Source organism: Bos taurus, chromosome 7, assembly GCF_002263795.3.
Source record: "Bos taurus isolate L1 Dominette 01449 registration number 42190680 breed Hereford chromosome 7, ARS-UCD2.0, whole genome shotgun sequence".
Classification (NCBI taxonomy): domain Eukaryota; kingdom Metazoa; phylum Chordata; class Mammalia; order Artiodactyla; family Bovidae; genus Bos; species Bos taurus.
The window spans coordinates 39,886,885-40,031,063 of NC_037334.1; the positions used below are offsets into that span (position 1 = coordinate 39,886,885).

At 41.2% G+C, this 144,179-nt stretch overlaps 4 protein-coding genes and 2 long non-coding RNA genes across 13 annotated transcripts; 1 reads left to right on the plus strand and 5 right to left on the minus strand.

Moving 5' to 3' along the window:
* Positions 1-9,900: 9,900 nt before the first annotated feature.
* OR7A128 (olfactory receptor family 7 subfamily A member 128) lies at positions 9,901-10,952 on the minus strand (the record flags this gene model as incomplete). The annotated part of the gene is made up of 1 exon (XM_002689039.2): positions 9,901-10,952. A coding segment is annotated over one exon (993 nt), but the record flags the coding sequence as incomplete, so codon positions are not given.
* A 20,857-nt stretch (positions 10,953-31,809) lies between these two features.
* OR7A129 (olfactory receptor family 7 subfamily A member 129) lies at positions 31,810-33,134 on the minus strand. The gene has a single exon (XM_002689040.5). It carries the CDS (start codon positions 32,982-32,984, stop codon positions 31,974-31,976), a length of 1,011 nt encoding a protein of 336 aa, XP_002689086.1. The 5' UTR covers positions 32,985-33,134; the 3' UTR covers positions 31,810-31,973.
* A 16,308-nt stretch (positions 33,135-49,442) lies between these two features.
* On the minus strand, positions 49,443-68,623 carry LOC132345732 (uncharacterized). Its single transcript, XR_009495239.1, has 2 exons — positions 68,346-68,623; positions 49,443-50,608 (listed from the first exon to the last, which is right to left on the minus strand). It is a non-coding gene; the product is annotated as an uncharacterized lncRNA (long non-coding RNA).
* On the minus strand, positions 63,534-64,472 carry OR2Y1 (olfactory receptor family 2 subfamily Y member 1). The gene has a single exon (NM_001390759.1). It carries the CDS (start codon positions 64,470-64,472, stop codon positions 63,534-63,536), a length of 939 nt encoding a protein of 312 aa, NP_001377688.1.
* A 24,459-nt stretch (positions 68,624-93,082) lies between the features above and the next one.
* MGAT1 (alpha-1,3-mannosyl-glycoprotein 2-beta-N-acetylglucosaminyltransferase) lies at positions 93,083-110,398 on the minus strand. 6 transcript variants are annotated; one of them, XM_059888278.1, is made up of 3 exons: positions 110,268-110,398; positions 96,106-96,787; positions 93,083-95,608 (listed from the first exon to the last, which is right to left on the minus strand). In XM_059888278.1, exon 3 carries the CDS (start codon positions 95,482-95,484, stop codon positions 94,141-94,143), a length of 1,344 nt encoding a protein of 447 aa, XP_059744261.1. In that variant the 5' UTR covers positions 95,485-95,608; positions 96,106-96,787; positions 110,268-110,398; the 3' UTR covers positions 93,083-94,140.
* Positions 110,399-110,461: 63 nt separating this feature from the next.
* On the plus strand, positions 110,462-130,492 carry LOC104969159 (uncharacterized). Of its 3 annotated transcripts, XR_003035590.2 has the most exons (5): positions 110,462-112,429; positions 113,900-113,993; positions 122,253-122,355; positions 123,654-123,781; positions 126,569-130,492. It is a non-coding gene; the product is annotated as an uncharacterized lncRNA (long non-coding RNA). The 3 variants fall into 3 exon arrangements; XR_003035588.2 differs by lacking the exon at positions 122,253-122,355; XR_003035589.2 differs by lacking the exons at positions 122,253-122,355; positions 123,654-123,781.
* The last annotated feature ends 13,687 nt before the right edge of the window (positions 130,493-144,179 follow it).

Sequence of the window (144,179 nt, forward strand, 5' to 3'; positions counted from 1 at the left end):
TGCCTTTCTTTTGGATTGGAATGAAAACTGCCTTTTTCCAGTCCTGTGGCCACTGATGAGTTTTCCATATTTGCTGACATATTGAGTGCAGCACTTTCACAGCATCATCTTTCAGAATTTGAAATATCTCAACTGGAATTCCATCACCTCCACTGGCTTTGTTTGTAGTGATGCTTCTTAAGGCCCACTTGACTTCACATTCCATTATGTCTGGCTCTAGGTGAGTGATCACAGGATCACGATTATCTGGGTCATGAAGATCATTTTTGTAAAGTTCTTCTGTGTATTCTTGCCACCTCTTCTTAATATCTTCTGCTTCTGTTAGGTCCCTACCATTTCTGTCCTTTATTTAGCCCATCTTTGTATGAAATGTTCCCTTGCTATCTCTAATTTTCTTGAAGAGATCTCTAGTCTTTCCCATTCTATCGTTTTCCTCTATTTCTTTGCATTAATCACTGCGGAAGGCTTTCTTATTTCTCCTTGCTATTCTTTGGAACTCTGCATTCAAATGGATATATCTTTCCTTTTCTCCTTTGCTTTTTGGTTCCCGTCTTTTCACAGCTATTTGTAAGGCTTCCTTAGACAGCCATCTTGCTTTTTTGCATTTCTTTTTCTTGAAGATGGTCTTGATTCCTGTCTCCTGTACAATGTCATGAACCTACATCCATAGTTCATCAGGCACTCTATCAGATCTAGTCCCTTAAATCCATTTCTCACATCCACTGTATAGTCATAAGGGATTTAGTGGTTTTCTCCACTTTCTTCAATTTCAGTCTGAATTTGGCAATAAGGAGTTCATGATCCCAGCCACAGTCAGCTCCCGGTCTTATTTTTGCTGACTGCATACAGCTTCTCCATCTTTGGCTGCAAAGAATATAATCAATCTGATTTCAGTGTCGACCATCTGGTGATGTCCATGTGTAGAGAATTAATCAATGACCATCTTTAGATTCCAGGAATAAATCTCATTTGGTTATTTTTCACAATCCATTTAATGTGCTGCTGCATTCAGCTAGCTAGTATGTGCTGAAGATATTTCTATTATTACTCATGAGTATATCCATCTATTGTTTTATTTTTTTATATTGTTTTCTTCTGGCTTTGGTAGAAGAGTAATACTGGCCTCATGTAATGAGTTAGAGAGAGTCCCTTCTCTTCAATTTTTGAGAAGCATTTGAGAATGATGATTATTAACTAATTTTTTTGTTTAGTAGAATGCAACAGTGGCACAAGGCTGTTCTTTATTGGAATTTTTGGATTACTGATTCAATCGTCTTACTAATTATAGGTCTATTCAGATTTTCTATTTCTTCTTGATTCAGTCTTGGATGGAATATTTTAAGAATTTGTTCCTTTTGTCTGGATTATCTAATCTGCTGATGTGCAATTGTATGTAGTGTTCTCTTTGAATTCTTTGTTTCTATTATTTCAGCAGTAATGCTCACAATATTCATTTCTTATTTTGAGTAGTTGAATCTTCTGTCTTTTTTCTTGGCAATGTATTTAAAGTTTTGTCATTCTTGTGGATCTTTGCAAAGAACCATTTGTTGATTTTTTATATTGTTTTTCTCTCCTCTATTTTATTTATCTCCTAGTCAAGGCTATGGTTTTTCCAGTGGTCATGTATGGATGTGAGAGTTGGACTGTGAAGAAAGCTGAGTGCTGAAGAACTGATGCTTTTGAGCTGTGGTATTGGAGAGGACTCTTGACAGTCCCTTGGACCGCAAGGAGATCCAACCAGCCCATCCTAATAGAGATCAGTCCTGGGTGTTCATTGGAAGGACTGATGTTGAAGCTGAAACTCCAATACTTTGGCCACCTGATGCAAAGAGTTGACTCATTGGAGAAGACCCTGATGCTGGGAGGGATTGGGGGCAGGAGGAGAAGGGGACAACAGAGGATGAGATGGCTGGATGGCATACTGACTCGCTGGACATGAGTTTGGGTAAACTCCGGGAGTTGGTGATGGACAGGGAGGCCTGGCGTGCTGCAATTCATGGGGTCACAAAGAGTCGACACGACTGAGCGACTGAACTGAACTGAACTGAATCACTACGATAAATCAAGTTAGCAATTATTACCATACATGGTTACATTTTTTTCACATGATGAGAATTTGCAAGATTCCCTCTCCTGGTTACATTAAAGTATAAGGTACAATTATATTAATTATAGTCCCATGTTGTACATTATATCCCCATGAATTATTCATTTTATAACTGAAATTTGTACTTTTTTGACAATATTCATCCGTGTTTGCTCAATTTCTACATCCTGGCTCAGGCAACAATCTGTTCTGTAACTCCATATGCTTGGGGTTTTTGTTTTTGTTTTCCATTTGACCAAATAGTGAGATCATATAGTATGTATCTTTTTCTCTCTGACATATTTCACTTAGCTTAATGCCCTAAAATTCACCCATTTTGTTGTAAGTGGTAAGATATTCATTCTTTCTCATGGCTGAATGATATTCAGTTTCTTTATCTTTTAGTTCCACATAAATTTTAGAATTATTTGTTCTAGTTCTGTGAATGTCATGAGCATTTTGATAAGGATTGAAAGACTTTATATTATTAAAGTGTCAAAAAACCTAAAGAATATCTAGATATAATGCAATCCCTATCAAAGTATCCAGTATGTTTTTCACAGAACTAGGGAAAATAATCTTAAAATTCATATAGAATCACAAAAGAATGAATTGATGAAGCAGTCCTGAGAAAAAAGAATAAAGCTGGGGTTATCACCCTTCCTGACTAGACTACAACAAAGCTACAGAAATCTAAAAGCATGATACTGACCCAACAAATCTGATACATATCAGTGGAACAGAATAAAGAGTCCAGAAATAAACCAACACATCTATACTCAATTAAAGACAAAGGAGATAATAAAATACAATTTTTTCAACAAACAGTGCTGGGAAAATGGGACAGTGACATGTAAAAATATAAGATTAAAATATTCCCTCAAACCATATACAAAAACAAACTCATAATAGCTTAAAGTTCTAAAGGTAAGACCTCTCTCTCTCACACACACACACACACAATACTAGAAGAGAACATAAGCTAAATATTCTTTGACATCAGTTCAGTTCAGTTCAGTTGCTCAGTCATGTCCGACTCTTTGCAACCCCATGGACTGCAGCACTCCAGGCCTCCCTGTCCATCACCAGCTCCCAGAGTTTACCCAAACTCATGTCCATTGAGTCGGTGATGCCATCTCATACTTGGTCATTCCCTTCTCCTCCCACCTTCAATCTTTCCCAGCATCAGGGTCTTCTCCAAGGAGTCAGTTCTTCCCATCAAGTGGCCAAAGTATCAGACTTCAACTTCAACATCAGTCCTTTCAATGAACTCTCAGGACTGATCTCCTTTAGGATGGACTGGTTGGATCTCCTTGCAGTCCAAGGGACTCTCAAGAGTCTTCTCCAGCACTACAGTTCAAAATCATCAGTTCTTTGGTGCTCAGCTTTCATTATAGTCCAACTCTCATATCCATACATGATTACTGGAAAAACCATAGCCTTGATTAGACGGACCTTTGCAAAGTAATGTCTCTACTTTCCTTTGAAGATCTTCCTTCTAATGCTTAAAAAAATGAAAAAACAAAAATTAATAACTAGGGCCTAAATAAACTTAAAAGCACTTTTATGGAAAAGGAAACCATTGACAAACTGAAAAGATAATCAAGTGAATGGGTGAGAATCTTTGCAAATACTGTGACCAATAAGGAGTTAATATTCAAAATATATAAACAGCTCATACATCTTAATATTTAAAAAAACCTGATTGAAAAATGGGCAGAACACCTGAGTATTTTCCCAGAGAAGAGATACAGATGACTATCAGGCACATGAAGAAATGCACAACATCACTAATTATTAGAGAAATGCAAATTAAAATAATAACAAATCAATCAAAATTTCTGAAGAAATAAAAATAAAGATTATTTAAAGAGTACTATAAAATGGAAAATTTCCTAGAGCTGAATAAATACACATGTTTGCAAAAATCAGATCCTCAGTGAGACTTGCAATTCTTCAGTCCTACTGTGGAAGTTGAAATATGTATGTCTTGAATCCTTTATTTCAAATTATCTATTTAAATCAAATATTTCACTCTATTAAGATATCTAGTTTCATTAACATTTATTGATTTCTCTGTGTAGATTTCCTATTGCAGAAATTAATTCACATCCACAGATGAAAAATAGCTGTATATTGCTAATTACATAGGGAGATAAGAATAGGTTTTAAAGAATAATTTATCCTTAAATAGCATTCAGTTCAGTTCAGTTGCTCAGTCGTGTCTGAGTCTTTGCGACCCCCATGAACTGCAGAATGCCAGGCCTCCCTGTCCATCACCAACTCCTGGAGTCCACCCAAACCTATGTCTATTGAGTCAGTGATGCCATCTAACCATTTCAGTCTCTGTTGTCCCCTTCTCCTCCTGCCCTCAATCTTTCCCAGCATCAGGGTCTTTTCAAATGAGTCAGCTCTTTGCATCAGGTGGCCAAAGTGTTGGAGTTTCAGCTTCAACATCAGTCCTTCCAATGAACACCCAGGACTGATCTCCTTTAGGATGGACTGGTTGGATCTCCTTGCAGTCCAAGGGACTCTCAAGAGTCTTCCCCAACACCACAGTTCAAAAGCATCAATTCTTCAGTGCTCAGCTTTCTTCACAGTCCAACTCTCACATCCATACATGACCACTGGAAAAACTGTAGCCTTGACTAGATGGACCTTTGTTGACCAAGTAATGTCTCTGCTTTTTAATATGCTGTCTAGGTTGGTCATAACTTTCCTTCCAAGGAGTAAATGTCTTTTAATTTCATGGCTGCAATCACCATCTGTAGTGATTTTGGAGCCCCCCAAAATAAAGTCAGCCCCTGTTTCCCCATCTATTTGCCATGAAGTGATGGAACTGGATGCTATGATCTTCGGTTTCTGAATGTTGAGCTTTAAGCCAACTTTTTCACTCTCCACTTTCACTTTCATCAAGAGGCTCTTCAGTTCTTCTTCACTTTCTGCCATAAGTGTGGTGTCATCTGCATATCTCAGGTTATTGATATTTCTCCCTGCAATCTTGATTCCAGCTTGTGCTTCCTCCAGCCCAGCATTTCTCATGATGTACTCTGCATATAAGTTAAATAAGTAGGGTGACAATATACAGCCTTGACGTACTCCTTTTCCTTTTTGGAACCAGTCTGTTGTTCCATGTCCAGTTCTAACTGTTGCTTCCTGACCTGCATACAGGTTTCTCAAGAGGCAGGTCAGGTGGTCTGGTATTCCCATCTCTTTCAGAATTTTCCACAGTTTATTGTGATCCACACAGTCAAAGGCTTTGGCATAGTCAATAAAGCAGAAATAGATGTTTTTCTGGAACTCTCTTGCTTTTTCGATGATCCAGCAATGTGAGGGGTCAAATGTATGTCCCTGAGTACAACACAGACTAGATCAGTGGATTCTCAAGTATCTTCTTCCATGTGTGATTCCTGGGAGGAGATGTCCCTGAAAGATCCCAGCTCCCTGTCCTGGTGGCAGGACAATGCTGGACTTTCTGTCCCTGTGGTCCTCTGATGTCACACTGAGCTAAGTAAATGCATACCTGGGACTTAGTCACAGCTGCTCTTAATTAATACACCGATTCTATTACATCAGTGGAATTTCCCTATTTATAGATAAGGAACAAGAGGCCTAAAAGAGTCATTTCCTGTCTGGAAGGAAATTTTCAAAAAATATGTGTAGCATCTTCCCACTAGCGATCTATTTTACACATGGTAGTGTATACATGTCAGTGCTACATTCACAATTTGCCTCACCATCTCCTACCCCAACTGCATCCACAAGTCCATTCTCTATGTCTGCATCTTCATTCTTTCCCTGCAGATAGGTTCATCAATTTCATTTCTTAAGATCCCATGTTTATGTGTTAATACACAATATTTGTTTTTGTCTTTGTGAGTTACTTAATTCTATATAACAAGATCTAAGCTCATCCACCTCACTACAATTGACTCAAATTTGTTCCTTTTTTGGCTGAGTAGTATTCCATTGTATACATGTGCCTATTTTGTTATCCATTCCTCTGTTGATGAACATTTCAATGTGTATGTGTCCAGTTGCTTATTCATGTCTGATTCTTTGTGACCCCAAAGACTGTAGCCATCAGACTCCTCTGACTATGGAATCTTTCAGGCAAGAATACTGGAGTGTGGTTGCCATTTCCTACTCCAGGGGATCTTCCCAACCAAGGAATTGAACCCACGTCTCTTATGTCTCCTGTATTGGCAGGTTAATTCTTTACCACTGTGCCACCTGGGAAGCACGTTGATGGACATTTAGGTTACTTATAAGTTCTGGCTATTGCAAACAATGCTGCAATGAACATTGGGATGCAAATGTCTTTTTGAAACATAGTTTTCTTCAGATAAATGAATGGGATTTATGAATGGGAATCCCATGAATGGGATTGCTGGGTCATACAATAGTTCTATTTTTAGCTTTTCAGGGGACCTTCACACAGTTCACATTGGCTATACAAATTTTCCCACCAATGGTATATCAAGGTTCCATTTTCTCCACACCCTCTCTATCATTTACTGTTTGTAGATTTTTTTTGATGATAGCCATTCCATCCAGTGTGAGGTGATATCTCATTGTAGCTTTGATTTGTATTTCTCTAATAATTAGTGATGTTGAGCATTTTTTCACATGCTTTTTGGCCATCTGTTTGTCTTCATTGCAGAAGACATGTCAGACATTGCATTGTCTATTTACGTCTTCTGACAATTTTTTGATTGGATTCTTTTTTAATTGAGCTGCATATGCTCTTTGTATATTTTGGAGATTAATCCCTTGTAAACTGCTTTGTGCATAAATATTTTCTCCCATTCTGAGCCTTGCTGTTTTGTTTTCTTTATGATTTCCTTTGATGTGCAGAAGTTTTAAAGTTTAATTAGATCCTATTTATTTTTGTTTTTATTTTCATTACTCTAGAAGATGAATCTAAAAAGATCTTATTGTGATTTATGTCAGAGAGTGTTCTGCCTATGGTTCCCTCTAAGATTTTTTATAGTATCTGGCCTTACATTTAAATATTTAATCTATCTATAGTTTGTTTTTGTGTATGGTGTTAGTTGGTGGTGGTTTAGTCGCTAAGTCATGTTTGACTCCTGTGATCCCATGGACTGTAGCCCACTAGGTTCCTCTATCTATGGGATTCTCCAGGCAAGAATACTGGAGCCGGTTGCCATTTCCTTCTCCAGGGGATCTTCTAGGCCCAGGGATTGAACACAGGTCTCCTGCATTGCAGGCAGATTTACCACTGAGCCATCTAGAAAGCCATATTTCCAGTATCTACCTTCAAAATAAGAATGCTTGGGGTGTCAAGGTAATGTTTCTAATTATACATGTGGATGTCCAATTTTCCCAGCACCACTTTTTGAAGGGACCACCTTTTCTCCATTGTATATTCTTGCTTCCTTTTTCATAGATTACTAGAAGCGCCTGGTTCAGGCTTTAAATCCCATTTCATTGATCTGTATTTCTGTTTTGTGATACCACCATACTCTTTTGATTACTGTAGCTTTGTAGTCTACTCTGAAATCAGAGAATCCAATTCCTCCAGCTACTTTTTTTCTTTTTTTTTCTCTTTTCTTTTGAAATAAAAAGAGTGTATAGGAATCCAAGATATTGCATCGCCACACTGATTGATAAACTCTAGTCATTTTCTAGTAGCATAGTATTATGGCATCTGTTTTACTTCTTCCTTTCCATATCTCTTTTTTTCCTTATTGAGCCTGGCTGAAGGCTTGTCAATTTTGGTTATCCTTTATGAAAATCAAGCTCTCGATTTTATTGATCTTTAGCATAGTATTATGGCATCTGTTTTACTTCTTCCTTTCCATATCTCTTTTTTTCCTTATTGAGCCTGGCTGAAGGCTTGTCAATTTTGGTTATCCTTTATGAAAATCAAGCTCTCGATTTTATTGATCTTTAGCATAGTATTATGGCATCTGTTTTACTTCTTCCTTTCCATATCTCTTTTTTTCCTTATTGAGCCTGGCTGAAGGCTTGTCAATTTTGGTTATCCTTTATGAAAATCAAGCTCTCGATTTTATTGATCTTTTCGATTTTTGGTCTGTATTTCATTTAGTTTCTACCACTATTTCCTTCTACTGACTCTGAGCTTTCTTTGTTCTACTTTTCCTAATTCTTTTGGATGGTAACTTAGGTGATTTATATGAGAATATCCTTATTCCTTGAGGTACACTTGTGTTGGTATTAAAATCACTCTTATAGGTTTTTGCTGTATCCCCCGTATTTTGGAAATTTGTGCTCTCATTTTCTTTTTTGGGGGGGGAATATTTCCTGATTTCCTCTTTGATTTCTTCGTTTTCTCATTAGGTTTTTAATTATATGCTTTTTAGTTGCCATAGGTTTGTATTTTTCTCATTTTGTTTCCTATAGTTGCTTTCTGGTTTCATACCACTGTGCTCCAAACATGCATGATGCAGCTTCTATACTTGTAAGTTTGAGAAGACTTGTTACCTGGGCTATCATGTGATCTACCCTGGAGTATACTCCACAAGAACTATAAAAAGTGTGGTTTTTAAAAAATTTAATGTTCTTTATGTATTTATTAAGTACAGCTCTTCTAATGTCATTTAAGACCACTGTTTCCTTAGTGATTTTTTTGGTCTAGATGATTAGTCCATTGATGAAGATGAGTTGTTAACATTTCCTGTTGTTCTTGTATTATTGCTAATGTTTCCCTTCATATAAGTGAATATTTACTTTATCCTTTAGTTTCTCTTATCTTAGGTATACAAAGCAAAAGTCACTCACTCTTTGCAACCCCATGGACTTTACAGTCCATGGAATTCTCCAAGCCAGAATACTGGAGTGGGTAACCTTTCCCTTCTCCAGGGATCTTCCCAGCCCAAGGATCAAACCCAGGTCTCATGCATTGCAGGCAGATTCTTCACCAGCTGAGCCACAAGGGAAGCTCTAGGTATATATATGTTAGCAAATATTTTTAGTATGTACTCTTCTTGTGTTGATTCCTTTCACATTATGTAATACACTTTGTCTTATGCAATAAAGACAAATTTTCTTTAAAGTCTATTTTTTCTGGTATGAATATTGCAACCCCCCTTTCTTATAAAGTTCACATGCATAAAATACCTTTCCATTCCCTTACATTCATTATTTGTGAAAATTTAGTCTGAAGTTAGTCTCTTATATGCAGTATATAGATATGTGTGCTAAGTTGCTCAGTCATATCTGACTCTTTGTGACCCCATGGACTATATGTAGCCTGCCAGGCTCCTCTGACAGTGGAATTTTTCAGGCAAGAATACTGGAGTGGGTTGCCACTTCCCCTTCTAGGTGATCTTCTCAACCTAGGGATTGACCTTGCATCTTCCACATTTCCTGTATTGGCAGGCAGTTTCTTTACTACTGCACCACCTGGGAACCCCACTCAGCTACCTTATGTCTCTTTATTGAATCATTTATTCCACTGGCACTTAAAGTAATTATTGATATGTATGTAGTTACTGAAATTTCATTACTCATTTTCCAGTTTTTATGGTTCTTCTAAAATCATTCAGGATAATAAATGTCATTTGAGAAAAATTATCTTTAATTAACCCATGTTGTACCACAAAATTAATCAAAATTTCCAAGTTTTTCTTCTCCAAGGCTGGGAAAAACTTTGTGAAAGTAGGAAAACGCACAAATAAAAATGGAAAACTGGGGAAATGGACAAAAGAAAATGAACAAAAAAATCAGCAGATAGAGGGGGAAACTTAAAATAGCGAGTATACAAATTGTCTAAAGTGTTCAAATCAAAGAAATGGAAATTTTAAGAAACTAATACAAACAGCAAGTTCAACACCCAGAATCTGATCAAACAATAGGGATTCCTTGTTTTAAGGTTTTGAGTCGTTCTTCAAGGATGATTCTTCAGATCCAGAACAATTTTCCTTTTTATGACTGCCATCTGAAAGAATCTTTTCAGAGCACTCTTTATGTCTTTATTTCTTAGACTGTAGATGAAGGGGTTCAGCATGGGTGTGACCACAGTGTACATCACTGAGGCTGTTGCACTTGAATGTGAGCTGTGGGTACCAGTAGAACTAAGGTACACTCCTAGGCTTGAACAATAATATAAGAAGACAACTGAGAGGTGCGATACACAGGTGGAAAATGCTTTATATTTCCCCTGAGGTGATGAGATTCTATGTATAGAGAATAGTATCTTAGAGTAAGAATAAAGAATACCAGCCAGGGGGCCACCACCCAACAGCACTGATGTAAAATACATAAAAACATCATTAAGAAAAGTGTCACAACAGGCAAGTAGTACAACCTGTTTGATTTCACAAAAAAAGTGGGGGATTTCTAAGTCTGTACAGAAGGACAGCTGTAAGACCAGTAAGCTTTCTAACAAGGAAAACAGGGCACTAATGATCCAGCACAGCAGCACCAGCAGTCCACAGAGTCGGGGGTTCATGATGGCCGTGTAGTGCAGGGGGTGGCAGATGGCCAGGAAGCGGTCATAGGCCATCACAGTCAAAAGAAAATCATCCAGTGCTGCAAACTGCATGTAAAAATACATCTGGGCAATGCACCCTCCATAGGATATAACTTTGCTCTGGATCTGTATATTTATTAGCATCTTTAGGATTGTCGTGGTAGTGAAACAGATGTCAACAAAGGACAAGTTGGAGATGAAGAAGTACATGGGAGTGTGAAGACGGGAGTCTGAAATGACAGCCAGGATGATGAGCAGATTTCCAAACAAAGTGATCAGATACATGGAGAGGAATATTCCAAATATGAATGGTTGCAGTTCTGGTTCCACTGATAAACCCTGAAGAAGAAATCCTGAATTTTGTGTATCATTTCCTGGTACCATGTGCTGGTGTTGATGACTAAGAATAAAAAATACATATATAATTTTGCACAAATAAGTATTATTATTTAAAATGCTACATTGTATATTTTAAACCATATATATATAAAGTAAATATATATAAAACATTTAATAGATGTTTTACAACATCTCTGACTAGGAATTCTGTTAGAGAGAGAGGAAATATACAGACTTGTTGGAAAGTCTGTACAGACTGAGTAGGAAATATACAGACTGAGTAGGAAAAGTTATCTAAAGTCCTCAGGTAGTCCTATATAGATGGTTATATGGAGAAAATTTTCAGACTTTCTCCCAAGGAATCATGCATTAAACAGTTGTAATGAGAAATATTTTATGCATTTGAGGAACATATGGTGAGTACTGGCCATTTTCTAGGCATAAGATTGTGAGAAACAAAAGCCAAATGATACAATGACAGTGAAAAAATGTCATGTGACATAGTGACATATGTGAAGATAGAAAAACCGGTATAAAAACAGTGGATGAGGGTGTTATTTATTACTGAGAATTCAGGAAGACCTAAAAATGATGAAGACAAAGTTATAAAGCTAATGCTAGTTATTAATATATATGCATCTAAAACAGAAGAACTGACATGTATAAGGCGGTTTTTGAGATCTAAATGGAGAAAGCTGACAGCAACACAAGAAGAGTAGTGGATTTTAACACCCTGCTTACATAGCGAATAGATCATTGAAACATAAAGTCAACAGGAAATAGTAGCCTTATATGAAACATTGGGTCGGAAGGACACATTCTTCTTAAGTGCAAATGGACCTTTCTCAAGAGTAGACCATGTACTGGGAAACAATACAAGTCTTAATAAATTTAGAAGATTAACATTATATCAAGCATTTTCTGATCACAATGGTATGAAACTATAAGACAACTATAAGAAAAAGTTGGACAAATCATAAATATATGCATGTCAAACAATGTGCTACTTAACGATTGGAATATTACAAATCAAAGGAGTCATAAAATTTATGTATACAAATAAAAATGAATATATGACATACTTACACCATTGTGATAAAACAAACTTAGTAATAAGAGAGAATTGTATAGTAATCCTTATCTACCACAAGAAACAAGAAAGATCTAAACAAACAATCTAACTTTATATCTAAAAGAACATAGAAAAGGAGCAAAGAGCCAAAAGTTAGTAAAAGAAAGAACATAAGAAAAATCAAAGCAGAAATAAATTCTTCCAAAAAATTAAAAGAGAGAAGACCATCCTTATGAATTTTGTGAGGCCAACCTTATCCTGATACCAAAACCAGACCATGACAACAAGGAAAACAAGCAAATTATAGCCCACTATTTCTGATAAATGTAGAACAAAAAGTCTCAACAAAATACTAGCAACTGAATAAAAAAATACCTTAAAAGGACTACACACCATTATTAAGTGGGATTTGTTCCTGGGATGCAAGGATGGTCTAACATCTGAAAAGTAGTCAACATGAAAATCCATAATAAACTAATGAAGAATAAATACCATATATAACAATATGGATGTTATAATGCAAACACAGAAGATCTTGCAGAACACCAGCTGAGAATGGGCATGAGTACCTGACCACCAGAAAAGAATACATAGTACCACCCAAAATTTGGTAGGACAAAGTAAATGGGAGAAAAAGAGGAGAGTGAGCAGAACTGCATCTGCACCTGGGGGCTGGGGGAACTGAACCAGGGGGTCAGATCCCCACATTGCGGCAATGGTTTGGGAAGGAGGAGAAACACTTGAGGCTGTTGGAGAGTGAAACAGCTGATCTGTGACAGTCTGCATGGAATGAGAATCACACAGACCATCCTTGTTGCAGCCATATTTACCTCAGACAGGGACGCAAGTCCCTTAGAAAGCACAGCTGTTGGAGCTGGAGTGTAGAGATCTGAGAGCAACCCCAGGGAGAGGTCTGCTATTGACTGCAGGATAGATGGCCCAGCGGGATGTAAGGAAGGAGATCACAGTGGGAAGTGCCTATGGAGGAAAATCCAGCAGCCATGAAGGCAAAGTGATACTGCTGAGTCATGTGTAGGGGGTGGAGCCATCACTGTAGCCTCTTTCTCCCCATAGGGCCAGGACCAGCAGCTGAACAATAGAGAAAGACCCCAGAGAGGCTGGCCCGTTAAGAGCCTGATGCACTGAGCAAAAGACAAGGCCCCAGGAGGAGGGGATTTTAAGTGCCTCATGCACCAAACAGCAGAGAAGGACCCCAGCCAGAGAAGGACGCTTTAAGTCCCTGAATGGGCCGAGCAACAGAGAAGGATCAGCCAAAGAGGCCCTCTGATTTCCAGCTGCCAGAGGCTAGAAAAATCCTCTGATAGGGCCATAACTCCTGTGGCTGAGGGAGTTGGTATCCCTGCACACTTAGTGCTGCCAGGGTCCCTGTGATCCAAGCAGCTGCAACACCTCCACTCTTGGGGCAGAGCTGCCAAAGGCTAGGGGGGAAAAAAAAAACAACAACACCCTAATAGTGCCATATCTCCTTGCCAATGTGCCTTGACAAAGCCACCGGTGCCTTTACTCACCTGGCATTGATAGGGTCTCCGTGATACAAACAACCATCCCTCTATGCTTGATCTCTACTGGGACAGAAATTCCAGAGGCTAGAAAAACCCTAAGAGCACTGTAATTCCTGCTGCCCTAGCTGCTGGCTCCTCTGAGTACTTGGTGCTGCCAGGGCTTCGGCAATCCCAGCAGCTGTGCCACCTCCACGCCTGGTCCTCTCAGGGGCAGACCCAGGTCCAGCAGGGCAGCCTCAGAAGCAAACTCTGTGGAAAACTCACATGCAGAGGTGAAGATAAAATGACAAATGAAACCCAGGGGCAGTGTGGCTGAGCAAGATGACCCAAAATCTTCCCACCAGCTGTATAAGCTGCAGATTCAATTGACACAATCAACTAAGCAGACTGTGTCTATGGAATACATAAAAGGACAATGACAGTTTCCACAAAAGAAAATGCACTAGCTCTGGCAGCTGTGAACATTGTAGGCAAGAACACACAGGCGTAAAACCAGATTAGAGTCTGAGCTGCCCCCACACTGGTCCAGAGACCAGCCCAGTATTGGAGGGCAATTGAGGGAGATGAGGTGGACTGTGATTCTCAGCAAGGGAAAGGATGGTGACAACTGCTGCTGCTGCTAAGTCACTTCAGTTGTGTCCGACTCTGTGCAACCCCATAGACGGCAGTCCACCAGGCTCCCCCGTTCCTGGTATTCTCCAGGCAAGAACACTGAGATTCAAGAAAAACATCTATTATTATATTTTGACTTGTTCTGTAGTTGCTACTGGTGTTTTCTTTTTTTTTTTTCATTTTTTTCTGTTGCTGTAGTTGTTTATTTTATTAGTACTATTAAAGCTATTTAAGCTTTTGAGAATTTTTTTAATCACACTTTTTATTTCTTTTGTATACTTCTGCCTCTATCTGGGCCTTTTGCAGTTCTATGGGGTTTTTATTTTTAAATTTTTAAATATTTAAAATTTATGATGATTATTCTATATTTATTCTTTTGTGTGCTTTTATTATTGTTCTTTTCCCACTGTAGTTATTCCTTAATATATATACATTTTCTTTATCTACCTCTATTTAACTTTGCTTTTCTAGTCTTTCTTTTTTTCCTTTTCTTTCTTTTTGACACGATGTTGGTTAGTTTTTGTTTTCATTGCTTTATTCCCCAGTTGGCACCTGCTTTGGTTTTGTTTTCCAGTTTGTCCTTTAGTTAGTTTTGTTTTTAACTGGTTGATATCAATTTTGGTTTCCTTTGTTTGCCAAGTCAATCTGTTGTACTTATTATTTTTTGAACTGTCTGGTTTTGTTTATGTGTGTAAATGTGTGTGTATATTCCATTATTTTTGTTATTATTTGCCTGAGTTAGTATTTGCCATTTGTCCGGGGGTTCTTTTGTTTCTTGTTTTTGTTTTGGTGTGTTTGTTTTAATTCCCTTTAATGCCATAAAAACCCACCTGTTGAATCCCCATTCCATGGCCAGAAATCAGGCCCTGAGTTTTTGGAGTGAGAGGACTGACTCCAAGACCCTAGACTGCCAGAGAACTCCTAATCCCAGGGAGTATTAATTAGTGAGAATTCCCACAAAGGCCTCCACCTGTATACAAGAACCAGCATTACCCAACTGCCACCAGGACTCTCTGCAGGGTGCCTCACCCAAACAACAAACAAAATAAAAACACAAACCCAATCATCAGCAGACAGGACGACCACCCCACACAGCCCTGCCCCTCAGACGGGGAAAACAAAACAAAGCACAACAACAACTCACCTCCTCCCACCAGAACACAAGCACAAGTCACACCCAACACAAAGCCTACACAAACCAAGGGACCAACCTTATCCACCAAGGGCAGAAATCAAAAGGAAGAAGGAGTTCAGCCTTAAAGCCTGGGATAGAAGTGAAGTGAAGTGAAGTGAAGTCGCTCAGTTGTGTCCGACTCTTTGCGACCCGATGGACTGTAGCCCACCAGGCTCCTTGGTCCATGGGATTTTCAAGGCATGAATACTGGAGTGGGTTGTCATTTCTTTCTCCAGGGGATCTTCCTGACCCAGGGATTGAATCCAGGTCTCCCACATTGTAGGCAGACGCTTTACCATCTGAGCTACCAGGGAAGCCCAAAATAAGGAAACCTCAAACACAATTTTTTTTTGAAAAGGAAAAAAAAAAAAAAAAAAGGGCAGAAAAATATAGTGCAAATGAAGGAAAAAGCTAGAAACCCACAAGACCAAATAAACAAAGAGGAAATAGGGAAGCTACCTGAAAAATAATTCAGAGTAATGATAGTAAGGATGATCCAAAACCTTTAAAATAGAATGGAGAAAATGCGAGGATCAATTAACACATTTAACAAAGACCTAGAAGTAATAAACAGACAGAAAACACATTTACTGAAATTGAAAATACTCTGGAAAAGATCAATAGCAGAATATCTGAGGCAGAAGAACAGATAAGTGAGCTGGAAGATATAGAATGGTGGAAATAACTGCCAAAGAGCAGAATGAAGGAAAACGAATGAAGAGAACTGTGGATAGTCTCAGGGACCTCTGGGACAATATTAAATGCACCAACATTTGAATTACAGGAGTTCAGAAGAAGAAGAGAAAAAGAAAGGGTCTGAGAAAATTTTTGAAGTGACTATAGTCAAAAATATCCCAAATATGGAAAGGAAATAGTCAATCAAGTCCAAGAAGCATAGAAAATCCCATACAAGATAAACCCAAGGAGGAAAATTGCCAAGACACATACTAATCAAACTAACAAAGACTAAACACAAAGAAAGAATATTAAAGCAGCAAGGGAAAAGCAACAAGTAATATACAAGGGAAACCCTGTATGATTAATGGCTTATCTTTCAGCAGAAATTCTGCTGGCTGGCCAAAAGAGAATGAAAAAATATACTTAAAGTACAGAAAGGGAAAAATCTACAACCAAGATTACTGTACCTGGCAAGGATCTCATTCATAATTGATGAAGAAATCAAAAACTTTACAGACAAGAAAAAGTTAAGAGAATTTAGTACCACCAAACCAGCTTTACAACAAATGTAAAAGGGACTTATATAGACAGGATTCACAAGAGAAGGAAAGACCTACAAAGATAAACCCCAAACAATTAAGAAAATGACAATAAAAACATTACTTTAAATGTAAATGAATTAAATGTCCCAACCAAAAGACAAAGACTGGCTGAACGGATACAAACACAAGAACATATGACATATACTGTCTACAACAGACCCACTTCAGACCCAGAGACACATACAGACTGAATGTGAGAGGATGAAAGAAGATATTCCATGCAAATGGAAATCAAAAGAAAGCTGGAATAGCAATCTTCATATCAGACAAAACAGACCTTAAAGTAAATAATATTACAAGAGATAAGGAAGGACACTGCATAATGATCAAGCTATCAGTCCAAGAGGAAGACATAGCAATTATAAATATTTATGCACCCAACATAGGAGCACCTCAATATATAAGACTAACACTAACAGACATAAAAGGAGAAATTGAAAGTAACACAATAATAGTAGTGGATTTTAACACCTCACTTACATCAATGAATAGATCATCAAAACAGAAAATAAGGAAACACAAGCCTTAAATGGCACATTAGACCAGATGAATCTAATTGATATCGTCTGGACATATCACCCAAATGCAGAAGAATACACTTTCTTTTCAAGTGCACATGGAACATTCTCCAGGATAGACCACATCTTGGGTCATAAATCAAACCTCAGTAAATTTAAGAAAACTGAAATTGTATCAAACATCTTTTTTGACCACAACACTATAAGACTAGGTATCAATTATAGAGGAAAAAACTGTAAGAAACACAAACACATGGAGGTTAAACAATATGTTTCTAAATAATGAACAGGTAACTAAAAAATCAAAAGGGAAAAAAATCCTAGAAACAAAATAACAATGAAAACACAACTCAAATCCTATGGGATGCAGCTAAGTCAGTTCTAAGAGGGAAGTTTATAGCAATACAATCCTGTTTCAAGAAACAAGAAATGCATATATATGGAATTTAGAAAGATGGTAGCGATAACCCTGTATGCAAGACAGCAAAATAGGCACAGATGTATAGAACAGTCTTTTGGACTCTGTGGGAGAGGGAGAGGGTGGGATGATTTGGGAGAATGGCATTGAAACATGTATAATATCATATAAGAAACTAATCGCCAGTCCAGGTTTGATGCAGGACACAGGATGCTTGGGACTGGAGCACTGGGATGACCCAGAGGGATGGTATGGGGAGGGAGGTGGGAGGGGGGTTCAGGATGGGGAACACGTGTACACCCGTGGTGGATTCATGTTGATGTATGGCAAAACCAATACAATATTGTAAAGTAATTAGCCTCCAATTAAAATAAATAAATTTAAATTAAAAAAAAGAAACAAGAAAAACATTGAATGGATAACCTAACTTTACATCTAAACCAGCTAGAAAAAGAGGAACAAAAAAATCCCAAAGTTAACAGATGTAAAGAAATCATAAAGATTAGAGGAGAAATAAAAGAAAAAGAAATGAAGGAAACAATAGTAACAATGAATAAAACTAAAAGCTGGTTCTTTGAGAAGATAAAGAAACTTGACAAAACTTTAGCCAGACTCATCAAGAAAAAAAGAGAAGAATCAAATCAATAAAATTAGAAATAAAAAAGCTGAGGCTACAACAGACAACACAGAAATACAAAGAAAAGACTATCATAAAAGACTATTATGAACAACTATATGCCAATAAATTGAACAACCTGGAAGAAATGGACAGATTTTTAGAAAAGTTTAATCTTCCAAGACTGAACCAGGAAGAAATAGAAATTGTGAACAAGCCAATTGCAAGCAGTGAAATAAAAACTGTGATGAAAAAAATCTCTCCCCAAAAAACAAAAGCCCAGGGCCAGATGGCTTCACAGAGGAATTCTATCAAACATTTAGAGAAGAGCTAATGCCTGTCCTTGTAAAACTCTTTTAAGAAATTGCAGAGAAAGGAACACTTCCAAACTCATTATATGAGGCCACCACACTGTAATACCAAAACTGACAAAGATAACACAGAAAAAGAAAATTACGGGCCAATATCACTGATGAACATAGATGCAAAAATTCTCGACAAATTTCTAGCAAATAGAATTCAACAAGACATTAAGATCATACACCATGATCAAGTCTGATTTATCCCAAGGATTCAATGATTTTTCAATATATGCAAATCAATGTGATACACCATACGAAAAAATTGAAAGATAAAAAGCCATATGATAATCTCAATAGGTGTAGAAAAAGCTGTCTGTAAAATTCAGCACTCAGTTCAGTTCCGTTCAGTCTCTCAGTCGTGTCCGACTCTTAGCGACCCCATGAAACGCAGCATGTCAGGCCTCCCTGTCCATTACCAACTCCCAGAGTCCACCCAAACCCATGTCCATCGAGTCGGTGATGCCATCCAACCACCTCATCCTCTGTCGTCCCCTTCTCCTCCTGCCCTCAGTCTTTCCCAGCATCAGGGTCTTTTCAAATGAGTCAGCTCTTCGTATCAGGTGGCCAAAGTATTGGGGTTTCAGCTTCAACATCAGTCCTTCCAATGAACATCCAGTACTGATCTCCTTTAGGATGGACTGGTTGTATCTCCTGGCAGTCCAAGGGACTCTCAACAGTCTTCCCCAACACCACAGTTCAAAAGCATCAATTCTTCAGCGCTCAGCTTTCTTTATAGTCCAACTCTCACATCCATACGTGACCACAGGAAAAACCATAGCCTTGACTAGCCAGACCTTTGTTGACAAAGTAATGTCTCTGCTTTTTAATATGCTGTCTAGGTTGGTCATAACTTTTCTTCCAAGGAGTAAGCGTCTTTTAATTTCATGGCTGCAGTCACCATCTGCAGTGATTTTGGAGCCCAAAAAAATAAAGTCTGACACTGTTTCCACTGTTTCCCTATCTATTTGCCATGAAGTGATGGACCAGATGCCATGATCTTCGTTTTCTGAATGTTGAGCTTTAAGCCAACTTTTTCACTCTCCTCTTTCACTTTCATCAAGAGGCTCTTTAGTTCTTCTTCACTTTCTGCCATAAGGGTGGTGTCATCTGTGTATCTGAGGTTATTGATATTTCTCCCAGCAATCTTCATTGCAGCTTGTGCTTCTTTCAGCCCAGTGTTTCTCATGATGTACTCTGCATATCAGTTAAATAAGCAGGGTGATAATATACAGCCTTGATGTACTCCTTTTCCTATTTGGAACCAGTCTGTTGTTTCATGTCCATTTCTAACTGTTGCTTCCTGATCTGTGTACAGGTTTCTCAAGAGGCAGGTCAGGTTGTCTGGTATTTCCATCTCTTTCAGAATTTTCCACAGTTTATTGTGATGCACACAGTCAAAGGCTTTGGCATAGTCAATAAAGTAGAAATAGATGTTTTTCTGGAACTCTCTTGCTTTTTCCATGATCCAGTGGATGTTGGCAATTTGATCTTTGGTTCCTCTGCCTTTTCTAAAACCAGCTTGAACATCTGGAAGTTCACGGTTCACGTATTGCTGAAGCCTGGCTTGGAGAATTTTGAGCATTACTTACTAGCATGTGAGATGAATGCAATTGTGTGGTAGTTTATGATAAAAAAAAAAACTCTTTAAAAATGGGCATAGAAGGAACCTACCTCGACAAAATAAAAAGGCCATATAGGACAAATCCACAGAACATTATTCTCAATGGTGAAAAACTAAAAGCATTTCCTCTAAGATCAGGAACAAGACAAGAGTGCCCACTCTCACCACTATTATTCAACATAGCTTTGGAAATCTTGGCAAGGTAGTCAGAGAAGAAAAAGGAATAAAAGGAATTCAGAATGGAAAAGAAGTAGAACTCTCACTGTTTGCAGATGACATGATACTATACATAGAAAACCCTAAATATACTATCAGAAAATTACTAGAGCTAATCAGTGAATTTAGCAAATTTGGAGAATACAAATCAACACACAGAAATCACTTGCATTCCTGTACACTAACAATGAAAAATGAGAAAGAAATTAAGGAATCAATCTCATTCACCATTGCAATAAAAAGAATAAAATATCTAGGAATAAACCTAAGGAGACAAAAAAGCTTTTTACAGAAAACTATAACACACTGATGAAAGAAATCAAAGAAGACATCAGCAAATGGAGAGATATGCCATATTCCTAGGTTGGAAGAATCTATATTGTGAAATGACTACCAAATGCAATCTACAGATTCAGTGTGGTCCCTATCAAATTACCAATGGCATTTTTCACAGAACTAGAGCAAAAAGTCTCACAATACATATGAAAATACAAAAGACCCAGAATAGCCATAGCAATCTTGAGAAAGAAGAGTGGAGCTTGAAGAATCAACCATCCAGATTTCAGACTATGTTACAAAGTTACAGTCATCAAGACAGTATGGTGCTGCGCAAAAACAAAGATATAGACCAATGGAACAAGATAGAAATTCCAGAGATAAACCTCCACACCTGTGGGTACCTTATATTTGACAAAGGAGGAAGGAACATACAATGGGACAAAGATAATCTCTTTGATAAGTGCTGCTGGGATAACTGGACAGTTGCATGTAAAAGAATGAAATTAGAACACTTCTTAGTACCACACACAAATGTAAACTAAAAAGGGATTAAAGACCTAAATATATAACCAGAAACTATAAAATTCTTAAAAGAAAACATAGGCAGAACACTCAATGACATAAATCAAAGCAAGATCCTCTATGACCCACCTCCTAAAGTAATGGAAATAAAAACAAAAATAAACAAGTGGGACCTAACTAAACTTAAAAGCTTTGCACAGCAAAGAAAATTATAAACAAGGTGAAAAGACAACCCCCAGAGTTAGAGAAAATAATAGCAAATGAAACAATTGACAAAGGATTAATTTTCAAAATATACAAGCAGCTCATACAAATCAATACCAGAAAAACAAACAATCCAATTAAAATTGGGAAAAGGACCTAAACAGACATTTCTCCAAAGAAGACATACAGATGGCTAATAAACATATGAAAAGATGCTCAATATCAGGCTATTTATTAGATAAATGAAAGTCAAAACAACAAGATATCACCTCACACCTGTTTGGAATGGCCATCCTCAAAAAATCTACAAACAATAAATGCTGGAGAGGGTGTGGAGAAAAGGGAGCCCTTTTGTACAGTTGGTGGGAATGTAAATTGATGCAGCCAATATGGACGATTCCTTTAAAAACTTGGAATGTAACTACCCTATGGCCCAGCAATCCCTGAGGCATATACCCTGAGGAAACCAAAATTGAGAAAAAAATGCCTATACCCCCATGTTCATTGCAGCACTATTAACAATAGCTAGGGCATAGAAGCAACCTAGATGTCCACCGACAGATGAATGCATAAAGAAGCTGTGGTACATGTACACAATGGAATGTCACTCAGCCATAAAAAGAAATGTATTTGAGTCAGTTCTAATGAGGTGAATGAACCTAGAGCCTATTATACAGAGTGAAGTAAGTCAGAAAGAGAAAGCAAGTATATACTAATGCATATATATGGAATCGGTAATGGTACTGATGAAATTATTTGTAGGGGGGACAATAGAGACACAGGTATAAAGAACAGTTTTATGGACATGATGGGGAAGGAAAGATAGGGTTGGACATATGAAGAGATTAACACAGAAACATACATTACCATACATAAAATAGATAACCAATGAGAATTTGCTGCATGACACAGGGAACTCAAACTGGGGCTCTGTAATAACCTGGATGGGTGGGATGGGTAGAGAGGAGGGAGGTTCAAAAGGAGGGGACATAGATATACCTAGGGCTGGTTCATGTTGACGCTTGGCAGAAACCAACACAATGCTATGAAGCAATTATCCTTCAATTTAAAATAAATAAATAAGACAGGAAAAAAGAATGTGGCATGTATCTACAATGGAATACTGCATGGCTAAAATAAAAGAAGAAATCTTAACATTTTTGACAAATGTCCATGTGGACTTGGAGGTTATGATGGAAGGAAATAAGTCAGATGCAAAAAGACAAACACCCTATGATTTTAGTCATGTGTGGTATATAAGAAAGAAAAAAACATTAAATAAATAAACAAACCAAATTCACATAAAAAGAAACAGATATAGAGAAATAGACTAGTTACAAGAGGAGAGAGGAGAGGGGATATAAATTTGATAAACAGGGACAGCTATGTGGTTATGGTTGGCAACTAACATTTTGGTGGTAAATATGCTGTATAACTCAAAATAAAATATTGTACATGAATATTTCATAATGTGATAAAACAATATCATTTCAATTTAAAAATTACGTAGAAATAGCAAGCAATACCAACTGATTGAAGATTGAAGGCAGGAGGAGAAGGGGACAACAGAGGATGAGATGGATGGATGGCATCATTGACTCGATGGACATGAGTTTGAGTAAGCTTCAGGAGTTGGTGATGGACAGGGAAGCCTGGTGTGCTGCAGTCCACGGGGTTGCAAAGAGTCAGGCATGACTGAGCGACTGAACTGAACTGAACTGACGAAATGATAATTCTCTCAAGGACATGCCCATTTTATGACTAGTATTTAAGGAAACATAAAAAAAAATTAAATGGAGAGTAAGAGGAGAGATCTATACATCAGGGATAAAATAATCTAGAATACTAAGGTAATTTTGCGAGATTATGATGAGATAGACTCTTTTCTGGTTCTGGCAGCATTGCAAACTCAGTTTGGAACTATTACCAAACCGTATGCCCTTAATGCCCAAAATACCTAATAAAAGAAGGGGAATAAAACCTCACAGCTTATTATCTAGAGAAACAAATAATATTTTAGAATGTTATGACATTTTACTGATTAAACTTTCCATTAAATAAATGCTATTAGAAAATAAACTCTCAATTCACAACAGAAAATATATAAAATATAACATCCAGTGAACATTTTTAAAGACGAAAACGTGAAAGATGTTAAAATGGTATTATGTGCAAAATTTTGGGCATCAGAAAACTGAATTTTGAATTTTGAATCTACCACATACTAGTTGCTTGTCCATAGAGAGCCAACTGAACCATTGTAAGTGCTAATATTCTCTTTTATTTATTCATTTTTAAGGCTATAGAAATCAGTATTCCCAAGTGGTCTCCCATCATCCAAGTACTAACCAGTCCTGACCCCGCTTAGCTTCTGAGATCAGAGGAGATCAGGTGCATTTTGGATGGTATTGCTGTAGACTGCTGCTGCTGCTGCTAAGTTACTTCAGTTGTGTCTGACTCTGTGCGACCCCATAGATGGCAGCCCACCAGGCTCCCTTGTCCCTGGGATTCTCCAGGCAAGAACACTGGAGTGGGTCACCATTTCCTTCTCCAATGCATGAAAGTGAAAAGGGAAAGTGAAGTCTCTCAGTCGAGTCCGACTCTTCACGACCCCATGGACTGCAGCCCACCAGGCTCCTCCATCCATGGGATTTTCCAGGCAAGAGTACTGGAGTGGGGTGCCATTTCCTTCTCCATTGCTGTAGACTAATTTCCTTTAAATAGTAAACAGAGTAGTATCCATTGTCTGGAGGTGCTTGACAGATTTATTCAATGTATGTAAAAATCTCAGAAAAGTTCCTTTCTGGTATTAAACGAAAGGTTATCACTGTTGCTGAGATGTGCCTGATTTTTTTCTTCTACCCTTCAAATGTCACCACTGCTTCCCCTCTACTAAATAGTGAAATAATTGTAAAGCTTGTTAGCATAACACTTTTTCATATTAAGCACAATTTTTTTCCCATATGAATAATAAACATGTGAGACAACCATGAATTCTTTGTCTTGGGAACTGATGTTGCAAACTAATATCCATCTGTCTTAGTCTGAGTTTTTCTAATAAACATACAAATATGACTCAAATTCATCCTATCTTTAACATTTAAAAAATTCCTTCGGTTCACTGCACAGGTCTCCAAACTTAATACTCTAGTTTACCACTCCCCTTAACTGTAAATTTCCTGAGATATGTTTTAATTTTACTGGAACCAGTTTATGCTTCCGTTCCTTTTTCATTCTCATTAACTAAACTTCATTCCCTACCAATTAGTTATAATAGTGATCCTTGTGCTGTGCTGTACTGGGCTTAGCTGCTCAGTCATGTTTGACTCTTTGTGACCCTATGGAGTGCAGCCCACCAGGCTCCTCTGTCCAGGGGGCTTCTCCAGGCAAGAATAGTGGAGTGGGTAGCCATGCCCTCCTCCAGGGGATCTTCCTGACCCAGGGATTGAACCCAGGTCTCCCACACTGCAGGCGGATTCTTTACCATCTGAGCCACCAAGGAAACCCTGTGATCCTTGTATTCACAGAAATGACAACCCACTCCAGTATTCTTGCCTAGAGAATCCCATGGATGGAGGAGCCTGGTGGGCTACAGTCCCCAGGGTTGCAAAGAGTTGGACATGACTGAGTGACTTCCCTTTCACTAGTGATCCTTGTATTTCTGAGTTCAAAAGACATGTTTCTTTTTGGCATATTAAATACATTAACTGTAGATTAATTAGCCTACCTAGCAAAAAACAGTCTCTAATCTCATGGCTAGGGTTGTTTGGTTCTCAGGTGACCTTAGGTTAAAGTTTTTAAGTTCGTTTCTCTCTGCACCTTTCTTCACATATCTACTGAGTTCTCAGATATACCTGGATACTGCCTCTAACAGGAGAATCTCTGTGTGGACGTCTGAAATTCTCTCTGGGTGTTTGATGATGGAGACTGAAGTTCTGTTCCCAAACAGGCCAGTAGGAAGGAGTAAAATATTGGTTTGTGAGCCACAAAAAGGACTCCAAATGCAGCAACCGCCTTTGCAGTACCGGGAGCAGGGATTCACACAATGTGGGGCTGTAGTGGAAGCAGTTATAGCTCCCTAGGCTGCTCATTAGGCACTGTTGGCATTGTTATTCCCACCTCTGAGCACACAAATTCCCTGTGGGAACACTGGTCTGAACACAAAGAAAATGATTCCTGTTGATTCTCTCTTCCCAGGAGAGCAGATTAGAAGTCAGGTGAATCCAGTCTTTATTCTTCCTTCTCCATGCCTTCTCTTGCCTTCCACAGGTCTCACCTCCTTACATCTTATCCAAATCTTGAGTTAATGTTTCTTCCAAATCTGACACTGATTACCCGTATTTACTAGGTCCCATGGACTTCCAAAATACTGACTTGTGACAGGAATATCTCCCAATATCTCTAGAAAATTAGTATTCCTCTCCTCAACAAGAAACCCATGCATACATAAATTAACCAAATGCAAAACAGCCAGTTGGTTTAAACAACACAGCAAAAACTCTTATCTTTTTAATAAATGGAAAAATTGGGAATAAAAACACTATGATCTCACTATATAAAAGGAAAGTACTCCTATATACAATTTACAATGGAGAAAGTATGTATCTGACAAATCCATAAATACGTTCAGTTTCACAGATAACAAAATAATTGGAAAGTAGACATTGTTACCTTGAATCTTTTCATATACCACATAATTTCCTTTCATGTGAACACCTACACTGAGATGTGTATCTTGAGAGGTGTGTCTCAAGAAATGCTGTTGCAAGAGTATATTTTCAAGCATTCTTTGGTCTGGGTTTTCCTTATTAACGTGTAAGTATGCACCAGTCATATATATATCACCTTAAAACTGAAAAATCTTATCACTTCACTGTGTATCTCTCCTTAGCTAATAAGGATATTTCTTTATTCCAGTTAATTGCAAAGGTCCTGAACTTATGTTCTACTTTTACTGGAATCACTTCAACCCTCCCACTATCTCTTCTAATCTAGCTTCCATTTAATTTTCAACACTGACTCTGCAATGCTGAGTAAAATATTGAGTTCTCTTTGGACATCATAAATAAATACATCAATTAATATGTGAAGCAAGCAAGCAAACAACCACAGTAATTCTCAGTAATTCTCAGTTTAATCAGGAATGACTCTCAAGTGACCTCAGGTAAATATTCTTGGATTTCATTCAGCCCTACTCCTACAGTGTCCATGGGTTCTCAGACCCAACTGGTTTTGATGGGTCTCCACACAATCTCCAGGAGAAAACACAAATTCCTCCCTGAATAGTTGATAGTGGAGATTGAAATCTTTCCCCGGAAAGAAGGAAGGAGTTTTGACTCAACTGGTCCTTGAGTCAGGCTTAGAACCCCAAAAGAAACAACAGTGTCTCATCCAGTCCAATCTCAGCAGAGGAGAATTTATCTCCTTATATCTGTCTATTTGACAATTTCTCTCTTACTCCAACTTACAAGTACATGCTTTCCTTGAGTGACAGTGTATGGATGGCAAGGAAATTTTCCTTATTGATTTTCTGTTCCCAAGAGACCAGTTCAGATGTAAAGTCAATTCCGTTTTTGTTACTCCTTCTCTATGAACTCTCCATTCATTTATAGGTCTAACTCCCAGTATCCATCACATCTCCATCATCCATTTTCTTTGGATATATACCCAGAAGCATTATGCAGGATCATATAGCAGTGCTATTTTTTAATGTTTTGTGGAACATCATACTCATTCACATAGTGACTGTACTAATTTTGCTTCCCATCAGTAGTGCACAAGGCTTCACTTTTCTCCACATCATCACCAACAATATTTATCTCCTCTTTTTTATAAGAGCCATTTGAAAAGATGTAAAGTGATATCTCATAGTGATTTTGATTTGTATTTATCTAACAGTCAGCAAAGTTGAGATCTTTTCATGTTCCTATTGTCACATGTATGTCATTTTTTGGAATATGTCTATTCAGATCTTCTTTTTTAATTGGATTGCATTTTTCTATTGAGTTGCAGTATTTCCTGATATATTTTGAATATTAATTCATTATCAGATATAAGGTTTAAAAATCTTTTCTTCTATTGTCAGTTGACTCCTCATTTAGTTGTTTCTTTTGCTGTGCATAATGCAGCTGATTTTGTAGGTTAACTTTGTGTCCAAATTTTAATTTGTTTACTATTTCTAGCAGTTCTTTTTGGTGGAGTATTTAGGTATTTATATATAAGATGATATCATCTTCAATCAGAGACAATTTTATTCCTTCCTTTTGGTTTCAGATAGTTTTTAATTCTTTTTCTTGTCCGGTTGAGCTACCTAGGACTTGTACTATGCTGAAGTGGAGTGGTGGGAGTACTAACCTTGTTTTTTTCTTCATCTTAGAGAGAGAATTTTGAACCTTTTGCTGTTGAGTATGATGTTAAGTATGACTTATCGTATATGGTCTTTGTTATTTTGAGGTATAATCCGTCTATATAAAATTTATTGAGAATTTATATCATGACAGGAAGCTAAATTTGCCAGAAGTTTTTTTTTTTCCTGCATACATTAAGCTTATCATGTTTGTTTTATCTTATCTTTTATTTTGTCTCTGAGTTGTTTCAATGTGGTGTATCTTGTTTTGATAATGTATGTATCTATGTTAATTAGGGATATTAGCTTGTCATTTTTTTCCCCCTGTATTATCTTTATCTGGCTTTGATATAAGGGTAACGCTGGCCTTGTAAAATAAATTTGGGAGTGTTTCCTCCACTTATTTAATAGAATTTGAGAATTGATGTTAATTGTTCTTTAAATTTTTGGTAGAATTCACCAGTGAAGTCGTTGGGTCCTTAATTTTGTTGTTGTTGTTGAGAAGTTTAGGTCACTGATTCATTTTCTTTACTCTTTATTTGTTGGTTCAGATATTTCATTTCTTCACAATTTAGTCTGCATGCAAAGCGCTTCTACAGCAAGCCTGTCAAAGATACAGTGTGCACTCTCTGGTGGTATCCAGAGGTGAAGGTGCTTCTGGAGTCCTTGAGAGGGAAGGCTTGGAGCCTGAAGAAGTGGTTGGCCTGGTTCTTGGTTCCCTGGGGTCTGGTACAGTGCCTGAACCACAAGGAGCAGGGTCTGGATCTTGGAATCACTGAGGTAGTCTTGGCACCTGAGTCTGTGGTGATGAACAGACCACGTGGTTGTGTGGCTGTGCATGGATTCTTGGTACAGATTGTGTCATCCAGGTGCCAGGGACTCATGTGAAGGGTTTGACATCTCAGGAGGAGGAGGCTGGCCTTGTCCTAGTGAAGGCAAGCTCTTTAGTTCAAGGGAGTTTGCCTAAGGCTAGGGAGCTAAAGGAGATCAGTCCTGGGTGTTCTTTGGAAGGAATGATGCTAAAGCTGAAACTCCAGTACTTTGGCCACCTCATGCGAAGAGTTGACTCATTGGAAAAGACTCTGATGCTGGGAGGGATTGGGGGCAGGAGGAGAAGGGGACGACAGAAGATGAGATGGCTGGATGGCATCACCAACTCGATAGATGTGAGTTTGAGTGAAGCCTGGGAGTTGGTGATGGACAGGGAGGCCTGGTGTACTGCAATTCATGGGATCACAAAGAGTTGGACACGACTGAGTGACTGAACTGAAATGAAATGAGGGAGCTATATGCTGTGTTGGCACCATGCCAAGTCTGAAAGTTAGATCTCAGGGGCAAGGCTACTTGGCTGGGCCACAAGCCTGTATCTTCAGGAGCCTGCATGGACTGTGTCTGCAGGAGCCTGTGTGGATGCTGAGACCATATGCTCCAGCTGGGTGTTGGGGTGAGCCAGGGTGCAATGACTTGTCTGAGACCTAGACTTATGGGAGTTAGCTGGGCACTAGTATGTGCCTGGACCTGGAGTTTGAGGTGAGTTCAGGTGCTCACTTCACTCTTCTATTTCCACTTGGAGGTTTCTCTCTCCATACTGAGATGCCTAGACTTGAGGTATGTGTGACAGCAGTAATGTGACATTGTCCTTCCTACCTTAATCAATGCATCTTAAAAAAATTATTTTGCTTCATCAAAGTGCTGTAATGTCTCATTTGGAATCCCTTGTTTCTGTGAAGATATTTTGGTAGATGGATAGTTCTTCTTATTTGATGTTTCTTAGAGGAGGCAGACATGGAAATTTCTATACTGCCATCTTATTAATCCCTCTACTTCCTCTATTGCTTGTGCATTTTTAATATATTCAACTTATTACCTGTTATAGTCTGAATAAAATAGTTAAAAAAAGAAAATCTCTAATGATGCATGACTCAGGGTCAGACCTAGAGTACAGGTAGCTGAGTCACCCTGAATAAATGTGGGTGATATGTCTTCTAACCGGGAAGAAAGAAAAGCATTATAATGACTATAGGAGCAGTGGAATAAATTAAGGCAATTTACATTTGATAGACTCATTTTCTCCTGTAAACTATATTAACCTAGATATAGAAAAGACCCTGATGCTGGGAAAGACTGAAGGCAGGAGAAGGGGATAACAGAGGATGAGATGGTTGGATGGTATCACTGACTGAATGGACATGAGTTTGAGCAAGCTCCAGGAGTTTGTGGGCTTTCCTGATAGCTCAGTTGGTAAAGAATCTGCTTGCAATGCAGGAGACCCTGTTTAGATTCTTGGGTTGGGAAGAGTCCCTGGAGAAGGGATAGGCTACCGACACAAGTATTCTTGGGCTTCCCTGGTGGCTCAGCTGGTAAAGAATCCACCTGCAGTGAGAGAGACCAGGGTTTGATCCTTGGGTTGGGAAGATCCCCTGGAGATGGGAAAGGCTACCCACTCCAATATTCTGGTCTGGAGAATTCCATGGACTGTATAGTCCATGGGGTTGCAAAGAGTCAGACACGACTGAATAACTTTCACTTTCACTTCACTTTTACTTCGGGTAGTTTGTAATGGACAGGGAAGCCTAGTGTTCTGCAGTCCATGGGATCGAAAGAGTCAGACATGACTGAATGACTGAACTCAACTGAGAAATGAATGAACTGTCTACAGTTTAGTTTAAAATACAAAAGCACTACAGCCAGCTACTGGACCATGGACGAGCCTTAGAAACATATAGAGAGACTGACAGCTAATTACAGACTCATGAAAAACCTAGTAAAACTTGAAACAACTCCAAAACATACCATCTCATTTGATAATAAATGCATTATATTTTACCATTTTGTTGTAGGATAACTGGTTATGCAGCCTGCTAGCAAATGTAATAATCAAAGTGAATGATACTGAGGGCAAAGCTAATAATCTACTGCTTCTTATTTTTCACCATGTTTTTTTTTCCACACATGTTCTGAGATTTGAAGAAAGCATTTCTGATTACTGTCTTATCCAAGTAGTTTTTTTCCACACAACTATATTAAAAAGTGACTTCACTGATGTTCCTTTCCTAAATTCAGGAAAGTTTGCAAGGACATATGTGTTTGTGTACAAACATTACCGAACCTGAATCTTAGGTCTAAGCAGGAAGTCATGTTCTTATGAATCAGTTTTGATCTTGCAAATGGAAGAAATTCATTTGTATATGGAAAATATATAGTGGATGATGTTGTCCATTCACTGCTCTTTTTGTTTATGACAACATTTAGAATTGATGAGATGTTTCATTAAGACCAATGGAAAAAGTCATAGTTATAGGCTCACCTTGAGTTTTCAAGTAGGAAGAGTAAGATAATTCAATAATAAAACATAAAGCAGATTAATCAATCCTTCACTTCAGTGAGTAGGTCCCCTTAAACATTGACACTAGTATTCCAGACTGCAATGAGTAGATGCACAGCTTGAAAACAAATGTCATAAATAATAATACAAAGTATATTTTAAAAGTTACTTTATTATATTCAAGGTCATTTCTGACTTGAAGGTGATATTAAGTAAATGTGTGTTTAAGTCAATTTGTGTTGTAATTTGTGTTTCTGTGTAGACTACACTGGCAGATCAGATCAGATCAGATCACTAGCTCAGTCGTGTCCAACTCTTTGCGACCCCATGAATCGCAGCACGCCAGCACTCCCTGTCCATCACCAACTCCGGGAGTTCACTCAGACTCGTGTCCATCGAGTCAGTGATGTCATCCAGCCATCTCATCCTTTGCAATAATCAGCTTTGCCAGTGACTATGGTAGGTAATGTGGATATAGAGGCTGATAAGAAAACAAAATCCTAATTAGGAAAATAAACCCAATGACTTGTTGTAAAACACACTTGTATTTTAAAGTCTATAATATCAGGAATACCAGTTAAAGATCTGATATATGAGGAATGTTGGACACAGAAGTGAAAAGCTATGATCTCAGATTTTTCTCTCCTATAATCTTACAAAGATGGCTTAGCTTCCATGTTTGTCATGTCTTTCCTTTGGCGTGATATCTGATAATTCTTTTTTTAGTAAAACTAAAGACATATTACATGGGGTGATATTAGTCATTTGAGAAGAAACTGTTCTTAGTAAATCCAAGTAGTTGTATGAGTAAATGGGAATTTGGGAATGTCCAATTTTTAATATCAAAAGTTTGGGAATATTTTAGAAAAAAAGAGGGGAAAGCTGTTGGATATCTGAGAGAGAAGATAGCCTAATAAAATGAGTAACTAAATTACATAGAATAGCTGAAAAAATGAAAAGTCTAGAAAATTAATAAAAGCAAATTCTACTTTCACAATCTGATTAAAGAATCACAACTACTGACTGAAGCTTTGATCCCTTAAGCCATGGGCACCTCTCCAGACCCAGAACCATTGGCCTTTTAAGACTTTCCATCACGAAGAATCTCTTCATAGCCCCCTTTATGTCTTTGTTCCTCAGACTATAGATGAAGGGGTTCAGCATGGGTGTGACTACGGTGTACATCACTGAGGCTGTCGCACTTGACTGTGAGCCATGGGTAGCAGCAGAGCTAAGGTACACTCCTAGGCTTGTACAAAAAAATAAGGAGACAATTAAGAGGTGAGATGCACATGTAGTAAATGCTTTATACTTCCCTTGAGATGATGACATTCCATGTATAGAGGAAACTATCTTAGAGTAAGAGTAAAGGATACCAGCCAGGGGACCACCACCCCACAGGACACTTGCAAAATACATCACCATGTTATTAAGAAATGTGTCAGAACAGGCAAGTTGGATTATTTGACTGAGGTCACAAAAAAAGTGGGGGATTTTCACATCTGTGCAAAAGGAAAGCTGCAACAACATTAAACTTTGTAACAAGGAATTCAACATACACACTACCCAGGACACCAGAACCAGCAGTACACAGAGCCGGGGGTTCATAATGACTGTGTAATACAGGGGGTGGCAGATGGCCACAAACCGGTCATAGGCCATTACAGTCAAGAGAAAGATGTCCAGTACTGCAGAGAGTATGAAAAAGTAAATTTGTGTGATGCAACCTTCATAGGTTATAATTTTGCTCTGAGTTTTGATGTTCCACAGCATCTTTGGGATGGTGGTAGAGGTGAAGCAGATGTCTACAAAGGACAGATTGGAGAGGAAGAAGTACATGGGGGTGTGGAGATGGGAGTCTGAGCTGACAAGCAGGATGATGACCAGGTTTCCAAACACAGTGATCAGGTACATGGAGAGGAAAAGCCCAAATATGAGGGGCTGCAGTTCTGGTTCCTCTGAAAATCCCAGAAGGAGAAATTCTGAAATTTGTGTATCATTATGTGGTTCCATGTGGTTGAAGTGACTTCCAGGAAAGAAGGAAACAATATTACTAATATTCACACAAACTTTTATTACATAAATTACTTGTATCTACACAAAAAAGATCTTCATGAACCAGATAACCATAATGGTGTGATCACTCACCTAGAGCCAGACATTCTGGAATGCAAAGTCAAGTGGGCCTTCGGGAGCATCACTACGAACAAAGCTAGTGGAGGTGATGGAATTCCAGTTGAGCTATTTCAAATCCTAAGAGATGATGCTGTGAAAGTGCTGCACTCAATATGCCAGCAAACTTGGAAAACTCAGCAGTGGCCACAGGAATGGAAAAGGTCAGTTTTTCATTCCAATCCCAAAGAAAGGCAATGCTGAAGAATGATCAAACTACCACACAATTGCACTCATCTCACATACTAGCAAAGTAATGCTCAAAATTCTCCAAGCCAGGCCTCAACAGTACGTGAACCATGAACTTTCAGATGTTCAAGCTGGATTTAGAAAGGGCAGAGGAACCAGAGATTAAGTTGCCAACATCCGTTGGATCATAGAAAAAGTAAGAGAATTACAGAAAAACATCTATTTCTGCTTTATTGACTACACCAAAACCTTTGACTGTGGATCACAGCAAACTGGAAAATTCTGAAAGAGATGGGAATACAAGACCACCTGAGCTGCCTCCTGAGAAATCTGTATGCAAGTCAAGAAGCAATAGTTAGAACTGGACATGGAACAACAGACTGGTTCCAAATAGGAAAAGGAGTACATCAAGGCTGTATATTGCCACCCTGCTTATTTAACTTCTATGTGGAGTACATCATGTGAAATGCCAGGCTGGATGAAGCACAAGCTGGAATGAAGATTGCTGGGAGAAATATCAATAACCTCAGATATGCAGATGACACCACCCTCATGGCAGAAAGTGAAGAGGAACTAAAGAGCCTCTTGATGAAAGTGAAAGAAGAGAGTGGAAAAAGTTGGCTTAAAACCCAGTATTCAAAACCAAGATCATAGCATCCGGTCCCATCACTTCAGGGCAAATAGATGGGGAAACAATGGAAATAGTGACAAACTTTAATTTTGGGGGCTCCAAAATCACTACAGATGGTGACTGCAGCCATGAAATTAAAAGACACTTGCTCCTTGAAAGAAAGTTATGACCAACCTAGACAACATATTAAAAAGCAGAGACATTACTTTGCCAACAAAGGACCATCTAGTCAAAGCTATGATTCTTCCAGTAGTCATGTATGGATTTGAGAATTGGACTATAAAGAAAGCTGAGCGCCAAAGAATTGATGCTTTTGAACTGTGGTGTTGGAGAAGACTCTTGAGAGTCCCTTGGACTGCAAGGAGATCCAACCAGTCCATCCTAAAAGAAATCAGTTCTGAATATTAATTGGAAGGACTGATGCTGAAGCTGAAACTCCGATACTTTGGCCATGTGATGAGAAGAACTGATTTATTAGAAAAGACCCTGATGCTGGGAAAGATTGAAGGCTGGAGGAGAAGGGGCTGATAGAGGATAAGATGGTTGGATGGCATCACCAACACAATGGACATGAGTTTGAGTAAGCTCCAGGAGTTGATGATGGCACTCTATGGGGTCATTAAGAGCCAGACACAACTGAGCAACTGAACTGATTGACTGACAGTATTCCATAAACAATTAAAATGTTACAGTTGTTTTGTAGTCAAGAAAATTGTTTTAATATTTTGCGTATGGATCTGCTTTTTTTTATGGCATTTTCTCTGCCTCCTTGGACATTGACTTTTTGTTCCTCTGTTTCACCCCTAAAAGGTCATGTATTTTGTAGTTTTAATGAGAAATTCTTCATGTATTTCAGGGATGTGAATTGAAATCTGACCATGTTTAACTTATTGTCTAGGCAATAGCTCAGTGTGCTGAAAGGCGAAAATCCCTACATTTCAATGATGGAGAAAAATGGACAAAAATTGTTTAAACAAATGATAAAGTTGTGTGTGTGCTCAGTTGTGTCTGACTCTTTGCGACCACACTGACTGCAGCCCATCAGGCTCCTCTTTCCTTGGAATTCTCCAGACAAGAATACTGGAGTGGCTTGCCATTCCCTTCTTCAAGGGATTTTCCCAACTCAGGAATCAAACCCAGGTCTCCTGCACTGCAGGCAGATTCTTTACCACTTGAGCTACCTGGGAAGCCTGAGCCACCTGGTAGTGGTAAGCAAATAAGAAAAGTATATACCATTTCAGATGGGATGGGTGTTATGAAGAAAGGGAAAGCAGTGAACATGAGTGAGTGAATAGTACAGTTAATTTTTATGGGTATTTATGCAAGACCTGAAAACAAGATGATATTTGAAAAGTGACTTCAAGTAAGGGAAGGAGGGAGATGAAAATTTATGTGTGTGTGTGTGTGTGTGCTTGGCAGAGGGAATGCCCAGGACTCAAATAAATAAAATCAGAAATAAGAGATGTTATAACTGATACCAGAGAAATACAAAGGATTATAAAAGACCATTATGAACAATTATATGTGAACAAATTGGACAATCTAGAAAAAAGAAGATAAATTTTTAGAAAAATGTAATTTACCAAAACTAAATCATTATGAAAGGAAAAATCTGAAGAGATCAGTTACTAGTAAGGAGATTGAATCAGTGAGAAATAGATCAATTACTAGTAAGGAGATTGAATCAGTGAAAAATAATCTCCCAACAAAAAATTTTTTCAGGAAAAAATGGCTTTACTGGTGAATTCTATCACATATTAAAAATAATTAATATGAATCTTCACAAAGTATTCAAAAATAGGTGAGGCGAAAACTCTTCCAAACTTACTTTATGAGGCCAGCTTTTCCTAATACCAAAGCCAGACAAGAGCTCCACAAGAAAATTACAGACCAATATCCCTGATCAAGATAGATGCAAAAATCCTCAATAAAATATTATCAAACCTAATTCAAGAACACATAAAAAGGACCATATATCATAATCAAATGGGACTTATTTTAGGGATGCAAGCATATTTCAATAACTGTGACTCAATCAATGTGACAAACTACATTAATAAAGTGAAGATTAAAATCATATGCTCATATCAATTGATACAGAAAGAGCATTTGACAAAATTCAACATCCCTTTATTATAAAAACTCTTAACAAATTGGGTAAAGAAAGAACAAACCTCAACATAATACAGGCCATATATTTTAATACCACAGCTAATGCCATATTTGATGAAGGAAAATAGAAAGCATTTCTTTTATGATGATCAAGAACAAGAAAAGCAAGGGTGTCCACTCTCACCACTTAAAAAATTCCTGGTAAGAACTGTTTATTTTTCTAGTTTCATTGAAAAATAATTGACATACATCACTGAATAAGTTTAAGGTGCACAACATGAAGGTTTAGTTTACATGTATTGTGAACTGGGGTTTTCCTCGTGGTTAAGTGGTAAAAAAATCCACTTGCCAATAACCTCTCATATCTGGAAGTTTGTGTCTTTTGACAACCTTTCATTTTCCCCAGCCTAAACTCTATACTTCTGAAAACAAAAAGTCTATTTTCTTTTTCTATGTTTTTTTCAATTTTTCACATTTCCATGTATGAGTGATATCATACAGTATTTGTCTTCTCTCTTTGACTTCTTTCACTTAGCATAATTCTTTCACTTAGCATAATAACTTTATGGTCCATTCATGCTGCCATAAATCATTAAATTTCATAGTTTTTTATGACTAAGTGGCATTCCATTGTATACATGCATTTCAAACTCTTTATTCATTCATCCATCCATAGACACTCCGATTGTTTTCCATGTCTTGGCTATTGTAAATAATGGTGCTATGAACATAAGGGCGTAGATATATTCTAAGAGATTGTTTTTGTTTCCTTAGATATTTTCCCAGAATTAGAGCTGCTGGATCATATATTATTTCTATTTTTAATATTTTGAGGGTCCTCCATACTGTTTCCCATAGTATTGTGCTTGTTAGAATTCACAGTCTCACTAAAGGTGCACAAGTGTTCCCTTTAATCCAGGAACAAGCTAACATTTTTAAACTATACTTTCTTGAAGATGACCATTCAAAAAAATGTAAGGTGCTATCTCTGAGTTTTAATTTCCCTAATGATTAGTGATGTTGAACATTTTTTGTGTACTTGTTAGAGTTTTATATATCTTCCTTGGAAAAATGTCTAATCAAGTCCTTTGCCCATTTTTGTTTTGTTAAAACACAATCTTTTGTTTTTTGACATAATTTAAAAGGCAAAAAACAAAGGAAGAGTACTTTTGTTTACAGTTTCTTATTAAGAACAGATTAAAAAATCCAACAAAACTTGATATTCCAACAGAGAAAACCAAATTCTAATATTGCATCAGTTTACTTTTGATTACATTAAACCTTATGATTATCAACATTCTGGATTCATGTCAATGTATGGCAAAACCAATACAATATCTTAAAGTAATTAGCCTCCAATTAAAATAAATAAATTTATATTAAAAATAAATTTTAAAATGTAGGCAGTACATTCTTAAAAAATAAAATAAATAAAATAAATAAAACTAAGTATACTTTAATCTTAGCCAACTTGAAAAAGCATACGTTCTCCCCCAAGATTTCCTTTCCAAATTCCTCTACAATTTTGTCCTGGTTTTCCTTTTTCCCATTCTCAAATAACCAATTTTAATTCATGACAAAATTTTGTCCTATTTTTCCATCAAAAATATATCTCCATTCCTCATAACTTTTTAAAATTAAATTTATTTATTCATTTTAAAATGAAACAAAGATGAATATTTTTAATGATAAAAGGTACAATTCACAAAGAAGATAGACATCATAAACCATTAGACACCTAACAACAACAACAAAAAAGATAAATAAAGCAAAAATTAGAAGAAATGCAAGGGAAAAGAAAAAAATATATCATCATAGTGAGACATACTCACATTTCTCTGAGAATATTTTATAAAGTACAGAAAAAATAAGAACAGGAGTATCTTGAATGATGTCATTAATAATTTAAATATAATAGATTTCTATTTCTATTTATCTTATATCCTACACAAATATTTTTAAAATTTTGTGTCTCATACCTTGAGGTGGTGGCCGGGGGGACCAACCCCACGTCCAAGGAGCCATGGCTGCGTGGGCGCAGGAGGGCCTAGAGGAGCTATCCCACGTTGAAGGTCAGGAAGGGTGGCGGTGAGGAGATACCCCTAGTCCAAGGTAAGGAGCAGCAGCTGCGTTTTGCTGTAGCAGCCGTGAAGAGTATACCCCATGCCCAAGGTAAGAGAAACCCAAGTAAGACGGTAGGTGTTGCAAGAGGGCATCAGAGGGCAGACACACTGAAACCATAATCACAGAAAACTAGTCAATCTAATCACACTAGGACCACAGCTTTGTCTAACTCAGTGAAACTAAGCCATGCCCGTGGGGCCACCCAAGATGGGTGGGTCATGGTGGAGAGATCTGACAGAATGTGGTCCACTGGAGAAGGGAATGGCAAACCACTTCAGTACTCTTGCCTTGAGAACCCCATGAACAGTATGAAATGGCAAAATGATAGGATACTGAAAGAGGAACTCCCCAGGTCAGTAGGTGCCCAATATGCAACTGGAGATCAGTGGAGAAATAACTCCAGAAAGAATGAAGGGATGGAGCCAAAGCAAAAACAATACCCAGCTGTGGATGTGACTGGTGATAGAAGCAAGGTCTGATGCTGTAAAGAGCAATATTGCATAGGAACCTGGAATGTCAGGTCCATGAATCAAGGCAAATTGGAAGTGGTCAAACAAGAGATGGCAAGAGTGATTGTCGACATTCTAGGAATCAGCGAACTGAAATGGACTGGAATGGGTGAATTTAACTCAGATGACCATTATATCTACTACTGAGGGCAGGAATCCCTCAGAAGAAATGGAGTAGCCATCATGGTCAACAAAAGAGTCCGAAATGCAGTACTTGGATGCAATCTCAAAAACGACAGAATGATCTCTGTTCGTTTCCAAGACAAACCATTCAGTATCACAGTAATCCAAGTCTATGCTCCAACCAGTAATGCTGAAGAAGCTGAAGTTGAACGGTTCTATGAAGACCTACAAGACCTTTTAGAACTAACACCCAAAAAAGATGTCCTTTTCATTATAAAATTCTAGGTGTCACCAAAAACTGTTAAACATAAATGAATTCAACCAAATGCAGAACAGAAAATCAGTTGCAAACCTCCTGCATTTCTATACATTGACCACAAACTATCAAAATAGAAATTAAGAAATAATCCCTTTTACAGTTGCATCAAAAAAATAAAACACCTAAGAATAAATTTAACTGGGGAGTGATAAGACTTGTACTCTGAAAAGTATAAGACATTGATGAAAGAAATTGAAGAAGACACAAATAAATGGAAAGACATACCCTGCTTATAATTGAAATAATGAATATTATTAAACATTTTGTTACCCAAAATAACCTTCTTATTTAATACAATTCTCATCAATGGATGAATGAATAAAGAAGGTATGCCTTTCAAATTTGGCCATAAAAAGTAATGAAATATTGCTTTTTGTGATAGCATGGATGGACCTTGACTGTTTTATGTTAAGTGAAAAGGTTAGACAGAGAAAGACAGACACTGCATAATATCACTTACATGTGGAATCTAAAATAACAAAAAAATCCCAGACCAAACAAACAAACAGAAAATATAATGATAGAAACAGAAAAAATATTGGTGGTCTCCAGAGAAGACTGAGGAGCAAAGTGGGTAAGGGAGTTAAAAGGTGCAAACTTCCAGCTATATAAAATAGTTCATTGGGATGTAATGAACAGCAAAGTTTATCATAGTGGTGTATCTCAAATTCATATTTACTTTTTGGAACTCTCCGGATGTTTTTGGGCTATTTCTAACCTGTAGTTGGTTGAATCCACAGATGTAGAACCCAAAGATACAGAGAGCCAAATGTACTAACATAGGAGTACAAAATACGTCAGAGGAATGTTTCCACATTCTAACATTGAGACCCATTCGGTTTCAGACTCTGGTTTCTAAGAATTCAATAGAATGGAGTAAAAAACTCAGTGAATATCATACATAGTAAGTGAAAGTGATAGTTACTCAGTTGTGTCCGACTTTTTGTGACCCCATGAACTGCAGCCCACTAGGCTCCTCTGTTCGTGGAATTCTCCAGGCAAGAATACTGGAGTGGGTTGCCATTTCCTTCTCCAGGGGATCTTCCCTTCCCCGGGATTCAACCTGGTTTCCTGCATTGCAGGCAGACTCTTTACCAACTGAGCTATCAGGGAAGACATAGTAAAGCTCATGCAAAATTGTTTCATGGTGCTTTGTTCAGTTGTGTGTGAGTGTACATGTATATGCTTGTGTTTTATTCTTCAATGTTTTTGCGAATGTGCATCCTGGATCATGGGCTTTCCAGGTAGTGCTCACTTGGGAAGCCCAGTGATAAAGAACCTGCCTTCCAACACAGGAGATGTAAGAGACACTGGTTTGATCCCTGGGTTGGGAAGATTCCCTGGAGAAGGGCATGGCAACCCACCCCAGTATTCTTGCCTGGAGAATCCCATGGATAGAGGAGCCTGGCAGGCTATGGTCCATAGGTTGCAAACAGTCGGACACGACCGAAGTGACTTGGCACACACGCATTCTGGATCACAAAATAAACGCATGGATTTGATACATAGTTGAAAACATCTAGAACTCACTGCAGTAAAGGCAAGAATAGCTTAAAAGGGAAGTCCTGCTAATGAGGAGGAAGCAGCATGAATGAAAAGCCCGACAGAGGAGCCTGGCTGCAGAGAGAACAGGTGCTGAAATCACCTCACTCTCAAGAAACAACAGTCTGAACTTTTATTGCTTCAGTTGCCTCACCGTGGGATCTGCCTCATTCTCCTGATCTAACTGTGATTCCTATATCTATCCATGCTTGCTGCTGCTGCTGCTAAGTTGCTTCAGTCGTGTCCGACTCTGTGCGACCCCATAGACGGCAGCCCACCAGGCTCCCCTGTCCCTGGGATTCTCCAGGCAAGAACACTGGAATGGGTTGCCATTTCCTTCTCCAATGCATGCTTATTTGACCACAAATTTTTTAAAGTATTGTGCAACAGCAGATGTGCTGGCCCTTCTTTCATTTTTCCTTGTGACATTATTTTCTGTGTTATTACTGAACTTTGGCTTTGATCTCTTGATATTTCTGATGGGTAAACTCTAGATCTGGTTCTGTTCCTTGTCCAATATGCAGAGGCTTCTCTACATCATGCACCTCCTACACAGACCATGAAAATTTATCTTTTTAAACATAATTTATCTCTGAGGAAAGTATATCACATTCATTCATTTAGATTATTGTAATAGGCCTTTTCCATTATGATTTAAGATCCAAAGGAACAGGGGCTTCATATTTTGTTCCATTTTGTGTTTTCAAAGTATGTGCATTTATACAGAAAAAATATTAAAGAAATAAAAATCCATAAAATAAAAACAGTTGCAAGGAAAATACAACCAGGAAAAGACTAGTGGTTTCACACAATTGTATTAAATGATATTTAATAAAAATATTAAGACTGACTTATGGAATAAGATGTATAAAATAAAATTTTAATCACATCACATGGGTCTCTAATTAAAGATTATAATGGCAAAGACCTGTAAATAAGAAAAATATATATAAAGGTACAATTTTTGCAAAGCAGAAGAAACAGTATATAAAGTTATACTTCCTATTAGTAAAAAGATAAGCAATTCCAATATGCTTATGAAAAAAAAAGCAGTAGTTATCTGAATGCAAAAGAATGTCTTCCATAAGAGGGGAGAGATGATTGCTATCGTGAAAACATCTAATCACAAAAGTCAAAAAGCTACTAATATGGAAAAACCGATGTGAAATAAGAATATAACATGTATAGTGGTTGTTATTACAACAAAGGATATAGAAAAAGTTTCCCTATATGAAATGTAATATGGGAGAATATGACATGATTGACTAATAGAACTGATTAAACAAAACATATATATTTTCACACATTACCCCCAATACATAATGTGTATGCGTGTATGTATATATATATATATATGTATATTTGTATGTATGTATGTATACATGTATGTATATATGTATATATATACATATATATATATATATGTATATATATATATAAGAATTGATGTCAAATAGCAAAGTTAGTGGAAAATATTTTTTTTCTTTGGATGTGGAATAAAAAACAGTATTTAAAAACTCAGACTCTTGTATATAAACTGGGCAAATGACTTTCACATTCCATTTGCAATAGAGAATGTAAATGTGTAGTAACAACCCCTTCTCCAAAATGCAGACTTGCTAGTAATGAAATTACTGCAAAGGACAAGTATTTAATATTCCTCTTCAGATTTATTAAATATGTCTTTTCATATGAATGCACAGCATGAGAGAAGATACTCTGAAATAGATTCTCATAAACTGCTGTTGCAGTAATATCTACCTCTTGTGGTCTGGATCTTTTAAGTGAATACAGAATATGCTTAAATACACCCCAACTTAGAAACTAAAAAATAATAGTCATAATTTGCTGCATAGTCTTCTACATATGTTACACTTTCTTCCTTCTCTGAACAGTAGAATTCATATATGTTTTAATTTTATTGGAACTATTTTATCTTACTTATTTACAAGGTCATTGAATTGGACCTCCATTCCCATCACTTGTCAGCTTGCATTGTAGAGTCAGACACATCCTTATTAACATATTAAATAAATCAGTTACATATTATTAGTTAATCATGAGTACAAAAACAGTAATTGCTCATCTCTGGGCTAGGCTGATTAGGCTCTCATTTGACTTTAGATAAATGTTCTCAAGTTCCCATTTCTCTGAATCTTATGGAGCACTTCCTGTGTTCTCAGACTTACCTAGATGGGGTTTCTGAGAGGCAGGTTGCTTGTGAAAGTTGAGCTAATTCTTGGATTGTTGATGATGAAGACTGAAGCTCTGTCACCAGACAAGACTGCAGAGTATTAAAGCACTGAATCCTGATCCAGACTTAGGAAGCAAATATCATGTCTTCTCCAGCTTAGGGATGCAAACACTAAGGGAATGCAACAAAGGAGACATTAATAACTCTCTATGCCTGCTCATTAAGCACATTTTATCCCAGTTACTACAACTTCTAAGTACCTGTTTTCCCTCTGGGCCTCTGGAAAAGGGTCACTTTTTCCAAATGATTCTCTGATCCCAAGAGGTCAGGTTAGAGGTCAAGTGAATCCAGTTTTTATTACTGCTTCTCTTTGTTTTTCAAATCTAACCATGAAGACCTTATTTCAACCCTTAAGTGATGTTTTCTCCAAAGAATGACACTAAGGAACCTATCAGGACTAAATCTCTTAGATCCTTAAAAGACTAATTTGTGGTTGGTACACAGCCTTTTTAGCTTCAGAAAATTATTCTTCCCTTTTCAACAAGAGGGAGAACTGTGTTCATCTGATATTTAATCTTGGCATCGCATTCAATGGCTTCCTAACACATTTGTTCAAAAAACTAGGGATTTCATACCAAATCACAAGTTAAGAGCCATCATTTAGTCACTAACTATAAGATATTTCTTAATTATAAAAATATATGCAGACCTTTTAATGCTATTTAACCTGAGCTTTGTGTCTTACAGGCATTGCCTGACATAACTTTTAGAAAAGTTTATGCTATGAAGTAGTATTATAACATTATGAACACTGTCCCACATTGCAATAATGTGTTTAAGGGAATTTAATGATCCACCTAAAGGTTCAAACCGAGTAAGCAAAGGGCCTTAATTGGAATTCTGTCTGGATACTTCCATTTTTCAAGCTGTAGGCCATGTGTGTGTGTGCTAAGTTGCGTCAGTTGTGTCCAACTCTTTGCGACCCTATGGACTTTAGCCCCCGGGCTCCTCTATCCCTGGGATTCTCCAAGCAAGAATATTGGAGTGAGTTGCCATGCCCTCCTCCAAGGGATCTTCCTGACCCAGGGATTGAACCCACGTCTTTTGTCTCCTGCATTGGCAGGCGGGCTCTTTACCACTAGCACCACCTGGGAAGCCCAAGCTGCAGGCCAGTGTTCTCAGAGATTATGTTGCCACTGGGGATATGCAGCAGTGTTTGAAGGAATGCTGCTGAACACCAACAATACCTAATACAAAGAACTATCTGGCCCCAACTGTCCACATGAGGAGGTGAGAAAACCAGAATTTGTTCAATTTCAACATGCACAGGTAACACCCATGGTTGTAGTTGTAATGCAGGTTCTGAATCATCAGGACCTGGAGGGCCCAGTTATTCTGAAAATCAAAAGAATCTTCTGGGTGATGCTGATGCTACAGGTCTTAATCTGTGGACTCCTTTTTGAGTAGCAAGGCTGTGGACCTGTGCAAGTCAGGTGTAGGTAGTTTTAGATCTTCTGAGTGAAAATTCAAGTTTGCATATCATTTTTAATTCATTCATTTCTGAGAATTGTATAACTTCATTATTCAACCAGACAAGGACACCACAAAAAAGGAAATGACAGATCAATTGCACCAATGAAAATAAATGCAAAAATCCTCAACAAAATACTAGTGAAACAAATTCAACAACATGTTAAAAGAATTATACATCATGGCCAACTGAGATTTACCTCAGAGATACAAGGATGGTTAAATATCCACAGAATGAAAAATGTGATATTTCTAGTTAACAAAGGGAAGAATAAAAATCATAGGATCATCTGAATAGATGCAGAAAAACTTTTGAAAAACTAAACATTTATAATGAAAACGCTCAACAAAGTAGGTATAAAACACCTCACATAATGAAAGCCATATATAATAAAACCATAGCCAACATTATACTCAGTGTTAAAAACTGAAACCATGTACCCTGGACAGGGATGTGAGGCCATCACAAAGAATGGTGGCTGGTAGCTGGAGCTTGGTGACTGGAGTGCAAACATAGGGCTAGAACTATTGTTGACTGTAGGAGACAGCCCAAGGGAACGGGAGGGAGGAAGTCCATGGCAGTGAGTGCCTTTGGAGGAAAGCCAAGCAGTGTTGGAGGCAGGATGCTACGGCTGTGTCATGCACAGGGTGTGGAGCTTTCGGGTGTTTATTTGTTTTATTTTTTTGGCTTTATTCCTTAGGTAGAATTCTACTTTGGTCTTATTTTCTGTTCTGCATTTTCGTTTTCTTTTAATTGGTTGATTAATTTCTTAGTTTCCTTTTCTTGCCAGGTCTCTCTCTTGGACTTTGTTTCCATTGGTCTGTTTTGGTTTTGTTAATGTTTGTGTAAGAGAAGACTCTACACATGGACATCACCAGATGGTCAACACCTAAATCAGATTGATTATATTCTTTGCAGCCAAAGATGGAGACGCTCTATACAGTCAACAAAAACAAGACAAGTAGTTGACTGTGGCTCAGATCATGAACTCCTTATTGCCAAATTCAGACTGAAATTGAAGAAAGCAGGGAAAACCACTAGACCATTCAGGTATGACCTAAATCAAATTCCTTATGATTATACAGAGGAAGTGAGAAATAGATTTAAGGGACTAGATCTGATAGAGTGCCTGATGAATTATGGAGGGAGTTTCGTGACATTGTTCAGGAGACAGGGATCAAGACCATCCCCATGGAAAAGAAATGCAAAAAAACAAAATGGCTGTCTGAGGAGGCCTTACAAATAGCTGTGAAAAGAAGAGAAGTGAAAAGCAAAGGAGAAAAGAAAGATATAAGCATCTGAATGCAGAGTTCCAAAGAATAGCAAGAATAGATAAGAAAGCCTTCCTCAGTGATCAATGCAAAGAAATAGAGGAAAACAACAGAATGGGAAAGACTAGAGATCTCTTCAAGAAAATTAGAGGTACCAAGGGAATATTTCATGCAAAGATGAACTCCATAAAGGACAGAAATGGGATGGACCTAACAGAAGCAGAAGATATTAAGAAGAGGTGGCAAGAATACACAGAAGAACTGTACAAAAAAGATCTTCATGACCAAGATAATCACGATGGTGTGATCACTGACCTAGAGCCAGACATCCTGGAATGTGAAGTCAAGTGGGCCTTAGAAAGCATCACTACGAACAAAGCTAGTGGAGGTGATGGAATTCCAGTTGAGCTATTTCAAATCTTGAAAGATGATCTGTGAAAGTGCTGCACTCAATATGCCAGCAAATTTGGAAAACTCAGCAGTGGCCACAGGACTGGAAAAGGTCAGTTTTCATTCCAATCCCAAAGAAAGGCAATGCCAAAGACTGCTCAAACTACTGCGCAATTGCACTCATCTCACACGCTAGTAAAGTAATGCTCAAAATTCTCCAAGCCAGGCTTCAGCAATACGTGAACTGTGAACTTCCAGATGTTCAAGCTGGTTTAGAAAAGGTAGAGGAACCAGAGATCAAATTGCCAACATCCACTGGGTCATCGAAAAAGCAAGAGAGTTCCAGAAAAACATCTATTTCTGCTTTATTGACTATGCCAAAGCCTTTGACTGTGTGGATCACAATAAACTGTGGAAAATTCTTCAAGAGATGGGAATACCAGACCACCTGACCTGCCTCTTGAGAAACCTATAGGCAGGTCAGGAAGCAACAGTTAGAACTGGACATGGAACAACAGACTGGTTCCAAATAAGAAAAGGAGTACGTCAAGGCTGTATATTGTCACCCTGCTTTTTTAACTTATATGCAGAGTACATCATGAGAAACGCTGGGCTGGAAGAAGCACAAGCTGGAATCAAGATTGCCGGGAGAAATATCAATAACCTCAGATATGCAGATGACATCACCCTTATCAGTTCAGTTTAGTCACTCAGTTGTGTCCGACTCTTTGAGACCCCATGAATGATCTGGCATGCCAGACCTCCCTGTCCATCACCAACTCCCGGAGTCCACCCAAACCCATGTCCATTGAGTCGGTGATGCCATCCAACCATCTCATCCTCTCTCATCCCCTTCTCCTTCTTCCATCAATCTTTCCCAGAATCAGGGTCTTTTCCAATGAGTCAGTTCTTCCCATCAGGTGGCCAAAGTATTGGAGTTTCAGCATCAACATCAGCCCTTCCAATGAACACCCAGGACTGATCTCCTTTAGGATAGACTGGTTGGATCTCCTTGCAGTCCAAGGGACTCTCAAGAGTCTTCTCCAACACCACAGTTCAAAAGCATCAATTCTTCGATGCTCAGCTTTCTTTATAGTCCAACTCTCACATCCATACATGACCACTGGAAAAACCATAGCTTTGACTAGACGGACCTTTGTTGGCAAAGTAATGTCTTTGTTTTTCAATATGCTATCTAGGTTGGTCATAACTTTACTTCCAAGAAGTAAGCGTCTTTTAATTTTATGGCTGCAATCACCATCTGCAGTGATTTTGGAGCCCCCAAAATAAAGTCTGTTACTGTTTCCACTGTTTCCCCATCTATTTCCCATGAAGTGATGGGGTCATATGCCATGATCTTCTTTTTCTGAATGTTGAGTTTTAAGCCAAGTTTTTCACTCTCCTCTTTCACTTTCATCAAGAAGCTCTTTAGTTCTTCTTCACTTTCTGCCATAAGGGTGGTGTCATCTGCATATCTGAGGTTATTGATATTTTCCCAGCAATCTTGATTCCAGCTTGTGCTTCATCCAGCCTGGCATTTCTCCTGATGTTTTCTGTATATAAGTTAAATAAGCAGGGTGATAATATACAACCTTGATGTACTCCTTCCTGATTTGGAACCAGTCTGTTGTTCCACGTCCAGTTCTAACTGTTGCTTCTTGACCTGCATAGAGATTTCTCAGGAGGCAGTCAAGTGGTTTGGTATCCCCATCTCTTGGAGAATTTCCTACAGTTTGTTGTGATCCACACAGTCAAAGGCTTTGGCATAGTCAATAAATCAGAAATACATGTTTTTCTGGAACTCTCTTGCTTTTTTGTCAATCCAACAGATGTTGGCAATTTGATGTCTGGTTCCTCTGACTTTTCTAAATCCAGCTTGAACATCTAGACGTTCACAGTTCACATATTGCTGAAACCTGGCTTGGAGAATTTTGAGCGTTACTTTACTAGCGTGTGAGATGAGTGCAATTGTGAGGTAGTTTGAGCATTCTTTGGCATTGCCTTTCTTTGGGACTGGAATGAAAACTGACCTTTTCCAGCCCTGTGGCCACTGCTGAGTTTTCCAAATTTGCTGGCATATTGAGTGCAGCACTTTCACAGCATCATCTTTCAAGATTTGAAATAGCTCAACTGGAATTCCATTTTGTTCATAGTGATACTTCCTAAGGCCCACTTGATTTCACATTCCAGGATGTCTGGCTCTAGGTGCGTGATCACACCATCGTGATTATCTGGGTCATGAGATCTTTTTTGTATAGCTCTTCTATGTATTCTTGCCACCTCTTCTTAATATCTTCTGCTTCTGTTAGGTCCATACGATTTCTGTCCTTTATTGTGCCCATCTTTGCATGAAATATTCCCTTGGTATCTCTGATTTTCTTGAAGAGATCTCTAGTCTTTCCCATTTGAATGTTTTCCTCTATTCCTTTGCACTGATCACTGAGGAAGGCTTTCTTATCTCTCCTTGCTATTCTTTGGAACTCTGCATTCAAATGGGTATATTTTTCCTTTTCTCCTTTGCCTTTCACTTCTCTTCTTTTCACAGCTATTTGTAAGGCCTCCTCAGACAGCCATTTTGCCTTTTGCATTTCTTTTTCTTGGGGATGGTCTGATCACTGCCTCCTGTACAATGTCATGAGTCTCCATCCATAGCTCTTCAGGCACTTTGTCTATCAGGTCTAATCCCTTGAATCTATTTGTCCCTGCTGTACCTAAATAGAAATTTCCATAAATGCCAAAAAATAAAAAACTCACACCTCAGAATTATCCCGCTGTTCTGTAAATGAACTCTCTTGTGGGTTGGAGCCAGCCTTTAATGTTCAGTTTATAGCTCTGGTCTAGCTTTCACCTCCTGCTTGAGTGAGGCCAGGAGGTCAACTAGAAATGAGAGCATAGTGCCTTCTCAGGGCGTATTTCTGATTATGAGTCAAGTGCTTCACATGACATTCTAGATTTCATAAAATACTAGGGAGCTTTTAAAAATATTTATTATCCAAAACAACTCTTTTTCAGACTTTCTCCAAATGCCTTAGAGTTTTTGTGTATTTTCCCCCAACTGTTATCTCTGACCCCAGGCAGCAGCTAACACATTTACTGGTATATATTTTCAACAAACATTGCTCAGGTTGTCAGCTCAGCCTTAGAGAAGTTCAAAGACAGGTGAAATAAAGTAAGTCTTAGATCAGTCCTTTAGAGAGCCATCAGTTAGGTCAAAACAAAGAAACGTTATTTGCGAGAATAATGTTCATATTGCTCCTTCTAGTGCTAGAAACCTGGACGAAGATTGTGTGGTGTCATTTAAAAGTTCTCTTTTGAGGTGGACAGTCAAGAGTGGTGCCCGAGTAAATTAAAACGTGAAGCTATATAACAAAGTTCAGCCATGTTTTATTCCTTAAGCATTCCCCTTTGTTGCAAGCTTTTCTTTGGATGCCATAATTCTAAAAAAGTTAATTCTGATAAAATTTTGCCAGTTCTTTAAAGATATTCTTAGAAGTGCAGACGTTTGGAGTTCACTACTTTGCCATTTTGTGGACATCTGGTCCTTATCTTTCAAACAACTAGTGTTTAAGCTTTCAATACTCATGGCAGAAGAATCCTAAATGTATCAGAATCCCATCTTTAGAAATCTTCTTGAAAAGGCCACTTATTTTTCTGAGAGCCAACACTAAATGAAGCTGGTATTGTATATTAAGTATTATTGTTAATAAGCACAATCAGAATATTATGACCTTAATTTTTATAAACACATTTGCTTTAAATTTATATTAAAAGGTAATTAAAATATGAACTTTATTTGATCTCACTAATTTATTTTCTTTAATCAACAACTCAATTAAATGTATTTTTCTCTGGTGTATGAAGATAGAAGTTCTTACATATACTGTATAGAAGAGTTGTGGAGTCACAGTTCCAGATAAATTCATTACCCAGGAAAATATATTGAGTTGTTAATCATTATTAGTTTTCTCAAATTTGAAACTGAGTTCGTAGTTCATGCTTCATGATGATTTGCAGGTTTTGTAATAGGAATTGTTATGGATAAAAATAATTAATTTTCCAGGGTGAATGTAGAATATCAGGTAGATCCTGTTTCTATTTTACCAAGATCATTATCAGTTCAGTTCAGTTCAGTCGCTCAGTCATGTCCGACTCTTTGCGACCCCATGAACTGCAGCATGCCAGGCCTCCCTGTCCACCACCATCTCCCGGAGTTCACTCAAACTCACGTCCATCAAGTCAGTGATGCCATCCAGCCATCTCATCCTCTGTCATCCCCTTCTCCTCCTGCCCCCAATCCCTCTCAGCATCAGAGTCTTTTCCAATGAGTCAACTCTTCGCATGAGATGGCCAAAGTACTGGAGTTTCAGCTTCAGCATCATTCCTTCCAAAGAAATCCCAGGGCTGATCTCCTTCACAATGGACTGGTTGGATCTCCTTGCAGTCTGAGGGACTCTCAAGAGTCTTCCCCAATACCACAATTCAAAAGCATCAATTCTTCGGTGCTCAAGGATCAAAAAGACTGAATGTGACCTGAATAAGCAAAGAAAAAAAAATTTTTTTTTAATTTAGTGGGGTTTGGGGCTATCTTCTATTGGGAGAGGGTGAACCAAATTTCTATATGACATCAAAAATAGGCTAATTATTTCATGAAAGGAGACTTCAGTAGACTTTTCAGTCTCATTTCATTCTAGGTACATGGAAGATTGTGTTTGAAAGACCACTTGCTTTTGGAAAGGACATGTGGCTTCTTCTGAACAATGGTATCACCTACGAGTCAAAGATAAGCAGAATGTCTAAGATTCTTATCTGCTTATTATCTCCTTCAACGGAAAAATAAGAAGGCCTGGGTTTCAGATGGCATACCAAGGAGGCTGTGGTGTCTCCATCATCTTTGCCCTGTCTGAATTGTGAAATAAAGTTTCCTTCCTATTGTCTGCCAGATGTCATATAAAATCTGGAATGAAATAAATCTTATATTATTAAGCTCTTAATGTTGGATTAAATTTATTGTCATAGTATTACCTGGAATATACTGAAGATTACAAAGACCCATGATCTTGGATCTTCTAAAAAATATTATTCCAGAACAAAATTCTCCTAATCTAATGCTGTTATGTTTTGAAGTACTGTCTACCACTTGCTGCTTGTCAGATCGGACCCTGGAAGTAGATGTTGAGATGGAGAGTTCCAGGTAGAAATTTTATGTGTGGGTTCACCAAAGATATACACTGGGAATGGAGCAAGGCAGAAGTGCAAAGGTAGAAATCATGAACCACAAGACATTGCAACAATGATTCAGCCAGTGCTCAGGATTCTCTGGAGCTGGAGTGGTTCTTCATGTTGTCTCAAATTGAGACTAGGCAACCAGGCTTTTTATTCCCATATCCGCCAAACACTGTCTTTTGGCTGTGCCCTTGTAGGGTCCTGTCCATTGGTGAGCTAGTTCATTACGCTGTGTGTATTTCCTATAATGAAAAGACCTGTAAGCTGTCATCAGTCAATATTCCCTATAGGATGGATGTTGGATGTAGAATGTAGCTGTAGCTGTAGCTGTAGCTGTAGGATGGATGTCTTGGCCCTAAGCATGAATCTAGGCTTCAAAATAGGGACAGTACTTCTCCTTCACCTGCCTTCTTCTTCTGAACCCAGAGAATAACCTCACAATCTGAGGAAGTCTCTGGGATGTGTTTACAGCTTCCATGAGATGCATGTACATAGATTTCATTGTTCCATTGATTTCATGAGAAGGAAAGGCTGGGAGATGAATGGAATATCTCTCACCAGAACTCAGGCCCACTCACCTGTGGGACTGTAAAGCGCCAGAAGCGTTCCAGTCTCAGCTGAAAATGCTGAGACTGTTCCTATAAAAGCAGCCACAGATTTTCTCTGTCTCTGGCAGTTGTAGTTAGGGACAGTCTAATTCTCACCAGACAGCCAAAACAGGACAGTTTCCAAAGTCTTGTGGTCACTTTCAAAGGCATTGTAGAGATCATAACCCAAGGTCAGACTGGGGAGTAGATGAGGATTCTTATTGATCTCCTCAATGGCAAAACGGAAAGGCCAGAACATATAGGTAGGTCTTTAAGCACTGCATAAACAGAGAACATTAGTAGATAGAATGGTCAAGTAGTGCATGGATATACCATATGTCTAGCCAAGGGATTTTAGCTCAGGTTTTTCATTCAGAGATTCTCCTATCTTGCCATTTCCACATGGTGTGACTAAAGCACCAGGGGGTCTGGAAGACACTGGCGTGGCTCTCTTTTTCTGAGGTGGTAAATTGAAGACAGCCTACCAAGAAAGGTTTGTAGGGCACTGAGTTAGGTGAACTGGTATTTAGCTGAATGATATGGTTGTCAAGGGACAGGTTTTTTTTTTTTTTTTTTTTTTTAGCTTTTTAAGTGGTTCATTGAGATAGCAAGATATTCTCCTCTAGGTATGTGAGTATAAGCCTCAAAAACTATCTCATAAGCCAGCTTGAAAAGATTTAGTTGAGTCTCAAATGTCATCTTCTCTTTATTAAAGTTGAAAGCCAAGAGGCAAGCATTCCTGCTTCTCCATACTTGGGATACTTTAGAGCACCTGACTTACCAGTTCCTAAAATTTTTCTAGGATTACTTTCTGACAGCATAACCACCTGAGGCATTTCAAGGGACTTTCACTATTATTTTCTATTCTCATTAGTCAGTTTTTATGTAGCTAATTTTGTTAAGTTATATTTCCTTCAAAAATGTACATTTCACCCATACAAGTGTAAATGAAAATGTACTTTCATAAATGTAAGCACATTTAAAATTTTCCATACCATCACTGAATGAATGTCAGAATAGACACTGGGCATAAATATTTGTCCAATCTATGACAGTGGGTTCATATAATTATTACATAACAAATACTACAAGTAGAAAAAGAAAAGGGCAACACCTCAGTAAAAATATATTTGAATACAAAAGCTATGACAGTATACAGTGCTTACCACCTACAGTGATCTAAAGCCATCAGGCAACAATCCTAAGCCTCTAATCTGCAAATAGGTGCCAGTAAAATGATGGCCTTATGTTTGTATCTCTGACTGATACAAATTCTGAATGTCCGGTTTGGCAAGAACTAAAGATAAAAAGATGATCCTACTCTCTGCTGGCTGCATTGTGAAGTGGTAGTTTCCCAGCAGGTATCATACCTGTCGTTGTATTCACTATATCAAATGCTGTAGCAGTGTGCATGTGTCTAAATCCAACAACATATAATGATCAAAATTAGAGAAATGTTCCAAGCTTGTTAACAATAATCATTACTTATTTGTTGTTACATAAAATTAATGATAATTGTTGAATAAATATTCCTTATCTATAAGAAAGAACATTTTCAGACATTAAATAAGAATGTATGCATCTACTTACATTAAATTATGTTCCTGATCAATTGTTTCATAAGAGAAGTAGTTCATAGGATGAAGTTGACAGTATATACCTAGGTAGTAACCCACAGAGTTTAGGAAAACCTTCCAGAACTGGACAATCACAAGATGCTTGCAGCACTTGTGCCCAGTATGGAGATGTCCAGAATGATCTCTGGCTGCAGTGTAGAAAGATGTGTGTATTGTCTGGCCTCCAGCGTCATGACATTACTAAAGACTCTCACTCCTCCTCCCACTAATCTTTTGGACCAAACAGATTCTCTCTTTCCTCACAGAGTGCCTGAGATCAGAGAGGCTCCTTCATCTTCTGATAGTTACATTCTGTCACCCTAACCCTTGTGGAGGGCAAACAATTAGTAGCTTCCAGCAAACTCAAGAATGTAAACCCATGAAATAATTTGCACAAAAGTTTCCATTTCATACTTTGGCAAAAGATACATAGAATAACCAAGAGGAATGCAAATATGAAATTAGACATCTAGAAGGGACAAAATTGGGCCTGTGAGATTCTCAAACACATAAGAGAAACCAAGACTGAAAATCTAACCACAAAATTCAGCAGCCCTCCAGCGCAAGGGCATCTGTTCAAATGACTAGTGTTAAGGAATTCCAAAAAAGACTACTAAGGAAAAAAAGTGCACAGGTTCTAAACTTTTCATTCTTTTGAAGATATAGGCATGCTGATGAATGTTGCGGCCAAAAGAACTAAGGAGGTAGAGGGAAAATTTTTGGTGCAATTGGCAAAGGACTCCTATTCCCTTTTTACTGATGCTGCAGATGAGAAATCCTAGGACCTCTAACTTAGGCTGGCAGAAGGTAAGTGTTCTTACCAAGTTAACCTCTTAGATCTCTACCTTCAGAGTCCAGTGGAAGTGAAAGTGGTGAGAATCTTTTGTTTCTCTTTCTAAATTTAGACTAGCAATATAAATGTATATGGAACTTTCTCCTTTAACAAAGCAACTCTGTTAAAGTTTTGACCAATGAATGATCTTAATTTTTATTGATCCTTTCCTCCATTTCCATCAGTAGCCTAATACCCCATTATTAGCTATGCAGAGTGAAGAATTAGATGTACAATAGACTCCCTCTTTCACCAGGGTGTACTTATTTCACTTCCTCATCCTGGAACACTCCAATCTTGCCAATAAAGAAGGTACATTTAGCTCAGACAAAAAGAAAATCTATGGATTTGTACAGGACTTGGGAGCCATAAAATCACAATATCATCACCCTTAAGTCTTTAACACAGCCATTTATTCTTACCCCAGTATCTGCTGATGCAGCCTGGTTAACAAAAATTGACCTTTGACCTTTGCTTATTTTTATTTTCCATGCCATTGCACCCTGAGTTAGAATTTGTTTTTGCATTTACATTTAAAGATAGTTAATATAAACTCACACACCTCAGTGATATTAGAAGTCTCCCTCAGTATCTCCCCAAATCCTCAAAGCTGACTTAGATTCTATAGCCTTTACCCAAAGCTCTACACTTGGCTAGTATGTTGATGACCATTGCTTAGTAATCAGAATAAGCAGAGAACTCATAGACTCATTTTATTCTAAAGGCACTAGCTAAACAAAGTCATAAAGCCTCTAGATAAATGCTTCAATGGGTACAATCAACTGTTACATACTTAGAACATGAGATATCTCTGGGCATTCAAAAGTTCACTCTAAAATGTCTCGAGTCAATTTTGTCCATTCTTCTCCCCAATGAGAAAAAAAAACAACAAAAAACAGTTACATATATTTTTAAGGACAGCTGGATACCACAACCAATAGATGCCTAATTTTTGGTCCTTGCTAAGGATCTGTATTTCTTCTTCCCAGATACAAGTCAAGAGCTTATTTCTTGGTCTTTAGAGGCATCAATATCTTTTGAAGCACTGAATTTGGCTCTTGCACATCTCTGTTTCTTGGCTTACCTAATTTTAACAAATATTTTCATCTGCCATGAAAATAATGATTCTAGGAAAATTTTTGGCTCTCAGATATGTCCTATAGACTATTTCTCCTGCAAATTAGAGCCTATGGCATTGGGTATGACACCATGTTGCATGCCGTTGCCACAGCTGCCACCTTGATTGACAAAACTAGTGTCTAACATTAGGCTCCTCCATTCATCTTTGTGTTCCCCATGCCTTGTCCACTATCTTACAAGTTCATAGAATGCAGCACCTCTCTACATGGTGACAGATCACCTAGAAACAGGCTCCTTGTTCTAACCACTCCATCATCTTATATCATTGTAACGTTTCAAATCCAGCTACTTTACTACCCCTCTCTGATGATGGAGAGCCCCACTTCATGATTGCTTTGCAATTATAGAAATGGCCTCAGAGTCAAGAAAGGATCTCTCAGACATCCCTTTAAATCACCCAGACTTATTTATGGTCCGTGTTGACTCCCATAAATGAATTTTCTGGGGAAACATAGCAAATGGTTACGCCATAGATGTTCCACAGGAAACACTTGAGGCATTCTCTTTACTAACTATAAAACCAGCCTAAACTGTTCAATTCATAGCTCTTATTAGAGGTTTCACATTAGTAAAAGGGAAAACTGCCCTTACTGAGAGCTCTGGGATCCCTGATCCTAGACTCCAGGAACAAGCTCTGTTTGTCAGTTTTGCAACACTAACCCCAGGATCTGGTTTCTTCCTGTCAGTGGGTGGGCAAGATCTCCAGAGTTTTCAGGATCCTGGCTACACCCACCACTATGCTCTGGGCCCTTTAGGATTCTGCAACCAGCCACCTCATGACCAGGTCTCCTAAACAGCAGCAGGAGACAGGGCCTGCCAACCAACCAGACTAGGGGCCAACAAAGCCTAGCTTACTGCCCATATAGTCAGCCAGTCACAAAAGAAGGACACATGCAGTCCTCTTAAGGGAAGTCCCTAGAAAAGATTAGTTGGTAAGGAATCTGGCTGCAAAACAGGAGACCTTGGTTTGATTCCTGGGTTGGGAAGATCTGCTGGGGAAGGGATAGGCTACCCAACTCCAGTATTCTTGGGCTTCCCTTGTGGCTCAGCTGGTAAAGAATCTGCCCACAATGCGGGAAACCTGGGTTTGATCCCTGAGTTGGGAAGATCTTCTGGAGATGGGAAAGGCTACCCACTCCAATATTCTGGCCTGGAGAATTCTATGGACTGTATAGTTTGTGGGGTCGCAAAGAATCAGACACAACTGAGTGACTTTCACTAGAATATAGAGAATGGGTGACAAGAGCAGAAAGCATTGCTAGGATGCATAGGATTTCTATAGAGAACTACTTCTCCCAGGTCAAGAAATACAACTCACATAAATCTAGAAACAGCAACTGGGACAAAATGAGGGGACAGAGGAATACATTCCATACAAAGGAATAAGACAAAACCCTGGAAGAACTAAGTGAAGTGGAGATAGACAATCTAGTTGACAAAGAGTTCATAGTAATGATCTTAAAGATTATCAAATAACTCAGGAGGAGAATGAATGCACAGAGCAAGAAGTTAGAATGTTTTAATAGAGTTAGAAAATAAAAAAAAAACAAAAATGAAGAATACAATAACTGAAATGAAAAATACACTAGAAGGGACCAACAGTAGACTAATTGATATAGAAAAACAGATCACTGGGCTGAAAGGCAGAGTAGTGGAAATAATTGATACTGAATTAAAAAAAATAAAGGATGGAAAGCAATAAAGGCAACTTAAGAGGCCTCTGGGACAACATCAGTGCGAGTGCAAGTGCAGTAGTATTCACATCATATGGGTCCCAGAAGGAGAAGAGAAACAGAAAGGGCACAATAAAATATTTGAAGAGGCAATAACTGAAAATGTTCCTAACCTGGGAAAGGTTAGTCATCCAAGTCCAGGAAGCTCAGAGAGTCCCATACAGGATTAACCCAAAGAGGAACACACCAAGACACATTGTAATTAAAATGACAAAAATTGAAAATAGAGTATTAAAAGCAGCAAGGGAAAAGCAACAAATAATATACACAGGAACTCCAATAAGGATCTCAGCTCATTTTTCAGCAGAAATTCTGCAGGCCAGAAGGAAGTGGCATGATACATGAGAGAAAAAGAAAAGCCTACAATCAAAATACTTTACACAGCAAAGCTCTCATTCAGATTTGAGGGAAAATCAAAAGCTTTACAGGCAAGTAAAAGTGAACAGAATTCAACACCACAAAACCAGCTTTACCACAAATGCTAAAGAAACTTCTCTAGATGGAAAAAAGGCCCCAATTGGAAACAAGAAAATTATGGAATGAAAAATCTCATCAGAAGAGGCAAACATATAGCAAAGATAGGAAATCATCCACACACAAAGATATCAGGGAAGTTTAAAAACACAAGTTGTCCATCAGCAGATGAATGGATAAGAAAGCTGTGGTACATATACACAACGGAGTATTACTCAGCCATTAAAAAGAATACATTTGAATCAGTTCTAATGAGGTGGATGAAACTGGAGCCTATTATACAGAGTGAAGTAAGCCAGAAGGAAAAACACCAATACAATATACTAACGCATATATATGGAATTTAGAAAGATGGTAACGATAACCCTGTATACGAGACAGCAAAAGAGACACTGACGTATAGAACAGTCTTATGGACTTTGTGGGAGAGGGAGAGGGTGGGAAGATTTGGGAGAATGGCATTGAAACATGTAAAATATCATGTATGAAACGAGATGCCAGTCCAGGTTCAATACACGATACTGGATGCTTGGGGCTAGTGCACTGGGACGACCCAGAGGGATGGTATGGGGAGGGAGGAGGGAGGAGGGTTCAGGATGGGGAACACATGTATACCTGTGGTGGATTCATTTTGATATTTGGCAAAACTAATACAATTATGTAAAGTTTAAAAATAAAATAAAATTAATTAAAAAAAAAAAAGTTGTAAAATCACCTGTATCTACAATAAGCAGTTAAGCAATATACAAAACAATTGGATGTAAAATATGATATCAAAAGCAGTCATCAAAGAAGGAAGGCAAGTACAACTGCATGGTACTTAATGTATTTGAAATTAAGAGATCAGCAACTTAATCAGGTGTATATATATGAAGGAAATGGTAATTCATTCCAGCATTCTTGCCTGAAAAATCCTATGGACAGAAGAGCCTGGCTGGCTACAGTTCATGGGGTTGCAAAAGAGTGGACATGACTTGGTGATTTAACAGAAAATAGTACATTTCCCAACCTTGGAGAAGTGACCTTTTATAGAACTTGTCCTATGCACCCTAGAAATGCACTCCCCTCTGATCATTAAAGCTATTTGCTCTAGGGATGCCCCCAACGTGGGCTGCATGGGCCCTTCTATTGTGGCAGACTGACTACTATGGATGGTCTGTAGGTGTGGCTGATCCCTCTGGCCCACTTGGTTGCTAGGCCCTCTTTGTGTGGGAGCTACCAACCACTGCTAGGGCCTGGTCATGAGGTGGCTGCCTGCAGAACCCTAAAGATTGCCAGGGCTAGTTATTAACCACTGGTGGGCAGAGCTAGGTTCTGGGGTGAGTAGTAACAGAGCCAGTGGTCTCAGATCTAGAGTCAGTCTGCTAGTGGTCAGGGCCAGCCCCTTATATGGCTGGCTGTGGGGTTCATGGTGTTCCAGAGTTGGTGTTGACCTGCTGGTGAGTGGACCTGGATCCAAGGGCAGCTACCTGAAGTGTCCAAGATGTCTTGGAGTTGGCATCAGCTTGCTGGTTGATGGAACCACATCCTAGGGCCTTTGACTGTAGGGCCCTTGGGGACCCAGAACTGGTGTCAGCCCACTGGTGAGCAGGACAAGTTCCTGACATGGCTGCCTACAGAATCTAGAGTGTCTCAAACTTGTCCAGCCAACTTTACACCACATTTTTTTATTCATCCATCTGTCTACGGACACTTAGATGGTTTCCATGTCTAGGCTATTGTGAACAATGCTGGAATGAATGTAAGGGTGCAGATATCTCTTTGAAAAGTGATTTGGTTTTCCTTTGAATGTATTTTCAGAAGTGGGATTACTGGATCAAATGGATTTTGAGGGCATCATGCTAAGTGAAATAAGTGAGACAGAAAAAGACAAATATAGAGAAAGACAAATCTCGTTTATATGTGGAATCTTTTTTTAAAAAACTCATAGAGAAAGAAATCAAATTTGTGCTTCTAGAGGCAAATGAAGGGTGTGGGAGAACTGAATGAACTTTGTGTGAGGGTATGAACTTCCACTTACAAAACAAATTCTGAGGATGTGACGTACAACATAATGACTGCAGTTAGCATTGCTATATAGTATAGTTGAAAGCTGTTGGGTATATCCTAAAAGTTCTCATTACAAGGAAAATTTGTTTCTTTTCCTTTGTCTATATGAGATAATGGATGTTAACTAAATATATGATGACAATTGTTTTGTAATGCATATAAGTTAAGTCATTATGCTATACACCTTAAATTTGTACAGTGTTGTATGTGAATACCCCATTAAAATCAAAAGAAGAAAAGAAAGAATTGTCCCTCTTTAGTTCCAGTCTTCAAGTTAAAATATTAATATAACTAAGAAAAAGCCCTGGATTTGGCTATAATAAAGAAAGTGTCATAGCTCAGACCTTTCACATTAACCACACAAAGAGCTAGAAAAGGACATAAAAATCTTCAAAAATTCATAGGAGTATTTGATATGGGTAAGGACTCCATGCCCCAAATGCATCTCCTAGCTCTTTACTATTCTTCTGACTCAGATCATGGTTCATGAGGCACATTTGAGCATTGAGATGCAAGAAAAAGTTTAAGGAGAAAGGATTATCCATCCTCTTGTGCATATAATAGAATGGAGACTAGACGAAGATAAACGTGACCAGTGCTGAACATTACCTATGGTCTTTTCCTGCTGTTCAGTCTCCTGGTGTCACATCAAGTCTATGAAGGATCACCCTCACCCCAGCACATGTATGCATCACACAGGCTCATCTCTCCACCCAAAACACACACACACAAACACGCACACACTCACTACTACCTCCCTGAGGATAGCAGTATTCTCTTTTGATGTTGGTTCTGAGGTGGGTGTGTCTGGTCCTTCCTTTCTGCAGTTAAAGCACCTTCCCAACATGAAGTATCTCCTTAGTAAGCACTCAAATCATTGAGGAATTTCCTATTAATATTAGTTAAAGGTAATACCAGTAAAACCAATGAAATTTAAAAAGATATAACAGGTTATAAAGTCCAGAAATGTTTTTTAAATCTGTAGTAACAGTTTTTCCTGGTATTTACTGAAATATATCTAAGTTCTTATAGTTTCTCCTTTATTTTTTAAATCACCCTTTAATTTTTCACTTGAGAGCCAATCCTATACAGTCTTTTCTCTCTCAATTCTCCCTTTCTTTTCAACAGATAAGCCCTCATTTTAAGTATTTCACGCAACATTATTTCCAACTCAAAACTCCACTTTGAAGGTTTAGCAGGCTAAGGACAAATGGCAAAATTTCTAATTGCATCCCTTTGGGCTCTAAAAGGAAGCTTCCCTGGTGACTCAGTGGTAAAGAATTCCCCTGACAAGCAAGAGACCTGTGTTCGATCCCTGGATTGGAAAGATCCCCAGGAGAAGGAAACAGCTACCCACTCAAGTATTCTTGCCTGGGAAATCCCAAGGACTGGCAGGAACCTGGCAGGCTGAAGTCCATGAGGTCACAAAGAATCAGACAAAGGAGACAGTGCCAAGCTGTTACTATTCTGTTTCTCTCAGGGGGACTCACCTCTGACTTCCTCTCTTGGATAGGTGAGGGAAACTTTGAATCACTCAGTGACTCTGGCGTGGCTACTGGGATGCATGCCCTCTGATGATCAATTAGCCACTGCCATGGATAAGAAGATCTAAGGAGACCCAAAGGTGTAGGTTCCTATGGAGATAGCATTTGCCTCCAGTAGGAACTGACTTGCAAACACAATGGCTGTATGTACCCAACTGTTTCAGTGGCCTCTTAAACATGTATACCTGTGGCCAATTCATGTCGATGTCTGGCAAAAAAAATATCACAATATTGTAAAGTAATTATTCTCCAATTAAAATAAATTAATCTTCACAAATTACTTTAATGATATGTTCCCCTCAATACAATTGAGAGGCTATTTTTCTGCATTTCAACTGAAAGAATAACACATTGTCCAAAAATAAGTTTATTAAATTTTGCACTGATGATTCAAATAATACTTTTTTCTCTATTAAGTTAATTCATATGTTTGAAGAGTTTGAACCTTGATTTACTAGGAACTCACATGCTCAACATTTAAGGGGAAAACTATTCATTCCACAAAGATTGTTGGTTAGTTTCTTGAGCTACTTAAGTAGTGGATAAGTTGATAGGATTTAATTAATTAATTTAAAAAATTTAAAAGATGCAACAGTACACTTTCTATTTTTTTTAAAAGCAGAATTGGTAAGATGTAGTAACAAAGGTTGGATTTAGGATGACATAAACCTGGACCTCAGGCTCACTGAACCTGGAAAAGTTACTTAAAACTTTGAAACTTCAGTTTAATCATCAATAGGGAAAATGACAAAACTTTCATAAGGCTGTTGTAAAGATTAATGACAATTTATTCAAAATGTTTTTAAAATAGCAAACAAATATTAGTTGTTGTTACTGGAATAAAACAAGATTAACCCAACGTGAAAATCACTGAGACTTACTGTAAAAGATTATCAACAATGATATCTGCCTTTGACATGGAAGCATCATTTCAGTATGTGGATTGGAAAGACAGTACTGGAATTTCAAGTGTCCACTGCTTTCCCCCCTTGCCCTAGAGTCTTTTGACCTGCCCACCACTGCCTACTGCAGAAATCTCTCTCTCTCTCTTTTTTTTTTCTTTCACTTCTGCTCTTTCTTCTTTTCCTATATCACTTTCTCATTATTTTTATACTCATTTCGTCTCTATTCTTCTCTTCCATGGAAAAGACCTTGTCCATGACCCAAATCAGCATGATAAGTCTGTTAGTACAGCTGATGAGATCTTGATCCTTCCCATTACTCAGTGATGTCCTAATAATTTTGTCTTTTCTTCAAATAGGTTAATTATATTCATGTGTGAGACTATATATGCTCCATGAAGAACCTCTGTTCATGATCTCTATTTGTGCCAAGTTTCATAGACTGGTAACCACCAAAGGAGATCTTAGAAATGGTCCTGCAATGTGAAAGTGAAGTGAAAGTGAAGGTCGCTCAGTTGTGTCCAACTCTTTGAGACCCCATGGACTATACAGTCCATGGAATTGTCCAGGCCAGAATACTGGAATGAGTAGCCTTCCCCTTCTCCAGGGGATCTTCCAAACCCAGGGATCAAACCCAGGTCTCCCACATTGCAGGCGGATTCTTTACCAGCTGAGCCACAAGTGAAGCCCAAGAGATATGAGGGCCATGTTTAAGTAGAAGAACAGGGGTGAATTCATGTCTTCTCCCTGTGAGGACGGTGCCATCTATATTGTACCACATGGGAATCACTGACTTTGGAAAACTTGCTGTCATTCCAGTCAAATCTTCTCAAAAAAGATTTGCTGAGAACCCTGCCCACTCTCCATAAGTAGACACAGTATACCTTTTTTCCAACTTCATTCCTTTGGAAAGTTCTGATACGAATCAACACTTACTCTCTTTTGCATAATAATAGACACTGAACTAGAAAGAGTCATAAGAAATATCTACTTCCAACTGCCAAACAAGGAACGCAGTAAAACTCTGGCCTATAAAGAACTATTTTCTAATGACTAATTCCCCTCCTGACTCATTGGAAAAGACCCTGATGCTGGGAAAGATTGAGGGCAGGAGGAGAAGGGAACAACAGAGGATGAGATGGTTGGATGGTATCACTGACTCAATGGACATGGGTTTGCATGGACTCCGGGAGTTGGTGATGGACAGGGAGGCCTGGTGTGCTGCGGTTCATGGGGTCGCAAAGAGTCAGACACAACTGAGCGACTGAACTGAACTGAACTCCCCTCCAGGGATCAGATGGGCTCCAAGGTGTGAGAGCTACGACAGATGACTGTATTATTCCTCCTTTTCTCTCCTACATTGAGTATCTGCCTCTCCCTAGTACCTTCCTCACAGCCCCCTTCACATCCTTGTTCCTTAGGGTATAAATTAGAGGATTGAGCATAGGGGTAACTATGGTATAAAAAAGGGCTACAAACTTTCCCTCACTCTCAGAATAACTGTGCATGGGTTGGAGGTATGTATAGATGGCTGAGCCATAAAAAAGGGAAACCACCAAGAGATGGGACCCACAAGTCCCAAAAGCCTTTCTTCTCCCAGCCACTGACCTGACTTTCAGCACTGTCTGAACAATGTATACATAGGAGCCTAGAATTAGTAGTACAGGAACAACCAAGATTATGGCTCGAGCCACAAACATCTTGGTCTCTGTCCCTTCTGTGTCTTCACAAGCCAGCTTCAGGAGAACAGTCATCTCACAGAAGAAGTGATTCAGGAGATGGAGACCACAGAGAGGCATAGCCATCATGAGGCCTGTCTGAACCAGAGAGTTCATGCAGCCTCCTACCCAGGAGGCAATAGCCAGTGTCTGGCAGAGGTGGGGGTGCATAATGGCTGTGTAGTGAAGTGGATGACAGACAGCAGCATAACGGTCAAAGGCCATCACCACCAGGAGCACACATTCAGTGGAGCCTAGGGCAAGGGAGCTGAAGAGCTGGACCACACACCCTTTGTAGCTGATGGTCCGGTCAAGTCCGTGAAGGTTGATCAGAAGCTGGGGCACAGTGCTGGTGGTATAGCAGAGGTCCAGGAAGGAAAGATGTCTAAGAAAGAAGTACATGGGCGTGTGCAATTGACGTTCCAGGAGGGAAAGAGTGATGATGGTGGTGTTACCGAAGATAGTTAAGGAGTAGAAAACTAAAATAAAGACAAAAAGGATGGGCTCCAGTTGAGACCAATCTGAGAAGCCCATTAAAATGAAGCCTTCTCTAAAACTTGTGTTGAAACTTCCCATTTTTGCCTGTTCAAATAGCAGAAGACAATGTAATGACTCTTATGAAGAAGGATTTAAAAATTATTTCACAATTTTCCCTAGATAATCCTAACTCATGCATTGTGTTATCTGTTTTGCTATTCAGCTCCATTCTGTCCAGTCTTCTCCTACTTTGAGAGTGAAGATTACTAGATTAAGAATGATGTGACTTTCATTTGAACTCCAGTCCTGTTATGTGCTTCCTCTATGATTTCAGCCAGGCCACTCAATCCTCGGGACCTGATGTTTCCTTGTCTGAAAGCAGAGACAATCTGTTGAAAAGAATCAAGAAAAGTGTAGATCCATCCTTTTGGGGAAAAAAAAAATAGCAACAAGTATGCTTCTTGTGATGAGTTATGATGCCTAGAATAATTTCCCCCTTCTCCAACCGATAAATATATCCATCAAATCCCCATAACATAAATATAAATAAAATTTTAATTGGTCAAAAAATGACAATGCGTGTAAGGTACAGACTTCTCCCATCTTCCTATTTACTGTTGATCATGTTTCCTTTTGGAAACTCCTTCACTGGCTTCCATAAATACACATCCTCCTCCTTGTCAACTCAGTGTATTCTCCTTTGATGGTGCCTCTTCTTTCAATAAGGTCTTAAATAGTATCATTCCCTGGAAACTTTACCTGGCTGTCTCCTCACCCTATACACTCTTTCTGGTGATCCGACTCATGGCTTCAGTTACCAATAATGACCTCCAAGTATTGGTTTGCAGCCAAGACTGCTCTTCAGAACTTCAAAATCAAATATCTCTTCTTTGTGAACATTTCTACTCAGATAATCTACAGGCATCTCAAGGTTAGCATGTTCAAGTCTCATATCTTCCCTCCAAATATGCTTCTGTTGCATTCCCTTACTCAGTAAGTGATAGCCTCTTCCCCCTAAAAAAATTTTGTGGTTATCTCAGATCTCTCCTCACCCCATCCTAAAATTGATTGCTCAATATGTCCTATTGGATCTATAGCCTAAATATCTTTCACTTCTTTCTCCTTTTCATCTGGTGTTTTCAATGACTTAATTGATGGCTCAATATTCCCATAATGTTCCAAAATATCTTGTTTAGAGACTATTTATGAATCAACTCCTAACACTATTGTCAGAATGACTTTCTTAAATTGCAAATAAGATCGTGTCTCTTCACTGCTCAGAATTCTTGAATCATGCTGCTCTTTAGTATCAGGGGACTATCCAAATGCCTTAGAATACTCTACGTAATTCTTTCTGATCAACTATGTGTTTCAAATGGTCACCATAGTCTAGTGCAATAGACCTGAAAGTCCATAGTCAGGTTCCTACCGATCAGCTCTATCACCAACCCACTGTACTGTGCTACCTGTTCTGGAAATTTTACTTCTGTGAGTCTCAACCTACTTAGCTTTAAATAGAGAAAATAACTTTATTTCATAGGATTTTGATTGGTATTAAACGGTATGATACATTCTGTGAGCTGCAAAGAATATTCCATACACATTTTTAACACTTGTTGTTCTCAACCACTAATTTTTAAGTTTTATGAAACTAGCTTTGCTTTTGTTCACCATTTTGCCTCCATCTCTCGGTGAAGTTCCTGGTGAGTAAAAGGTTTTGATAACTGTTGTTAAATGAATCAACGAATGTATTTCCAAAGTTTGCATCATACTTGGTGAACATAAATGTTCCAGAAATATATGTTTCCTGTGCAACACAAAAGAATTAACTCATCTGCGATGTGGCAAAGGTTTAACAATTCCTGCTTTGCCATCATTTAGTGCAAAGGTTTTTAACCCTTCTGCAGTGTATTTCGTCAAGGATTTGTATGATGGCAGAGAGATAAATATATTTTCAATTGAGTAAAAGTTTTAAAACACAAGTAACATGATGTATGATAAAACCATAATTCAAAGGGATCTCACAATGATGAAACAAGGAGCTCTAAACCAATAGATAAGATAATAAGATAGTATTGAACTTAGCTTCAAAACCTTAAACAAATGTTGAATGGAGGAGATTAAATGTGACAGCTGTTCACTAAAAAGGTAGAAAACAAAGATGATGTAGGAGTATCCTGATCGAAAACAATGCAAGCCAACAGAGCCCACTTGATTGCTGAATTTTACCAAATGTGAGCTCGGACTAGATAAAAATCCAGTCTAGACTTTGGCCTTTCTAGCTTGGAAGGAGATCTAAAAATCATTTCCACAGATGTCCTTGCACCATTTGATGCATGACTGCCATAGTATCTCAGACCCAGAACTTTTTTTAATGAAGCTCCTGCCTCATTTCCTCACATATGGTCTTTTGCTTTTTTATTCCCTCCTATCAGTTCCTTACTCCCATCTCTACGTGTCTTGGATTTCTTGATATGTCATGTCAACTATTTTCTTACTAATATTCTTAATTTATTATCCCTTTGACCCATGCACCCAATTTTGGAAGAATGCAATTCTCTATAGACTAAACTCAGGCTAATAAATTCTGCTAAAAAGAATAATTCAAATGCCCATCTCAATGCTACTAAAAATTTGCAGCCTTTCTAATGCACCATTAACATCTCTCTCTCTCTACTATCTCTTCCCCAATAGAAATGACATCTGATCAAGCCTCTCTAATTTAAAAAGCCTCTTTTCATCCTGTGTCCCCTTCTAGTTACTGCCCTCTTTTCTCTTCCTTCATAGATAAGTTTATTAAAAGAGTTGTCTATGTTCAATGTTTCAATAACCTCCTTCCCATTTATCCTTCAACCCACTGCAATAGGGGTTTTATCCTCACAAGTCTTTATGAGAAGATTCAGGGACATCGACAGTTCTTATCTTTGTCTCAGCATTTTATGTGTTGACTACTGTCTCCTTCTATATGAGAATTCTGCCCTTGCTTTCCTGGATGTCTTTCTGTCTTCTCTGCCCATTCCTTAATCTCTGCGGTATAATCCTATTTTTCTGTGCATTTCTTACATGTTAGCATTCCTTCTCAAGGTCCCACCCAAGATCTCCTTTTTTTTTTTACCACTTTGCAGATGGTTCCTGGAAAATGCCATCCATTCCAGGCTTGAATCAATGGTAATAACACCCAAGTATATCTCTCAATCCCCTGATCTCTATTCTGAACTTCAAACTGCTTTAGTCCTTCTTCTTGCTGCGAATCTTCCCTTGGATATCCCCTAAGCACTTAGAACTCAGCAATGTCTAATACTGAATTCATCATAAGAATAAAACTGGTTCTTATCCTGTATGTCCCATCTCAGGAATGGGCGCTACCAAGCTACATAGCTTGCCAAACTAGAAAAGTAGTCATCAGCCTCTACACCCTCATATTGGATTCAGATCACAGCTTAGATTTCAGTTCTTCTAAGAGAGCAGTTCTCAACCAGGCCAGTTTTACCCCTCAGGGGAAATTTTTAGTTGATACAATTGGCATCTAGTAGATCAAGACCAAAGATGCTGCTAAATGTCCTATGATGCACAGGTCATCAACACACACACACACACACACACACGACCCCGTAAAGTGTTGTACCTTCTCATATACAATTTATCACATTCAACTTCAGTTTCTGATTTAATCATTCCTCTATCCCATCACATTAGAGCTTACAGAGGTCACAGCTCTATCTATCTTGTTCACAATTACAGTTTTAATACCTCAAGCAGTGATGAGCACATAAGTCCGCAGTAATTAAATCCCTGATGCCTGCAGGCATTCACTTGTACCATATTTAATAGGTACTTAAAAAGACCTGAAGTTGGATGAGAAACACATGTACACCCATGGTGAATTCAAGTCAATGTATGGCAAAACCAATACAACATTGTAAAGTAAAGTAAAGTAAAATAAATAAATAAATAGAAAAAAAAAAAACAAACCTGAAGTCTTGTTGCAGTTTCAGCCTTACTTAAAAATGGAGATGCAGTAGTTCTGTTTTCTTGGGATCCAGTACATTTTATCTGAAATCTGACATGACAAGAGAAATAATCATTGTTTACATAGCCTCCAAATCAAAGTTTTTATATCCTTACTTCATCCTGTTAACCTTCCTCTGACCAGCCGTGGCCTTGGCACTTGCCTGACCTCTTGTGAGCTGCCTTCCTAAGGGGATATTTCCTGCTTCCTAACCCTTAGAGCCTTGCTGAGAATAAGCTGATTTCCCAGAACTACAGCATACGTGTCACCTCAAGTATCACATTAAATCTTTCACTAGGCTAATGCCAGTGAACCCCTTTATTTAGCACAGCTCATCATACATTGGTCACATATTTACCACTCAGGAACCAGTTAAACATTCCCATCCCTCACAGAGCTTCACTTCTCCACTCACTCTAGTCTCAGTGGCTGGGATCTGTTTCATGCTCAAATCTGGTTGGTACTTATGAAAAGAAAAAGTATACTTACTCACAAACTCCTGGGAGTCTTTTCCATCTTTCAATAACAGTAACAAGTTATTCCTCACACTGACCTAAGGTTGGGCCCCTGGTAGATCCCACACATTACTCCTAGTCTTACATCTCAAAACCCAGGTGGGCTTGACCATAATGCAAGCCCTGTTCTGTTCAAACTGAGTCATGGATTGGGCATCACAGAGCCTTCATGCGAAAAGGCCCAGTGTGTACAACTGAGGATAGGGAAAGTCTCATTAGGGGAGCCCACAGAGCAAACACAATCCTTCCAACTGACAATCCTCCAAATGTTGAAGAAATAATCATGATATGCACACTTTTCTGGATTCCATGTTCCTCAAGTGAAGGTGATAGCTTCCAAATATCCATTTCCTTTCATATTTCCCAAATCTATCATTCCAGTAAAAGAAGAAAATGATATTAGGCTGATTTAACTAGTTCCTAAAAACATGTGTTTTCATCCCATCCATATCTAGGTTTTAACAAATGACCCTTGTGCAACTTCACATTTAAATAAAAGTACAGTACCCAATACTCTGATGGACAGGGAGGCCTAGCGTGCTGCGATTCATGGGTCGCAAAGAGTCGGACACGACTGAGCGACTGAACTGAACCCAATACTCTGCCCTGGCCAGATATAATTTTGAGTGTTTTGCAAGCTCATGGCAATCAACTGGGATCAAAACCTTGACAAAATACATAGAACCTAAGGGCAGTAAAATCAGTTAGGCACTGAAAATATCCTGCATGAGAAACAGAGGTTTTAATTGTGTTTTTCAGATTAGGAAGGAGTTCACTTAAAGACAAACATGATAGCATGTATACATGTTCAAAGATCTATCATATGGAAAAGGTATTGAATTTGCTTTGTACTCCTCCAAAGGCAGAAGTATAACCAACTGGTGAAACTTACACTGTGGCTGTGACTGTGCCTGAGAGTGTGGCTCAATAGAAAGAAAAGCTTGGGGGAAAAAATGAAGCAGTCTAAAAATACCCTGCCTGGAAATGTAGTGATTTTCTTGTCACTTGAAAGCTTCCGCATTCAGAGGCTGAAAGTTGACATTTCAGGATGTTGTAAAAATGTTCCTGCACTAACTGGAGGATTGGGCTAGATGATCTGACCCAGATGATCTAACCCAGTTCTGATTTATATTTTTCTAATCTTAAATTCTGTTTAAATTTTTTTTACTCTTATTCTTAATTTCCTGGGCACACACAAGGCATTTTGATATCTGCATATGAGACTGTTGATTTTCTACAGTACATATATCAAATTTTGTGTTTATCTTTGTATTTGTGTCTGTGTGTACATGCATCTGTGTGTGTGCATTATCTCTATAAATAACAGACTTCTTGAGAACAGAAATTATATCTATAGTTTTTATTCAACAGCATGCAGTAATATATCGTTAATGCCAATACACTAATTTAACAATGTTATCTGACTACAGTGGAGCCAGATTCAAACCAGAAAATTTAATCTTCTATCCTAGGCAAAAAAAAAAAAAAAAAGAGAGAGAGATAGAAAGAGATCCCACAAATTCCTTCCTAACCTTCATTGTTAGAATATCCATCCTTAAGTATGAACCTAATCTAATTTCATTTCCTCCTATTATACCTGCATAATAGCTCTCTTGTTCATTTTTGGAAGATTAAAATATCAAACCTTACTAGATACTAAAACATCCTTCTATGCCTTCTCCATCCCATAGTCTCACTTGGCCATTCTCTTATCCTGACCCCACTACTCTCACACACAAATCCCATCTCCTCCCACAAGTCTGTGCAGTGATCTTCAAGACTCTTTTATTAAATACTCAATAATAACCCACCGATATTTTCTATTATAAGGTCAGAAAACCATAGTGAGAGTCCAGTCTGCTTAATTCACATTCAAAGGTTGAATTAACAAACTGCTTTTTTCAACTCTGTTTCCCTACACAGAACACTGTCTCCAAATAGGAGGGATTCCGTCTTGTTGTCTACTCCTCCAAGAAGACTTTCTTGATTTCTTTTCAACAACTCTGACCATGCCTCTATACTTTGTCTCCTTCCTCTGACGTACACCGTTTACTTTACATATTATAGCCATTGATATTATAGAATTTGAGTATTAGGAGGGACTTCAAAATTATTTTAAGCCAAACCTTATACTTTATATAAAGAAACTGAAAGCCTTATCATTGTTCAGTGATTTCCCTAAGTTTATGCAATTATAAGAGATGCATGTGAAATTATTTTACCTGCTGTGTGTTGTGGGTGAGTAGGTAAAGAAGTAAAGATTCTATCAGTGATAAAATAAGTTTTTAAATGAATTTAATACCTCTATATCCTCAAATCCAGGACCCAACACAATGGAACTCAATACTAATTGCCTAATGGAATATTTCCAGAGTTATATGAATTTTAATTGCAAAGCCAAAGGAACTCAGTACTCACCCAGAGATCTAGGAAAGACAAATACTGCATTTACTTCTCTCAGTTCTTTGGATTCTAAGGTGATAAGAGACACATTTAAGATTGGTGGCATCTAGAGATGTCTGAAGAAGATGCGTTCCACTTTGATCCTAACTCCATCTGTGGGATGGAGGGCTTAGGTCAGAGTCCCTTTCCTGGAGAACTGATTGTATATGTTTCCTCCCTGAGCAGGGCACATATGCCAGGAGCTGGGAATACCCTCCCACTGTATCCCACTTGCTTACCCTAAGCAACTCAGACCAGGAGGGAGCTGGTGTATTATCAGACCATCTCCTGACTGCAAGGCTGAGTGCACCAGTTCTGTCCCATGGGCACTGCCAAGTTCTCCTTAGAGCAATGAAGAGAGAATTGTTACCAGGTGAGACCTTGGAGACGTTTGGGGCCCAATGTGGCAATTATGATCAACTCACTGGTGCTTCATGATCTGCCTTGAAATTTTCAATTCTCTCTATCCCTCTTACACTGCTCCAGCCAAGCTGATCTACTTAGTGTCCTCAGATTATACCTTCTCACTTGGCTCATGCTACTTGGATTCTTCATACTTCTATCTTGACCCAAATGCTACCTGCCCCTCACCACTCAGACTAAGTTCCATGTCTCACTTGAAGTTTACTGTGTTCATAACATATCCCACATCTTTTCCTCCCTTGGACTCCTCAAAGAATGCTCACATATTCTCATTTATGCACATCATTCATCCAATTAAATATTAATTTCCTTAACAACAAGTTTATTGTTTTACATTTTTCTCTCATACACAATATTTAAAGTATTGGTATTTAGCTTCTTATATTCTGCTTTAATACACAAAATTTTAAAATAAAATGTATTCATTTATTAATTCATTCAAAAAATATTAAGCAATTAACCCTGTTCTAGATACTGTGGTAAATAAGAAATTCAACAATGAAAATTATTTGTGTTTATTTAAGGCGTCATAACATAATGTAGAGAAAATTTCTCTGCCATGACTAGCTTCGGGATCTTGAAATGCTTTCCTATAGAAAGTAGCATGGTCATTGCCAGGTGGGAGTGGGCAGAAATGGATGAATGTTGTCAAAGAGTACAGATTTCTCAGTATAAGACGAATAAGTTGTGGGAACCTAGTGTGTGGCAATGGCACCCCACTCCAGAACTCTTGCCTGGAAAATCCCATGGATGGAGGAGCCTGGTAGGCTGCAGTCCATGGGATCGCTAAGAGTCAGACACGACTGAGCAACTTCACTTTCACTTTTCACTTTCATGCATTGGAGAAGGAAATGGCAACCCACTCCAGTGTTCTTGCCTGGAGAATCCCAGGGACAGGAGAGCCTGGCGGGCTGCTGTCTATGGGGTTGCACAGATTCGGATACGACTGAAGCAACATAGCAGCAGCAGCAGCAGCAGCAGCAGCAGTGTGCGGCATGTTGACTATAGTTAACAATACTATATCACACACTTGAAAGTTGCTAAGAGAATAGATATTAACAATTCTCACTACCCACATAAAAATGGTAACTACATATGGTGATAGATGTATTAACTAACCTTATTGCGGTAATCATTCCACAATATATATGTTTATCGAATTATCAGAAATGGCAACCCACTCCAGTATTCTTGCCTGGAGAATCCCATGGACGGATGAGCCTGGTTGCCTGCCATCTATGGGGTCGCACAGAGTCGGACACGACTGAAGCGACTTAGCAGCAGCAGCAGCAGCCCCCCTTTCTGACCCCTAAGAAGCTTTCTTGCTCATGTGCAGACAGGAAAGTCTTCCATGACCTCAGGAAGAGATAAGAGGTTATCTCTTTACTTCACTAGATGTCAGCTTTCACCACTAGCTTTGTCCTTGGAGTGTCTGGGTGAGAACAAAGCTTAAAATCTACTGTACTTGACAAACACGGGCTGTCCAGCCCAGGGACCCAGAACCCTACTACCTCAGAACCACGTGTCTGTGCCATGTCTGAACCACGTATCTGTGCCATGTAGAACTGTCGGGGGTGTGGATTGAGGATGGAAGTCTATCTCTTTGGACAATAAAAGGAAGCAACTTAGCAAGGAATGGTAAGTCAGACTACTTGTTTCAGGTGAGGTGTCGCCTAAGACTTTGATAAAATCCCCAGGTAGGTGGCTCTGGGGCTCAGGTCTGCCATTCAGAAACTCAGCTTTCCTGATTCATTCATGTCTAAAGAATCAATTCAACAAAATCCCCTAGAGACGGTGTACAATAAATAAAAATCCCACTACCTCACAATTCACCCTACTGTCAGCAGAGGGCGCGCCTTCTCTATGAAGACAATTCAAATTAAAAACCTGCTTCAGGACAGTTAATAGATGAACCTTATTTTCTTTTTATTTTACTGTATTTTACAAGAGTTATACAATGAGCAAATATTACTTACATGATTATAAAAAATGTGGGACTTCCCTGATGGTCTAGTGGTTAAAATTCTTTGCTTCAACTGCAAGAACTTTCTCTCAAATGGTATAGAAAGTTTTATATGTCTGTCATATGACAAAACACTACTTGTCGTACCATCTCAGAGGACCATGTCTTCTTGGTACTAGTAATTCAACTTCTCTATGGGTTTGAAATTTTTCATAATAAAAACTTGGGGCATATTTTAAACATAAAATGGAAAAAAAAAAAAAAAGTTTGGGGATGAAAACAAGACAAGTATCAGGTACTACTGTTGCTTAACAAATTGCCCCAAAAACTTAGCATCATAAAACAACCACTTTGCTTACAATGGGTCATAAATTCAGGAAGGGTTTGTCTGGGCGGTTGTCACTTGGGGTGTCCCGTGCAGTTGCAGGTAGGTGTCAGCAGGGCAGCAGACACCTAAAGGCTTCCAGACCGGTTATGCAAAGTGACTGACTCACATGGTTGAAGCCTTTCCAGCAAAGCAGTTTAGGGGTCATCAGACTTCTTACATGGCAGCCCCACACAGCTCAAGGATCAGAGTGTGTGCAGGCCAGAAAGTGAAGCAGAAGCCAAGTCCCCTTTCATGACCTGGGACCTCATTCCCACCCACTGCATAGCTTCCTATAGGCTAAGGTGGCTGGTCCCACGTGGTAAGAGAAATTTAGCTGAACATAAGGTTGCCACTCCACTTCCCTGGCTCCCTTGCAAATACGGGAACTAGACCAAGTTCTGGTGAGTGGGTAATGAGGAAAGAAGACATGTACAAATTCTAGGTTTCATTCTAAAAAGAAAGAGGGTTGCCTTCCCCTTCTCTTTTCCTCCTTTCTAGCTGGAGCCAGGGCACCATCTCTGGGAGCTGGGAACCATGTGTTGAAGATGGTAAAAAACGACGAAATGGAAGACTGAGCTCTTGGTGGGTGTGAGTCTGCTGTGGCAGCCTCAAAGACCACCCACCTGAACTTCTGAGTGGATGAGAAATAAAACATATTATTTCGCCCATCATCAGATCATGTTGGGTGTCTCTGAGCGACCAGACTGATACCTTAAAGGCAAAGGTCCTCTGCTTTCAATACAAGTGCATCTCCTGGAAGGGACACACAGATCCCTGTGAAACAGAGTAGGACCATGTGGGGCCTTTCTGGGAGCAGATCCCCACCCCCCCCCCACTACCACCCCTCATTGTAAGAAAACTCTAGCTTCCTAGGCCTTCCCTGAGTTCCAAATAGTAAATTTAATCAGAGAAGTGGTCCCTGGTGGCTCAGGGGTAAAGAATCTACCTGCAATGCAGGAGACGGGGGTTCAGTCCCTGGGTTGGGAAGATCCTCTGGAGAAGCAAATGGTGACTCACTCCAGTATTCTTGCCTGGGATATCTCATGGGCAGAGGAGCCTGGTGGGCTACATCCATGGGGTTCCAAAAGCGTTGGACATGACTTAGTGACTAAACAACAACAACAACAGAAAATGCAGAAACAATGGAAAGCAGTTAAGCAAGATTCCGTGCCTCAAGATAGGCGATGGGGGGACTTCCGTGGTAGTCCAGTAGCTTAGATTTCACACTCCCAATGTAGGGAGCTCAGGTTTGATCCCTGGTCATGTTACTGAGTCCAAGCTCACTCTGCTCATTGCATGGTGGGCCAATAAATCTGAGAGACAAGGTGTTGAGGCAAGGAAGAGACTAATCAGGGACCCGGCAGATGGAGAACATGACAGGCTAGTGCCTTAAAATAACCATCTTATGGGGTCTGAATCCCAGATTATTTTATAGATCAGAGATAGGGGAGGTGAGGAAGCAAAGTAAAAAGGCCATTAATTTTGCAAACATCTCCTAGAGTGGCAAATCTCAGGCAGGGGATATGTTAAGTTCTTCCTTCCTGCCACCCACAGGTGGACAGGGTTCTGAACAAAGGCCCTTTAGTTAAATAGTCAGGCAGAGGGGCAGGATTCTCTGAGGTGGGCCGTTATGTGTGATTATAATAAAAGCAATGAAAGGCAAGTCAAAGAAATAGTTCCAACATGGAGTCAGAATTGGCTTCCTTCCTGCAACAGTCAGGGAACTAGATTCCAATGCTGCAACTAAAGAGTTTGCCTACCACAACTAAAGATCCCTCACGCCACAGTAAAGATGGAAGAGCCTTCGTGCTGCAGCCAAGACCCAGTGCAGCCAGATAAACGTGTGCTCAGTCGTTCAGTTGTGTCCAGCTTTTTGCGACGCCATGGACTGTAGTCCACCACATGCCTCTATCCGTGGGACTGTCCAGGCAAGAATACTGAAGTGGGCTGCCATTGCCTTCTCCAGGGGATCTTCCTGATTCAGAGACTGCAGGTGAATTCTTTACTGCTAAGCCACTGGGGAAGCCTAGACAAATGAATAAAATAAATGTTTTTCAGAATGCTTAATAAATAGGAAAAAAAAGATGACACAGAAGTAGTCAAATATACTTTTTTCAAAAAACAGGAAATGTGGTGCATGTTTCCACATCAGGAAGGGCCCTAACCTTTGCCTCTAGATGGAGGGGTGTGGGAGAACTGACAGAAACTCAAGGCCCCAACTGGGCTGGAGGCAAACCACTTATCTCTAAGGAAATCCTTTCAGGAAGCCTGAAACTCCAAGTGTTTGTTAAAGATATTTAAGGAAAAGAGTAAATGATCATAATTATGGTGAAGGTGAGTATGTGACATGGTTATAAAACAATATATAGGATATATATAAATGTTTAACTTATATAAAGCTAAATAAATATTTATGTAACTTTATGACTTTATAGATGATTTATCTATTTATCTACATATATGAGGGGGGTGGTAGATTGTAAGTGTAAATGTTTTATTATTTGCTTTCTGATTTCTAAAATGAACATGTTTTGCTTTTGTAATATGAAAAAAAGTGTTAATGAATGATACTTTTCACTTTAAAAGGTTATTGTAAAACACACACACTCACACATACACACAACAAATTAGAGGTCACTGTAGCTAACCATCTAACAGTCCCCACCTTTCCCCCACCAGCTTCTACTGGCCCCAACCCCCATCCTCAACTCCTCTGCTTGCAGCCCATCCCTGGTTGCCTACCACACCCCCAGCTGCAACCCCCAGCCTTGGTCTAGTTTTGAACAAACCCTAATGTACCAAACAGAGGTTCTGGGGAACCCTGGTCAGAGACTGTACCCAACACATTTGTGTATGCTGGGGGTAACTGAGCCCATGAATGAGATCCCACCAGGATGACCCAGATAAGAGATGAAGGCTGAGAAACTTCTGGAGTGGAGGGAAGGCGGAAATAGCAGTGGTTGAAGAGAATGGCAGGAAGTGGAAGAGGAAGAGCTGTGGGTCACTGGCAGAGGCTGAAACGCTGAAGCCAAGGCAGAGGAGTAGTGGGCTGGCCCAAGCCGCTTCCGGGCCCACAAACACTGCAGGTCCCCACGAGGCCACCTGTGGGCCGCTGTACCCTGCACATCTCACAGACAAACCCTCCACCCTCGGGAACTGCAAGCACCATACCAGTCCGTCACCGAGGTTCCAGTGAGGGCCTGAGGTAGGAGGTGGGTGGGTCCCAGGGCTGGACAGTGGGTGTTTGTCAAGCAGAGTAAAATTGAAGCTTTGTTTTCAAAGGACAAAGTTAATGGCAGGAGCTGAGCCCTGTTGGAGTAAAGAGATAAGACGACGATTTCTGGGGTCAAGGAAACCCTCCTGACTGCATGTGCAGAGGAATGCTCCTCGGGGTTCAAAAAGGAGGGGGTGCCACCCCATAATAGGTAGCGCTAAAACTCCCACAGGCCTCTGCACCGGAATCCATCTTGGCAAAAACTTGCATATGCATATTGGGGAGAGACCTAGAACAGATCAGGAGTGAGAAAAGAAATGAGATAATTGGCCAAAAGTAAACAAAGACCTGGAAGAACTGCCCTATACAGATGATTTAACCATCTCTTTACTGTTCTCCTCCTCATTAGGGAGGGTGGGCTTTCTCTCCACGTGTGTATTTCTGCCTTGCTTCTGTCTTATTTAAATTAACTGTTTCTCTGTGTGCTCTCTCACACATTATATTGTGTCTCTAATAATAAACTTTACACTTGTTTTTACAGTTCTTGCCTCCTTGAGAAATTCATTTTTCAAATGGGGCAAGAGCCAGGGGAACTTTGCTTCTAGCTTCTAGCCATTCTCCCACATACTCTCTGGTGGTCTGGTAGCTAGGATTTCTGACTTTTCACCCAGGCTACCCAAATTCAATTCCTAGGTTGGGAACTAAGATTCTACTTCAAATCGCTGCTGTGTGCTGTCTCCAGAGATCAGGCCCATCTCACCTGGGAGCCATGTTGAGCTGGGTGAGTTCAATACCCAGCTCCTGTCAGCTCCTGAATTATCTTTAATCTCTGGACTCAAGGTTAGCATAGCTCTGCAGGTTTAATTACACCGTGCTTTTTCCATTTGGTACTTCCGCTTGCTTTGTTATCCACAGGAGGATCACGGTTTGAGGGAGTGGCAGCCAGGCACACACGAATCACTTGACCTCTCTGGGGACCCACATCAAAAGAAAGACAAACAGAATACAGAGACACCTTAAAGTGCTCCTCACTTGAGGAGAAACCAGCCTGAATCTTCTGTCTCCTCCTCTGCAATCTCTCTGGGATGGCTGCCTTCCCACCCCCTCTTGCTATTTGACCTGGCAGCCCAGCCCCATCTACCACCCAGGGGCTTGAGGGAGAGGAGACCAGAGTACAAGGAAGGCTGAGATGGCCTTGGAGGAAATGAGGTAAAAGATAGAAAGGGGATGGTCCTGATTAAGTTCAGTTCAGTCACTCAGTCGTGTCCGACTCTTTGTGACCCCATGGACTGTAGCACGCCAGGCCTCCCTGTCCATCACCAACTCCCAGAGTTTACTCAAACTCATGTCCATTGAGTCGGTGATGCCATCCAACCATCTCATCCTCTGTCATCCCCTTCTCCTCCCGCATTCAATTTTTCCCAGCATCAGGGTCTTTTCCAATGAGTTGGCTGTTCGCATCATGTGGCCAAAGTATTGGAGTTTCAGCAGTCTTTCCAATGAATATTCAGAGTTGATTTCCTTTAGGATTTAGTGGTTTGATCTCCTTGTGTAACAGGAGAGAAAAGGGCAGGGCACAACTTTTGAAAGAATGACATAGCCCAAGCACACAACATAAACTGATTAGAATCAAATGGGACCAAGATGGCAGACAAGACTAGACCTTGATCCTAAATCAGCAAGTGAAATGACACACCTAGAGGTGCCATGACAGTTCCAAGTCACTATCAAAAGACCATGGTGTGGGCGGTGGCCCAAATCCTGGAAACTTCTGCCCCTTCCCAAAAATAGTTGGAATAATCATCCCACTCGTTAGCATATGAAATTACCCAGCTTATAAAAACTAACCAAGCTACATTTCACTGTTGCACTCGCCCTGTGCAATGGCCCACACTCTGTGGGGTGTGTTTTTATCTGTATCTGAATACAACCACTTCTTACCTATCACTTTGTCTCTCACTGAATTCCTTCTATGATGAGACATCAAGAACCTGAGCTTCATTAGGTCCTGAAACCAGGTACTGTGGGTTTTGGCTGGGTTTGAGTCCCAACTATGTGGGTTCAAGGCCCAACCAGGGTTTTGGCTGGGTTCGAGTCCCAGCCATGTGGGTTCAAGTCCCAATCTGTGGTAAACAGTTTCACTTGGAGTCCAAGGGACTCGCAAGAGTCTTTTCCAGCACCACAACTCAAATGCATCAATTCTTAGGTGCTCAGCCTTCTTTATGGTCCAACTCTCACATCCATACATGACTACTGGAAAAACCATAGCTTTGAATATATGGACCTTTGTCACCAAAGTGATGTCTCAGTTTTTTATACTCTGTCTTGGGCTGTCCTCTTGAAGAAAGTGAAAGAGGAGAGTGAAAAAACTGGCTTAAAACTCAACATTCAAAAAATGAAGATCATGGCATCCAGTCCCATCACTTCATGACAAATAGATGAGGAAACAATGGAAATGGTGAAAGACTTTTATTTACTTGGGTTCCAAAATCATGGCAGATGGTGACTGCGGCTATGAAATTAAAAGACGCTTGCTCCTTGGAAGAAGCTATGATCAACCTAGACAGCACATTAAAAAGCAGAAACATTACTTTGCCAACAAAGGTCCATCTAGTCAAAGCTATGGTTTTTCCAGTAGTCGTGTATGGATGTGAGATTTGAACCATAAAGAAATTTGAAGAATTGATGCTTTTGAACTGTGATGTTGGAAAAGACTCTTGAGAGTCTCTTGGACTGCAAGGAGATCAAAGCAGTCAATCCTAAAGGAAATCACCCTCAGTATTCATTGGAAGGACTGATGCTGAAGCTGAAACTACAATACTTTGGCCACCTGATGCGAAGAACTGACTCAACGGAAAAGGCCCTGATGCTGGGAAAGATTGAAGGCAGGAGAAGGGGATGACAGGATGAGATGGTTGAATGGCATCACTGACTCAATGGACATGAATCTGAGTAAACCCTGGGAGTTGGTGATGGACAGGGAAGCTTGGCATGCTGCAGTCCATGTGGTCTCAAAGAGTCAGACACAACTGAGTGACTGAATTGAACTGAACTAGGTCTGTCAGAATGTGGTCCACTGGAGAAGGGAATGGTAAACCACTTCAGTATTCTTGCCTTGAGAACCCCATGAACAGTATGAAAAGGCAAAATGATAGGATACTGAAAGAGGAACTCCCCAGGTCAGTAAGTGCCCAATATGCTACTGGAGATCAGTGGAGAAATAACTCCAGAAAGAATGAAGGGATGGAGCCAAAGCAAAAAGAATACCCAGTTGTGGATGTGACTGGTGATAGAAGCAAGGTCCGATGCTGTAAAGAGCAATATTGCATAGGAACCTGAAATGTTAGGTTCACGAATCAAGGCAAATTAGAAGTGGTCAAACAGGAGATGGCAAGAGTGAACATCGACATTCTAGGAATCAGCGAACTTAAATGGACTGGAATGGGTGAATTTAACTAGATGACCATTATATCTACTACTGTGGGCAGGAATCCCTTAGAAGAAATGGAGTAGCCATCATGGTCAACAAAAGAGTCCGAAATGCAGTACTTGGATGCAGTCTCAAAAATGACAGAATGATCTATGTTCGTTTCCAAGGCAAACCATTCAATATCACAGTAATCCAAGTCTATGCCCCCAACGAGTAATGCTGAAGAAGCTGAAGTTGAACAATTCTATGAAGACCTACAAGACCTTTTAGAACTAACACCCAAAAAAGATGTCCTTTTCATTATAGAGGACTGGAATGCAAAAGTAGAAAGTCAAGAAACACCTGGAGTAACATGCAAATTTGGCCTTGGAGTATGGAATGAAGCAGAGCAAAGGCTAATAAAGTTTTGCCAAGAGAACGCACTGGTCATAGCAAACACCCTCTTCCAACAACACAAGAGAAGACTCTACTCATGGACATCACCAGATGGTCAACACTGAAATCAGATTGATTATATTCTTTGCAGCCAAGGATGAAAAAGCTGTATACAGACAGCGAAAACAAGACCAGGAGCTGACTGTGGCTCAGATCATGAACTCCTTATTGCCAAATTCAGAATGAAATTAAAGAAAGTATGGAAACCACTAGACCATTCAGGTATGACATAAATCAAATCCCTTATTATACAATGGAAGTAAGAAATAGATTTAAGGGACTAGATCTGATAGACAGAGTGCCTGATGAACTATGGACAGAGAGAGGTTCATGACATTGTACAGGAAACAGGGATCAAGACCATCCCCACAGATAAGAAATGCAAAAAAGCAAAATGGCTGTCTGAGGAGGCCTTACAAATAGCTGTGAAAAGAAGAGAAGCAAAAAGCAAAGGAGAAAAGGAAAGATATAAGCATCTGAATGCAGAGTTCCAAAGAATAGCAAGGAGAGATAAGAAGGCCTCTCACATGAATAATGCAAAGAAATAGAGGGAAACAACAGAATGGGAAAGACTAGAGATCTCTTCAAGAAAATTAAAGGGGCGGTCCTAAGGTGGCAGAGCAATAGGACGGGGAGACCACTTTCTCCCCCACAAATTCATCAAAAGAACATTTGAACGCTGAGTAAATTCCACAAAACAACTTCTGAATGCCGGCAGAGGATATCAGGCACCCAGAAAAGTAGCCCATTGTCTTCAAAAGAGGGTAGGAAAAAATATAAAAGACAAAAAGAGAGACAAAAGAGGTAGGGACGGAGATGAGTCTTAAAAAAGAAAGAAGTTTCCAAACACCAGGAAACACTCTCACTGGCGAGTCTGTGGAGAGCCTTGGAATCTCAGAGGGCAACATAACAGGGAGGAAAAATAAATAAGTAATTAAAACCCACATATTACATGCCCAATGGTAACTCCCAGTAGAGAAGCAGTGCAGACGCCTGCATCCGCCACTAGCAAGTGGGGGCTGGGCAGGGAGACGCGGGCTGCATTGCTTAGAGTAAGGACCAGGCCTGAATGCCCCGAGGGCAATCTGAGGGAAATAACTTGAGATAGCAAACCAGACTGTGGGATAGCTATCCCTTGAAAAGCCCTAACCTAAGACACCTCCAGGCCTGCTCACAGAACAAAGGACTGAGCAGAGCTAGTGGGCTGCGGGCTGGCCCATCCCCCACTGGAGACAAGCAGGAGAGGGCAGCCAGAGCCAGAAGGGGGCAATCGCAGCCCCAGAGAGGCATCATCTACCAAACAGCAATCAGGCTTTGCTGCTAACCAAGACTTCTTGGGATTCTGGACGGTCGACATCCACCAGGAGGGTCACAGTCAGAGATCAGCTCCCCAGAAGAGACACATGGCACACCTGAGAAGGTGCACCGGTTGTACACCTAGAAAACCGAGCGGCAGGGACAGGGGAGGTGATAAGTCGCAGCGACCGTGCTCACCAAATACCTGGTCACCTGAGCTGCTCTGACCTGGGAAGGGCACAAAACGCAGGCCCAACCAAGTCTGCGCCTGTGAGGAGTACCCTAGTGCCTGAACCTGAGCGGCTTAGACCTGGGAAGTGCATACAACCCAGGGCCGGCCTCAGGCAGTCCCCAGCAGAGCAACCTAGAGCCTAAGCAGTGTAGACAAGGAATGCACACACGCCGAGAGCAGGGGCAAGCCCAGTGTGGCTGAGACACTGTGAGCACACGCCAGTGTTATTTGTTTGCAGTGTTCCTCCCTGCCCATAGCACAACTGAACAAGTGAGCCTAAAAAAGTGTCCACCACCACCCCCATGTGTCAGGGCGGAAATTACACACTGAAGATACCTGCAAACAGAAGAAGCTAAAACAGAGGGAACCGCCTTGGAAATGACAGGTGGAATAGATTAAAACCCTGTAGTTAGCATTGACTACATAGGAAGGGGCCTATAGATCTTGAGAAGTATAAGCTGGATCAAGAAACTATCTGAAAATGAACTGACCCCACATTGTCCAAAACAACACCAGAGAAAGTCCTAGATATATTTTTACTATTTTCCTTCTTTAAATTAAAAACAATTTAAAGTCCTCTATTACGCCTTTAATTTTCATTTTTATCACCTACTATTGCTTGGAAAAAAAAAAAAAAGACCCTATTTTTTAAAGCAAACTTCATATATATATGTTTTATAATTTTTGTGACTTTCTTTTTTCTTTAATATTGTATTTTTGAGAATCCAACCTCTACTCTAGATTTTTAATTTTTGCTTTTTGGTATTTGTTATCAATTTTGTAGCTTTAAGAAGCAAATCTTCAGTACCCATTTTTACTTGGGATCGAGATTAGTGGCTTGACCTCTCTCTCCCCCTTTGGACTCTCCTTTTTCTCCACCAAGTCACCTCTATCTCCTCCTTCCACCTTCTCTTCTCTACCCAACTCTGTGAATCTCTGTGTGTTCCAGACTGTGGAGAACACTTAGGGAACTGATTACTGGCTGGATATGTCTCTCTCCTTTTGATTCTCTCCTTTATCCTACTGGCCACCTCTGTCTCCTTCCTCCCTCTTTTCTTCTCTATGTAACTCTGTGAACATCTCTGATGGATCCAGACTGTGGAGAGCACATAGGGAAGTGATTACTGGCTAGCTTGCTCTCTCCTCTTTTGATTCCCTCTCTTCTCCTCCTGGTCACCTCTATCTCCCTCCTCCCTTTTCTCTTCTCCATATAACTCTGTGAACCTCTATGGGTGTCCCTCACTGTGGAGAAACTTTTCATCTCTAACCTAGATGTTTATCATTGGTGCTGTATAGATGGAGAAGTCTTGAGGCTACTGTAAGAATAAGACTGAAAACCAGAAGCAGGAGGCTTAAGTCCAAATCCTGAGAACACCAGAGGACTCCTGACTCCAGGAAACATTAATCGATAGGAGCTCATCAAATGCCTCCATACCTACACTGAAACCAAGCACCACCCAAGGGCCAACAAGTTCCAGAGCAAGACATACCACGCAAATTGTCCAGCAACACAGGAACATATCTCTGAACTTCAATATACAGGCTGCCCAAAGTCACTCCAAACCCACTGACACCTCATAACTCATTACTGGACACTTCATTGCACTCCAGAGAGAAGAAATCCAGCTCCACCCACCAGAACACTGACACAGGCTTCCCACCTTGACAAGGCACCCATCCAACCCCACCCACAGCAAAGAAACTCCACAATAAAGAGAACTCTACAAACTGCCAGAATACGGAAAGGCCACCCCAAACACAGCAATATAAACAAGATGAAAAGGCAGAGAAATACCCAGTAGATAAAGGAACAGGATAAATGCCCACCAAACCAAACAAAAGAGGAAGAGATAGGGAATCTACCAGATAAAGAATTCTGAATAATTCTGAATAGTGAAAATGATTCAAAATCTTGAAAACAAATTGGAGTTACAGATAAATAGCCTGGAGAAAAGGATCAAGAAGATGCAAGAAAGGTTTAACAAGGACCTAGAAGAAATAAAAAAGAGTCAATATATAATGAATAATGCAAAAAATGAGATAAAAAACACTCTGGAGGGAACCAACAGTAGAATAACAAAGGCAGAAGATAGGATAAGTGAGGTAGAAGATAGAATGGTGGAAATAAATGAAACAGAGAGGGAAAAAGAAAAACAAATTAAAAGAAATGAGGACAATCTCAGAGACCCCTGCTTCTGCTGCTGCTGCAGCTAAGTCAATTCAGTCATGTCTGACTCTGTGCGACCCCAGCCCACCAGGCTTCCCCATCCCTGGGATTCTCCAGGCAAGAACACTGGAGTGGGTTGCCATTTTCTTCTCCAATGCATGAAAGTGAAAAGTGAAAGTGAAGTCGCTCAGTCGTGTCCGACTCTGTGTGACCCCATGGACTGCTGCCTACCAGGCTCCTCCATCCATGGGATTTTCCAAGCAAGAGTACTAGAGTGGGATGCCATTGCCTTCTCCGCAGAGACCCCGGGACAATGTTAAATGCCCCAACATTCGAATCATAGGAGTCCCAGAAGAAGAAGACAAAAAGAAAGACCATGAGAAAATACTTGAGGAGATAATAGTTGAAAACGTCCCTAAAATGGGGAAGGAAATAATCACCCAAGTCCAAGAAACCCAGGGAGTTCCGAACAGGATAAACCCAAGGCGAAGCACCCAACACATATTAATCAAATTAACAAAGATCAAACACAATGAACAAATATTAAAAGCAGCAAGGGAAAAACACAAGGGGATTCCAATAAGGATAACAGCTGATATTTCAATAGAAACTCTTCAGGCCAGGAGGGAATGGCAGGACATACTTAAAATGATGAAAGAAAATAACCTACAGCCCAGATTACTGTACCCAGGAAGGATCTCATTCAAATATGAAGGAGAAATCAAAAGCTTTACAGACAAGCAAAAGCTGAGAGAATTCAGCACCACCAAACCAGCTCTCCAACAAATGCTAAAGGATCTTCTCTAGACAGGAAACACAGAAAGGGTGTATAAACTAAATACTAAATTAAAATTTAAATATACTAAATACAGTAAATGGCAACGGGATCATACTTATAAATAATTACCTTAAATATAAATGTGTTGAATGCCCCAACCAAAAGACAAAGACTGGCTGAATGGATACAGAAACAAGACCCCTATATATGCTGTCTACAAGAGACCCACCTCGAAACAAGGGACACATACAGACTGAAAGTGAAGGGCTGGAAAAAGATATTCCATGCAAATAGAGACTAAAAGAAAGCAGGAGTAGCAATACTCATATCAGATAAAATAGACTTTAAAACAAAGGCTGTGAAAAGAGACAAAGAAGGACATTATATAATGATCAAAGGATCAATCCAAGAAGGAGATAAAACAATTATAAATATCTATGCACCCAACATAGAATCACCACAATATGTAAGACAAATGCTAACAAGTATGAAAGGGGAATTAACAGTAACACAATAATAGTGGGAGACTTTAATACCCCACTCACACCTATGGATAGATAAATCAAACAGAAAATTAACAAGGAAACACAAACTTTAAATGATACAATAGACTAGTTAGACCTAATTGATATCTATAGGACATTTCACCCCAAAACAATGAATTTCACCTTTTTCTCCAGCGCACACAGAACCTTCTCCAGGATAGATCACATCCTGGGCTATAAATCTAGCGTTGGTAAATTCAAAAAAATTGAAATCATTCCAAGCATCTTGTCTGACCACAATGCAGTAAGATTAGATCTCAATTACAGGAAAAAAACTTTTAAAAATTCCGACATATGGAGGCTGAACAACACGCTGCTAAATAACCAACAAATCACAGAAGAAATCAAAATATGCATAGAAACGAGTGAAAATGAAAGCACAACAACCCAAAACCTGTGGGACACTGGAAAAGCAGTGCTAAGGGGAAGGTTCATAGCAATACAGGCATACCTCAAGAAATGAGAAAAAAAGTCAAATAAATAACTTAACTCTACACCTAAAGCAACTAGAAAAGGAAGAAATGAAGAACCCCAGGGTTAGTAGAAGGAAAGAAATCTTAAAAACTAGGGCAGAAATAAATGCAAAAGAAACAAAAGAGACCATAGCAAAAATCAACAAAGCCAAAAGCTGGTTCTTTGAGAAGATAAACAAAATGGACAAACCATTAGCCAGACTCATCAAGAAACAAGGGGAGAAAAATCAGATCAATAAAATTAGAAATGAAAATAGATCACAACAGACATCACAGAAATACAAAGGATCAGAAGAGACTACTATCACCAACTATATGCCAAAAAATAGACAACTTGGTAGAAATGGACAAATTCTTAGAAAAGTACAACTTTCCAAAACTGAACCAGGAAGAAATAGAGAATCTTAACAGACCTATCACAAGCACAGAAATTGAAACTGTAATCAGAAATCTTCCAGCAAACAAAAGCCCAGGTCCAGACGGCTTCACAGCTGAATTCTACCAAAAATTTAGAGAAGGGCTAACACCTATCCTACTCAAACTCTTCCAGAAAATTGCAGAGGAAGGTAAACTTTCAAACTCATTCTCTGAGGCCATCATCACCCTAATACCAAAACCTGACAAAGATGCCACAAAAAAAGAAAACTACAGGCCAGTATCACTGATGAACATAGATGCAAAAATCCTTAACAAAATTCTAGCAATCAGAATCCAACAACACATTAAAAAGATTATACATCATGACCAAGTGGGCTTTATCCCAGGGATGCAAGGATTCTTCAATATCCACAAATCAATCAAGGTAATACACCACATTAAGAAATTGAAAAATAAAAACCATATGATTATCTCAATAGATGCAGAGAAAACCTTTGACAAAATTCAACATCAATTTATGATAAAAACCCTCCAGAAAGCAGGAATAGAAAGAACATACCTCAACATAATAAAAGCTATATATGACAAACCCACAGCAAGCATTATCCTCAATGGTGAAAAATTGAAGGCATTTCCCTAAAGTCAGGAACAACACAAGGGTGCCCACTCTCACCACCACTATTCAACATAGTTTTGGAAGTTTTAGCCACAGAAATCAGAGCAGAAAAATAAATAAAAGGAATCCAAATTGGAAAAGAAGAAGTAAAACTCTCACTGTTTGTAGATGACATGATCCTCTACATAGAAAACCCTAAAGACTCCACCAGAAAATTACTAGAGCCAATCAATGAATATAGTAAAGTTGCAGGATATAAAATCAACACACAGAAATCCCTTGCATTCCTATACACTAATAATGAGAAAATAGAAAGAGGAATTAAGGAAACAATTCCATTCATCATTGCAATGAAAAGAATGAAATACTTAGGAACATATCTACCTAAAGAAACTAAAGACCTATATATAGAAAGCTATAAAACACTGGTGAAAGAAATCAAAGAGGACACTAATAGATGGAGAAATATACCGTGTTCATGGATCAGAAGAATCAATACAGTGAAATGGAGTATACTACCCAAAGCAATCTATAGATTCAATGCAATCCCTATCAAGCTGCCAACGGTATTTTTCACAGAGCTAGAACAAATAATTTCACAATTTGTATGGAAATACAAAAAACCTCGAATAACCAAAGCAATCTTGAGAAAGAAGAATGGAACTGGAGGAATCAACCTGCCTGACTTCAGGCTCTACTCCAAAGCCACAGTCATCAAGACAGTATGGTACTGGCACAAAGACAGAAATATAGATCAATGGAACAAAATAGAAAGCCCAGAGATAAACCCACACACCTATGGACACTTTATCTTTGACAAAGGAGGCAAGAATATACAATGGATTAAAGACAATCTCTTTAACAAGTGGTGCTGGGAAAACTGGTCAACCACTTGTGAAAGAATGAAACTAGAACACTTTCTAACACCATACACAAAAATAAACTCAAAATAGATTAAAGATCTAAACATAAGACCAGAAACTATAAAACTCCTAGAGGAGAACATAGGCAAAACACTCTCTGACATAAATCACAGCAGGATCCTCTATACCCACCTCCCAGAATATTGGAAATGAAAGCAAAATAAACAAATGGGACCTAATTAAAATTATAAGCTTCTGCACAACAAAGGAAACTATAAGCAAGATGAAATGACAGCCTTCGGAATGGGAGAAAATAATAGCAAATGAAGCAATTGACAAAGAATTATTCTCAAAAATATACAAGCAGCTCCTGCAGCTCAATTCCAGAAAAATAAATGACCCAATCAAAAAATGGGCCAAAGAACTAAACAGACATTTCTCCAAAGGAGATATAAAGATGGCTAACAAACACATGAAAAGATGCTCAACATCACTCATTATCAGAGAAATGCAAATCAAAACCACAATGAGGTACCATTTGACACCAGTCAGAATGGCTGCTATCCAAAAGTCTACAAGCAATAAATGCTGGAGAGGGTGTGGAGAAAAGGGAACCCTCTTACACTGTTGGTGGGAATGCAAACTAGTACAGCCACTATGGAGAACAGTGTGGAGATTTCTTAAAAAACTGGAAATTGAACTGCCATACGACCCAGCAATCCCACTGATGGGCATACACACCAAGGAAACCAGAATTGAAAGAGACACATGTACCCCAATGTTCATCGCAGCACTGTTTATAATAGCCAGGACATGGAAGCAACTAGATGTCCATCAGCAGACGAATGGATAAGAAAGCTGTGGTACATATATACAATGGAGTATTACTCAGCCATTAAAAAGAATACATTTGAATCAGTTCTAATGAGGTGGATGAAACTGGAGCCTATTATACAGAGTGAAGTAAGCCAGAAAGAAAACCACCAATACAGTATAATAATGCATATATATGGAATTTAGAAAGATGGTAACAATAAACCTGTATGTGAGACAGCAAAAGAGACACAGATGTATACAACAGTCTTTTGGACTCTGTGGGAGAGGGCGAGGGTGGGATGATTTGGGAGAATGGCATTGAAACATGTATATTATCATATGTGAAATGAATCACCAGTCCAGGTTTGATGTATGATACAGGATGCTTGGGGCTGGTGCACTAGGATGATCCAGAGGGATGGGAAGGGGAGGGAAGTGGGAGGGGGGTTCAGGATGGGGAACACATGTACACCCATGGCGGATTCATGTCAATATATGAAAAAACCAATACAATATTGTAAAATAATTAGCCTCCAATTAAAATAAATAAATTTGTATTAAAAAGAAAATTACAGACACCAAGGGAACATTTCATGCCAAGATGGGCTCGATAAAGGACAGAAATGGTATGGACCTAACAGAAGCAGAAGATATTAAGAAGAGGTAGCAAGAATACACAGAAGAACTGTACAATAAAGATCTTCATGTCCCAGATAATCACAATGGTGTGATCACTCACCTAGAGCCAGACATCCTGGAATGTGAAGTCAAGTGGGCCTTAGAAAGCATCACTACGAACAAAGCTAGTGGAGGTGATGGAATTCCAGTTGAGCTATTTCAAATCCTGAAAGATGATGCTGTGAAAGTGCTGCACTCAATATGCCAGCAAATTTGGAAAACTCAGCAGTGGCCACAGGACTGGAAAAGGTCAGTTTTCATTCCAATCCCAAAGAAAGGCAATGCCAAAGAATGCTCAAACTACCACACAATTGCACTTACCTCACACGCTAGTAAAGTAATGCTCAAAATTCTCCAAGCCAGGCTTCAGCAACATGTGAACCATGAACTTCCAGATGTTCAAGCTGGTTTTAGAAAAGGCAGAGGAACCAGAGATCAAATTGCCAACATCCTCTGGATCATCAAAAAAGCAAAAGAGTTCCAGAAAAATATCTATTTCTTCTTTATTGACTATGCCAAAGCCTTTGACTGTGTGGATCACAATAAACTGTGGAAAATTCTTCAAGAGATGGGAATACCAGGCCACCTGACCTGCCTCTTGATAAATCTATATGCAGGTCAGGAGGCAACAGTTAGAACTGGACATGGAACAACAGACTGGTTCCAAATAAGAAAAGGAGTACGTCAAGGCTGTATATTGTCACCCTGCTTATTTAACTTCTATGCAGAGTACATCATGAGAAACACTGGGCTGGAAGAAGCACAAGCTGGAATCAAGATTGCCGGGAGAAATATCAATAACCTCAGATATGCAGATGACACCACCCTTATGGCAGAAAGTGAAGAGGAACTCAAAAGCCTCTTAATGAAAGTGAAAGAGGAATTAAAAAGCCTATTGATGAAGGTGAAAGAGGGGGGTGAAAAAGTTGGCTTAAAGCTCAACATTCAGAAAACGAAGATCATGGCATCTGGTCCCATCACTTCATGGGAAATAGATGGGGAAACAGTGGAAACAGTGTCAGATTTATTTTTGGGGGCTCCAAAATCACTGCAGATGGTGACGGCAGCCATGAAATTAAAAGACGCTTACTCCTTGGAAGGAAAGTTACAACCAACCTAGACAGCATATTAAAAAGCAGAGACATTACTTTGCCAACAAAGGTCCGTCTAGTCAAGTCTATGGTTTTTCCAGTGGTCATGTATGGATGTGAGAGTTGTACTGTGAAGAAAGCTGAGTGCCGAAGAATTGATGCTTTTGAACTGTGGTGTTGGGGAAGACTCTTGAGAATCCCTTGGACTGCCAGGAGATACAACCAGTTCATCCTAAAGGAGATCTGACCTGGGTGTTCCTTGGAAGGACTGATGCTGAAGCTAAAACTCCAATACTTGGCCACCTAATGCGAAGAGTTGACTCATTGGAAAAGACCCTGATGCCGGGGGTGGGGGGGGCGGTACTGGGAGGCAGGAGGAGAAGGGGACGACAGAGGACGAGATGGTTGGATGGTTCACAGACTTAATGGACATGAGTTTGGGTAAACTCCGGGAGTTGGTGATGGACAGGGAGGCCTGGCGTGTTGCAACTCATGGGGTCACAAAGAGTTGGACACGACTGAGCGACTAAACTGAACTGAACTGAACTGAAGGTCTGTCGTTACTTAAAGGAGAAAACATCTTTTAATTTCACTAAACATGGGTTCCATCCACAACTAGGTGTGTGGCCTTGGCCAAAGGAACGTCTCTGTGCCATTTCCCCACCTGTAAAATCAGAGCATTAATTACCACCCATGATCTTTTTGAGGATTAAATGAGTTAGTTTTAATTGTGGAACACTAAAAATAATGCACTTGGTAAGGAAGTGTTAATTTAGTGCCAAGACCAAAGTACACCTTGCCTTCTTGTGTCAGGTGAGATAGACAGCCTTGCAAATCATGGACAATGACCATGTCCCTAACCTAGAACAACGTTAAATAATCCATCTAAGAGGATGTTGGAAGACAAAACTAGCTCTACAAGAATCTAAAAGGTTAAAATGAATGTCTGAACACTGGTTCCCTTCAGTTCAGTTCAGTTCAGTCTCTCAGTTGTGTCCAACTCTTTGCAACTCCATGGACTGCAGCACGCCAGGCTTCCCTGTCCATCACCAACTCCTGGAGTTTACTCAAACTCACGTCCATTGAGTTGGTGATGCTATCCAACCATCTCATCCTCTCTCGTCCCCTTCTCCTGCCCTCAATCTTTCCCAGCATCAGGGTCTTTTCAAATGAGTCAGCTCTTTGCGTCAGATGGCCAAGTATTGGAGTTTCAGCTTCAACATCCCTTAGCACAGAGGAAATTCCTGAGCCCAGTAGGGAGGCCAGAGTTGCTCCCTCAGTGACCTGGTTACATGGCTTCTCCACAGCTCATCCATCTGGTGTGACGCTTGAAGGTGGTTACTGTCAACAAAGTCACCTAGCCCAGGGTTTTCAAACCCACTAACGAAATCAAGTTGATAGGTCACAAGCAGTATCAGAAAAAAAAAAAAAAGCGGATAACAGAAACTCTCAGGAATCCTTTCAGGCAAAGTTTGCCATTTAAGTGTGGGTGTTCTGGGTGGCAGTGTAAAAGCCATTCTCACGCTTCATGTGCTACTGCCAGATTTGATCCAGCTGTCAGCTCTACATCTTGGAGCTCAGGGACAGTGCCGGAGGGAGGATGCCTAGGAAATGGTGCCTGGGCCAGCAGAGGGCGCGCACACAATGTACCCACTGCAGGAGACGAGGCCCACGTTCTCTCAGGCCTTGAGGGGCCATAGCCTACCTCTATAGAGATTAGCAGTAGGGCAGTTAAGCCTTAGGTCCTCTCCACTGCCAAGCCTGGCCTTTCGTGCCCAGGCCCCGCCTCAGCTCTCCTATGCCTTTTCCCCCCAACTCCGTGCTCTTACCTTCCTGTCAGCTGCTTTTCTTCCTCCAAAGGATCTACTTCCTCTCTGTGCAGCCCCTTCCTTCAGTCCTCATTCTTTTCCTTTCTTCCTCCACCCTTCACCTCCCTTTTCCACTCCCACCTCCTTTTCCAGGACACATAAACACACAGTTTTTCAGACAAGTCAGCCTTTATTTTTGAAAATAATTCTGTAGCTTAAACTTTCCTCCATGAACTGAGGTCAGGCAAGAGACAAAAACACACACATTGCTCTCCAACCCATCTGCATCCTGATCTGTGTACCCGGGGATGTTTGGGAGAGAAGGGAGGGAGGTTGGGTCGAATGGTCTTGGCTGCTGTACCTCACACTGAGAGGGCCTCCAAAAGCCAGGCTAGCATGAACTGTCCTAGAGCAACAGGGAAAGGACTGGTTTTTGGAAAGGACTGGATGGAGAGGAGAGAGGGGCAGTCTGTTTCTTAGAGGAAGAATGAGGGAGGGGTGCCCCAGCATCCAAGTCTTTCTCCCCACCACAGTGGATGAGCTGGGGGGAACATTCTGCTTTTCCCCTTCACCATTTCATCTTAGAATCATGAACTGCTGGGCTGCATAGAAAGAAGAGCTGAGAGGAGGTCAGAGATGAAAGAGAGGGGAAGAAGAGAAATACAGGCAGGAGGCAGTAAACCCTGACAACCTAACAGCTCTATCTGGACCCTGACGGTGATGAAACCCCTTTGGTTAGTCTCATTCCGGCACAGATACATCCCCTTCTCACATAATACAGCCCCCTACCCCTACTCCAATTGGGAGAAAGCAGAGATGGTCGGGGACAGGTACAGGAGGAGGGCTCATACTCTGGCTAGAAGAGCCAGGAGAGGGAAAAGAGGCCTGATCAAGAGAACTAAAGTTGTCAACCTCTCCACCGATGTCCTAGGAGAAAACCTGGAATGTGGATGTGTGTGGCCATGATAAGCTCAAGTCCCTCCTACCACACAGTGGTTTCTTGTTCAATAACTCCCCCAACATATCCCAGAAAGAGTCCCCTGATTTGACCCCCTCACCTTATCATCTGTGCACCTGAATGCCACTCGGAAAAAGAAAAAAAAAAAAAAAAAAAGATAAATGGACCCAAGAGAGAAACACAGAGAGGACGATGAAGCCCAGAGACTGCGGTCCCATCTTAGGCCATGAGATGGCAAGGAGGGGGCCCACGATGGACACGCAGGTGCTGCTAATTCCAGCTAGGATCATAACCATCCCAGGTCTGGGGTGGGGCCAGGTGGACACGGCGGCCCCGGTACAGGAAGCTGACGATGCCCCGGTAGCCGGCCCTGGGGACACCAGACTTGAGGTCATCCATGACTCCCAGGGCCTTGGCAAAGGCCTTGAAGCTGTCCCTGCTCGTGTACTGCACTCGCACCTCCTGCAGCTCGCTCCGCTCACTGGTCCTCACTTTCTCTACCTGCAGCAGGGGAGCACCATAGACACGTGCAAGGAAATCCCTGTCATAAGTCTCCTGTCGCAGGTACGACAGGTCCAGCTGGGTGAAGGGCACGAAGTGCTGGTTCAGCTTGATAAACTTGAGGTGCTGGTCAAAGAACTGCCCGTGGCTCACACCTTTGCGGCCAAAGGTCATTGTTCTGGAGATTTCGGGCCGCACGCAGGCCCGGCCCTGCCGCTGCTCTGGCCGGCGCATCCAGTCATCCCAAAAGGCCTTGGGCCACTTGGGCTCCAGCTCAGCCCAAAGCTCAGCCAACAGCAGCCAGCCCAGGCCAGGGAAAAAGTCTGTGCGGTAGAGCAGTTCGGGCTTGCTGGAGTCCACCATCTGCTCCTTGCCATTGTCGTTCCAGGCAGACACACACCAGAGGGAGGGGTCGGCTCTCAGCAGCGGGTAAGTGGCCTGAAAGTACTCGAAGAAGTCTGGAGCCACCTCCAGATCATCCTCTACCACCACGGCTGCTGGGAACTTGAACTCGTGAAAGACCTGGCCCAGTGCCCAGCGGTAGTGCCGAGCAATCTTGTAGTAGCCCTGGAACTTTCGGTGGTCGGGTGGCACTGCAATGGTGCTCAGGTCAGGCTGCCGGATGTGCATGACAGCACTGCCGTAGGAGGCGATAACCTGGGCTGTCTCCTCATGCCCGCAGTCCTGGCTGACAATGATGGGAAAGTGCTCAGCAGAAGGCCGGTAATTCAGCAGCTTGTCCAGGCAGCGCCGAACAGTGCTGCGGTCACAGGCGATGACCAGGATGGGGATTACAGCTGGTGGAGTGGTCACAGGCACTCGTGGCGGGACGGGCGGGGCCACGGTGGGTACCCTCCACCGCTGGCTCCACCTAGCATGGTGCTCCCTGATCTGCTGCAACAGGCCCCGCTGCCGCTCCAACTCCACCTCAGCGTCCTGGGCCAGGCGGATCACCTCGCGGGTGAGGCTGGCGGGGTCATCATCAAGAGCACTGTCTGAGGGTAGCCTGCCAGGCGCTGGGCGTGTCCAAAAGAAGAGGAGCAGCAGGGCGTTCCAGGCCACAAAGAGGATGGCACCCCACAGCACAAGCCCTGCAGACTGCTTCTTCAGCATCCTGGCCCCCGCAGGGGAGGCGGGAAGGGTGGGGCTCAAGGCTGCCCTCAGCTTGCCTGGCTCACACCCCCGCGGTTCTAGGGATGCTTCCTCTGGGCTCCAGGATTAGGAAGCAGCCATGCACCTGAGAAGAGGAGAAAAACAACCATCATCACAAGGCACGGGCCTGCTCTAGAGTAGAAGAAGGGGGTGGGGGGCAGAAGCAGATGAAAAATTCAGGACAAGGAAGGCCAGGAGGTTAACTCCAGACCTCTCTTAGAAAAGAGCTACCCATTCCCTAATTCGGAGGGTCAATCTGTATGGAAGAACAGGATTAGGATAGCATGCTCCCCGACTCCAAAATGGTTTATGAATCCTCTGAAAAGAAATGTGGGGTTTTTTTTGCAGGGGGGAGTGGGGGAGCAGGATATGTAGAGAATGATATTGGTGGAAGACAGGAAGCAAAGGAACCCCACCCACCCCTTCTCTACCTGACAGATTTTGTTTACCATCTTCCATCCAGAGCTTAGGAGAGATGGGGGGTAAGACCATCTGCCTCCCGTTCCTCAAATCAAACTGCCCAAAGATTACTGACTTTAAAATTCTTAGTATCACACTTCAGGACTAAAGCCAGAACCTTACCTAATAAGGAAGCACCAGAGGCATTCCCATGAAGGTCAGGGACCAGATCTACATGACTGTTTAACATTCTGTTGGAGGGATCAGCCAATGCAATTCGACTGCAGAATACAATTACAGGCAGAAGTACAAATGTGCTGATGCTATGAGACTATGACTAGAAAACTCTAAGAGAAACAATGATAAGTCCAACCCAAACAATCAAAAACTTGAGTCAGGTAGTGGTAGATAAAAATTAATGTGCAAATATCAGTAGCCTTCATATCCACAAACAATAACTCATTAAATAAACAATAAATGAGAAAACCTTATGTATAATAGCTATGAAATGATATGAAATGTATGCAATGATGATACACTATTCAGGAATAAACAAGAAATATGCAAAAACCTACCGGAACTTATAATTCCTGAAAAGACAAAAGACAACTTAAATATCCCTTGTTCTTGGTTAGGACACCTCAGCTTCATCAAAAATCTCAATAAAAATAGTTTTTGTACAGCTAGTCAAACATGCATTAGAGAAGGAAATGGCAACCCACTCCAGTGTGCTTGCCTGGAGAATCCCAGGGACGGGGGAGCCTGGTGGGCTGCCGTCTATGGGGTCGCACAGAGTCGGACACGACTGAAGCGACTTAGCAGCAGCAGTAGCAGTCAAACTGGCACTGAAGTTCAAACGGAACATCTAGGAAAATGATGAAAATGAACAAGCTGTGAAGAGGGACTAGCCCTACCAGATATACTACACATTACAAAGCCTCTATAATTAAAAGTGTGTTATGCTGATCAGATCAAAACAGTCAATCCTAAAGGAAACCAACCCTGAATAGTCACTGGTGCTAAAGCTGAAACTCCAATACTTTTTCCACCTGATGCAAAAAGCCAAGTCACTGGAAAAGATCCTGACGCTGGGAAAGACAGAAGTCAGGAGGAGAAGGGGATGACAGGATGAGACAGATGGTTGGATGGCATCACCAACTCAATGGACATGAGTTTGAGCAAGCTATGGGAGATGGTGAAGGACAGGGACGCCTAACGTGCTGCAGTCCATGGGGGTCGCAAAGAGTCGGACACAACTGAATGAATGAACAACAGCAATGTGGTGCTGATATGTAAACAAACAGATCATTCAAGGAATGGAAATTAAACAGATCATGCAAAGGAATAGAATTTCAACTACAGAAACAGACCCAAATACATGTAGATATCTAATATATGATAAAGAGGATTATTAGAATTACTGGGGCAAAAAAAAATGGTCTTATTAATTGTGTTATAACAACTACACAGGTATTTGCGAACAACAATAAGATCTGTATACAAGAATAAATTTCAAGTGGACTAGATATTTAAGTAGAAAACTAAAAACATACAAGTGCTAAAAGATTTATGTCAATTCCTCTACAGCTTAGCAGAGGGAAAGGCTTTCTAAATATGCCTTAAAATACAGATGCAGTGATAAATAAAATACTTTTGCATGGCTAAAAATACCATGTGTGCTCAGTTGCTAAGTTGTGTCTGACTCTTTTCGACCCCATGGACTGTAGCCCACCAGGCTCCTCTATCCATGGAATTTTCCAGGCAAGAATACTGGAGTGGGTTGCCATTTCCTTCTCCAAAGACACCATAAGCCAAGTCAAAAGAAGATTAACAAACTGGAAGAGAATATTTGAAACACACATCACAAATAAAAAGCCAATACCCTAACTGACAAAGAGCTTCTTAAAAACTGAAGGGAAAAAAAGCCAAAAATTCCCTGTCTAAAACACTAGCATAACTCACACAAAAAAGTACTAAAATGGCCCATAGATGTATGAAAAGGTGTTCAATTTCACTTATGATAAGAAAAATTCTAATTAAAATTATACTAAGGTAACATTTCTCACCCATCAGACTAGCAAAAATCAAAAATTTGTCTGATTCTCATAATAGAATCAGTTTAAGAATAGAAGTTCTAATTTTGATGATTTCTAATTTTCAGGTTTTTTTTTTTTAATGAATCATGTTTTTGGTGTTGTATTTAAGAAATCTTTGTTAAAGTCACAGAGATTTTTTCCCCCTATGTTTTCTTTTTTATGTTTTACAGTTTTAAGTTTTATATTTACATTTATGATTCATTTTGAATTAGTTTTCCTATATGGTGTGAGATAAGGAACTGAAGCCCTTTTAGAGTAGTTTGGCAGTTTGTCAAAATGCTAAACAGAGATACCATATGACCCAGTAAGTCCACTCCTACATATACACCCAAGAGAAATGAAAACAAATGTCTATACAAAAACCAATATAGAATGTTTGAGGGCACTTTGCCAAAAAGTGGAAACAACCCAAACACCCATCAGCATTGGAATACTGTGGCTTATCCACGGAATGGAATAATATTCAGCAATTAAAATGAAACATAAAAAATAAATAAAATGAATGAAACAAACTACTGATACATACAACACATAGACAAATCTCAAGATAATGTTGCAACATATGAAGGAATACATACAGATCAGTGTCTGCCTGGCAGTGAGACCATCAGGGGAGTATTTCAAAGGGACACCAGGAAACTTTGTGCGGGTGATAGTTTCATGGGCTGAATACAGATGAACAAAGTTCTGAAAATGCACACTTTAGATACCTAAGGCTTACTGTATATCATTTATACCTCAATAAAACTTTTTAAAAAGATATTATCACATCAAATGACAAAATTGAATATAGACAGTAGATCAAAATATCAGTGTTGACTAGGTGATAACCACACTGTGGTTATATAAAAGAATATCCCAATTCTTATATAATACATGATGAAGTAATTAGGTATAGAGAGCCATGGTAGATGCAATTTCTCAAATGGTTCAGAACAAAAATATCAAGTATAAATATGAAGAGAAAATGGAGCAAAATGTTAATAGGTGGATCTGAGTAAAGGGAATATGAGAATCCTTACACCATTTTTATTCTTGCAACTTTTTTATATTTTGAAGTTATTTTCAAATACAATCAAACAGGGACATAGCCCACAGCTCTGACTAGCTTCGTCCAATATGGCCCCAGCTGGACACATCAGAAGAACTGGGGACAATCTATTTGTCCTGAACTCTTCAACCATTCCACGGTCTGCAATGACACGACCTGCTCTCTGCCAGGCTCTGGGAAGGGACTGGGACACACAGCCAACAAGAAAAAGGCATGGTTCTGCCAGGCCCCTCACTCTACCAGACCTCATTACTTAAAGGATCTACCACACCCTTCAATGCCAGGACACCTGCCATTCTTGATCATGCAACTTTAACCCTGGCATTCCTGCCTCTGGTCTCAACACTTCACACCCAAAAGTTGCAGGTCTGCACTCTCTTGTGCTGGCTGCTCTGCCAGCTACCCTCTGCCTCACAGCCCAGTTCACTAAGCTAACCAAAATCTCAGGTCCCAGATTTCGTCTCTGTGCTCCTGGGCTCTCAAGCAGGCCGATCCAGTATCCAAGGATCAAAGGGCAGATCTTTAAGAGTCTCTACAGGGAATGGATCCTGTCCCTCCTCTGAGACCCCTCCAGCTCCTGCACCACCACCTCCTATCTTCCTTCCAGAAACCATCCACACTCCCTACTCCATAGCACCAGTCTTCTTAGAAGCCTCTGTTTTATTGTGTCATTAAATTTCCATTTTATCAGTGCTCATTCACCAATCAGGGTTTCCCAGAACAGAAACACACACAGATTCCCAGTTTTTCCTTCCTCTGCCTGACGATGTGGTCAATGTTGGAATCCCTAACCCTTGATGTCCTGCCTCCCAACTGACTGGGTAGGAAAAGACTTCAGGCAGAAGGATAGGGGAAAGAAAAGAGAAACTGAACTCCAGCAGCTCAAGTGTTGGCTTCAGGGCTGGAGGAGCAGGCCTATCTCAGACTTATCAATGAGCCACCTCAGGCCAAGAGGCTCTCAGAGTGATGGCAAAACCCCAAGGGACCGTATGGTCTCCAACCTCACTCTTCTCCTGACATTAGAACTAGGCGGCCCACACCCACTACCCCAGGCCTAGAAGACCTCCCCACCACCCTTCTAAGCCAGGCAGATCAAACCAATCTTCTCAGTCCCTCTGCAGACTGTATCCTTAGCAAGTCTATAAACCTTGTAAATGGCTAGACAGCCCATAGCAAACAGCTGCCCCAGGCCACCAGGCCTCCAACTTAGCGCTCAGGCCTTTGTTCTCACTCCACAACCCTTTCCTTTAAATTCTCAAACAGAACTTGCTTCTCTTGCCATCCGGGTACTGGGACATAACTATTCCCAGGCCCACCCCTTTTCCACACAGACTCCCCCGCAGTCCCAGTGCCATTTCCTACTACTTCTCCCCTTATTCTCCAGGGCATGATCCTCTACTTCGTCTAGAAGTTAGTGGTGTGTGAATGCACTCTCCAGCAGATGGCTGTGCCCATGGGATGAGACAGTCCAGCTTTTGACCAACAGAGCCCATGCACTCATCCAGGAAGCACTGCTGCTCTAAGTCCTACCGTTTGGAGGGTATGGCAGTAACAAGAGCAAGTCAAACATCCCAGGGCAATGCTTGGGCATCACCCTGAGTTTTTTCAAATTGCTGAGACTCAATTTTCTCGCCTCTAAGATGGAAATGGTAGTAGAATACCTCATTGGGTTGCTTTGAGGATTGGGTGAGATAATTCACATTAAGTGTTTAGAACAGTGCCTGGCATATGACAGGGTAAGTGCTAGCCCATCACTTGTCTGTCTCCTCTCTTGGTGGTTCTCTCTGCACCATTCTACTAGATTCCTTCCAGGGTCCAAACATCCAAGCCTGCCTCAGGGCCTTTGCATGTGCCTGTATGCTTGGTCTGTTCTTCCCTCTCTCCTTCACCTAGTGGGTTCTGACTCACATCTCACTGGACACCTTCCCAGATACCGTCAGCCCCTGTGAGGTCTACCTCCCCTTCACAACCATCAGCACCAGCACAAACCTGTGCTCAGAATCTGTCAAGTCCCCTCAGCTACATGCTACTTGAGGTAGACCAGCTCCCCCAGTGCTGCCAAGCTGCTATGCTAGGATCTTCAACATTCAGGAGATTTGCCTGTAACAAAAAAGTGACTTTCATGTGTATGTCACACACCTACAATCACTTAATTGTAATTCCCAAGTCCAAAAAGTGTTGAAAAACAGAAGTTTTCCACACTTGTTTGGCATAACCTCATTTGGAGAAATCTAATCTAATGTGAGGCTACTATAGCCTTTATATATCCCTTCATATATTTTGCTACAGAAATAAACATGCTGGACTATGGTATGCTGCTCCAGATCTTAGACTGTATCATAAATGTACCAGGTCATCTTTTTTAATCCAAAAATTTCTAAATTCTGAAACATATCCAGCCCCAAGAATTTCAGAATTATGAAAGTGGAAGAGAAAGTTATTCTTTCACTGCCATCATCCCATTTTCAAGATTTCAAACCCTTTAATCTGACTAGGTTTCTCAGCTGGACCACCTATCACTAACTTTGCTTCCCTTTAGCAACCTTCCCAATAGCAACAGAGCATCCTTCTTAAAGTACACACCTGGTCACAACACTCACCTGCCTTAAAAACTATACTGCCACTACCCACAGAATAAAATGCAAAATCATTATTATGACACACAGGGCCTTCACAACAAACTGACTCAAACATCCCTTTCAATCTCACCTCCAACCACTAACTCCATGAACTGCATACTCTGGCCTCGACAGGCTACTTACCTCCCCCAGTAAGTATGCTTTCTACACTGTTGTCTCTGCTCTGGCTGGTCCTGCATGCTGAAATCATCTAAAGCCCCATCAACAAGCACTATACCTCCTAAGAACCCAGTTTGGGTGATACTTCCTTAACATTCAGGCAGACTCAGGCTTTCCACACTATACTTCCACCATACTCTCTCCACACCTCCTGCCTTCCCTTTCCACACTGTAATAGAATCTGTGGCTGTACTTACCTGACTCTCACCTTACTCCTTAGAAGAAAAGGCTCTATGACCTCTAAACCTATTACAATGCTTGGCACATGTATGAAGTTCAAGTAGTTAGATGGAGGACATTATTAACTAAATTGGAGAGAAAGACCAAATTAGAAGCCTAACAGTGAAGGATTACATTTTTCAAAGTTGATTACAAAACATCCCATTCTACATGCTCTTCTTACAAAGTGACAATGACACGCCTCCCTCCAGAGCTTGGGGGTTGGGGGGGCCGGCGGGGATAGCAGGTGGGGTCAGTGTTCCCTCTCTCTGAGCTGTGACTACAGAGGAAGTGATGATTATGTGACTTCTTAAGACTAGTTTATGAAAGTCAACACAGTTCCTACTTGATGCTCCTGAGATGCCTATTGTTGGAACCCAGCCACCAAGGTAAGAGGAAGCCCAGCCACATGGACTAGATACCTTCCAAGTATTCTGGCTGACAACCACAGCTAAGGTCAGCTGACAGTCAGCCACAGATAGTAGACATGACAGGAAGACTTCCAAATGATTCCAGCCCCAGCCACATCCAACTGCAACTACATGAAAGACCAGAAGCAAAATGACATAGCTGAGACGGGAATAAAATAATTCTGCTGTTTTAAGCCACTAGGTTTTAGGGTGATTTGTTATGTAGCAATGAGTATCTGAAATGATGAGTGAAGCAGAATCTAAGTAGCCTTGATACAAAGGGCAAGTGTTCCTTCTGCCGTCTGTCCACAAGAGTCCAAATTTTGAGGTCCTGCCCCTATACATACTCCTTTATTAGATATTTACTGATGAATAATAAAAAATACCGAATGGCTTAAAACAAGAGCAATCATTTATTCTCTCTTGGTTTCTACAAGTAAGGAATTTGGACGCTGGGGCACAAAGATGACCTGCCTCTGCACCATCAGGTCTGCAACTTCAGCTAGAAGACTCCTCTAAAGGCTTAGTTTCTCATGTGTCGGCAGGATGATGTTGGCGTTGGCTGAGATGTCAGCTGGAGTCACCTCCATGTGGTCTCTCCACATGGCATAGACTTCCTCTGAGCATGAGGCTGAACTCCAAAAAGTGACTGTCTGAAGGAAGAGCGCAAGTCAAATAAAACTGCATCCTTTTCAGGATCCAACCTTGCATCACTTCTGACATATTCACTGGTCAGGGGCATCCTGAGTACCGCCTACATTCAAGGAAAAAGAAACACAGCCACCACAGCCAGGTGGCAGGAGGGCAGTGTCCTATGGTAACAACTGGAGAATGTGATGTTTAAGGTTGTGGCCATTTGGGAAAATACAATCGGACACATCTTCCTTTTCTAAAATAGAACAGTCCTTAACCTTGACCTGAATACCTGATGTTTTGTTATCAATGACATTTGCCTGCAAAGCACAAACTCAAACTTAAACTATGTTTTGCCAGAGTTTTCACTGCTCCTTCAGGGAAGTGACACAGCTGGTCCATACCACCAAGTACAAAGACCAAGTACACTGTGGTGGGAATGAGGAATGAGCCTTTTTAGTGAATAAGACCCTCAATCAAAAACCAGAAGGCTCTGGGCAGGTCCCACCAACTCCTGTAAGTCTCAGTTTTTTCTTCTGAAGAACTGCCTCGGAGCTGTAAGAACCCTTTCTAACACTCTGATTCCTATAGTATTCTCTAGCCAGTCCTCTCTCTATGGCAAAAAAATTAAAAAAGGTGTTTTTTTAAACAGCAAGAGAACACCAGATAGTCAAAAATGAGCAAAAATGGAGAAGTCTTAGTTTTTAGAAAGCATGGAAATGAATGTTGACAGAACTTCCCTTCTATCTCTGTCTTGCTTAGCATGTTAAAAAGCACCGCCTAAAAAAACCGAGAAAGTATAGACACGCCAAAAATAATGGAGACTCAATTGAATTACTTTTTGTTCATTATTAGGCCTCCTCTAATAATGTATCCTCCTGTATCTTGTACCAGGCTCCATAATTTCAAAAGGATGGAAGAACTGAAAGGGAGTCAGAGAAGATACACTAAATAATTCAAGGACTTAAGAGAATAAGACCTAGAGAGAAGGGATACAGGTTATTCATCCTGGAAAAGGCTAACGGGATATATGATGCTAGTGCAGGAAAAAAGCACAAAGCCTTGGGAAACCAAGTAACCCTGAGTAGTCACTTGGGCCTTCGTTCCTGCATTTGTACAGGGAGAGGCTTGATGTGGATCATCTCCAAGGTCTCTGGGTTCTAATGACAAAAAGAACAGTACTAACTTCCTCAATGTCCCAAACAGGAAAAGAGTTTAACCTGTCACATAAGCCACTGAGGTTAAACTCACTACATTGCTTTCTAATCTGAGAGAAGGACAGGGTGGGGAATCCAAGAGAGCTCAATAGTCTCGGAATCGGAATCGAGGCAGACGTGGGGTGGGGCGGCGGGTGTAAGCATCTAAGAGAAGAGCCTACATGGTCTGAAAAGTATTATAAACGACAGAAGAGAAAGCTGGGCAATCTTAGCCAGTTGATGTTCGTAAAGCAGAGACTAATTAAATACATCACAGGGGCAAAGGTTAACCAAGGTAGAGCCTTTTACCCCGGGGCTCACTGTCCTGAGGAGACACTGACTAGCTGGCCCCAGCCCTTCTGCTCGGGAGTTTATAAGATGGGGGCCCTGTACGTCTCAGGGCCCCCTACTTCACACACATTAGCAAACAAGTAGGAGCAAATTTTCTTGACAATTTAGTTATTCCCACATTGAGTCAATTCTTCCTCAGAGCTGTTGAGAAAGAACCCCTAATAACTTTTGGAAAGGACTCTGGGGTGGAGTCTGAGGAAAAGCCACCTCGGATTCCTCTCCCCAACCCTCTCCAGCAACACCAGCTCCTCCAAGCCCCGCACCCAAGTCCGCCCGGAGTATGTTTCACAACCGCCCCCCTCCTCGCAGAGCCCGCCCTCTCTCCAACAGCTGGAGGCCCGGGATTCCGCAAACGGAACGCAAGAGTTCCACTTCCCGGCTCAGGAGCGGCGCGCGGCCGTGACCCCGGGTGGCCCGGGCCAATATCCTCTTGCTGGGGCTCTCAGGCACCGAGGCTGGCGGGGGACACAGAGGGACTGGAAAGCGGCAGCCTCTCAAGTCGGGACCCAAGTCCCGAAGCGCCCTCTCCCCTCCGGCGGGGCCTCCTTCAGTCAGACCTCGATCCCCTTCCGGGAACAAACCCCAGAACTGACGGATGCCGGCGTTCCCTGGCTCCCACTTACCAGGTCCTTCCAACTTCCCGGCCCTGAACTTGGCCCGCCCCGAAGCGTGGGGAGCGAGCCGGGTGCCCCGGCGCGTTCAAGGCGCTCGCGCGGCTGCCGGCGCCTTCCGCCCGGCCGGCCCTTCTCGCTGCGCGCCGGGCCGGATAGCCGGGCGGGCAACGTGGCCCTTCCCCGGGGAGGGCGGAGCGGGGCGGGGCGGGCCGAGGGGCGGAGCTGTCTGCCTCAACTCTTCCAGGGCCCCTTCTCCCCAGGTCGTCTCCAATGCCCGATCTCTCAGAACGACTCGAGGTCTGGACCACCCCAAGTTTTCCGGGGTCCCCAACTTCGGGAGATGTAGTGGAGATAACTGTTACTATTTGGGCCCTTCGCTGCTCACAATCGCAACTCCACGGGTCAATACCCATCAAACCAATTACGCTTAATCCACTCCAGTCCAGACTTCTCGCGTCTCCCAGCCCAGACCCAGTCACACAGTGCAGAATCTCGTGGAGCTTAGGGGAACAGCCCTGCCAGGGGTAGGCCGAGCAGCTTACCTCAGCAGTGTGTTTACCAAACCCAAAGCCAAGAATCTGGGGGCCTGCTCCCCCAACCGCTGGCTTCCGGAAGGGAGGAGTCCAGGGCATCACAGAGGCTACAGCTTACAGGGAAGTGAGAACAAGAACCAGGGTGCCAAAAAGAAGCCAGGGAGGAAACACTTGCAGTCAAAATCGAGAAAGAGCAAGCTGGCTTCCCTCACCCACCCTTGCTTTTGTTTTTTCTTTCGGGGTAGATAATGCTGTTAGTTGGAAGTAAAAGAGTAGAAACAGACAGACCTTTCCCTAGGGGAGAACCATTAGACCCAAAGAGGAAATTAAGGCCTCAAGCAGGCTTTGGGGTTGACCTGTGAAAGGGGGTAGGGGGAACCCTGGAAAAGCGTAGATATCTGTATCTGACCCTAAGAAGTGAAGGAGGGACGCTAAGAACTACTGGTTACTCGTGCAGATAACTTTCCTGAGAAGGACTGGGTCCAGAGCCAGGGCTGCCATGTGATCAGGACACACTGTTCTGGCACCAGCACCTGCCCCCATCCACTTCCCTCCCCTGTGTTTCAGAGCACAGAGCAGTCTGGAACTTCCTGGTGTGTGGTTACTGACATCACTCACTAACTTGTTTCTAAGTGAAACTAGGAATTGTGTGGCGGTTTAAAGAAACAAAGGCAGGACATGACCTAAAATTCCCTGCATGGGGGTAAGGAGCTAAAACAAAATTGCAGTGGCCTTTACACGCACCTACAACCTACCCCACCCCCAGCCTCTCCTTTAACCCTAGCAGCTCTGCAGAATATACACTGTCGTCTCACTCTACAGATGTATATTCTGAGGCTCAAGCTAAGTCCCAATTTGCTGAAGGTCACAAGACCTAATGAGGGTCATGGCTAGGTTTTAGACCCAGGCAGTCCTACTTCCAAGATGGCACTCATTCCCTCTTCTCATGCAGCCTTGAGTGTTTGAGATAGCTGTGTGTCCAGCATGACAAGCACATAGTGGGGCAGCAGGGAAATCCTGCAGTTGGAGCCTGGTTCTAAAGGAGAAGAGTGAAAGAAGAGCTGACGCCTCAGTGATGCTGGACTCTGTGTGTGTCCAGGGTCTCCAGTTTAGTTGATTGTGTGGACTGTGGCAAGCGATGGGAGTCCACACTTATGGGCCAGTCAGCAGCGAATGTTTCTGTATCTCTGCCCTCTCTCTAAGCTTTTCCTCATGAGGGGTACATGGGATTATAATACTAATACTCCATATCAAAGCAAGAGGGAAAACCATAGTTTCCTAAAATTGGGAAAAGTTGGGAAACACTGTGGATCCAAGATAAGCTAAGATCACTATCCCAGGACAAAGGCCAGAGTAGAATGCTGAAAGGTGAGGAAACCAATTATCCCAGAATATGTCAGATTCCCATCTCTACCAATCCTCCTTCTCTATCTAAGGCTGTTCACTGGGAAAGAGGAAAGATAACTGTGTACCAAAACTCATGCCCCATCACTATAACCCTCTGTTTAAATTTCAAGTCTTAGAGAAGATCTAAGAGTAGAAATTCCCTGACTGTCCCAAAACAAAGGACCTGGTTAGAGAGGCAGGATGAGCTGAATTCTTGGATGGAAGCAAAAGAAAACATTTGTTCTGAGAGGCAAGAAGCCAGGGTGATGAGTGCCAAATTGACCTGGGAAGAGGCCCTGGGCTCCTGATGGATGTTTCATGGAGAAGGGTTATAGGGTAAGAAGGGCAGAAACAAGGAGCCAAGTGCCTGAATTCTGGGGATGAAACTGGGATTGGATTCTGTGAAAATGGAAGAATAGGAAGTTCTGGTCCTAGCCACTACTCCCAAAAAAGGAGAGGACAGATAAGAAGGAAGTGAAAATTGTCCCAGGAAACTGCCCTCCCATAAACAATGCCCAAGATATCCTGAATTTTTGTATAATTTGCAAAGAATTCATGCTCTTAACATAAGACAGATCTTAGCTTGAAACCATAAGTAGAAATAAAAGCAAAGTTTTAAATCAACGATGTATCTATTTTTCCCCTTACTTCCTCCCAATATCTCTACTCCCCTCGACAACACAGAAACTCAGCTCACCAAAATCAAAGAAAAGAGAAAAGATTAACACAACAACCACTGAGCAATGTCTATTAAATGGAACTTTGGGTTAGTCACCAACGATTCCTTTTGGAAGAAAGAAGGGTATAAATAAATTCAGTTACAACATACACACAACATGTGGTTTATTGGTCCTGGCTAAGTGGCTGAACACCCAATGAGTGCTGTGCCCTGGCATCATGGTGCCCCTTTGAGAAGGCTAATGGCTGTGTCCAGAGGACTGTCTTGTCAAAGGGTCAGGCTGAGGGAAGGACTACTGCTTTTGCTGGAAACAATAGGGGAGAGGAATTCTGGCTCACTCTAAGAAGGAAGCATCTTACCAGGAGGCTGTCTGACAGGGCCCTTGAGTTCTCCTCCCTGGAGGTTTGCAGCAGAATCCCGACGGCCCTTGTCAGGTCAGATACTATAGAAGAAGCACAGAACTGGGCAGGCGATCACAGCATCTGCCACTTCACACTTAGGCAAGCCCTGCCTGCTCAGGGCTTCTGTAGCTTCCCCTCACGCATCATACTGGGAGAATAATCCCTGCTCTGTTCTCCTCACAACAATGTGGTGACGAAAAACTGACACAACACAACAGCCTGGACACTTCACATAATGTAAGCACTGTACAAATACAGCACGACTCTGTGGTACTTCAAGTGCTTCGAAGCACTCACAGGCCTCCTAGGCAGGATGAGGGCCTGGGACCACATATCCCTGAGGGATCACTGTGATCCTAGTGTCTAAGCAAAGAATAGCACCAGGAATTTGCTGGGCAAAGCTAGGGGAGGTGACAGGAAATCCACCTAGGTCTGCCTGCCCAGCCCTCAGGCCACTGGGGGCCTCACAGACTCCTGTGGAAAAGAAGGAAGGGAAAAAGAAAGAAACCAAGTCATAAATACACGATTTTCAGCTTGCAAATGCCCAATGAATATGAGGCCCAGGTGTTACACAGCAGTGAGAGGCAAAGAGATGCTAGAAGCAAGCTTCCTACCCCTTGCCCAGTCCACTGTATCCTATCAAAATTTCCATCACCTCTCCTTTCTGCTGTTGTTGTCACTCAGAAAAGCAGGCATCCTGGCATAGGTAAATTGGAATTCAAGGAAGGAACAGAAGGTAAGATGAACAGCTTCTGCTTTAAGTGGGAATAGAGCCTGTGAAAATATAGAAGGCTAAACAATGGCAGTCTGAAAAACACTGTCACTTCAAAGAGCAGGACAGAAGACCAGGATATGGCATAGAAAAGAAAGGCCCAGTGCTCACTCCAAGAAATGGAGCTCCATCTCCTAACAGACACTTGGTCCTTGAGACTTACACTTCTCTCCACCTCTCTTTGGTCTGCTACCCAGAAGCACACATGCCCAGCTGACCGGAGAGCTCGGAGAGCCAACAAAAATCCCTCAATCTGAGCTCTCTTTGAACCCATGCACCTTTGCCACCACTTCATGATAGCAGGTATTGGCTAGTAGCAACAGGATGAGACAAATTCAGGACAGACTCTTAATTAAGCACAAATAAGACTTTTGCCAGAACACTAATTCAATAAATGAACAGAACTCCTAATTCAGTTTTTCTCTATGCAACTAAACAAGCATATCAAACAATAACAATGTTACTCTGCTACATGTACACGGCCCTGGATACTCCTGAAAAATCAATCATTTCATTTGTTCCTTGGAAACAACCTGTGAGGGACTTGGAAAGTTAGTTATCCCCATTTTGCAAGCGAAGAGAACATGGCATAGCTTAACTGACATTATCTAGGGGTGTACACTAAGAAAGGCAGAGCTAGGAAACAAATCCTGATTCCCAAACCTGTGTTCAGTTCCTCTGCTCTTACAGTGAGGTTTCACGGCCTACATTTCCTTAAAGGGGAAGGAGGAGAGGCAACTTAGGAGGTATTCCAGACCATCTGCTACCTGCCCCCACCCAAGGTAGCTCTATTTAGTTAGTTCTCCAAAACACAGCAGCCTGCCTCAGCCTGGATAATCCATTCCAGAGTTGTACTTAGCCCAAACTGACTTGGAATCCTATTACCCCAGTGTGGAAAAGGCCTTTACAAGTAATCTAATACAACCTCCCTTCAGAGGCCTAAAGTCTTTTTATGTTCTCCGTGGTCTAACCTCACAACTGACATTGCTCATAACTCCTTTCAAGGTACTCTGTCTGGGTAAGGAGATACTGGGAACAAGCCTGCACTCTGAGAGGGAAGGAGAAGTGAAGTTTTCTGTGTACCCATCAGGGTAAGAGTTCTCATCAGGGCATTTTCTGAATGGCAGTGTCCCGGACTCGCCCTACTCAACACTATCTGCACAGGAGCAGCAAGACACCAAGTGGGAAATGAGACAGGAACCTTACCTTTCTTCTCTCAGCTGCTTCCCTGAAGATCATCAAACCCCCATCCAGTACTCCATTTCCAAAACTGAGAATCCCAGATCAGAAACACCGAAGTGCAGCTTCTCTCCTCTGGTCCAGGTCCAAAGTCCATGGCTAAGTGGACTCTGAATGGGAGGAGTCTGGGGGGGAAGGAGTATGTCCAGGTCCCTCCCCCCCCTGCAGGCTTCAGTGTCCCTCCCAGAGGTCTATTACATCCCTTCATTCAGCTGGTTTATTATGCCCAAAGTCTGGTGATAGGCAGATCCCAGGTACTATCCCATCTCCTGTTCAGGGAAGGAAAGTCATCCACTGTGAGGGCTGGAGAGTCCGTCTTCTGTTGAAGCTCATGAGAGGAAACAGGCCTTAGAACCGGCATGGCCCTTGAAGCTGATTTCTGTGTTAACCTGAAGAATATTTAATCATGACACTCTCTAATCTATTATATACTCAAAGGAATCCCTAATACTTCCTACCTAAATGAGATTATCATCAAAAACCCTTCCTTAAACACTCCACAAGGTTATTTAAAGTACCTACCTCACTCACAATTCCACCCCAGTCACCTCAACAATATGTATACAAATATGACTCAAGGTAAAGGAAAGACAGCACCTAATCCCACCATAGAAAAGTAACCAAAACCACTGCTGTGTGGAGACTGTCTTCTAAGAAATACAGAAAAGAACATTCTCCTCCTGTTCTCGTTTGTGCCACACACTAATCGTCCTACATCTCCCAAGCTTCTTAGGGTGTGCAGTGTTTTAATCGGCCAACTCTCCCAGTCTGAATTAAATCCATACCAGACCTAGATGCTGGCACCTTCTACAAGCATTCTTTGCCCCCTTCCCTTCACTGGCACCCCCCGCCCCTTCCAAAATTGTGCCAAAGATGTAATTCCCAATCTTCGTCAAACTCCTTCCTGAGGCGACTCCCGAGAGCACTTTCCTGAAATGCTAGAGGCCCGAATGCTACCACCAACAGCCCCAGTGATGTTCCAATTTTTTCAATCCAGTGGCCCACCCCGGCCGCCCCTTCCCTTCTAAGTTTATTCCTACACACACACACACACACACACACACACACACACACACACACGCACGCACGCGCCTTTCCTTCCTGTAGGGGCGTGGCGTCCACAAGAACGACCCCCCCCACCCCCCCAGCCAAGAATTTGACTCCTCCCACCCTTCTCCCTGGAACCCCTTGCTCTGTGTTCACTGGGAAAGAGGGTAACAACGCGACCCTCTCTAGACTCTGACCCCCGCACCCCTCTGCGGCCCAGACGACCCTCGCCCTATCTGCGCTGGTTCTTTACCTGGGTCCCGCCCACCCAAACTCGGCAGGTATCCGCAGCCCGCCCCTGGTCGAACTCCAGGCCCCAGGCCGGGTCCCCACTACCGGCCCAGGCCCCACCCCCTCGACCCCCGGCGCCCGGCCCTCCCCTCGCACTCCTTTCCCCCTCCCACCATCTACCGCAGCCACTTCCGCCCGTCCTCCGGAAGTGGGTCCGCGGCAACTGCCACCTCCCGTCATCCCGCCTTATCGCCCCCCGCCTATCACCATCGCCACCAAGGGAGCACGGAACGTGACTCTGCAGGACTTGAGGTTGTTCTGCAGTTACTATTCACAGAACTGGAGAAGAGGTGTGGGCAGGACAGAGTGCGGGTGAGAAAGGACATGGGGACAAGAGTAAAGGCTGGGCAAGAAGGGGCGGGGCAGTGTGGCGGAAAGCCGGAGCTCGCGTCACGTCGAGCCGCGCGGGAAGAAGAGCGCATGCGCATGACACCTCGGCCGGGTGAAGTTTGGTGCTTGGACAGCTTCGCCAGGCCGGACTTGGGCGGGAAGGGGGCGGAGCGAGAGCCCGGAAGTGGGGGCGGAGTCGGCCAGGGGCAGTCTCGCCAGGCCCCCAAGGTTTTACTGTCACAACAACATGCCTCTTTGGGGTTCTGAAGAAGGCCTAAGCTGGCCCACTCTCTGGATTCGAGTCCTGGTGAGAAGCAATTCTGGAAGCACCAAGGCCTGTGTTCACCCGTTCCTACGCTGAGAGCTCTGTAGCAGTACTAGAAGAAAGCTGTTTTGTTTATTGCTCACTTTTCTCGCTGCATCTCTAACGGAGGCAGGACCTTCCTGGGTCTACTCATACAGTAAGCTCTACTCCCCCTCCCACCCCCAGGACAACTCTGTTCTACACGCATTGTGCGAAGCCCTTGTCAAGTATCAGTGTTAGTACGCACAAGTCTGAACCATGGTTACCGTTCTCTGAACAGCACAGAAGTTTTGCAGAGGTTAGATGGCTAGAAAGTGATAGGGGCTGATAGCGAACCTTCCAGTCTGTGACACTGACCTGTGTTGCCACTATCGTGTGCAAACAGTCTCCTCTTGAACCTTTCCACACCTTCAAACATTAGACTTCCAGTTTCCAAAATTGCCCTGGTTGATTTTTCTCTAAATGTATTGGTCAGACCTGTTCTTGACTTAAAACTGCATGCAAAAGCAGCTACTACTAATTTTTGTTCATATGTCGTCTACTTAATGACATGTTCTAGAATTTTGCCAGGGCTGTGGTTGACTTTGCAACCTTTGTTTTTTTCCCCTTTTATTGAAAACTGGAACTTAGTCTGTAGTCTTCTGGAATATCTTCTTTGATACTGAACTGCTAAAATCCTTGGAATTTTCATATGTGATAAGAGTACTAGGAGGCTCTTTTGTTATAATATTTGACCTTTGATCTTAGTTCCTGCCACAAGGCCACAAAAACCCTTGGCATTTCCTGGGTGATAGGAATGTCATTTCTTCTAATGAGCAACTTTGTGTGGGCTCCTAGACAGCTTCTGAATGGGAGCTGATCATTGGAAAGATCAAGCTACGATTAGAAAGTTGGAATTTTTTAGCATCTCCCTCCTGCACCTTTCCTTGTGGGAAGGCTTCCCTTGTGGCTCAGCTGGTAAAGAATCCACCTGCAATGCCGGAGATCTGGATTTGATCCCCTGGAGAAGGGAAAGGCTACCCACTCCAGTATTCTGGCATAGAGAATTCCATGGACTATAGTCCATACTGTTGCAAAGAGTTGGACACTACTGAGTGACTTTGATTTCGTTCACATGCCACCCCCTACCCTTGCCATCGTATTGAGAGGAGAGAAGGGTTGAAAATGGAGCTAATGATAAATCATGCTTAGGTGATGAAGCATCCTTTAAAATTCCAACAAAATGGGGGTTCAGAGAGCTTCCAGGTTGGTGAACACATCCACAAACTGGGAGGGTGCAACACCCTCAACTCAGGAAGACAGAAGCTCCTGTGCTTGGGACCTGCCCCCCCCCATGCCTTTCCCCTTCCCCCGCCCCCATATCCCCCACCCCAGGCCTTGACCTCTGTATATCATCTGGCATTCATCTATATCCTTTAATAAACTAATAAACATGGATAAGTGTTTCCCAGAGTTCTGTGAGTTGGTCTAGCAAATTACTGAATCCTCCGGGTATGAAGCCACAGGAACCTCCAGGTAGAACAGAAGTTAGGAGTAACTTGGTGACTTACTACTTGTAATTGGCATCTGAAGCAGAGTCAGTCTCATGGTACTGGTCCCTAACCTGTGTTATCTGATGTTATTTCAGATTGTGTCAGAACTGAGTTAAATTGTAGGACAACCAGCTGGTATCCCAGAGAACTGCTTGGTGGGAGAAAACGCCCATGCATTTGGTGGCAGAGGTAAAGTATTCTGTATGAGTAGTAATGAAGACATGTAGGAAAAAGACTGGGTTTTTTAGTACGTACGTTAATCTGACTTGCTGTTAACATCAGACTGAATCCAATAGGAACTACTAATTTTAGGCAATCATATGTCATCCATTTAATGACATGTTCTAGGATCTCGCCAAGATTATGGAAAGATTTACAGCCTCTGTTTCCCACCCCACCCCACCCCATCACCCTTTTGAAAATTGTAACCTAGGTTCCAGTTTCCTGGAATATCTTCTACCCACACAGTTCCTCCAGAATATTAGCAGTGACCAAGTTGCATATTTACAGTACTGGGAATGTAATAGTTACTAAGTCAGGAGTCTTGAAATGATTTTTTTATTTGGAAAGATGTCATAATATTAGAGGAGAAGGCAATGGCACCCCACTCCAGTACTCTTGCTTGGAAAATCCCTTGGACGGAGGAGCCTGGTGGGCTGCAGTCCACGGGGTCGCTGAGGGTCGGACACGACTGAGCGACTTCACTTTCACTTTTCACTTTCCTGCATTGGAGAAGGAAATGGCAACCCACTCCAGTGTTCTTGCCTGGAGTATCCCAGGGACGGGGAAGCCTGGTGGGCTCCCATCTATGGGGTCGCACAGAGTCGAACACAACTGAAGTGACTTAGCAGTAGCAGCATAATATTAGAAACAGTCTTAAGACAAAATTTATATTGCTGTCAACCTCACATAATACAGTTCTACAGATAACTTCCTGATACTTTCACAACCCCAAATTTACTCCACTCAGCTGGCTTTCTTATTGGAATTAATGGTAACACCACTTCATTTGTTCAGGCCATAATGCTGAGAGCCATCCTCATACTCCTCTCTTACAACCCTTGTCAATCTGTCTGAAAATCCTCTTGGCTCTATCTTCAAACCATGTCTCAGGTTCAATACCTCGGTATTCTCACAGCCACCTTCATCCCACACCTGGACAACCCAGGTCCCTCTATCCTTACTTCCCTCCTCCAGTAGCCTGGTCTTCACACAGCAGTCAGAGTGATCCTGGCATTTTTCTGCTTAAAACCCCACAGTGTATCCCCAGTTCAATTGGAATAAAAAGCCAGTCCTTTCAGTAGACTACAGAGCCCAATACCAACTGGCCTGCTTTCTCCTGATGGGCTTTGCTCACTCTGTCTCAGCCACACTACCTTCATTGCTATTCCTTGGGGAGTATTTCTAGTGCAAAAGCTCTAGCTGTTCTCTCTGCTTATCAGTTCATCAGTCAGTTCAGTTGCTCAGTCATATCTGACTCTTTGCAACCCCATGGACTGAAGCATGCTAGGCTTCCCTATTCATCACCAACTCCTGGAGCTTGCTCAAACTCATGTCCATCAAGTCAGTGATGCCATCCAACCATTTCATCCTCTGTCAGCCACTTCTCCTCTTGCCTTCAAATTTTCCCAGCATCAGGGTCTTTTCCAATGAGTCAGTTCTTTACATCAGGTGGCCAAAACATTGGAGTGTCAGCATCAGTCCTTCCAATGAATATCCAGGTCTGATTTCCTTTAAGATTGACTGATTTGATCTCCTTGTAGTCAAAGAGACTTGCAAGAATCTTCTCTAACACCACAGTTCAAAAGCATCAATTCTTCAGTGTTCAGCTTTCTTTATGATTCAATTCTCACATCCATGCATGACTACTGGAAAAATCATAGCTTTGGCTAGACAGACCATTGTTGGCAAAGTAATGTCTCTGCTTTTTAATATGCTGTCTATGTTTGACATAGCTTTTCTTCCAAGGAGGAAGTGTCTTTTAATTTCATGGCTGCACTCACCATCTGCAGTGATCTTGGAGCCCAAGAAAATAAAGTCTGTCACTGTTTTCCATTGTTTCCCCATCTATTTGCCATAAAGTGATGGAACTGGATGCCATGATCTTTGTTTTTTTTTTTTAATGTTGAGTTTTAAGCCAACTTTTTCACCCTCCTCTCACTTTCATCAAGAGATTCTTCAGTTCCTCTTCACTTTCTGCCATAAGAGTGGTATCATCTGCATATCTGAGGTTACTGATATTTCTCCTGGCAATCTTGATTCCTGCTTGTGCTTCATCCAGCCCAGCATTTTGCATGATGTACTCTGCATGGAAGTTAAATAAGCAGGGTGACAATATACCGCCTTGACATACTCCTTTCCCAATTTGGAACCAGTCCATTGTTCCATGTCCAGTTCTAACTGTTGCTTCTTGACCTGCATACAGATTTCTCAAGAGGCAGGTAAAGTGGTCAGGTATTCCCATCTCTTGAAGAATTTTCCACAGTTTGTTGTGATCCACACAGTTAAAGGCTTTGGTATAGTCAATAAAGCAGAAGTAAATGTTATTCTGGAACTCTCGCTTTTTATATGATCCAACAGATGTTGCAATTTGATCTCTCTGCTTATAAAGCTCCTATTCTGGATATTTTCATTACTCAGATATTTCCTCAAATGTCACCTTCTCGGTGAGGCCTTCCCTGACCAACCTATTTAAACCCTGGCCCTTACCACAGCATTGCCAGTATCCCTTTGTTGTTGTTCAGTCGCTCAGTCGTGTCTGAGTCTTTGCAGCCCATCAACTGCAGCCTGTCAGGCTTCCCTGTCCTTCACCATCTCCTGGAGCTTGCTCAAACTCATGTCCATTGAGTCAGTGATGCCATCCAACCATTGCATCCTCTGTCGTCCCCTTCTCCTCCTGCCTTCAATCTTTCCCAGCATCAAGGTCTTTTCTGATGAGTTGGCTCTTTGAATCAGGTGGCCAAAGTACTGGAGCTTCAGCTTCAACATCAGTCCATCCAAATGAATATTCAGGATTGATTTCCTTTAGGATTGACTGGTTTGATCTCCTTGCAGTCCAAGGGATTCTTAAAGAGTCTTCTCCCAACACTACAGTTACTCTCCCTCACTCTGCTCCATTTTTTCAGTAGCACTTATCAACTCCTTCCATATTTATTATGCTTTACTACTTCCTATCTGCCTCTGCCTGCTTGAATGTCAGTTCCCTGAGAGGAGGCATGTTTGGCTGTTTGGTTCCTTGCTATATCCCAAGTGCCTGGACAAGGGTATGCTCAGCACTTAGTAGGTGCTCAGTAAACATTTGTGAAATGAATGAATGAATGAACTTGAACAATTATTTTCATGATGGAGTATTGTTATCTGGGCCTTTCTTACCTGCAGATACATGAACATAGTGGTAAGCATACTATGCATATTTTGTATATGATATTTTTATCATCATACCATAAATACTATCATGTTTCTAAATATTTTCAGAATTACAACCACTTTTTCTTTTTAAATGTACTTAAACTTTTTGCATGCTTGTTATTATTTTTCAGACAATAGACTTGTTCAAAGGAAAAGTTAATTATTTCCCACCTCCACTTATCCTGCTGAAAGGAACCACTTTCAAATTTAGTGGATATCTTTCCAAATATTTTCTCTATACATACATATAAATATGTAACATGTACAGATTTCACAGTTCAAAGACAAGTATGTAACTTTATTTTCTGTAACACAAGCCAGTTTCTATTTTAGGCCTCACTTACTCTGATAGCAGAAAAACTAAGTGTAGTTAACTCAGAATAAATGTTCACACTTCATGATTTGCTTATGTATTAATGATCAGTTATGGTTTAATTCAGGCTTAATCCACCTGCAATGTGGGAGACCTGGGTTTGATCCCTGGATTGGCAAGATCCCCTGAAGGAGGGCATGGCAACCCACTCCAGTATTCTTGCCTGGAGAATCCCCATGGACAGAGGAGCTTGGCAGGCTGCAGTCCATGGGGTTGCAAAGAAACGGACCCAACTGAACGACTAAGCACAGCACAGCATGGTTTAATTCTAGTGAACTTGTTCTTTTCTCCTTTCACCTTTATATAATTACCAAGTTTTTTAAAGTTATTATAAAAGTATATATTCATTGCAGAAAAATTTTGTTGTTGTTCAGCTGCTAACAACAGCTGTCTGCCTCTTTGAGACCCCGTGAACTGCAGTATGCCAGGCTTCTCTGTCCTTCACTATCTCCCTGAATTTGCTCAAACTAATGTCTGTTGAATCAGTGATGCCACCTCCTCTGCTGCCCGCTTCTCTTGTCCTCAGTTTTTCCCAGCATCAGGGTCTTCCCCAGTGAGTCAGCTCTTTGTATCTGCTGGTCAAAGCACTGGAGCTTCAGTTTCAGCATCAGTCCTTCAATGAATATTCATGGTTGATTTCCTTTAGGATGGACTAGTTTGATCTCCTTGCAGTCCAAGGGACTCTCAAGAGTCTTCTCCAACACCACAGTTCGAAAGCATCACTTCTCTGGTGCTCAGCCTTCTTTATGGTCCAACTCTCACGTCCATGCATGAGTCCTGGAAAAACCATAGTTTTGACTGTATGGATTTTTGTTGGCCAAGCGATTCTCTGCTTTTTAATACACTGTCTAGGTTTGTTAATAGCTATTTTTCCAAGGAGTAAGCATCTTAAAATAGTAAGTCACAAATAAGCAAAATAAAAACCATATGTAAAGCCAGCAGCCAGAAATAATCAATGTGTTCTGTTCATATATATGCATATTTGAGTTCCTATTATAATTAGCTTTTATTGCTTTATATATTGCAAACATTTTTTCATGTCAGAAAATACACTTCCGTGGCATTTTTAATGACTGTGTGGTCTCCCATTGTATAAATGTACCATAATTATTTTACCTGATTTTGTACATTTGGTTTGTTTCCAGCTTTTCATTTTTGTGGAATTACTTGTAGATGAACCTCTGTGCACATCCCTAATTATTTCCTCAGGATAAAACCCTTGGAACAGTTGTTAAAAGGTTGTGCTCACTGTTGAAGGCTTTTGATGGTGTTGTCAGTAGACCTACCAAATGGTGTCACTGCTTTCACTCCAGCAGGCAGAAGGATCCTTTTCTTCACATTGTGCCAACACCGTCTTAAAAGTCTTCCACATTACCTTGTTTTTCGATGTTTTCTTGAATGTTTTCACAAGTATATTTTTTTCCAACATAATATTTTTCAGGTGATAATTATTTGGGATTCATTTTAGAAATTAGATCCTCTTTTATAATTTAATAGACGACTCCTTATCTTATCAAGTATTCTTTGTATTGATTTTGGTCCAAAGCCCTATAGGGACAAAAGTCAGTTTGTATATTTGCTATTTGTGACATGTTCTTTTATTCTGGAATATATTGTAAAACTCTGACCCATAAAGAAATGGCCATATTCGTTTTCTCCTCTTATCTTATTTTACCTCTTAGCAACTTGTAAGACACTGGACTATGCACCTCTTCTTCCAACACTATTCCCCTTTAATTCCCTTGCCACCACTCTCTCCTGGGTGCCCTCCTCCCTCTCTGACTACTCCTTCTCAACCTTCCTAACCAGCTTCTTCCTCTTCCCTTTTATTCTGTACCCAACACTTTCTGTTTATGTAATGCTGTTACCGAACTTAGGTCTGGATCCTCGTTGTCCAAAAATTATTACTCAAGAAAGAGACAAATGTTTGTAAAAGGAAAGTTGCTTTTAATCAGAGTGCTGGCAATCTGAGGAGACAGTGAATTCAGTTTCCCTGCAAAGCTATCTCTGAAGATTCTGCTTGGCCATGATAGTTTGTAAAGGGGAAAAAAAGGAAATAATCTCAGTTAATCATTGAAATAGGGGCACAGAGTTGTTTCAGTTCCCAACATAAAGAAAGCTGAGAGCCAAAGAATTGATGCTTTTGAACTGTGGTGTTAGAGAAGACTCTTGAGAGTCCCTTGGACTGCAAGAAGATCCAACCAGTCAGTCCTAAAGGAAATCAGTCCTGAATATTCATTGGAAAGACTGATGCTGAAGCTAAAGCTCTAATACTTTGGCCACCTGATGCAAAGAAATGACTCAGTGGAAAAGACCTTGATGCTGGGAATGATTGAAGGCAGGAGGAGAAGGGGATGACAGAGGATGCAATGGTTGGATGGCATCACTGACTCGATGGACATGGGTTTGAGCAAGCTTTGGGAGTTGGTGATGGACAGGAAAACCTGGCATGCTGCAGTACATGGGGTCGCAAAGAGTTGGACACGACTGAACAACTGAACTGAACCGAACTGAATCCTGTTATCCTAAGATGTAAATTATGGGAATGGGTCTGGTAAGACCTTTACAACCTTGAGACATTCTTTTGATTTACTGTAATAACCAATTTAAAAAGCATATAGCTCTCTTGTTAAGACTAGCAAGGGGGGCTGTCTCCATTCCCCCTTCTGATGTCTATGTCAGAAGCTTTCTCTGTCCCTTTTTCTCTTTAATAAAACTCTGCTACACAAAAGCTCTTAAGTGATCAAGCCAGGTCCCTGGTCCCAAAGCTAAATCATCTTCTTCAGAGATCACAAATCCCACATTGTTCAGCATAAGCTATCAATGTCAAGACAAAAGGAACCTCTCAGGAGAGTTCTTTCCTGCCAGAAGCTGCTTTCAATCCCAGTATGAGTCACTTGGCTTCCATTATCAACTCCACAAATAAGCCCCCAGGCCCCTTCTCCTCATCCTCCAGGCCCATATATCCAGCTACATACTTGGACATCTCAACTGGGTCCCCTCACAGACAGCTCTAATGCACGTGTCCAAAACTGACTCACAGTATTCCTCCCAGCTCCTCTCCCAGCATTCCCCTTCTCAGTGAGTAGCTCCATCATCCCACGAAATACTTGTGCCAGAATTCCAAGTCCTTCACAAAGTTTCCACCTCTAATCAATAAACACACTCCTCAAGGTTGATCTCCCAATTACTTCATGCTGCGCTTCTCTCTGTCTCTTCCCAACCTGGGCCAGTTGTTACAGCTCATACCCTAACCATAGGGATTGGGTCACAAAGGACTCGAGCTTGGCCAGCCAGTTCCTTCCTGGAATTTACCGAACTAGGAGAAGGTTTCTGTCAGATAGCAAACCACGAGCACAAATGAAAATAGTTTCAGCTTTTCTATTTAAAGGATGAAAGTCTTGGAGGACACTTGCTCAAGATTTGTGGGCCTTGCTCAACCTTTTGACCTTCTGACATGAGTTGATGCTCAAACTATGTGCAATATATATAGTAAGTGCTCAGTAAATGTTGGTTACTATTCTTATGATTAATTCTGAAAAGTTTCAGTCTAGTACTTTTTGTTTGTTTCATTTGTTCTATTCCCATCTTAGGAATACCAGTTTTGTATATGTTGGGACTCATTTGACTACTTCCACTTCCCTCATTTTCTGGTCTTTGTTTCTTTGCCATTTGTCATGTTTTTTGAATAGTTTTTTGTGCATGCATGCATGCTTGCTCAGTTGTGTCCAGCTCTTTGCAATCATGTGAACTGTAGCCCACCAGGCTCCTCTGTCCAAGGAATTTTCCAAGCAAGAATACTGGGAGTGGGTTACCATTTCTTCCTGTAGGGAATCTTCCTGACCCAGGGTTCAAACCAGCATCTCCTGCATTGGCAAGCGGATTCTTTACCACTGAGCTACCTGGGAAGCCCCTAGTTTTTTTAGTTATACTTATTTTATTTTTGATGTTTCTAATGTTCCCAGGCAAATATCAGGTTAATACAGTTAAGTTCCCCCAATTTTCCTTAAATTTAAAATAAAATTCTAACAGTGCATACTTGGTTTTATTTTTTCATTCTTCCAAAATGTATGATTTAGTGGTTTTCAGTATACTTGATACAGTTACACAACCATCACCACTTATCCAAAACACTTTCATCACCCTTGAAAGAAACTGCATGTCCATTAGCAGTCACTCTCCTTTCCTGCCTCCCTCACCCCTATGAACCATTGATTTACTATACATCCCTATCAGCCTGTTCTGAACATTTCATATGAATATCATCAGACATGTATCTGCTTCTTAGCGTAGTTTTTAAGATTTCATCCATGTTATAGTATGTATTAGCACTTCATTCCTTTTTGTGGCTGAATAACTTTTCACTGTATATATGTTGTTTATTCATTCATCAGTTGATAGATATTAAGTTGTTTCCACTCTATAGTATCTGTTTTTGCCAGTGTAATATAAGGAATACATAAAAGGAGACTGGACTGCAGCCTCCACATAAAAGCCTACAGAATCCTCAGATGAAGAAAGGTATTTGGGAGAAATTTGTGTTTTCTGGGGAACAGTGGATGTGGGCCAGTGCCCCCCTAGATTTGGGGAAATCCCAATTTTAAATGATCTGTTAACCCTGTTCTTGTTATGCACATAATCATCACACCATGTATCTTCTGTGTCAGATGGAGACAGTCCTGACCATGGGCATGTTCTGACTTTCTCCTGTCTTCTCACTCACTCAGTCCTTGGCCTGGTTGGTATTCATTCCTGAAATACCCTCCACCTGTAAGTCTCTCTTCATGTGGGTTTTCTTAATCATTATACCATTTTCTAAAATCTGCTCTCATTAGCACTTCCAGGAGGTGAGGGTGGACTTTTCTAGAACACTGAAGACAGATAACCCCCACTGCCTTTTTTATGTCCCTTGTGGCTAAAAATAATTAACTAAAAATTGGGTGTGGGGACCTGGAGTTATACTGCAAATATGGGACTAAAGAGGATGTGACTAGCCCAGACATCTCCGTAGCTGATGTGTAAAGCTGAAGACTGTGTAGTGTGCCATAGGGAATTCAAGTGAAACCCAGAATATTAAGCAGAGACTTAGGATGAAGGTGGGGTGGTAGATGGAGGACACTTGGGAATTTCAGTTTAATCATGGGATGAAAGCTATTTAAGTACACTTAAAATCATAGCACTGCCTTGCTTTGTTTCACAGTGAAGGATGCACTTACTGCCTTGTGTCTGGTCTTTCCTTATTTAATCCTAGTATTATTTTAATTATATTACTTTGGAGCATTTCTCCCCAACTAGATTATGAGCTTCTTACAAGAAGAGACCCTGCTTACCTCATAATACTCATATGTTTCTGAATTTGTTCAATGCAGCGAACATTTACCTGCCAGCTCAGATTCTGGCTCCTCTGATTTCTGTGGACTTGGGAGATTCGGTTTCCTTTTCCAAGGCTCAGGTCGTGAAATCTGCCTTTCATTCTTGGCAAGGCATTCATGAGGATCAAGTGAAACCAAGGCTATGGGAACCCTTTTAGAACTGAAAAGAGCTATATAAGTATCTGTGGTATTTAGAAGTTTCCAGATAGCAATCAGTATGCCAGGGTGCTAGTCGTTTTGAGCTTTCAGGGGAGGACCCCTTAATGCCCTTTCCATCAGAGAACTGAGAAAGCCCTGAGCATCCCCTCCCTTAGGAAGCTGCTCCCATTTCTCACCTGGCCTCTCCTTTTTCAGGACTCTCAGAGTGTGATCATGCCACAGAGAAATCCAGTCTGCTTTTAAACACCTTTCTTTAACCATATTATAAGTTCTGATTGTCACTAGATCGGTTGGTTGGTTTTCAAATCTGTGAATTTGCATTTAAACCAGCAGCATTCTTAAGTCAGTATTCCTTTAGACCAGCTCCATCAGAAAGGGTTTTCCAGTTACCTAGTGAATATTTGAACCTTCAGATGCCAGGAAGCTGAGGTTTTCCTGTAGGGCCTCCACTAGTGGGGAGTGGTGCAGAGAGGGGAGGAGAGGGAGAAGGGCAGTCAAAGGAGAACAGTCTGAAACAGAGATGTCTTTTGCCTTCAGGATGTATCAGGTCACAGGAGAGAGGAGACTGGTTATCAAGAAAGAGCAAAAAAACTTACAAGTAAAACACTGAAGACAATGCAGGAGTACAAGAAGTATGTAAAATTAATTTGGAGTATTTCCTGAAGGTAGGTTTTGAAGGGAACCAGGAGAGAGGAATCCCTGGTTTAGGGATCATATATCCTTCTCTACTTGAAGTAGAACCTAGCTCAAATAGGAATATTTCTAATCTTTATCATCTAAACTGAGCCTGGTGCCAGGAGCTTGGATGCTGATCCTGATTGCAGTGACCAGGTTTCACACATCCCAATCAAACCCTTTAAAGCATCTCCTCATGTAGGAGCAGTTGAGAAGTACTTTTGGGGAAAACAATTTTAACGAATACCTCCAAAGCAAAACTATAACCTCATCATAATTCCTTTATTTCTTTTGAAATGGGTTTTAAACCAGAATAACTATTTCTAATTGTTAGAAATATTTTAAATAATTGTCAGTAATAATCTTTACTAATCATGAAAAGAGAAACACATGCATTAGTCTTTTTCAAAGTATCATTTCTGATCTTTTGCTCAGTATGTGAGTTGCTGTTTTCCACCTTATTTTGTGATAAAGGTGTGGTACTCATGTTCCCCACCCCCATGCCCCCCAAACCAATACTAGACTCCTCTAGAATAGTGGAAGAACAGAAGTTAAAGGCAACCCTACACTCCCAGCAAACACTCATCAGGTATCACCTGGAAACCGTTCAAGGCAAAAACCAAAAATGTTTAAGGGGCCTCTAGCTTCTTGGAGTTAATAATCCATTCTGCCTACTGCCTCCCAGTTATTTCACTGCTATATGACAGTCACCTCTGCATTGTATCACGCACTGATTTCATTCCTGGTAACTGTTGAAGGACTGACCTTTTCAGATGATTGGCGCTTCTAAATAAATCAGATCCATTTGAGGTCATGTCTGGGGGAATATTAAGCTTGCATTCTCACATGCCTTCTTGAGTGGGTGAAAAACAATTGGAATTTCTGTACAGAATTGGGTGTGATGTATGAAATGGATCCTGTTACTCAGCTGCAACCCAGAGTGAGGCAAATATCTCAAGAAAAACATTTGATATGCATTTTTCTGGGCTTTGTCAATACCTGAAAACAAGAGGCAGTTTCTTCCAAGGAAGAGATCATGGATGGTTGGTCTGAGGAACACAGAGATTCCAGATTGATTTCCCCTCCCTCAGCTTGGGGTGCCACATCTTCCTTATCCACCCACCAAAGTCCTCGGAAGTATTCTATTACTAGCTCAAATGCCTCTTCCTCCTTGAAACCTCAGTCACTGTCAGCACTGATTTGTCTTTCCCTTGGAATTCATTGTGGTACAGCTATCCCTAGTGTTACTCCTTTCCTCATCTCTCAGTTTCACCTCACCCCCAGCAGTATCTTGAGAGACTCCAGTGGAGTATGAACAGCTGCAGGATGCAGCAGATGTGAGCAGCCACAGAGGAAATCGAAGTCTCAGTGAAATCCTATATGGAAACCCAGGCAAGCTGTGAAATCGAAATTAAGAAAGGTAGAAAAAAAATGTAAAATGTTGAAGATTTAGCCTGATAAATTTTGAGCAAAAGAAGAAAGAAACATGATATAGTGGATAAGGCAGAACTTTGGGCTCAAATCTGAGTGAAGTTTACAAAGTCCACTCAACCAGATCCCTAGAGGAGAGATAGAGCCAAGAAAATGTTAGAAACTTGGTTGTAGATTTTACAAGATTGAACCAAGAGGGCCAAGTCTGTGGGGTAATGGAAAATAGAGTAGGCACTCCAAGAATAATACATTGTTTTCTCATTTAAAAAGTAAGGAAGCACAATCTGAAAAGTATGGGAAAGTGCAAGTTTAGGCCTGCGTTGAGAGATGCCATGGCATATCATTATGCCTTGAGTTCAGCTGCCACCTCCGCCACAAAGTTCTGTGCCCATGGGCAATTCTTTAACCTCTCGACGCCTAAGTTCCTCTACCTGCCAAATGGGAAATGATAATGGCCACCTCATGGTATTCTTGTAAAGACTGGAGGAGTTGCCAAAAATGGTGCCTGGTACATAGTGAGTACTATGTTATTTTATTACACATGAAATTTGAAAGTTCTCCTTGGTGATTTATTTGGAATCAATAAACTTTAGGAATAACCTTATCAAATTTTTCATAAATGATGAAACACAGTGTGATTATGTGACCTTTATAAGCCATTTGAATTGCATTTTATTATCCACCAGTCTCTTTAGGTCATTTTTAAATGACTTCATGTATTTAAATCTTGTCTTCCAGTATGACTCTTGAATGCAGGAAGTTCTGTCTTAACCTTATGTGACACAATGTGAGGCACATATATCAGAGCTTACTAATACCTGTTAGTTCCTTTAAAATGCAAACTTTCAAATGTACCCCAATGACAGTCATTTACACATTAGCAATAAGTTTCTTTCTTTGTAAGTATTTATTTGGCTGTTAGTTGTGGCACTCAGGATCTTCAGTCTTCCTGTGGCATGCAAACTCAGCTGTGGCATGTAGGATCTAGTTCCCAGACCGGGGATCAAACCCAGGACGCCTGCGTTGGGAGCATGAAGTCTTAGTGAAGCCACTGGATCACCAGGGAAGTCCCAGCTTCTTTCTTTTTTAATGCCATCTTGGAAAACCCAGATGTCCCTGGTAGAAAGGTCTGGATAAGTAAGTGTTAACAAAGGGAGAGAAGACCCCAGAAGGAAATGTGGCTGCGGCAGCAGATCTTGCTGGGTCTCGATAGAGGAAATAAAATGTGTTTACTGAAAAGTTTTATGAAAACAAAACAGAAGGTATAACAAGGACCATGACTCATACTTTTCAACTGCCCCCTCTGTCCAGCTATGGCAGGCTCCTTTTCATGTGTTTTTCCGCAGATGTTGGGCCCCTGTCCTCAGGCTCACAGCCCATTGAAGAAACTGGTCAGCAGCTTCGAAAAACAACCCAGGGCATGGAAGAAGGCCCTGCAGGGCCCCAGAGCTCAGAACTTGACCTGAAGCTTTGACCAGGAGGTAACATTTGTCCTTCCTATTAACCAAATGTAAGGGACCTGTTGGAACAGCAAGGACACAGGGAGGATCGAATCATTTCACTAAACCATCCATTTGTGAGCCGTTTCAAATTTACCGATTTCCTGCTGGGGCAGTGGGAGAGGGAAAATGAGAAGAAAAACCAAGTCCAGTGGTCTTAATTCTGAGGGCCTGCATGGGGCAGAGAATATGCTTTGATGGAAAGGCAAGACTTTTCTCTGGGATATGTAGAATTGGAGGCAAGGGGAAGCAGGAGGGAGGTTGGGAATGTAGGCTCTGGAGGAGGGAAGTAGGAAGTGAGTTCTGTCCTCCCAGTGGGCTTTCCCTCCCCAAGCAGATCACTAGCACAGACGGGAGTGACTATTAGGAGAGATGGGGGTTCCGTTCAAAAGCTGGATGGGCTGGTGACTGTCCCTTTGCCACAGAGCTAGAGTGGCAGTGCAGCATGCATCCCAGAGGTCTGGCATGCCAAGCTCCAGGAGGACCCCAAGGTCAAGTGGACAGAGCAGGAACAGGGTTTGTGCCATCTCGCCAATCTACTGCCCTGTCTGAGAGGGTGCTCTCCAGATGAGGTCCATCAGGGGCCTGTGGGGTGTGTAGCCAGCAATGAAAACTGAGGGGAGCAGAAGGAGGCTGAGCCAGATGTTCCCCCTTCTTCCCAGCAACGATGCCCACATCCTGTCCAGCCTACATCCATCCATCAGATTTAGGAACTTCAAAGTAGAGACAGGGTGTACAGCCAGTTGAGTTGCCAGATAAAACACAGGACACCCAATTAAATTTGAACTAAAGACAAACAAGGAATAATTGTTATTGCATGAGACATACACTAAAAAAAGACTATTCCTTGTTTATCTGAAATTAAAATCTTACTGGCTGTCCTGATTTTTTTAAATTGTTTTGCTAAATCTGGTATTTCGATTAACAGGACAACATGCTAAATGAATCTCAACATTTTTGAGGATGGTATTAAAGTAATAGGGTCTTGTCATGTCTGGGCAGTTGTAGGAATTTCCAGAAGTGGTGCTGAGTTCTCCAGGCTCTGGGATTTTGTTACTGACTCCCAGGTGACAGTTTCCTTTCCAAGCACTTGGCCCCTCTTCCCTCTGGGAGCTATGAGAGAAAAGAAAAAAGAAATATACTATACAAGCTGATTTGATGGGCCAGCCAAAGGAACTGGCAGTAACTCAGGGGTTTCAAACTGTGGGTCACAACTCCTGCAGGTTGTGAACCCAGGTCATGCCAGCATGAGTAGGGGATAGGGTGGATTAGGGAAGGGGATCAGAGTGTACAGCCTGTATTTTTTTTTCAACTGCTCTCCCTTTTTAATCAATTTTACACAATGATATTGTACATGAGTAATCACAGTAAGAGACAGGATGGGTTTCCTATACACATACAAGACGTACAAGCTCATTCACTGAGGCTTTTAGAGGGTTTTATCAGTACAAAACTTGTTAATACAGGTGAAGCCCAAGAATACAGTAAACATGACAGAACATCAACTCAGCAGAGGTGAATTCTTAAGGCGTTTGTCTCCTGCCCACACTGTCTGCCATGAACCAAGTATAGAGGACTTTCTCTCTCGGGTATTTAACCTTTGATGAGCACAGGCCTGTGGGACATGCAGCTTCACAGTGAGCCCACAGCTCAACCACACCAACCTTGACACAAGCAAAGGATATCTTCCTTTCTCAAGTATTCTCAAGAGTAAAAAAGCTATTCCTGGTCACCCTACTCCTTTGGGTAACCTACATTCTAAAATATATGATTATTAATCTGGTAACATTCTCAAGCATTTTTGGCAAGATATCTCAAATATCTCATCACTGTTCATCTACTCACTAAAAATTCTTTGAGCTTCATAAAGATTGTTTCTGATTTTCCCCTCAAAGTATGACAATTACATACAGAATAAACGTGCTAGAGTTAACAGAACTAAACAGAGGGCAGACTTTTCCTTACAAAATAAAGCAGTAATGGAGATATAAGAGAATAGTCTAGTATACACATTAATGGAGGAAGCTGAGTCCACTAATGATTCTGTCACTTCTACCCAGTCCACTAACAGTTCTGAGCGAGTGTGTTTCTACTTTCCTTTTTCACACCCAATCTCATTAGCCACAGGAACTGTTAAAAGTTCACAATGTTGACCTTCACTTGGCCCATGGAATTCCCATGATACGCAATGGGGAAACTGCCCACCAGCCCTCACAGTCAGCTACTGCTTCCCATGGCCAGAGCTAGACCTCATCACTGCCTGGGATGGATTTTAGTTCTCTCACTTACATACCTCAGGAACATAGAGGTTCAAAGACTACATTAAACAAAGGCTTGCAGGACACATTAGGGAAAGAAAAACCCATGCATCACATCCACATCTATTTTCCATCCTTCACAAAGCCTAACCCTCTTAAAACAAAACAGGCTTTTGTAAGCAGGTTTTTAAAAAGATAAAGCAGGAGAAATCAGTAACTGGCTGTGATTTGACCTAAAGTAGAGAAAGAAAACAAAATGTTTGCTAGATTTTAAAAATGACAATTTTACAAAGACAATCTTCAATCTGTAATTTTATTACTTAACTGTCTCTAGAAGCAGAGTATTAATACAAAATAAAAACTGATTTTTTCATTAGACAATTCCACAAAATTTCAATAAACATTTAACATTCATTATTTTAGTAAATTTTATGTAATAATCCGTGACTACCGAAGGTTTCCTATGTGTGATTTTATACTTTTGCACAATTCTTCATATAAACTAGGTACTGGGAGGAAGTGTGGTAAGAAGCAGCCAAAGGACAGCTGTTCCTCTTTCCTGAAAGTAAAATCAAATTACTATCTATCTCACACCCACCACTGCCATGCACACAGTTGTTAGTTGCTGAGTCGTGTCTGACTCAGTGACCCAGTGGACTATAGCCTGCCAGACTCCTCTGTCCACGGGATTTCCCTGACAAGAATATTGGAGTGGGTTGCCATTTCCTTCTCTACTGCTTGTATTTTATCTCAAAAAAATCTTGTATCTCTGAGTTATTGTGTGTATACATGACTAACAATATTTCTTACTGTAGTCAGGTTCCAAAATGTTTGAAAGACACTAATGATGATGTTGAGGCTTGCAGGACATTATTGTGAAAACTGTTGGATCAACAGCCAGGATGAGTTGGTTTCACACCCATGGGTTAGGGTAAGCTTTGCCTTGTTCTGGAGAAATCACCCCCTGGAACCATCTTATCTTTTCATGGAATCTTCAGTCCCTGCATATAAATGGCCAATGCTTAATTTAAATCATTTAAAGTTCCCAGGTTTGTTCATTTTGTTTACTGTACTGTAATAACTTATTAAAAACTTACATGGAATTGAACATTGTTGCACCTGGTCTTAGGCATTAAATATGTTATAATGTGGGACTAAAGGCATTGTCCAAATGGCCATAGTGGGTTTTCTTAATTTATTTTTTTATTGAAGGATAATTGCTTTACAGAAAACCATAGTGGTTTTAACATTTGCTTTATTTCCTCCTCTAAAGGAAAGGTTTTTCACTGAAAAATCCATGGAGATTACTTGGGATAATTCCCCAAAGCTACCCTAAATGGTTTTGACAGAGTCATAATTTCTCTCATGCAAAGAATATATGATGCTTTTACTTAGAAAGTGGAAGAAGAAATGTTTGCAGTTGTACTTTGAATTTTTAAAAAATTCCTATAACAATTAGCTCTTGATTCAGAAATTATAAATAAAGCTATTTTATCATCCAGTGTCACTGAAACATTTTGTCCTGTGATGTTTTAGTTTTTATTGTTCTTAGAGATTTAATTTTTATCTTGCACTGTTTGTCGGAAATAGCTTATAAATATTAAGTCTAAATACTTATTGTCCTGTACCAATTGCTCCAACCTCTGTTTCTTCAAATTTTGTATTTATATATGAATGAAGTGGATTTGCCATGCTTTTTCAGTAGGGAGATACTGTTTGGCCATGGAATGTACAGGCTTTGGAGGCAGATACACCGGGATATGAAACTAATTCTGGCACACAGTACACTGTGACACACAACACACTATGATTTTGAAAGGCACATAACACCTTAGAGCCTCAACATCCTTAAATGTAAGATGGGGGGGAAGTACCTAACTGGAAGAGCTATTGTGGAGTTGATATGACAGAATAAAGACTGGCATGGGGAAGATAATGCTATATACTCACCAAAGTCCATTTGTGTTTCCTCTTTATGAACTTGACAGTACGTTTTAAACCTCCCTTTAATTAGTTTGCGGCTATGTGACTGGGTTATGGTGTGGGCTATTTCTAGGCCTGGCTACCTAACCTGCTCCCATAGAGCACACATGTTTTAGATCGTGTGGCTGCAAGACGAAGACTGCTCAACTCACATAAGACTGTGTAAGCAAGAAATCAACCTTTCTTTGATTCTTTCTTCTTGGTAGCTCAGCTGGAAAAGAATCTGCCTGCAATGTAGAAGACCCTAGTTTGATTCCTGGGTCGGGAAGATCCCCTGGAGAAGGGATAGGCTACCCACTTCAGTATTCTTGGGCTTCCCTGGTGGCTCAGACAGTAAGAATCTACCTGCAATGAGGGAGACCTAGGTTCGATCCCTGGGTTGGGAAAATCCCCTGGAGAAGGGAACAGCTACCTACTCCAGTATTCTAGCCTAGAGAATTCCAAATTCCATGGACTCTACAGTTAATTGGGTCACAAAGAGTCAGATATGACTGAGTGATTCTTTCAGTTTTTATTCTTTAAGGCCATTAAGATTTTGAGTTTGTTGCTACAGCATTGACTAGCCAACTCTGACCAGTGGGGCTTCTCAGGTGGCACTAGTGGTAAAGAACCTGCATCCCAATGTAGGAGGATGTAAGAGACTTGGGTTTGATCCCTGGGTCGGGAAGATCTAGAGGAGGACATGGCAACCCATTTCAGCATTCTTGCCTGGAGAATCCCATGGCTAGAGGAGCCTGGCAAACTACAATCCATAGGGTCACAAAGAGTCGGACATGATTGAAGTGATTTAGCATGCATGCAAACACTAAACAATGCATTTGAGATACTAAGTGTATTTTTCTTAAATGTAGGTAGATGTAGGTACTTGGATATAGAAACTTAGATACAGATAGAAAACAGTAAATTTTAGCATTTAAGGTATCTATGAACCTTAAAGTATAGTATGAGTCCTTTGATATATATTAAGAGTAAAAAAGAAGACAGAGTATATACCATGTCACATTTTGTGTAAGAAAGAAGGGAAAATCAAGATATACATATGTATTTGCTTATTTTTGCCCCCCCGCCAAAAGAAAGTATAGGAGAAGAGAAAACAGAAACTGATAAAAATGATTACCTATAAGGGGTAGATTGGAACAGAGTGGAGATGGTGTTCATGGGAGTGAGACTTCTCTGACTAAATATGTTTATACAGTGTTGATTTTTGAGCCATAAAGTTTATGTATTCAGAAAGAGTAAATCATAAAAGGAAAATGCCCTAAAGTTGGACCTTAAAAGAAACACATGGCCCAACTCTAAATAAAATTGGTCATTCAACCAGCAATGAAAAAGAAGCTTATTTGGGATAAACTAAACACTCTTCCAGTTGAGCTATTTCAAATCCTGAAAGATGATGCTGTGAAAGTGCTGCACTCAATATGCCAGCAAATTTGGAAAACTCAGCAGTGGCCACAGGACTGGAAAAGGTCAGTTTTCATTCCAATCCCAAAGAAAGGCAATGCCAAAGAATGCTCAAACTACCACACAATTGCACTCATCTCACACGCTAGTAAAGTAATGCTCAAAATTCTCCAAGCCAGGCTTCAGCAATATGTGAACCGTGAACTTCCTGATGTTCAAGCTGGTTTTAGAAAAGGCAGAGGAACCAGAGATCAAATTGCCAACATCCACTGGATCATGGAAAAAGCAAGAGGGTGCCAGAAAAACATCTGTCTCTGCTTTATTGACTTTGCCAACTCTGTGTGGATCACAATAAACTGTGTAAAATTCTCAATGAGATGGGAATACCAGACCACCTGACCTGCTTCTTGAGAAATCTCTATGCAGGTCAGGAAACAACAGTTAGAACTGGACATGGAACAATAGACTGGTTCCAAATAGGAAAAGGAGTACATCAAGGCTGTATATTGTCACCTGGCTTATTTAACTTATATGCAGAGTACCTCATGAGAAACGCTGGACTGGAAGAAACACAAGCTGGAATCAAGATTGCCGGGAGAAATATCAATAACCTGATATGCAGATGACACCACCCTTATGGCAGAAAGTGAAGAGGAACTCAAAAGCCTCTTGATGAAAGTGGAGAGTGAAACAGTTGGCTTAAAGCTCAACATTCAGAAAACGGAGATCATGGCATCCGGTCCCATCACTTCATGGGAAATAGATGGGGAAACAGTGGAAACAGTGTCAGACTTTATTTTGGGGGGCTCCAAAATCACTGCAGATGGTGACTGCAGCCAGGAAATTAAAAGACACTTACTCCTTGGAAGGAAAGTTATGACCAACCTAGATAGCATATTAAAAAGCAGAGATATTACTTTGCCAACAAAGGTCTGTCTAGTCAAGGCTATGGTTTTTCCAGTGGTCATGTATGGATGTGAGAGTTGGACTGTGAAGAAGGCTGAGCACCGAAGAATTGATGCTTTTGAACTGTGGTGTTGGAGAAGACTCTTGAGAGTCCCTTGGAGTGCAAGGAGATCCAACCAGTCCATTCTGAAGGAGATCAGCCCTGGGATTTCTTTGGAAGGAATGATGCTCAAGCTGAAAGTCCAGTACTTTGGCCACCTCATGCAAAGAGTTGACTCATTGGAAAAGACTCTGATGCTGGGAGGGATTGGAGGCAGGAGGAGAAGGGGATGACAGAGGATGAGATGGTTGGATGGGATCACTGACTCGATCGACGTGAGTTTGAATGAACTCTGGGAGTTAGTGATGGACAGGGAGGCCTGGCATGCTGCATTTCATGGGGTTGCAAAGAGTTGGACACGACTGAGCAACTGAACTGATCTGAACTGAAACACTCTTAATTCTGACTGCACATACATTTTATTGGAAAAGAGGAATGTCCAGTATAAGAGGGGAAAAATAAAGGAGAATTTAAGAAAAACACTGTTAAATACCAATAACAATATAAACTCATATAATTCATATTCCACCTCCTTGCTCTCCATACATATACATATGAAATAGTTGTGCTCCTGAAGGATCCTAAAAATTATATTCTAGTGACAATGAGCCTACCTAGTCCCCTTATTTTGCATTTCCCAATAAAATAACTGCCACAGGCAAGGATAATCAAATGGTACTACAATCACTACAGGAAAGGTAGTTGGGCAATAGGTTATTCCCACAGGGGCGGAGTACCACTTCACAGATCATTACTAATTTCAAAGGGAAAGTTGTTCCTTTGATACCCGATGCAATGTATGCCCCCACACACATATGCATGTGGCCTTGCCTGTCCCTGGGGACCCACTTGCCCAGACTGCTGGGTAAAGTGGCCCAGTGACAGTTGTAAAGCTCCAGCCTCCACCTTGTCACCTCACCTCCTACGACAGATGTCCCTGCTTTGACATGGCTGTCATTACACCTACCAGAGTCAAAGCTGCAGCAGCTCCCATGCCTGGGTCCAAAGCAGTGGGACCCATGGAGGCCCTGGTTTTTCCAGTAGCTGCCCAGAGGCACCTGGTAACACAGCCAAGACGTACAAATGCATCAACACCCCATAGGAGTGTTGATTCCCCAGATGAGTCCTCCAGGATGTGATGGTGTCACGCAGCAACTCCAAAGATGTCCCACATGACAAAGTGACAAGCAGGCCACTTGTGAAGTCATTGGCAGCTCAGCAATAAATCACTTTTTATTTGTTTGCCTCCTTTTCTGCCTCAATTCTTACCCCCTCCCTTTTTGCTCCCATGAGATTGTACTCATTATAAAACACTAGCATGTAAACTTTGCCTCAGTCTTTGTTCCCAGGCAGGTGCTTCTCTGTGGAGGTATGGCAGTCACCATCTCCACCCAGTCACCATCAGGGTCACCAGTAGTGGAAAAACCCAACATATGGACCTCTTCATAAAATGAATGAAGATGAACCTTCATGAGGTGGAACTCTTCAGAATGCTCTGAAGCATTCTTGCAAACAATGTTTAACCCCAAATGAATCAAGCTTCCAGATCTAATTTCCATTTTAAGGGCAACATAGGCTTCCCTGGTGGCTCAGATGGTAACGAGTCTGACTACAATGCGGGAGACCTGGGTTTGATCCCTGGGTTTGATCCCTGGGTTGGGAAGATCCCCTGGAGAAGGAAATGGCAACCCACTCCAGTATCCTTGCCTGGAAAATCCCATGGACAGAGGAGCCTGGTAGGCTATAGTCCATGGGGTCACAAAGAGTGGGACACAACTGAGCAACTTAACTTTCTTTTCTAGGCTTAAAAGTTAAAGAACACCATCAGGAAGAAAGCAGACACATTAAGAATGTACAACTCTATAAATCCCCTGGCCTGGACTCTTCAACAGTCAATGTTGTAAGTCAAAACCAAACAGAAGTTAAGATGGGGGAGATTTTCCAGGTTAACCTCCAGAAAGACTTCACAAACCTTGATTAGATCGTGGGGGAAACTGCATAGAAATCTTCAGGGGACAATTTAAAAAATTTAAAGTGTGGAAAATTCTTCAAGAGATGGGAATACCAGACCACCTGATCTGCTTCTTGAGAAATCTGTATGCAGGTCAGGAAGCAACAGTTAGAACTGGACATGGAACAACAGACTGGTCCAAATAGGAAAAGGAGTTAGTCAAGGCTGTATATCGTCACCCTGTTTATTTAACTTATATGCAGAGTACCTCATGAGAAACGCTGGACTGGAAGAAACACAAGCTGGAATCAAGATTGCCAGGAGAAATATCAATAACCTCAGATATGCAGATGACACCACCCTTATGGCAGAAAGTGAAGAGGAACTCAAAAGCCTCTTGATGAAGGTGAAAGTGGAGAGTGAAAAAGTTGGCTTAAAGCTCAACATTCAGAAAACGAAGATCATGGCATCCAGTCCCACCACTTCATGGGAAATAGATGGGGAAACAGTGGAAACAGTGTCAGACTTTATTTTGGGGGGCTCCAAAATCACTACAGATGGTGACTGCAGCCATGAAATTAAAAGACGCTTACTCCTTGGAAGGAAAGTTATGACCAACCTAGATAGCATATTCAAAAGCAGAGACATTACTTTGCCAACAAAGGTCTGTCTAGTCAAGGCTATGGTTTTTCCTGTGGTCATGTATGGATGTGAGAGTTGGACTGTGAAGAAGGCTGAGTGCCAAAGAATTGATGCTTTTGAACTGTGGTGTTGGAAAAGACCCTTGAGAGTCCCTTGGAGTGCAAGGAGATCCAACCAGTCCATTCTGAAGGAGATCAGCCCTGGGATTTCTTTGGAAGGAATGATGCTCAAGCTGAAAGTCCAGTACTTTGGCCACCTCATGCAAAGAGTTGACTCATTGGAAAAGACTCTGATGCTGGGAGGGATTGAGGGCAGGAGGAGAAGGGGATGACAGAGGATGAGATGGCTGGATGGCATCACTGACTCGATGGACGTGAGTCTGAGTGAACTCTGGGAGTTGGTGATGGACAGGGAGGCCTGGCGTGCTGCGATGCACGGGGTCGCAAAGAGTCGGACACGACTGAGTGACTGATCTGATCTGATCTGGATATTAGTTGTGATTGTAGAATGATTATTACTTTTCTTAGGTGTGATAGTGGCATTGTGTTTATATAGGTAATTGTCTTTATTTAGAGATTCATGCTGAAATATTTAAGGATCATGATGTCATATTGACAACTTAGTTTCAAAATTTATGTATGTCAGTGTATGTGTGGTGGGGGCAGGGAAGAGAGAGCAAATGTAAAATATTAACCATTCTGTTTAGAGGGAAGGCCTTCGTGGTTCTTTCAACATAAAATGTTTTAAAATTTTCACAATAAAACTTAAAGTGTTTTTAAATTGTTAGAAAAAAATCTAGGTAAAATTCAGGATACATTCATACTTGAAGAAATGTTTTAAACTGTTTTTTATTTTCCTCAATTGGTCTCCAAAAGGCAGTCAATACTTTATCAGGGGTTAATTCACTTCCCTCAAAATGTATGTGAAAGTAGCTCAGTCGTGTCCAACTCTTTGGACCCCATGGCCTATAGAGTCCATGGAATTCTCCAGGCCAGAATACTGGAGTGGGTAGCCTTTCCCTTCTACAGGGGATCTTCCTAACCCAGGGATCAAACCCAGGTCTCCACATTGTGGGTGGATTCTTTACCAGATAAGCCATAGGGAAACCCAAGAAAACTGGAGTGTGTAGCCTATCCCTTCTCCAGTGGATCTTCCCAACCCAGGAATCGAACTGGGGTCTCCTGCATTTAAGGCAGATTCTTTACCAATTAAGCTATCAGGGAAGCCCTTCAAAATATGTGTTCACTCCCAAATTGCTGTGCTTTCAAAAGTTATTTAGCTTAGCAGGTGTCTAGCAATTTCCCACGTAGAAAGAATTTGATACCATTGTTGTACATTTAAATTCTTGTTGACAAAGAATTTGTCAAACCAGCAAGTAGCACAGAGAGTCTCTTCCTTTGAAAATCTTTTTGGTGTGCAAACTGAATATTCAGGCACTGAGGCACCATGGAGAAAATGTTTTTTTTAGAAGTAAATTTTGATTAATCTGGTCGAGGCATCAGTTATCTTTCCCATGCATTACAAATCTTGTTTAGGATTCAGATAGGAATGGCTTCATTCTCTATAGCTGTATTAGCAACAGGTAGACACTAAACAGGAGAAGGCGATGGCACCCCACTCCAGTCCTGTTGCCTGGAAAATCCCATGGATGGAGGAGTCTGGTAGGCTGCAGTCCATGGGGTCACAAAGAGTCGGACACGACTGAGCGACTTCATTTTCACTTTCACTTTCCACTTTCATGCATTGGAGAAGGAAATGGCAACCCACTCCAGTGTTCTTGCCTGGAGAATCCCGGGGACAGGGGAGCCTGGTGGGCTGCCATCTATGGGGTTGCACAGAGTCGGACACAACTGAAGCAACTTAGCAGCAGCAGACACTAAATAACTTTTAAATATGATAATATACAGTTATTTCAGGCTTTTATTACTAAAACTACTTCCTGACTCATGGGGAAAACTTTCCAAGCTTGTTGTTGTTGTTGTAGCTATTTTAATTGATTTTCAGAGAGTTTTCTATTATTATCATTCCTCTAACCCACAGCTTGCACTTTATTCCCCAGATGCCTCCATTCCAAACACAGTTGCTACTCCCATACCCACTTCTGCTCTCATCAAGGTGACTGGCTCCAGGTCAGCTGATCTTCAGCGCTTCCACCCAAGACAGTGCCAGGAAGCCATGCACCCTTACATTATATTCGTGCTAACTAAACTGGCTTGACAATGCTCTGGACTCATATAGGAGTCCCCCACAGGTTGGGTTATCTGCTTTATCCAGGAAGGGGCCCTTCTTACACCCATAGAATGCTTGTAGTATACGAATGTGCATTTTCCCCTACTGAACAGCAGAACTCCTCAGTTAAGGCTGAGTCCATAGCCACTGCATTAGGTTTCTGCTGCATTAATGCTGCATAGCAAGTGACCAAAAATCTCAAAAAAAAAAAAGCCATTGATGTTTCTTTCAGGCCAGTAAAGGCAGCTCTGCTTTAGGCTATGCACTGGTTTAGGGCTGCTCCACTTGTCTCTTGTTCTCTGGACCAATGGCTACTTGGGCAGGCTCTTCTCCATGTAGGGTGGCAGCTGTGTTGGTAGGGTGAGCAGAAACACATGGCCTTGGCTTAGAACTAACATACTGTCGCTTCTGCCACATATCGCCCTGGTTGATTTGGGGATCCATTGATTATGGATCCCAAAATCAATGGGATAGGGAAGTACTCTCCATCCTGGTGAAACTTGCTAAGGGCAGGGAGAAGAGGAAGAATTGCAGGCAGATAATTCAGTTGACCTCAGTCTTCTTTGCAGCTTGGCGCATCCTTGCAACTCAGTTATGGCCAGTGGGATGTGAGGGGGAGCAATGTGTACAACCTTCAGGCCTTGCCCTTGTAAGGATTAGGCATGCCCTGTCTTCCCCCTGCCCATTACCTGGAGGGCATGGTGGGATTGCAGCAGTCACCCAGCCCAGAGGCAGATGGCACAGTTGTCCTTCCAGTCCTACCTCTGGACTGTTACACATATGTCATTTACACTGCTGGATTTTTGCCCCCCTGTTATGGCATCTTAGAACCATAGTTATTTAGTACACTATCCATTCATTCAACAAGTATCTACTGAGTGTCTTCTCTGTGCCAAGCATTGTGCTAAGGCTTGGAGGAAGTAACAATCAGCAAAAATAAGAAAGAGACTAATGTATGTTGCCTCCTTCAGAGTAATCCCTGAAGGTGGCGGGAAAGAGTTCAGAGCAGCATACAGCAGTAAATCAGCTTCCTTTACTATCTTTGGTTCTTTTCAGTTGCAGTCTGCTGCTGCTGCTGCTGCTAAGTCACTTCAGTCGTGTCTGACTCTGCGACTCCATAGACGGCAGCCCACCAGGGTCCCCTGTCCCTGGGATTCTCCAGGCAGGAACACTGGAGTGGGTTGCCATTTCCTTCTCCAATGCATGAAAGTGAAAAGTGAAAGTGAAGATGCTCTGTCGTGTCCGACCCTTAGCGACCCCATGGACTGCAGCCTACCAGGCTCCTCCATCCATGGGATTTTCCAGGCAAGAGTACTGGAGTGGGTTGCCATTGCTGTCTACTACCATTCATTTCTGAGAACACTGTTTTCTTCCCTCCATTTTATAATTCTCTCTCCTCCTCATATTAGTTGGGCTTTTCCAGAGAGACAGAATAAAGAAGATGTGTCTGTCTGTCTGTCTACCTATCTTAGAGAGAAGAAGAACAGGAGGAGAAAGGAGAACAGTAAGGGAAAGAAGGAGGAGGAGGGGGCAGTGGGAGGAGGAAGAAGAGGAGGGAAGAGGAGAAAAGGAAAGGGAGTGAGAGATTGATTTTTAAGGAATTGGCTCATGTAGTTTTGGAGGTTGGCCAGTCCAAAATCAGCAGGGTGGGCCAGCAGGCTGGAGAGCTGCAGAGAAAAGTTGCAGTTTGAGTCCAAAGGCTCATAACTGGCACAGCTCCTTCTAGCTCAGAGGAGGTTAGTCTTTCTGTTCTCTGTAGGCCTTCAACTGATTGGACAAGACCACTCATATTATGGAGGGCAATGTGCTTTACTCAAAGTCAATCCATTTAAATGTAAACCTCATCCAAAAGACTAACAGAAACATCCAAAATAATGTTTAACCAGATATCTGGAGACCATGGCTCAACCAAGCTGACACATGAAATTAAACACATCTTCCAAGGCCAGTTTTTAACACTTTATGGTGGTGGTTTAGTCATTAAGTCGTGTCTGACTCTTGCGACCCCATGGACTGTAGTAGCCTGCCAGGCTTCTCTGTCCATGGGATTCTCCAGGCAAGAATACTGGAGTGGGTTGCCATTTCCTTCTCCACAGTTCAGTGGTTAGGATTCCACAATCTCAACGCAGGGGCAGGGGTTTGAACCCTGGTTGACAAGATCCCACGTGCTACGTGGCATAGCCAAAAAAATAAAAAAACATCCGTAAAAATACTGATATGTAGTGTTCAGTGAAGCTTTTTTTCAAGTTGAAAACTGAATAATTGCCACCATTTGTCAGGCACAAGTCTAGTCATGTCCAACTCTTTGTGACCCCGTGGACTGCAGCACACCAGGCTTCCCTGTCCATCATCAGCTCCTGCAGCTTGCTCAAACTCATGTCCATCGTGTTGGTGATGCCATTTCCTCCTGCCTTCAATCTTTCCCAGAACCAGGGTCTTTTCTAATGAGTCAGATCTTCACATCAGATAGCCAAAGAATTGGAGCTTCAGTCCATGGGGTCGCAAAGAGTCGGACACGACTGAGCAACTAACACACACACACAACCACTGAACTGCCAGGGAAGTCCCTTACTGATGCTTTTTATGCAGGTGACTCTCCACCCTTTTCATTCTCCTTCAACAAGAAGAAAATTTCCTACTGGTTCTTATGTGGCTTCACCATTTCCTGGCGCTTGAGTTGCCAGCAGTCAGCTGTGTCTTGGATGCTTTGCCTTCCTACTTTTCCATGAGCCATCACTGATAACCCATGGAATGGCACATGTTTGAACAACTTACTTAGGCACTCCAGAGAAAAACCAAGGAGAAAGAAGTGAGAAAGAGTAATAAGAATAAAGAAAAGGTGAAAGCTAGCAGGAAATGACGGGAGGAGGAAAAGAAACAGAAATCATATTTTCTATTAATTTGCTTTATGTTCCTGTGTCAGTTCATAAATTCGCGTCTGGCTGATTGGACAAACCAGTATTTTCTGAATACTCTCAGCCAGCCAGGCTACAGATTCCTCCATTGGGGTGGAACTGAGAAAGCTTTAAAAGCAGGCAAAAGCCATATGGGGACATGTGTCATAAGCAAAATGGTCTTCCATGAGTGAGTGCTGCCGACGGCTTGAAGTAGGTAATGCAGAGGTTATCAAACGGTGCTCCTTTAAGACTTGGTTTTCTAGTTAGGCAACTGTCTAAGTCACCATACAAAAAGATCCCAAATGCATTGGCTTTAACAAAATAGGTCTCTATTTCTCTTTTAGATAATAGCACAGAGGTCGGCAGGTGGACAGTACAGAACAATAGTTGAACTGCTCCACAGGTCATAGGGTGCCAAGGTTGGAAGGTTGGCATTGTCATAATCAAAACAAGGTATCCACTCATGGATCCAGGATGTCACTTCAGTGCCACTCCAGTTGTCCCCTTTCCAAGCCAGGTGGAAGGGGCAGAAGAAGCAGAGGACTAAGAGCTGGGTTTTTTTGTTGTTTTTTTTAAGGACATCACCTGAAAGTTTCTCCTTTACTTCTGCTCATATTCCTTTGTTCAGAGGCTTGAAGGGAAGCTGGGCACATGCCCTGCCAAAACCTTTTGGGAGGGGTCGGATTACTAAATGGAAGAAGGCAAGACTGGATCCTCTGAATAGCTTGTAGTCTTTGCCCTAGCTAGTTCTTTGGAGGTGATTTGAATCCCTCATGAGAGTCTGATCCAGCGGGCAACACCCCAATTTTCCATTCTCTACCTGAGAAGCTCCACTTTCCACCTTATTTGAGGTTTCCATCTAGATTTCTGAGAAATAAGGTTTTTTTGCTTAAAAAGAGAAGCTCAAATCAGTGAGGTGACTCAGTCAAAAGCACTTGTTACACCTTGGAGTCATACCTGAACCCCTAGCCATGGCCATTCTGGTACAAGGGGAGCCTGAGGTGAGGGGCGGTGGTACTGTCCAGAGCCAGGCCTCCTCACATAAGAAGTTCATCTGCTTTCCCACCCTCCCCTCACCAAGTCCCTCTTCCACACTCATACCTAATAGTTCTCAATCTCAGGAGAAAATATTTGGCCTCGTCGTCTGGCATGAAGATGGTATTTGTCATGTCTACCTGACAAAACATGGCTGTCCCCACCCCAGTTTCTGGACTTTCCTCAAGTCAAGTTCTGATCAGTGGTATATATCTTGAGCCAAGTGTGCCTGTCACATCATGCTCCTTCAAAAAGCTCCTGTTGACTGGAACACATATCAGATGGCTGGACTAGGGAAGTCTCTTTGGCCCATGGGAAGGAAGCAGCACAAGAGAAGGCTGAGTAACAAGATAATGGGAGCCTGAGTCCCTGATGATTGCAGAGCCACCATAGCAGCCCTGGGCTACTGTTTCCAACTTTCATCTTGTCTAAGCTGCCTTCATTTAGGGTCTCACTTAAAGCATCAATCATCATCCTAATGGTGGTGATGTGGGTGTGGGTGGAATACTACTTTCCAGCTGTCAAAGATAAAGCTAGACACTAATTAAAACTAGTGCTTTAATTAGAATAGATTTTATTTGATAACTGTTGCAATAGGGAAGAAGGTCCAGTGTGAACTAAACTCTAATTCAATTATATAAACCTGAGTCTTTTAAAGGGAGAATGAGAGAGTAGGGAGGAGGAAATGAGGAGTTGGGAGCAGAGTCAGGGAAATAGAAATAAAAAAATGTGATTGACACATTGGGATTTGCTAACTGACATTTATAGAAGCGAGGCTCCTACCCTCCTACAGAGACTAGGAGACAGGGATCCTATCTTCAAATGTTGACTGGAACAAACAGAACATTCCTTTGAGTTTTCCCAGGCAGGAACTTCAGTGGGCTGGAGTAGTCATCCTAGGGGACGTGGCCTTCAGCTGTTAAAATCTATGCTAGTGTTTGTTTACATCTCTAAATGCAGGACATGGGTGGAGTTGTTCTTTGCCAAGAGCTCTCTTTAGTGCTCACAGTCCACCCCACTCCAATGTCTGGGATCTTTGTGAGGCAGCCTAGGATAGCTTGGCCCTTAGGACCACAAGAGAATGAATCAGATTCAGGACTTTCTGGCTAGCAACCCTGCACACACAGGCCCTCTCCTCTGCAGGAGACAGGGTGGCTAGGGTGAAAAAACTATTGCAAAATAAGCCAGGAGAAGAGGAACCACAGTTGTCATCCAACTTTTTGGTTTCTTTGATGTTTTTATAAGTTACAATAGGCCTTTAGTCAAAATCTGAGTCCTCCTGCTTCCTAGAGCCATACAGCAGGGAGCAGGGTGGTCCAGGTCACACTTCTGGCAACTCCAGAGCAGTGGCAAGGATTGGGGTCTGAGCTAGGACCTTGGAGACACCCTCCACACACCCATCCTCCATGCCTCACCTTGCTCCCTAACAACTCCTCTCCTTACCCCACCTCTAGCTCCTAACTTCCACCTTGCACCCCATCCCCAGAGCATTCTCCTGTTTCACACATGTACTTGACCCGTTATCATGTGTGTGCCTTCCAAATTCAGTCTTTTTCCAGCTGTGTGTCTATCTCCCTCCTCCTTTGCTTGGCTAATGCCTACTTAGCCTCAGGCCTCAGCCCTCAGCTGTCAGCTTGAACACTGCCTCTTCATTTTATCTTTCCAAACTTCTAAACCAGGTCAGTCTCCACTCCCTTCTACCTCCAGATTTCTAGGAAGGAAGTACAAGGAGGCAGACAAAAAGAGAAGTAGCTTCAGGGTAAAAAAGTGAAGGTGAAAGTGTTAGTTACTCATTCGTGTCCAACTCTTTGGGACCCCCCAGCCAGACTGTAGCCCCCCAAACACCTCTGTCCATGGAATTTTCCAGGCAGAAATACTGGAGTGTGTAGCCATTCCCTTCTCCAGGGGATCTTCCTGACCCAGGGATTGAACCTGGGTCTCCTGCATTGCAGGAGATTCTTTACCATCTGAGCCGCCAGGGAAGCTTCAGGGTACAACAGAGTAAAAGAAAGCTGACTCAGCACTGAGGTAAAAGCCAGCATGTTTAAAAGGGGAA

Bases quoted from the DNA above. Each gene is read 5' to 3' on its own strand.
- OR7A129 (XM_002689040.5), bottom strand. From the start codon at position 32,984: ATGGAACCACATAATGATACACAAATTTCAGAATTTCTCCTTCTGGGA.
- MGAT1 (XM_059888278.1), bottom strand. From the start codon at position 95,484: ATGCTGAAGAAGCAGTCTGCAGGGCTTGTGCTGTGGGGTGCCATCCTC.
- OR2Y1 (NM_001390759.1), bottom strand. From the start codon at position 64,472: ATGGGAAGTTTCAACACAAGTTTTAGAGAAGGCTTCATTTTAATGGGC.